The 144179-nt window shown below is 41.6% G+C and overlaps 3 protein-coding genes across 4 annotated transcripts; 1 reads left to right on the forward strand and 2 right to left on the reverse strand.

The window, feature by feature from the left end:
* Nucleotides 1-21604: 21604 nt before the first annotated feature.
* Nucleotides 21605-74966, reverse strand: NOL10 (nucleolar protein 10). The gene is made up of 21 exons (XM_064448038.1): nt 74852-74966; nt 74313-74358; nt 73432-73530; nt 72563-72640; nt 70770-70807; nt 66815-66951; nt 66013-66078; nt 64513-64573; nt 63914-63999; nt 63477-63555; nt 62125-62274; nt 59767-59833; nt 54307-54359; nt 36221-36347; nt 34453-34532; nt 34181-34279; nt 33457-33546; nt 31454-31627; nt 30816-31063; nt 25437-25539; nt 21605-22023 (listed from the first exon to the last, which is right to left on the reverse strand). Exons 1-21 carry the CDS (start codon nt 74915-74917, stop codon nt 21904-21906), a joined length of 2067 nt encoding a protein of 688 aa, XP_064304108.1. The 5' UTR covers nt 74918-74966; the 3' UTR covers nt 21605-21903.
* Nucleotides 74967-81000: 6034 nt separating this feature from the next.
* Nucleotides 81001-101916, forward strand: ATP6V1C2 (ATPase H+ transporting V1 subunit C2). Of its 2 annotated transcripts, none has more exons than XM_064448036.1 (13): nt 81001-81081; nt 81871-82028; nt 83592-83659; nt 88863-88948; nt 93845-93939; nt 94640-94731; nt 97005-97103; nt 98172-98240; nt 99195-99287; nt 99704-99797; nt 100092-100189; nt 100599-100728; nt 101513-101916. In XM_064448036.1, the coding sequence occupies exons 2-13, from the start codon at nt 81900-81902 to the stop codon at nt 101606-101608; spliced, it is 1149 nt and encodes a 382-aa protein (XP_064304106.1). In that variant the 5' UTR covers nt 81001-81081; nt 81871-81899; the 3' UTR covers nt 101609-101916. The 2 variants fall into 2 exon arrangements, with proteins under 2 accessions (XP_064304106.1, XP_064304107.1); XM_064448037.1 differs by lacking the exon at nt 81001-81081 and adding an exon at nt 81583-81729.
* A 1023-nt stretch (nt 101917-102939) lies between these two features.
* On the reverse strand, nt 102940-117603 carry PDIA6 (protein disulfide isomerase family A member 6). The gene is made up of 13 exons (XM_064448035.1): nt 117502-117603; nt 114684-114825; nt 113386-113443; nt 112523-112649; nt 112056-112162; nt 110458-110591; nt 109932-110046; nt 108846-108986; nt 107628-107712; nt 107461-107533; nt 106260-106418; nt 104185-104281; nt 102940-103426 (listed from the first exon to the last, which is right to left on the reverse strand). The coding sequence occupies exons 1-13, from the start codon at nt 117533-117535 to the stop codon at nt 103358-103360; spliced, it is 1341 nt and encodes a 446-aa protein (XP_064304105.1). The 5' UTR covers nt 117536-117603; the 3' UTR covers nt 102940-103357.
* Between the last annotated feature and the right edge of the window lie 26576 nt (nt 117604-144179).

A 144179-nucleotide genomic window follows, 5' to 3' on the forward strand; every position in this document is an offset into this window, starting at 1 on the left:
GGAGGCTCCTGCGGCTTGGTCTGCTTGCAGAGGGAGTCTTAGCTAGGTTATCAAACTGCCTGCTGGAGCAGCTAGGGGTGTAACCTGGAATGCTGGATGGGGCTGACACTCGGGGAGCAAAAGCACCTTGATTTGCTCAGTCAAGATTCCTTGGAATACAGCTTCCAGTTCAGGGAGGGCCTCCTGCATAAGTCACACCAAAGCATCCTCAAGTCTAACTTCTTTCGACCTTATCGCTCATACTTAAGGTACCCCCTCTAAAGAAAAAAAAAAAGAATTTAACTTATTTTATCATCAATCCCTAGCAAGCTTCAGAGGAAAATCAAATTCCCTCTCCTTGGAGAGAGACACTCACAGTCTGCAGGAGAGCTGACTTGAAAAGAGCACCAACAACTTCAACTGGATGAGAGCACTGCATTTTAGCAGCCCACTGCTGTTCCCAAGGGTCTTGTGATCCCCAGACACAGTCACTTATGCGCCTTCCCTTCCGGCTTTTTGCTCTGGGCTCCAGCTCTGTCTCTGCAGCAAAGCCCTTCCCCACCCTAACTCGGTCAGCACCATTTTATTGAATGGGACAGAGGTTTCCACTTAAAAACACCTTCCACTGAGTGAAAAACACGGATAAGAAAAGCCCAATCAAAACCACTAATCACGAAATTCAAATGCTATCCAAGGCTGCTGGGCAATTCACTGAAGTGCATCCTTGTCTTCTCACCGTGCCCTCACCGGTGGAGTGAGGGCAGCAGAGACAAATGAGCTAATCAGTCTCCATCCTGATTGTGCTGCGATTCTTGTGGCCAGTTCCTGAGAGCAGTTTCACCCAAACCAGGTGTTTTTAAACAGATTAGCAAGTCCCAGGCCTGTCTGTTGGTGATGGCAACATTGCAGGAACGTACTGTCACGGCAGCCTCGTACTAACTGTGAGGAAGAACTTTTCTTCATGGGCAAATTTGCCTACACACAGATCCTTGAAAGTTCTACACAGCAGGGTAAAGTCTCTCCTTGCTATTAGGCTGCATACTCCAAAGATCTTCCTAACTACAAAAAAACTGAACTTCAAGGGTCTATAGGAGACACCTCAGGAAAAACAAGAAACCCCACCAAACTCAGAGGACTCCTGCCACCGTGATACCTTTACCACCATCAAACAGGATCGCCAAGTGCCACAGCCTACCAGCTTTTCCTCCTCTCTCACACTTGTGACTTGTTAGGCTTTCATGACCATGTTCTCCAGTTAAGCCACAAACATTCATGACCTTTTCTCCTCTGAAATAGGGAATTGTTCCTGTTCCTAAAATGCAACAAAATGAAGTAGAGCTTAAGTGACTTTCTCAAAATCACACAGCAAAGCACAGGTAGAAACTAGAACTGCAGTTCAGTCCTACCAGCCCAGTGTCCTAAATTGTAGGACCATCCTTCCTTCCAGATGCTCAGCTTTAACAGGAAACTGAGATTAAAAAAGAGGGTTTCAGTGCTGCTGTGCCCCATCGCTGCCCGCTTTGCAGGGCAGGAAGCACCATGGTTATTCTGAGCTGGGCAATCCCCACGCACCCATCTCTGCAGTGAAAATACAACCAGTATCAGCAGCCACAGCCAAGAACACTGCTGATGAAGATGCCACATTGAAATGGATGTGCAGAGTGTTTGTGATCATCAGGGTTGGGGGAATTTCTGCACCCAGACCAATTCCAACACCGAGCTTTACAGTCTTCAGCTGCCCAGGCAGAGCTTGCCCCCTTTCCTGGCTCACAGTGGCTCTGTAGTTGAGGGTGGCAATATTTTTGCTTGTGTGGGGAAAAACAGGGAGACAGAATAACGTCCTTTGCAACACATCACATGAATGGGAACACTCTGCCTCCATTCCCACCTTCCCCAATTGACTTACGTGACATAAATCCTACAGCAACTAAAAAGACACGGGGGCCCTATCTGCTGCCACAGCCCTGGGAACAGGGAAGCTCTGGGGACTCCAAGATGAGATGTGGAAACAGAAAAAAAAGCCTGTGCCTGGATGCACATTCATGGTGGCTTCTTGAAGACCATCGCTGGGGTGCCAGGACTGTCCTGGGTTCCAGCACTGTCCCAGGTGGGCTTGTGACCCCTTTGCACACATAAGCTCGCGTGGGTAAAATTCCTGCTGCCTTCCAGCGATGGTTACATTTCTACAGTGTGCAAAACAAACAGATCCCCTTCTGAATGAACAGGCCTTTCTGCCAAAAGGCTCAATCATACAAGCAGTCTCATCGACCCTGCGGGGGCCGATCCGATGAGTAAGGACTAGTCCCATGAGTAAGACCCATGGGACTGGACGCAGCTTGCCATTTTTTTTTCAAGTGCATGCAGGCCTGCTAAAGCTGACCTGCAAATTGGGAAAGAAAGCAAACTTTAAAGGTTTTACTGTCCTCCCTTCTAAGGCAAACCCTGGGATGCCTGAGGCATTCTTCTTTCCAGTCGTACTTTGTTGGTCTCTCCAGGGAGCCCCAAACTTGGAGTTACAGTGCCCTTGCCTGAAATGGGACCATCGAGCCCTGCCAATTTCCCAAACCTCATTTGCTCTCCTTGCTTTACCTGGAATCCCTCCAGTGCAGTAGTCAACATGCTAAACCCCCTAGCATGTACTTAAAAATAATGTTATTTTTAAAACGCATGCAAAAGTGTTAACACCTGCATGTTGAGAAGGGCTGAAGCAGGAGCTGCGGGCAGGTAACACCACTGGCTTTCCTCTGGTCAGACATTCCCCTCCAATTTCTGGAGTGGGTCTGAACAGAGCTGACCTCTTGCTAGAGTTCCTTGGATGAACCTTTTTTCCTTTAGAAATGTTTTTACTGATCCTACAGCAACTGAATGAACCCAGACAAGGAGAGTTTGCTGGAGGCAGGTGTGCAATTCACGTTCCCTACTGTTTCAATAACTCATTCATACAAGGAGACGCATGTGCACCATGTGTGACAAGGAACATAACTGTAACTTCTGCAGTGTCAGCAGCTTTGTTAGCTTCCAGGAACTAAGAGCAAACAAAAGCACATTGTAAATGCTGGTTTAGTAGGGAATGCCCTGACATAGGACTCACTGGAATTTGTCATGTGCTAAATCATAGTGCAGACGTGTTTGCATTCTTCCTACTCGTCTTTGCATGCTATTCTCAGATTTGTTATCACCAAATAGGATATGCATGCAAACTGCATATTATCAGCTCCTGTATGTATACACGATCGTTTAATTTCCTGATCTCTCTGAAACACCTCCCGCTACACAGCTGACACAGGACAACAGGGAAAATATCAGTGGTGACACTGACCTAATAAAAGGTTTGCCACAGCCTGTCTGTTTATGGGGGATTACTAAAGTGTGCTGATTAATGAGATTATGATTATCTCTTTATAAGAGATTTATCTGCTGTGATTGTATGTATGTAAATACCTCACTGAAAGTAGCTGGAGGAAAAGATATAGTCAGATAATACCAGATCCAAGACCAAAGTATCTGGGATGAGTGACAACAAATCTCTTAGAAAGAAAAGAATGTCTAGCCAGATGCCACTAAACCTTGGCTAGGTAATATTTCATCTGACAAAGCCAGTGCCCAATCCCCATCTGGCAAGAATTGGCAAAGCTCCAGTGACTGGCTGAAGAGTTGCCCTATATCAGACAGAAATCCCATCTTTCTCTTCTGCTTCTGAAATAAACCAGGCAGAAAGTCAGGAAACCTAGCAGAGTGTCAGAAGTGAGCTAATGACTGCTACGGATTGGAGCAGGTCGCCATAAATCAGCTTTCAGATTAGCCTCTGAGAGGCCCTCTGGAGTTATAATGACATATTATGCAGCGTACACGACATGGTTGTGGTAGGTCATATCAAATCTATAATGTTGCAGACGTGAAGCAGAGGGAAAATCCAGACCCATACTTTTTTACATTATTAGTCCATGTATTATTTCAGCTTTAAAAAAAATATTGTTTGGAGATTAAAGGTCACATGAAGGTGATGTCAAGCTCACCTCCAAATAACAACAACAAGAGATCAGTTTGCACCATCGCCAACTACAAAGTGATGGAAGGGCCACCCCAGACGATGCAGACGCGGGAGCCAGAGCAGACAATTTGGCGATGGCTGCATTGTTCTGTGCTACCCTGATGGAGCAGCTACAGCTCTGAGATGCAAGTCCCTCCTGCAAAGCTTTCCCTGGAAGCAGGACACTTTGCCCAGTTAATCGGTACCCTTGGAGTCACTGGGGGATGGAACTGTTTAAATTGGGGTGTTGCAAAAACTGGGACTTCAGAGCAGATCAGTGACAGCTAGTTCTTTGTGATCATCTCTTCTGGCACGACTACATGGGAAAAGGCCCCTTTTAACTCTGGGGTCTGGCAAAGCAGCTCTAACAAATTTTGCTGCAGTGTTTTAAGACATCCCCTTTATCTTGCAGCGCATCCAGACAGGGCTCACAGCTGCACCCTGACTACCCAGTTCATGGCACAGGGAATTAGCCTGTCCATCACACAGGCACTGAGGCCAGCCAAAGGTACCCGCACCACTCTGCTGCCATGCTGCCTCATCCATCACCTAGGACAGCATGACCGTTTGGGGAGGGTGACAGTGAGGAGGATGGCACTGCAAAGCAATTCAGGGACCCCAGCCAAGCCTAGAGCTAAGGCACATACCTCTTGCTGTTTGAGGTTTGATAACATGGTGTTGTCAGTACCCACAGCTCCTGGAAAGTCCCACTCAGGAGGGGTTACCTGCAACAGGGGTCACTGACAGCCCAAAAAGCAGCAACCACATTCATTACAAAAGAAGAGAAGAATCCAGAAGAAATGCCAGTGAGCATCTTCTGTGCAGCAGCCCAGAGGATAGTTCACACCTCAGAAGAGATGGAAAAATGGATCCTAGGCTCTTGCAGCTTCTAGGCTTTGCTCGTAAACTTGTGCCTTACTTTTAATACTCTCACTCCTGGGTAGCCCTACCCCATAGCCCCAGGGACAGGTTCCTCTTAAGCTGTGAATCTTGCTGGCAAAAGGGGTCCTCCTCCAGACTTGACCTGAGTGCTGGGATACAAGTCAGACAAGGTGGTTTCAGACATAGTCCTCTCATCATCATTGATTTGCCCATCTCCTTGTGCTAACTGGTGGCAAATCTCAAGCTTGTGTGACTTGCACCATAACGGGAATTAATGCTTACCTTTCCCTTTTGAGACCTCTTCTGCAGCCCATGCTTTGGACTTCTGGGTCCCCACCGCACAGCCCCACAGCAAATCCAGTTTCTGTCTCCTTTCATGCTTCTTTCCAGTTACAAGGGCTATGAGCAGGAGGCGGGGTGTCCTAAGACAGGCTGGTAGGACCAGGGATCCATCGGCTGTGTGCTAGCAGCTCCCTGTGCCCCTGCCCTGGCTGAGCTCCTGGGTGGCCTGAGGCAGGGTTGGGCTGGAGGGCTCTCCTTCAGTCCTTCATCTTCATCAGAGCCACCAAGCTAGCAGTGGGTCAGGGTAGAGGCCTCAAGGCTGATCACACCACTGTACCTTACAGAAGGTTGCTCAGTCCAGGTTCGAAGACCATCAAGTTTCTTTGCCAGAGCTGGGAGCTGAAAGAGTAGATGCTTTCTCTGTTTACAGAGGAATAAGAGTAACTGCTTTGTTTGAAATTATCTTCTAGTTAAGTGAGGGCAAGTGATTTACAGTTGCCTTTGTCTCCTATATTAATGAGGTGCATTACTCCCTGTCCCCTTAATTCTTTACACCTTCGATGTTCAGCACTCCTCAGTTCTGAAACCTGGCAACTCTTCCCTGGGCTTATCCAAATCTGCCCGTATCAGAAGACTGAACCGTGGCACTTTCTTTTACTTCTGCTTGCAATGATACAGAACAAATCAACATCTGCTACCAAGCTATGTGATAAATAGAGACCCTTGCAAAAAGAGTCCCTAAATTCTGCATGCAGAATTTTATTAGAATAAGAAAAAACAGATTATTAACACTATTCTGCCTCTCTCCATGCTTCTGCCAGGGACATACCCAAATTACTCCCATCTGCCACCCTGCTGCAAATTTAAAAGCAGCAGTAATCCATAGATCCTTGCAACTATGATTAATTCTATCTGGGAAGGAAGAAAACCTCAGAATTCAATGAAGAAGTTACCACATACAAAAGAGATGTTGCCCAAGAGTGGCCAGCTTTTATTTTATTAGAACTATAACACTGAAATTAGTTGCTAATGTTTTGAGGTCTGCCTTTGATCTTAATAATATATGTGGTGAGAATTGGACAAATCGGTAATTGTCTCCAGCTGGAGACAAAGCAGTTGGAAGAGAAGTCATTTCAGGATTCTCTCTAGTTGCTTAAGTAAATCCTAGGATTAGGGACATGCAAATTTTACTTGGGGAAGGGAACAGAGGAGGGGCTTTCAGTGTTGACCAGAAAAACAATAAAAATTATTTTAGGTGGGCCACAAACTGAAAACACTTGATTTCAATTAATTTCAAGAAAATGGAAAACTCAGTTTTGACCTGCTCCATCTGCAGTGAAAGCCAATGGCCGAGTTCACAGCTGCAGGTGACAAACCTATCCAAAAGGTTTTGTCAGAGCTGGTACAGAGAGGGAGAATTGGGTCTGGAGTCTCGTCTGCTATGTGAGAGCAGGCGTGTGGACGCAGAGCTCCCTCTAAGCGGTGTCTGTTAATCACTTCCATACGCCATTCTGAGAGGAGTTATTCCAACCTCACCTGATGAAACTGTCCTGGGATCTGGAAAATACTTAAATATTAATTTAGGCACAAATGAGTAACGGTTTGTAGAGGAAAGTTTTAACGATAGGCGATGGAGTACTTGTTTCCTTCAGCAGTCCAAGCTAAAATTTTCCGTAAAGGACACCTGTCCTGCTTGCTGAGCAACGGGGGCCCTACCCCCAAAATGTCTTGTTCCTCAAAAGTGAAGACATGAAGACTTCTCTATTCAGCTTGTGTAAGAGACCCCAGCCTTCTTGCCTCTGTTGTGAGTGGTGCCCAAATCCTTCAAGAGTTCTGCCTAAAAAATCCAGGGAATTCAGATCAGATTTTAAACAGGCCAAAACTGCATTTTTTTTTAATTAAAAGAATGGTCCCTATAAACACTCATTAGGATCCTGGTTAGAATGTTGCAATGTAATCTTTGATTTCCCTAATGCTGGGAGCTAATAAGGACACAGAAACAATAACAGGCTGATACCACATCATCTCCCTCCTGCAACCATCATGTGATGGCTCCAGGATGTGCCTAGCTAAAAGAGATGCGATTCCTTTGGTGTATCTACATGAAATACAGAACTACTTTTGGAACAGCAGAGGCGTGTTACGTCCTGACAGGCTCTGATTCCCAGCAGGGTTACAAAAATGCCACCTTCAAGACTACTAGCAGTCAGACCGGCGTTCTTTCAACAAGGTTTTATTTCAAACACATCCCTTATGGTCTATTTTTTTGTGCTATGCCTGCGTTTAATGAATGCAAATAACAAAAAATAAACAAATGAAAGAAACACACTCCCTAATCACTTCAGAGGTTGTCAGCAACAGTTAAAAACAAGCTGGAAATATTTTCATTTGTTGTTCTGGTTTCAAAAACATTAGGGAAAGATCTTGCCCTATAGGAAAAGGAGAGGGCTTGCAGAGGTGGAACGCATTTACGGACTGCGGGGAGCTGTTTCCAATTATTATTTGCAGAGCATACCTTAATGGAACAACACTGAAGTGGTTTACTTGTGGTTCAAAGACTGGGTGTTACTCATACTTTATATGTGGTAGACACTGTGAGGTTGGTTTGGGCAGGAGCCATCAAACGCTTCTGACTGCTCAGCCTCATAACATGTATGATATGGCCATGGAAGGCATCTTCAGCTTTCTTCACAATGCTATTCAGAGCCTGGAAGCTGTTTTGCCTCTGAGGAGGGATTTCCAGGCTTGGGTATTTGTGGTGAGATGCAGCTCCAGTCTCCTGGATTGAGGTCTGATGAGCTATCTTCCTGGCAATGCTACTTGACTGTTAATACCAGGGGACCTCGAAGTCAGTCCCTGGAAAAAAAAGTTCACATCAATCTTCAGACATTTTTAAAGACATAGGGAAATATGCACTAAATCCCTGTTTACTTATACCTTTTGTTGCACGTAGTGGTTTTCAAATGCCAGTTCTTCCTATGTTCTTTGAGTTATTTGGGAGCTTAGTTTGTCTCCGTAACTGCAAGTTACCGAGTTTTTTTTTTTTTCATCTTTTTCTCCCAGCATAGTCTGTTAGCTCTTCAAGTCTATTGCTGTTCATTTTCAATGCTATCTACAGAGATTGATTTTGTTGGGGGAGATGGAAAAGGAGGGATGCTCAGTCACTGGTAACTTCCCCACGGCATTGCCTTGAAGAATATGTCCTCTGAAACGCACAAGCGTCAGCATCTACGGTAGCTGTCCTCCCTACCATCAACATGGCCCTGCATCTGGCCACAGGGTCCTGCAGGGCTAAAACCACAGTCCAAAACCACAATCATACCAAAAGGAGAAACTAAGGGCAGTACGTAGGGATGAGACTTCCGTCTGCCCTGTAAGCCCGTTCCTGTTTTGTCCTTTTTTCCATGGAAAGCTCATGGGCCAGATGTGTTGTGAAACTGCTCCTTGGATGCTTCATTTGGATCTTCACCACTTCTGCTGTGATGTTACAACAGCTCATACACGCAGGCTCAGTGGTTGCAATTCCTTTCTCCCAGGGCTTGAAGCAACCTCGTTCTGCCGCTTGCACTCCTCCGTAGGCAGGCTGCCAGTACCACAGCAAACTGACATGATGTTGGCTCCAGCACCTACGGACCCGGCTTATGGCTTAGCCTGGCCTTTGAGTCACATCCTGGCATGTCTGCTCTGGTACACTTCAGAGGTGTAACTCACCCTCAGCCTCCACGGTGATTGCAGTTGTGGGAAGATTACATGCTGGCTGCAGGCTCTGCTCCTGCTTCAGCCTCTCCTTCCCTTCAGCACCCAGGACCCCTTTCTGTCATATCCTGATGACAACCCAGAGGTGGGAAGAGAAGTAGGTACTTTCACTCACAGTTTCCACAGAATTGCAAGAAATGGGATCCGAAGTCCCTGAATCTAGCTTCCCTTCTGGAGCAGGATAAGCTCTACCTACCCCGCATCAGAAAGCCATTTAGCTAATCTGCTCTTAAGTTCCTGTAACAGAATCTCACAGCCTTCAGCTGGCTCACAGCAGCATACAAATACAAGCAGACCAAAGCTACTGTTCCATTGCAGGTACATAAGGAAGGGTAAGAGGAACAGGACAAACACAGAGTGATTTCTTTTCAACATGTGCTTCCAGCTTCAGGCAATCACAGGTTTAAGGATGTCTTGAGCTGGAGATGGCATCCAGGTTCTCAGGTACAGTAAATTTCATTAGATTTATCACTTCTGGGCATATCTCACCCCCTCTAGGACTAGTATCTACATTTGGCCTCCATAATAGCCTAAGATGACTAGCTTCACAATGTACCTATACATTGTATACATAAATACTCCATATGTTTGCCTTAAACCTGTGACATAATTTCATTTGATGGCACCTGGATCTTACGTTATGAAGAATATTTGATAGTAGTTTTGTAACCTTTCTCTACACACCATTCCAACTATTTTATAGGCTTCTAGCATATGGCTGTGCAGCTGTCTTTGTTTCCGAGCTGAGAAGTCCCACAGTATTTAATCTTTATTTGCAAGGAACCTCTTATAAAAAAAATGTTGTTTCTCTTCAGTGCATAGTTATGCCACAACCTTTCCTAAAGTGAGGTGATCAGAACTAAACATAACACCCAAGTTACAGAAGTTCTGGGGGTTTATGTGTAACACATCAATATTTTTTTTCTTCTTCTCCTTTAATTTCCAATAACATTTAACTATTGCTGAACCCTGAATTCACATTTTCAGAGAACCTTCTCCAGCGACAAGATCTTTCCCAAATACCAATAACCAGTTGAGAGCTCGCTGCTGTGTCCCTGCAGCTGACTGGATTTTCCTGCCTTTCTCTATTACTTTGCACAGCTGACGTGCCACTGCCATGTCACAGTGACAACTGTCACTTTGTTTTCTACCCAGGTTTACTGAATTCTCCTACAGCTCTTTGCAGCCTTCTTAATTTTTTACTTACCTGGGTGATGATTTTTCTTTCCAAATCACTTATAAATATGTGGGAGAGCACAGGCTTCACACGGGTCCCCTGGAAACCCCACCACTACCCTCCTTCTGTCAGGGAAACTGCCCATTTACTGTCACCCTTTCTTTCCTACCTATAACAACTTATTAACCCATGGGAGGACCTCTCCTCTTACCCCTGTGACAACTGACAGAAACCAAGGGTACTTTCCAAGCAAAAAGAGAAAATATATTATTGATAGTTTTTCAGAAAGCCAAGTGCGCTGAATTATTTGTGTGTTTATGGATATCCCCTTTATGGGGCAGCTTCTGTACAGGGAATGACTGAATAGTTCAGGACTTTAGCCTGGAAAGAGACGACTTAAAAGGGTCATGAAAGAAGCCTATGACAGCAACAATGTTGTCAAAGAGGACAAAAAGGGAACAGCCGTCTCACTGTTTCCTCAGAGCCAAGAACGGGAATGAAGCTCGAGCGAAGCCACGGAGCCAGGCGCAGCACTAGCAATAGGAAGTGTCTCACCACGCAGTGGTAGTAGGTGTTGTGGATGCTAAAAGTCTGTAGGCTTCAAGGGGAAACTGGAGGAGTACACAGAAGCCTTATCCAGCTAAGGCTGTGCCCAAGCTAAATAGTGCTGATAGCTGGGTGACTATGAGGTAGAAGCTGCTGCTGTAGAAACAGGTGTCACATCTCCAAGTAGGCATGGGCTACACCGTAACTATGCACTGCTCAAAGAAAAGTTTTGTGAGAGAAGTACCAACTCTCCCGAAGCCACAAACGTTCATAAGGTTTTCATCTCTCCTCAGGTGCTCTGACAGTTTGCAGTTCCATTGCCCTCATCTAGTCCTATAACCATGTAAGAAACCTGTGTGGTCACCTACAGATCCTGAACCTGTTCTCCAGGGGAAACTTCAAAGCCTTCTACATATAAAACCCAATCAACAATGACACTTAAGACCTGAACTGTTCCTGACTGTGGCTGCAGGCATCTCTGTAAGTAGGATCCAGTTTCCAGGGCACAAACCACACAAAAGTAGACTCTGCTAATATCCCTTAGATCATCAGAAATAAAACAGAAGAAGAAAAAAAAAAAATCAGTGAATTGTTTTTCTTATTTACAAGTATTTTTATTTTCTTTTCCCCCCCAAAAAAATTTTATCTTCTTGGAGAAAAGGGTGTATTTGGTTTAAATCCTTAGCAACAGCAACGGGAGCACAGAGGTGTTTTGATAAATACTCTAATTAAATCACCAATTTCAGAGCAGGGAATGCACCTTTTTTTTTCCTGCCTTCCGTGTAAGGCAGAACCTATTTGCATTTAACCACCTTCCTAGTGTATGATGTGCCGTACTGTCAGGAAATCAAAGCAAAGACAAAAGGTCATGTCCATCAGAGCAGAGGGAAACTTCAGCTCCTTCCCATGCCAGTTACGATGATGTTCTGACAGAACCACTAAGCAAATTCAGAAACTTTCACCTTGCTCCCCTGAGATACGGTCCTTGTGTCATCCCTTCTTATTTTAGGACCCACCATAGCATATATATTTGGAATGGATGAGAAATGAGGAAGAAGCAGAAATCCTACAGAGCTTCCAGTGTTTTCCCTCATCCTCCTTCCTCTTTGGGAAATTATTTGGCAACCAGGAACAGGGTCTATGCAAAGCGCACAGCAGATCTGACTCCCCGAGGAGGGCACCCTGCTAGACTTGTGCACAACTTACCTTTGGCCTCTGCCATAGAGCAGGATCACAGGCTACTCTGCATGGCCATCATTAGGGGTCAGGGCAGCAGCCATTAGAGCTAGTGAACTCACCACACCTGAAGAGCCGCTTCCCCTTACCCCATTACAATATACTCCTTCCCCTCAACTCCATGCACCAGAACAACCCAAACCAACAGGCAACCAGTAAACCAGACAGTACCTTGCCATTGTCACAGTAAACATACGGCCAACATCATCTCAACACAGGCAAAACTCCTCTGACCTCAGTGAGAGTGTAGCTTGCATCAAAGCAGCAGGATTAACCCTATTGTTTTGGAGGCTGTGTAGGTGGAAAAGACAAGATCTGCATGTGGAATAAAAGCCCGAAGAAAATGAATTGAGAAATTATTCAGTAATAGTTCAAAGCCCTGCATGTGGAATGAAAGCTGGCTAGAAGGAAGAAAGGAAGGCTAGAAGTATGGCTGTTGCCAAGGTCTTAGGACAGCCTCGCGCTGAAGATTTCTGAGCTGGGGTCAAAGCACAGATAGGCTTATGTTCTTAGATTCAAGCACCTTCGAAATCTGAGCAAGCCTGGAAGCCAGTCCAAATTCTTGCCTTAGACAAGAGGCAGAAATTTTGACCTCTGGGAATCACACAATCAGTAGAAGTTCATTAGCTGAGTACCTTAGACAATGACAGATTCTAAAGCCCATCTGGTTCTTCAGCCTGGTTTGTAACTTGATGTATTAGTTTAGATGCCCTAAAATGCATTACTCAGCATGGCGAGATAGAGGAAGTAATGCATGAAGTAAGCCAGGAGTAGGGTTGCCTTAAAGTCAGAAGCTCCAAAGCTTCCTATGATTAAGAAATTATTTCCACTTAACTCCTATCAGTTAGTTGTCACCAAATCCTACTACACTACAAAAAAAGAAAAATGACCAGCACTGATAATTTATCCACTACTTTATCCACTTCTACTTAGTGCAGAAATTGGTTTGCTGTTAGGATTTTACAGCTAGATAGTGGTTGTCTATCAAACTTCCTATAACTGTTTTGCCCTCTGAATAGTATTCACTAAAACCATTTTCCATCAGCTGAAAGGAGGCTGGGAAACCTATTGCTGACAGCTGCTGTTGGTCACTTTCTTGATGCTGTTAGTGTCAAAACATGCCTAGCTGGAAAGAAGGGAAGATAGAAAGGGTTCGGACAGCTCAGCACTTCAGTGGTCACAAGCTGCAGGCACTTCAGATTGCTGGTCCACATGGGCACTCACTGACTCAGGCCTTGTGATGAGATAGTGCCCAATTATCTAGCTGCCAGTAACTCCAGATGTTGGGAGGGGTGGAGAAGCAGGAAAAAAAAAAAAAGGTTTGAAAGAGTTTGCATTACTATTTCTACTTGAAAGACACTGAAGTGCAAGAAGCCAGAGCAGGTCAGGACAGGACCATACCCTCTAGGAGGAAATGGTGGTAAAATTAAAAGCTAGAAAGTCTTCACTGAAAACCCCAAACCAGAACAGATAGTTTAGATTAGTTTCAGCTCTTGAAAATTTGACATTTACATTGATAAATTCCTTTCTCTGTTGGAAAGTGTTTGAAGAGAAACAATTTTCCACCTCTCCTCTCCCCCTTCCTTCACAGCTGCTTTACTGACTGTCTAACTAGACAGTTACTCTTTTTTCAAATTACCTCTTTCTTTGAGAAATTCCTCTAATTTTATGGGGAGTGGTGGCCTTTTTGAAGGAAGGAGCTCTGCTTCCCCCGATCTTCAGAAGCAAGGGGAAATAATAAGTCCTGACTGACACAACAGGTCAATTACTTTTCTGCGATCAAGAGGAAGCATGTAAGTATCATTAGAGACCAAGACAGGCACCCACTGCTGGGCATTACTCCCTAGAAATTGCTTCAGTAGACATCATGAACACATCATGTAACTAGGGAAGCTAAGAGAGATCCTCTGGAAAAACAGTGGAGAGAAGGACCCACCTGCCCTGACTTTGGTTATTTCATCCTGCGGTACCCTCAGGTGCAGTGTTCTCTCTGCTGGGGTGTAAAATCTCCCTTGCTTTGCTCACGTTAAATATCCACCATATACTAACAGCCCTGCCCTCACATCTATCCAAAATGCCACCACTGAAGTCAACTTTCATTCCCACCACTCCAGGGAGGTCAAGTGTTTCCTGAATACCCAAAATAACCTCGTGCCTCATCTCTGCTCTGGAGAAGTCTCCATCTTCTTCCAGTTTTGACTGGAACCTCTCATGATTTGAGACTGACCACGAAAATGAGAGATTGTCTCCTTCTAATTCTCCTAAAATAACTTCCTCTAAACTTATCAATACTTCTAATTTCTTCCCTTAACTGGCTAAACTACAGATAATTTAGTGATAATAGTCTCCAACTACATGCACATGGGGGGTATTACACATGATGTTCTTGCCCTTGTCTATACTTGTAAACTGAACAGCGTCAGGCCCCGTCCTAAGTGCTGGAGCATGATCATCTATGCTCTGCTTCTAGTAATATTTAAATTGCAGCAATGTAGCTACCATGGCATTGTGCAAAACTGATTTGTTGTAACCTGTCTAAAATATCTCAGATAGAGGGTATTTATTTGCTGTGGAGATCTGTTTAAAATATTGCCTCATATTTTCAGTGCAAGTGTCATAGTCCCATTGGGCAATCTCCTGTTTACATCTGGGAAAGGAGAAAAACACAGTATCTATGATGGGAGTGCTGCAAACTTCCCTTTTGATTCAGTTTACAAGAGTATCAGCAAAACCCTAATAGACAAGATAATTATTTTTCATTACATTCTCATTTGCATAAGATTCTTAAATCCTTCCAGGTAAGCACGTGGTCCTTTATGACCCCTACTACATGCAGTTCACTTAAGTTGCAATATTAAAAAGGTTACAATAAATAAGAATATATATTTACAGAAGAAATGTTGGTAAATAGAACGGACATAATACTCATTACTGAAGTCCAATGATATATAATCTGAGTGCTTTTGAATGTTGAACCTTTTGTGTGATTGTACGCTAATGTAATTGTGCATGTATGTAATTGTACATTGCAGTTGTAATGCAGTAGTAAGTTTCTTGAAAAAATAATAAAACATAACAACCCCACCCAAAACACTCAGACCCTTACTGAAGTAGAGCTAGCACAGCAGTACACACATACACAGAGCAGTACGAGTGGAATTCCTTTGCGTTAAAGCAGCATTCCCTCCTGCCTGTCGCCAGTGATGTGCACAGGAGTGCATGCCAGCTCTCCGAACTCCCACCGCGCACTTTGATGTCACAGCTCTCCACATCTCCAAGTTCATACAAATCCATTCTCCTCAAGATGTGCCTATACACAACCCATCTACTATTACCATTTTAGTGATGATTCTCAAATCTGTGCTGTATCTATACAAATTTGTACTATAGATCCTGATATTAATAGAAAAACTGTAGTGTAGAGATAGGCACCCCACAAGAAATAGCCAGATGTTAAAACAAGAGATAATAAGTAGGAGAGACCGAGCAGCTTTGGCAGAAACCGCTGTAGGGAAGGGAAGGGTGGTTCCAGGAATTAGGAGTATAAATTTTGATTAGGGCTGGGCTGGTATTTCCCACTTCAACTGCCTAGTATTCTCTTTAATGAGGAAATGGGATTTTCACTTTTGCCCCACTCAATGGAGAATTAAACGGGAACAAGGACTTGCCTTCATAGGTAAGCTGACCTAAATGTCACTTGTAAAGCATGACCACAGTGGGAACAAGAGTGTTTTAAACTCATACCTGGTCTTCCTGTAAAATTATTGGACTTAAGCTCCAATTGAATGTAACTGTCAAAGGAAATGCAGCACTTCTCTACAATTATGTCTTTCAAACAGTAAGAGAAAAATTACTCTTTTCTGAACATGCTCAGGGTCGATCTTCACTCCTTGAACACGCACTGCAGTCTAAAACACTAAGTAAACAAAGAACAGAAGATGAGATCCTGAAAGACACTATCAGCAGACAGATACATTTCTGAATTTATACTAGTATGGATGGTTTGGAGACATTGCAGTTTTAATCCACTTGTACAAAAATGAGCTTACTTTACCTCTGCTGACACGTGAGCGTGCAAACTGTACTATGGGATGCTCACAAGTATCTCGTACGGAAATGCCACTTACAGTACAAATGCAGGAGAATGTGTGATATTATCCATACACATTTTCCACTAGGCCTCACGTAGATCAAGGATCTGGGCCAAAATAAAAAACAAAGGAGGAAGTAATACTAAAATGCAGTTAAAACAAGCAGAGTCATCAGAGAGAGGAACGGGGCAGAGAATGCCTGAACTATAGGTGGGGGAATGGGTGTGGAAATTAGCAATACCCAAGTTTTATAGACAGAATGACTTATATACCATGTCACAAGGTTTACAGTTATCCATCTACAGAGTTTTTAAAATGTGGGAATTCTTTTTCCTCTGGATGTGTAAACCACATGCTCTGCTAAATCTGATCGTTTTCTGCGGGCAGTACTCTAAATTGTTCATTTTGCTGACAGAATAGGACTACATCGTCATATTCATCACAAAGAGTCAGTTGTTGAGTAAAATGGGCTTTGAAACACAGAGATAACAATCAGGAGCTGAAGTTTATTAATAGATATATGTGCTTTCATTCAGCTTAAAAGCCCCATACTTCCCAAGATCAGACAAAATATATTAGCTATGGCAACAAGCCAAAAAAAGTATTTAATCTTTATGAAAGAGATTAAAAAAACAAAACTAGCGAGTGATTCCGCTGAAGGATGGGACAAAGGGAGAAAATTACTCCAGTCAATTAATGCTGCATGCCTGTTCCTTATGCCCTCCATCCAATCATAGAGTCATCAGGCTGGAGAGGTCCTCTGAAGTTCATTAATCCATTCCTCCTCCGCAAGGCAGGCTCCACTACACCTGTGGGGTTCCTGCAGATGTTTAACCTGACATTGCAAGTCTTTCGGCGGACATTGCACAACCTCTCCAGGTAAGCTGTTGTACTGCTTCACTGTCCTTCTGCATCTGAAAGCTGGCTCTTTCTTCCTGGAATTCAAGCCTACTATTTGTTTTCCCATCTGGAAACATGGAGAACAAATACACAAGGCTGCTGCAAAGCAAGATGAAGTAATTTGAAAAGTGTTACACCCCCCCTCACAACTTTTCCTGAAGCTGGTAATCTCAAATCACACCTACTTTAAGCTCCATACATAAATGAATGTTAGGAGTATAAATATGCGTATATACATTTCACACACACTTGCTATTTATGCAGGGGAATATTTTAAATTGTATTTCACTATTTTGTTTGGCTATTAAGAACCAGCAGTGTGGTACAGTAAATTCTTTCATTGTTTTGTATAAACTGATGGATGCTCGCCATTTCAGACAATTATACCAGCCACAGGAACACACTGTGCTTCTTGGCTTGGTAATAGCATTTTGGAAAGAACATTGCAACAATAGTTTTGGTTCAATGTTTGTTCAATGACTAATAGCGTGTATGAAGTAAACTACATTACTCGTGAAGTAAGAAAGTACTGAAGTGCAGGTGGTGCATCGGATCCAGGTCTTTTCTTTATCTTGCTAGTATTTCACTCACATTTAATCACTACCTGTAAATTTATTTATAGGGAGTTTTTAAACTGGTTCTCACCACTAAATTCTCGTAAGTATGAAACACACCGGGTTTCCACGAGGCTACAGCATCTGGTCACTCTTACCTTAGAGTATAAGCCTTAAATGTCAAAAAGGATCCCAGCAGCTGCTCAGGTTTTAGGAATGGCAATACTGGATCAATACTGATTCATGCAGTACAGAAAATGAAGTACTGTTGACTGAAAAAAAGCTGATGTAATCAGGCTGATACCAAAGATATGCCTGCTTTGGTTGCATTATATAGTTATTTGTTGCAATGATGCTGAAGTAATACGTCAGCTTCCACTGAAGCTCTCAAGTTTTCCCCCAGGCAGCTGTTCAAGGGCATTAACCTGCTTTATCAATCTCAAGAATCTAAACATGCTTCATGCCACGTCCCTACGTGGTACCTTAGCACTCTGCTACCTCTCCCCCACCTCACCAAGGGTTTGGCCGTCTGTGCCGAGAGCCAGCTCTGACAACAGTACAGCCAAACTGGGGACCAGACCGCTACGAGAACACCTGTGTGAGAAAGCTCTGCGCAGCCTTGCCAGAAGCCTGCCCTCACTTTGCTTGGAAGCTGCATCACACTTAGTCCTCGCCTAAGCTATGTTGCACGTGTGTCCATGCCTGTCCAAGTACCTCACAGACCTGCTCGCTTCACTTTGGACCTGCCTTGTCATGATGGACTTCTCTGTCTGGTCTGTTGGTTGAACCTCACTGCTGTCACCCTACTGCTGCTCTTGTGTGGTAACTGCAGGACTGCGCCTCCTGTCGGGGCGGCCACTTCCCCTGCCTGCCTTGTCACCCTGAGCTCCCAGCCTGCTTTCCCTCTTACAGCTGCACACTCTTGCTGTTCCCTGATACCTCAAAAGCAAGGCTTGCAAGGAATCTTCATCCCTATTTCACTAAAAAGTTCTTGGGTTCAAATGCGTGCCAGGCAGCGTGGCACAGCCCACCAACTACAGCTCACCCGTGTTCCAGAGCTCCAGCGCCGGACACCATGAAGGGTCACGCCTCACTCTTAGCAAAATGCAAACATCTAACACTTCTGACCGAAGTGAGCAACATATAAAGAACACCGTCCTCCTTCAAACATCTAATAGTCAGATGAAAGCTAGGAAATCCACTTTTCTGGATATCACTGATTCTAACCAGCTGCTGGTTCATGGAAAAAAGTAGCGTGAGATTATATTAGTTCAACTAATTTCTGAATTTTAAAATTACATACCATTTTAGAGACATGCTGAGAATCCATCCGCCTGTATTAGAATGATGTGTGCTTCCTTCAGGAATACAGCCACAGCAGGAAAATACCTTTGGCACTGCAGACCTGTTTCTGGTTAATTCCTTCTGGTCTTTCAAAATCTGCATCAGCCACTGGTTATCTAGTAGAGCACAAATTCAATTACAGCTAAGATGGAGACTGCACAGAGCTTTGAGTCTTCTTCACCTTACACAAATGCCCTATTCCACCATGATCTCATGCAAGCCCTCGGTAATCCAGTCCACAAATGAAGAAACTGTTGAATGAAGAACCATCCACAAGGCAGGTGATCCGGGCCAAAGACAAGCAGACGCATTTACAAAGCAGTACAGTCTCCTTCCTTAAAGGGGCACATCACAACCAGTCAAGTTACGTACACTGCTCACAAATATTCAGATTCTTGAGCCAACTCTAATGTTCTCACTCGCAAATACTATTTGTGACCTCCAATTTTCTAGGATTCTTCTCTGTAATGGCTAGTATCTACTACCTGCAATTCTATCTCTAATTAGCCCTATTCTAGCAAGATTATATAGAGTTTATGTACACTGCACATAAAAATACAGCACTCTTACAGGCAAAACCTGCAGTCCTTTGGAAACCCCAAACAGTAGGAACTATATAGAGTACCTTCTAAACCACATAAGCTACTAAAAGTACATCAAACCTTTTTCCCAGTTTCCAAATTTGCTGAATATGCTATGCTATAATACTCAAATCACAGTCACCCTCCTAGCTTTACCGGCATCTCACTGGTTATGCCTGGTATATATTTAAACACCATTTAAAGTGCATCCCAAATATCTTTCATGTGAAATAAATGGTGTGCTAAGAACAGTTTGCATGTACCTTCTCTATAACAATACAAAATATATTCCTTTAACCATACAGGCTCCAACCTAAATACATGACGAACATTATCATGAGGTACTCCCTAAGTACATGAAAAACAAAACATACAATGACCTAACCCCATGTCAGTCAGGGGAATCTCAAACCAGAAGGAATACACTCTTTTTTAAGCTGAAAATTAAGCATTTCAAACCCAGTTCACTACTATCCTGCATATGAACAAGGATTTTTTTTCCACTGCTCTTGACAGCTAACAAAATCATTGCTGAAATAAGGATGCCTTAAACCATAAATGCACACCTAGCTCTTGATCATACACAATGGGATTAAGGCCTACCATGAGAAGGAGGAAACTCCTCCGAATTCCTGTTCTTACAGTACCGGTTCTGTCCACCTAATCCCCAGTTCTCCCTGTATCAACCAGAATGGTGGCAAGTTTCCACCATTAATCTTTCCACGCTCAGTATAGCCATGTACGTGACGTGAACACACCTGAACACACCTGAATTGCATGCAGATAATTTCTAAGAGATAACACAATGCTCCAGGGGAAAGATGTTGCACTAGTACAAACTTTAACTTGTCATCCCACTTGGATTTCAAAGGGGGACATGCCCTGAAGCAACCACAACTGCATTACATTTTTTCAGTGGCTAAGAATTAATAATGGTACTTATTGATATGCAGCATGGGTGACACTGACGTTGGAATACTGGATAGTTCTGTGTTAAATAGAAAGCACGAGAAGCTTACGGACAATGCAGAAATTTGACAGCTAGTGGTAAAAAGTAGGTATTGAGAGACTCATCCTTCTGCTGAATGCAAGGACAGAGGTGATGATTACAATGTATGTTTTCAAGATTAAAATACCAGGGGCAAAAGGCATTTTTAAATTAAAGGAAACAATGTATTTAAATACAGAAGCAAAGAATTAAAGCAGGTAAAATTAAATCAGGGAGAAGATAAATTTAACCATGTGACTGATTATTTCTACCATCTTTAAAAAAAAAAAAAGCATCAGGCTGTGAGAAACCACGGTTTTTACTGAAATAACTGCAAAACTTCTACAGTAGTGTCCACGAGACCTGACCAGATTAATAACCTCTCTGGTTTATAAAGCAAAACACTTAAGAACCTCCAAGTCTCTTTAAAAGATTTACAGTGACATGGAGATTCACTGATTCTTCTTGGATCCAAAGTTCACCATTTCTTGGATTTAGCAAAAAGAGAATTTAAAAGCCTTTTAAAAAGCAATAAACAAAGCTCTTTCAGGATCAAAGGTAAAAATTAATTTCTTTGTTTAAGTAGCGAACTACTTACCTAAATGATGGGTTTGCAAGATAAAAATCAAGAAGAGATGCTGTACCCTGGTTAGCAACAAGCATTCTGTTGCGAATCAAAAAGAAGACAGAAAAGAATTGATCATTTCCTTAACGTAGGTTCTAGTTTCTTAAGTTACCTAACTAAGCTAACTTTTTAAATAGGAGGCTACTGGCATGGCCTTAATGTGCCTGTTATGTGAACATACACCACTTGATCTATGCTGAACCATAGCTGGCTTGCCAAAACGTATTAAACCTGGTCCTAAGGATTCTGAGTAAAGGCTATATTCACTTAACTTAATAAGACCAATCTTCTGAGATTCTCCTTTGTACTCTGGTGTGGGCAGGAGAGGTTTCCTTAGAGAGTGACTTGGAGAAGCCCAAATGAGGCATTCTCAATTGCCCTCATGACGACCATTTGTAACTCCTCCTGGCTACTATGGCAACGCAAGAATATAAAGCCAAAGTCAGTTTTTGAAAAACACAATGTGTGTCATCCTTCAAGAACCATAAAAGAAAAATTTGTTGTGCCCTTGTAAAGGTAAGTTTTTAGTCAAAGTGACTTACTCTTCATCTTCTGCCTAAGCAGTCACAGATGAAAGATTCCAGAAAGCAAAACCCCACAGCTCTTAAGTTAAATAAAAGACAGGTAGCCTCATTGTATACATAAATTCTTATATAGAAAACATCTAGGGTTACACAACAACCAGTTGCTGACGATTTCTGCACAAATACCGTTCACACTGGAGTTCATAACACACCATACTTGAAGTGTCCTTTGGTCAATATTTTCATAAACTTTTCAATAATTAACACAGGATTTAGCAAGTTCTGGTTTTTGTATTCATCACTGAATCAAAATACAAATACATTGGTACTGTGTCCCAGTTTGAAAAAGTCCCTTTTTCAAATAAAAAAAAAAGAGATAAAATAAGTTTCTTAAAAAAATGACATAAATCAATGAAACAGTCGTCCTCTTCCACGTTTGCTCTTGAGATGACTAGCAGAACGCCTAAGAGCTTTCCTCTCTTGACGATGTTGTTTCTCAGCTTGCTGCTGTTTCCTCTGCTGCTCCGACTGGAATATTAAAACAAAAATAGACTCAGGTTCTTGTAAACTTACATACCACCTCACTGTTCAGGTATCTATATCTCAAGTCAGAATTCCATTAGGGAAATATGGAGATGTTACAATAAATGGTCCCATGCTATCTTTGTCTTATACTGTCCCTGCTGATTCTGGATATCGCTAGGCATTATCATTCCAAGTAATTCAGAGCAAACATTGAAGACAAAGATATCGAAAAAACAGTGAATAAAAGAATGTATTTCAGATGAAAACCAACATCTAACAATAAACAGTAAAATTAGACTCCGGTGTTTATGTTTTAATACCCTTAAGTAAGAGGAGCACAATTTGAGGCTATTTAATACCTATTTTGATTAACTAGTATTACCACATTTAATATTTGCACAAATGCATTTTAAAAAGACAGAACAATTAGTTAAATTTGCTGAAATATACAGGTTTTCTATAAAGTGTTCTTAGAAGTTCTTGAAAGTGTTTGATAGGCTGCACGCAATTCTAGAAAGACTTTCCATGTGAAAATAACTTAATCTCTGCTCCTGTGGCACATGCTCTATTAATGCTTTTCCTCTTCATCAAAAACACACTGGAAGGTTTTCATTTACATACCACATAGATGAAATGGCTCCTACAGCCATAAACTATTTTCCTTGGAAGACTAAGGCTTGTCTTCAAGCTAAGCATAAACTGGAACTAAGTAGACCTAACTAGCCAAGCTCAGGCAACAGCCCATGCTATAAAATACTCCAGCAATTAGAACAATTTCAATGGCAGCACAGGATAAGTGCATTAACAGTGACAGAATTACTGGAAATGCAGCTGTATCTCCACTGCATCAAATTCTGGAATCAGCAGCATTCATACATCAGCCCATCCCTTCCTGAATGTCCCACTGAAGTACCATTTAAACTTGAGCTAGAGGTCTGCATGCATAGACAACATTTTGGCTGAGGTGAGATATGAACCAATTTACCAAATCTAAGTAATAAGCCCATACCAGTATCAGGTTAATAAAAGCTAGTCGTCTTTAGATGTCGTTGAAATTTATTGACTCCTGTTTCCACTTAAGTAGAGAAACAAGAAGCCCACTATGTGAAAATGTAAATAGTTTCTCTGTCTCCAGACTTTGTCTGAAACAGTCCTGAGAAATCTTAATATGTTGACTGCTACTGCTAGTATACTAAAATTGAATTATCTGGATTTGCATTTGAAGCTTTGGTTTGTTTGGTTTTGTTTGTTTGTTTTTTTTTTGTGTGTGTGGTTTTTTTTGTTTGTTTGTTTGTTTTAAATAAGTCCTCTATACCTCCCCAGTATGTAAGTACTTTGGAGTTTTAGAAACCCTGCTATTTTGTGATACATATTTGCTGAGATAAAGCATGCTGAAATTGAAAAACACGATGCCACATTGTAGGAACAATACTAAAATACCCTGAAAACTAAACTGTGAAACATCAATGACAAACAATTACATTGCTAGATCTGTCAGCGGTTGCTGGGCATTTGGGAGGCTGCTAACATACCACAACCATAGCAGCCAAGTTCAGTCTCAATTCCACGACTTAGAAGGCTGAGTGATACCAATCCATGGAAGCACAATTCTCTCCCCCATTAAATCTTTCTACCTACTCCTAAATACACCTGCACTTTAAGGAAAGGACATCACAAAGCAGAAGCTGATGATCAGAGTAACAGTAAAATCCCCTCTTTTTTGGCTTGCCAACTTCATCTCCATTTTCTGAAAAGGAGTGTCAAGACACAGCATACTGCATAGCGTGACTTCTTCCTAGCTCTCTCTGCTCAATTCCCTGGGACTTTAGAATATATACACAGGTTCTGTTTATTTGAGAGAGGACTTGTAAGTCTTATTTTGCTATTCTGTTGATAGGAAAAAAAATCTCCACTGTAGATGCATTATTTTTCTTTGGAAAAAAAAACAACCCAAACTTTAAAAACATTTTTAATGCAAACGAGCACAACATATATATTTCAATAAAGCAACACCAGTCAACTGTCAAAAAAATCCATATATGCTATCAGCAACATGATTTAAAAAAAACCATAAAGCTATAGCATGTCTGAAGGAGCCAAGCACAAATGGCATTCTGAATCACTGCTGTATCTGTTGTCTTTCACCTTACTCCCAAATCTTCACAAAACTTAGCAAAAGGTGATACTTCATTATTCACCACAAATTGCAAGACACCTCGTGGCTTTGCGCTTTTCTAAGTTACAGCAACTGTAAAAAAAGACTGTGCTTTCAAAGCCCTGCAAAGCCCATTTAATTAGCTGCAATACCCTAACACATCAGCTACAGCAGTTGGTAACATCCCCAGAACGGTTATCCTACACAGCACTGCAGAGGAACCTGTGACTTATCCCACAGCCAACATATTCTAAATTCCAGCAATACAGGAATCAAAAATACGTGAAAAGGGACATCTGCAAACATAGAATATAATCAGGTAGAACGAGTAAGGTAGAAATAGTCCAATAAATTTGGCTATTTAAAAACTTTTTTCAAGCATACCCAATGTGACAATCAAATAACTACTTAGCCATTCTTGTGACAGCAGTTTTACTAGTGAGAATAATTTGACCACTGTTAAGAAGAAATTTATTATAGCAAAGAGGCTTACTTGAGGAAAACCAGTTTTAACTGAAGTACATTTTGTCAGCTCAGGTATCAATATGCGTCTTCAGCTTTTATAATGTGTCCTTTCCTCAGTTCTAAAGCAATTTTCTAACAAAAAAATCCCTAAGTCTTCTACAGCAGTAGCAGATGCACACATGCATTTAACTCTGCCCACACAATAAAGCAATCACCAGTCAGCAATCTGCAAAATTCCTTAGGATGGGAAATAAAAACCCTTTGGGAAAGGTAGATAGGCAGCAGCCAACTACACACTTCAAATGGAATTTGGCAAGTAGAACAGGACCAGAGCTCATTCTTGTGCTCTGTGTTACACAACTTAAGTAACAAAAGTGGTAAGGAGCTCTGCTTTTTTCATGCTGAGACCTAACAAAATCATCAACTAAGGGAAAGCCTGTCACCTACAGAATCCTGAGTCCGTTTGGACCTGCAGACCAAGATCGGATCAGTCCTGGCACAGAAGTCAGGTAAGGTCACAAGCTTCTGATTTTATGTCTGCAAATAAACTATTAGAAGATGGAAGCCCATACTTTCCACCGGAACACAAGATTTTATGAGTGCTGCCTGAGTTATAAGGGTATAAACACACAGAGCACTACCGGAGGCTTTCATTCTCTTGGCAAGAAGCAGAAGAGTTGGCAACTTATAAAGAAATGAAGGGGGACATTTGTTTGACGGTTTTAAAGTTCCTGTTCTTTCATGCAAAAACTAAAGTTACTTGTGTATTATCTTAAAAATTATATATATAGCTCACCTTCTTTAATTTGAATGTTGCCTGTTTGCTGCCTACTGTGGTATCAGACACATTGAGCGTGCCAAGTTTTTCTTCAAGCTTTAAACGATCTCCAAGAGTTTTCCTGCAGAAAATAATTAACATCAGTCTCTATTCTTGCCATCTTTTTACTATAATGAAGGATGATAATGCAGTCAAAACTAATCTCAATTTCTCCAAAACCTTGAAATGCCACAACTCTGAAAAATAAACATTCAGTAAACAGAAAAGGAACAAAGTTCAAATCATTCCCTCCAGCTATTGCTTTCAGTAGAAACATTTTTAAAATTTATGTAAAATTCCTTTTTTTTTTCTGCTACAAAGCAACTGGACTCTAGTGCAGAAAGAAACCACACCCTTCTATTGCTATAGTTTTCTATGAAATGTTAGAAGTAGTCAGGAATACGCAGCTGCAGTAATAGATACATACACAAATGAAAAAAATTAGAGCTAGATATACCCAGTTTTCTTGAAATCTTACCATTTCTGAATTGGAAACACTTTTGAGGGAAGGAAATAATCTAGAATATACGTCAGAATTAATTAATCGCTGAACAAATCACTTCACTGATAAACTACTTAGTCCAAATACAAATGACTGGTCAGACACTGAGCCCGTAACAGTCTAACGCAAGTAAGTTTTCTAAAGAAAAGAACAATGCAAACAAGTGAATGTCATAAATACAACAGACCCTGACCTCAGAGTGGAGCTCCACATGAGCATACGCCTTCAAGCACGTGGTGCTCATCAGTTACTTTCTGTAAGCAAGCTAGCTTGTACAGAGCCTCTCCCATAGGCACTGACCTCCAGCATTTCTACAGAGGAGGTAGCTGCTGTGGCTGAAACTGGTATTGCTTTCAGCTCTTCCCCCAATGGAAGTTAATGTCCCTACAAAACCAAAACACATGGACATGCCCCAGTTGCTCCTGGTTGTGAGCTGATACTTAATATCTCCCTTGCTCACTTCAGTAAGTTGGGTTGTAAACTGAACAGCTGAGGAGTGGAAATACACCTTGTTCCCCTCTAGCCTCCAGCACAGGGTGAAGCAGGCAGGTAGGGAGGGAGGGATGGTGCTGGCTTCATCCAGCCTCCCTAAAGGCACCCACGAGTCCTAACGTGGCTCGTCCTCCTTCTATCATGTCAGCCCTACAAGTAGGTAGTGCCACCTGAAAATATGACACAGCTTGTATGACCAGACAAACTCACTCTGTGATGCGCTTAGAAAACATTCGCCTAACTGTAAATGAAATTAGTTTCTGCAATTTGAGATACAGCTATTGGTGCCCTATTAGATCTCTCTGAAGAGGTCTAAGAGACATTTTTTGTCCAAGTTTTAAAGCAGAGAATAAGTTGTCATAAAAATATAGATGATTAGCAGTCAAAGTCTATGGCATTTCTATGGATGAAGGGCTCATGGATTGTGGCCTATGCATGAAGTTTCTGAAGTCTGCTGAATTTTGGTTAATGAGCCATTTTTATGTAACAAAGACTTTTCAGATTAACAATGAAAAATTACTGTCAAGAATTACTTTATTTCTCATGACTAGGTACTTTGATTGTATTTTTTTCTGTAGTATATTTTTCATCGAGTACATGTAAAAACTTGTTCCATCTGTGCGAATTGGGAAGACAAGCTAAGCCTTAGAGCTAACTATGGCAGAAGATCAGTCACTGACATCGTGGTGGGATTTCTACATTCAAGTGAAGTCCCATTTTTCTCCCCTTTGAAAGTGAACTGGAGAAATATGGCTACTACCCAGCAATTATTTAGCATGACTGCTTAGATACTGCTTCTGTCAGGAGAAAAATTAAAATGAGGAGATATTAGCAAAACTCTGTGGGGTTGCAATTTACTGAATAATTGCAGGTATGGCTATATTTATCTGAAAACTTGGAGACCTCAAATGATATTGAATTGCACACACTGATACACAAACAAACCAGCTAGGTTGTTTCGGTTGGTGGTTGTTGTTTTTTTTTTTTTTTTATCATCCTCAACAAATTGATTCACAGGATACATTAACAGTGTTATTAAAAGCAAATTCCCCTGCCCTACAGTAAAGAAGAAAAACAAACAAATTGCTCAGGCACTACTTTTTTCCTCATTATAAAAGAACAGTTTTTCAGGACTTTTCCTGCTGTTTTACTTTAGCAATACCTAGGAATGTCAATTACGCTTTTTTTGGCTTTTGTTGACTTTCTTGACCACCTCTGAAGACATTTACATCAACTGTCATACTTTATGAAGCATGACTACTGTAGTTTTTAATTTTGACATGCTCTAACTTCAGTAACAAGCCTCTTAAAGCGACATCAAGAAAACCAAAAGAGCTCTTAGTACACTGATAAAAGCCTTTTCCTTTTATGGATTCCTTTTAAGTTACTATGTAAGGAACTTATGCAGTAAGTAAGCAAAGCAAAGTTTTGCAAGTTTTCATGTATAAGCATAAGAGTGCAAAAGGGGAAAATGAAATGTAGATGGATTTGAGACAGGTACTTTTTACAACCATGAGTAAATTTTGCAGCTTTCCTGCACAAAGAAATGCGTAGACTGTTGGTCTATAAAGAAATTTATAGTACGCACCACTGCTTTAGAAGTTGGGCTTGTAGCCGTGCTGAGTCAGGAACATGTCAAAAGAAACACCCAGTTTTATATAAGTCATAAACTGTTTCCTCAGGTAGAACATTATATGATTAGAGGAAAAAAGAACACCTAGCCATTAAGTGCATAGTGAAGGTATTAAGGTACTTAATTATATTGGTCACAGACCATCATTCCATAACTTGGATAAATCAAATCAAAGACAAACATGCCAGCCTCACCAGATTGTACATGCCACTACAGTCTTTCCAATTTTCAGTGCATTACTTGAATTAATTCGTTTTTATGCTGACTACTTATCACTGAATAAGGCCAGCAGAAAACATATTTAGGTATTTTCTTCATAAAATTCTAATACGTAAAAATGCTTATTAATCAAACAAGTTCGCTCACAACACAGACTAAGTCATTATGAATTGTATCAGCTATATAAGAAACAGCTACCAGCTGTTAATTTCTAAGAATGTGAGGAATAACAAACTCCATACTAAGAACAATGCTTGGGTGAGCACAAACGGGATCAGTGAGTAGAGAGCTAATTGCTTAGACAAAAAAAAAATAAAAGAGACAATTCAATGAGAACAACTCAGAAAAACAGAAAGGATGTAACGCTGTCACATCGTTCTTTTTGTCATTCTGCTCTAACGTCAATTTTCTTTTTTTTTTAAAAAAAACATTTTACAGTACAGCCCACCTGTGTGCCTACCACACAGAGGGTATCTAACCTAAACCCCTCTAATTATCTATCACACCTTGCAAAATATTCTGCAGAGAATTAGCAGCAACTTTTAAGACAGATTTTCTTTTCCCTAAAAGCAGTCTTTTAAAAGTCTTTCCATGGTTTGAGTCATCACAGATATGCCCCCATCCACTGGACAAGTCTGTGGTATGCGCTTTAATTTTCTCTGAGCCGAAGCAATTATTTTTCTCCCTCTACACCAAATGAAAGAATTTACTTTGTCTGTGTCACACTGTACTCATTTTTTCTAAATGTTTCTCTTCCTCACACCTGTCTTAACTTATTTACTTAATTTTCAGTATCCTTGTTCATATTTAAGCCTTCCATGTTTTGAACAAAATGAAATCTTAATACTTCAAATTGAGTGTCCTTGAGAATTTCCTTTAGAGGTCAGCAGCTGACTTTGTGTAAAAGAAGTGTGTGAGTAAGCTGCAGCCATACTGCCTTTCAGCAAGTATTTCAATGGCAATGAGAATACAGTGCCATTTAACCACTGTCTCAGGCTCCTTTCAAGTCACTTGCTAACATGACTATAAATCCAAGTACAATGCAAAAATATCCTCAACCTACAATACTCTGTCAGTGGAGTGGATTTTCTCCTGACACAGAAGAAAAACTGACAAAAAGTAAAAAGTTACTTCATCTTCTGGAAGAAAGAAGAAAAACAATGCGGAGAAAGTCGATGGAAAAATCTAAGAAAGTTTGATTCCAGAATGACTGGGTATATTCAATATAAAGAACAAAAAAAATCCCTGTGTGAAAACACTTGCTGATAAAAAACAGCTAAGGAAACACAGGAATCAGTTCTGCAGTACTGCTATAAATCCCAATTTATAAAAACCACTACTACTGTTTAAAAAGGTCTTACAGGCACAACATGGAAATCATAGACTACTGGCTCAGTAATACTTAAAGACCATTTTACATGATAATTCCAGTTAAAAACTTGCACATTTAAGGGACAGGCTGAATTTTTATCAAATGTTTCTTCATATTTCTCCTGAAAGTTTCCATTATGAAACAACTAGGTTGTAGAGTCAGTCATTAGTGACAACAGCCCCATTATATATATTATTCACTTCCTTTTCTTTGACTGCATTATTTCATTCTAAGTAAAAAACATAATAGCTATTATGAGATCCATTTAGCCCAGCAACTTGTTTCGAACATTAGTCAAAATTCTGCTCTGCATTCAGGGTGCTGCAAGAACTTTGAAGCTATTGTCTTTCAAGGTTTTAATATTAGTGTCTGCGCTCCAAATAATAAAAGGCTATTAAATCTCATCTTCTCAAGGGTGCAACTCACCTCTGAAAAAAAAAAAATACCAATGACATTTGCAAACATTAAGCATCCCAAAGCCAAGTCCTTTACTTTGACATGCTCTTTATAAAGTACCCAGTTGCTTCAGTTGATCATCAATTTAAGGAAATCCAAATTAAAAAAAGAAGTTTCATGTTTTGTATTGCAAAAAAGAAAAAAAGAAATAGTGAGACCTGACAATATAAGGACAGCACAGTTTTTTGGAAGTTTCTGGATGCCATAAAACATACCCAGACAAAACAATTTTTCTTTTACCACCTTGATCCTAGCCCCAAAACAGTGACTAGTCATGCAGGATTCTACATCCTTTTAAGGGGTCAGATTAAAAAAAAATCCAGACTGTCAACCTCATACTGACACTGGTGAAGAATTATAACCAGTCTCACAGACATCAGCGTTGTTTTTTGTGACAGCCGCAGTTCACCAACACCGAGTAGTGGATCCCCAACTCTGGCTCAGAATATTAATCTGTTAGTCATCTCATTTGTGTTGTCTTTCTGCCATACTGCAAACATTATATTTGTTTAACTACAAAACAGAGCTTTCAACAACTATGTCGCTTTAAGTTACATCCCTGAATCACCAGTTGTGACTTTACTAGTTAAGTACTTCCAAGCCAAAATGCCACTGGCCTGCATTGAGGAGAAATACTTGAGAACTGTCCACCCCCAGCTATTAAAATAGGAACATTAGTCTTACTTCATTAATTTTTGTTTTTTGGCAGAGTCTTTGAAGCTTCTGAATTCCTCTCCTTCTTTAATCTCAAAAAACTGAGGTTTCAGTAATGTTTGCTGATCCTCCTTGAACCTTTCCTGCCGCTTTACTTTTTCCTCTTGGCGTAGAAGCTTGCGCTGTTTCCTGACCTCTTCAACCCAGCCTTTTTCATCATCTGAACTCTCAGAACTTTCTGCATCACTTGCTTTTCCTTCTGGTTCTTCCTCCTCTTCCTGAAAACAAAAATAGTATAAAATAAGAAATCATGAACTAATTTTCTTTTCAAACCATTCCTGCAATTAGAGTATGTGACAGCTTTTATATAGATACAGTTGAAGAGAACCTAAATTTGAACAAAAGCAGTAACGGCAAATGAAGCAGATGATACAATATTATAAACTTTTTTCACTTATTTTGTTTTTCAAACCTTTATTCATGTAGACACAATATTGTTCACGTCTAAAAACTAGGATAACATTACAAATTATAATTAATTACTTTTGCTGAGAAGACATTTTTGCATTACCTCCATCCTTCCTTCCTTCTACAGTGAAAACTCTGAATGCTTGAAACAAAGAAAAAAACCTATGGATTTTTCCTAATCCAAATGGAAAATATTTTACCTGTTCTTGTGCTTCCAGTTCCTCTAGCATCTTTAGTTTTCTCTTTCTCTTCTCACTTATTTTAGAAACAAGTGGGTTAAGTAGCCTAAATTCTTCACTCTGCTCATCTACCTGGAAGTCTGGATTCTCAAACATGACCTTAAAACGATCATCTTTGAGCAGGCTGGGCAGATTCTGGAAAAGCAGCAAAGTACAAATGAGTTATAAAATTCTGAAACAGACATTGGTAAAGTAACACCTTTTTAATTAAACAAAGCTCAAAACCAGCATGTGAAATGCCAGTTGCTTTATCTTTCCAGGTCATATAAAAATCAAGATTTATGCTTATTTTATTTTATTATTTTCACAAAGATCAAATAAATATCATTCTAAACTACCTGTAAGCAAGACAGGGTTGTTTTTTTTTTTATGCACACTGTAGACACCCTAAATACACAATTACTAGTATTTTTGAATTAATGTTTCTCATATATTCAGCCAGCTTGTCTGGAGACGTGTTGATATCTATTGACTAATCAGCGCTACCTCCAAGGCAAATACCCTGCCTGACGGGGATGATTCTACAACATGTACAACAAATTATCATGGTAAACATGTCTTTATGCAATGCTACTACTGTTTTACTGTAAATACATAAGAGTAGGTGTTTTTATACATCTTATAAACACTTTTTCTTCACTGCCCGCACATACAGAATGGAAAAGGCAGTTTAATTCATGTCAAAGTAAGACGAATTCAGTGTAAATTATGTTACTGTTGAATTAGGAATAGTTCAAACTACAATCAGCTTATGTGAATACCTGTTCTCGTAATTTTTAAAATCACTGAATACATAGTTTTTTGTTTATAAATAGCTGATCTTTTAACGTTGCCAAACTTACACCAGCTCATTCATCCCACCCCAGCATTAAATATTCATTGTCACCTGAGAAGGGGCGGGGAGAAGATACAGGGAACAAGAAGTGTAAATTTCAAATGCAGAAACTGTTGCAAATGTGTGACTTGCAGTCACACAGCCAAAAATTACATTCAAAAGCCTAACATAAATTGCTCTTCATAAGACTAATGCCATTTCAGGAAAAAAAAAAACAGGAAATACATTTTTATGTATACTGGTTTTAGTCCACTTAATAACACAGTCTATATATACTCCTAGACAAATCAACCCCTATGTATTGAACTCATATTTCCATCGCAACATGGCTTAGGCAGTCTGCATTTAAGGTTTTACCACCACCTACTTTTATAGTAGTTCATGCTTCCTACTAACTGTAACACATGATTTCATTAGATGCCACACGAAGCTAATGCCTGCCTTTCATGAATGCCATATTCTTGTGAGAATGAACACCTATGGAGTGCTACCTATAAAAAGCTCTCCCTCCCCCAGGTATTAAACATTAACTCTTGTTTTCCTTTAGCCTTCACTTAGGATAAAAACTGGATTATTTTCAACATCAGGAAGAATTCCTGTTGCGTATGAGCAAATAATTTTGGCTATTTTATAAAATGTAGCTAAAAGTGTACACAAAGAAATGCAACTGGATCTTCAGTTTTACAGATAACATCTATCTTGTCATGGTCACCACCAAAATACCAACAGATGCAAACAACAGGTCTTTTTAGAGCAACTTTGGTATTGACTCTGCATTTAGCTTGCTTCTGGAGTCCTACAAAGCCCACATCATCTTCACAGTGATTATTTAGTAATTTTAAGCCTTTTTGGTGCTGCAGGTACAGTGAAGTCAACCTTAAAGCCACCTACTAGAACAAGCTATTTGAGAAACAGAAAACAATGGAATTTTGAATCTGGCCAGATAACAATCAATCAAATAAAAACCCAAACAAAACCAAACAAAAAACAGACATCCCCCCAAAAAAATCAAAACAAAACCAACAAAAAACACCCCCGAGCTAGCAACAACAAGAACAAAATAATCAATACTGCTAGCATTACTATTTCTGTGCTCCCAGTTAGAGAAGTCTCCAAAACAAAAGCTCACCTTCTGCCTCCTTTTCTTAGTAACCTGTTGCTCTTCTCCTTCTTCTTCAATCAGTTTGAGTGCAAGCTCTTTGTTGACTTTTGGAAGTTTCTAAACAGAGGAAAGCAATTAATCAGTAAATTACTCTTAAACATGCAAAAAACTACATGCTTTACATTCCTAGGTGTGGTGAAGAGAGAATTCTTATTCATTTTTATAACTCTTGCTGAAAAGCTCCTTGACTGGTTCCAAATATTTCTAGATACTAGTAAAGCAATAGCACTCAGAGGAAATTTACGCAGAACTTCTGTATCATTTTTTCCTTGTAATGCATCAGCTTCAGTACTTTAAAAGCAATTATTTCTCCTTGTATGTTGGGCAATTCAATCTAGAAAGCTCCTAGTTATAAACATAATACTACTTTCCAGAGTATTATGTTTTAATGGCTTAAGTCATTTAGCTAAATGACAGAAGTAGAAGCTGCAAGTTTTACCAGCGGGGTATCTGCTCAGGTGGCAAATGTGATGAGAGCTGTTCTTTTACAGTTTGGTATCTTTCTCATCTGTGGGAATCACATGCATGGGATTTTATGGTTCTGTTCAAAAAGTTCTAGAAATCACTTTGTGTTTCTGATTTTAAGACAGAATCAAACCCAGAATCACTACATCCCAGAGATGCACTTAAGAATGTCTTCAAGGAAAACTGTTCACTAAGAGTAAGTATACTAATTGTTTACAGGACTTACCTTTAGCTGAACTCTCTGTGCACGTGTTTCTTCTATCTTCTGCCTTATTTTCTCTCTTCTGTATTCTTCATAGGCAAAGGGGTTGGCCATCATTTTTGCCTTTGAACAAGCAGGAGGAAGTAAAAGTTAATATAGGACACAGTTTGTTATTGGGGGGGATGACCAAACCAAAAAACCCACAAAAAAGAAAAACGCAACCCAAAGCCAACAAAAACCCAACATGCATATTTTATTGTTAAAAATAAAAGTTGACAAGGATCAGCCTTATTTACCTTATGATAAAGTCTTATGTCCATGAAAAAGCCATGCATGTATGCTCTGAGCAATGATGATCCAATGAGATGAGCAAGGCCTGGGAAAATAGTTACAGAGGATTTCAAAGAGCTTTCATACATAAAGAACTCCTATTCCAAGCTTGCCACTTCACTTAACCAATTCAAGACAAACAAGCACTGCCAACACAACCCATCAATCTAACAGCCACATCCACTACATCAGGACTAAGTAAAACCGCAAAAAAAAAAAAAAAAAAAATCAGTTTGGCCAGCAAGAAATTTGAGCTTCTTCAGAGCAACAAAATCCATTTTTCTTGTCATAATACATGTTACTATGCACTTTTTAAAAATGCCCGCATGCACTATGCTCTGTAAAAGTTTACAAAGAAAAATTCAAGAGGATTTTTTTAAAGTCCATAAACGTTTGGCAACCTCTTTTTTAGTGTGGTATAGAGATGTTTTTAATTAAAGAGTTTTGCCTTGGGTCACTATCTTTGAAGAATCAACATGTTGAAAAAAAATACAGTACCACACCAGTTCATAAAACTGTCACCCTAGGCCCTAACCTAAGTAAGAATGAAAATACTTAAGAGCTCTCTGATTTTCCTTCCATGTAACTTCACAAAATTCCAAGACTGAGAAAAGGAGAAGCTTTTTATACCAAAATATCCTCTACAGACCCCAAATCTTTAGAAATTAAGAATTAACAAACTTTTTCTAGAACCAAATGGCAAAGAAAAAGCGAGAAACCACTGCGCAACTCAGAAAACAAAGCTGTCTAAAAATGTTTTTAACTGTTTCCAGGAAACAATCTTCCTGCATATGTCAAAATGAGATTACTCCAGCTAATGGCTAGTAATATAAAGGGTATTTTGTATTTCATACGTCAGGGTTTTTTAAAGCTAGTTCTTCATTTGAAAGCTTGCACTTACAGGGAAAGGCATTTGACTACATTACAGTGAATTTAAAACAGAATACACATTCCCCTTCAAGTCTCTCTGCAGATAACACTACATTGCCTCACTGCCTTAAGACTGGGATAGGGGTCTGCGGGCTACATTCAGAGTACCTACTCTAGAACACTTAACGCTGAAGATGCAGGTGCTTAGGATGACCTCCTCCTTGTATGGCCTCCTGCTGGGCCAAACCCAACTCCCATGTTCAGAGGTAAACTAAGTAAATTAAACTGGAGCAAAACATTGCAATCAAAATATGTAATGGACAGAAAAAGGACTACCTTGGAAGAAGTATGCTTACCTTTTTTGCCATATAATTTTCAGCATTCCAGTTCCTTGAAACTGTGTTTGTATTAGCCCTAGAATGATTTGTATTTCCTGGAAATTACTAGATTCAATTAGTGTAGCCTTTGGCAGGTGAATCTTTGCCTAATTTTGCTGTGAGTTCCAACATATAATTTAAGCACCTCAAAAGTATTTTGAAAACTACACCAACTTCTCTTCCTGTGCCTTTCGCTTAGTGTCTGAAAACACACACAACAGATGCCTAGACATATTAAATCAGCACATATCTATCTTCTTTTTGGGATAAAAATCTGAGAAACACAAATATCTATTGTTGCACTGGTTGGAAACCAAAGAAAATAAAGCCATCAGTCCGGTATATGAATAACCAGGCCTGGATGAAACTACTGCCAGTGAGTTTCTAGCAGTCCTCATACATTACATCCGAACTACAACACTCACATGTGTAAATGATCAAAATCTGAACAAAGAAGTCGGCTAAAGAGGAGATTCAACCGTTTTACCTAAATTTTCAAGGTCTTTTCTGGTAACAAATTTGTAATCATCATAAACCGTGCTCTCTGGATTCTCTTCTAGTTCTTCAGTCAAGTTGTCCAAGAAGGAACACCATTTTGGGGCAGGTCCTAAAACCTGTGGATATTATAGAAAGTTATAACATGTATTCTTACAGAAAAAAACTACAGTTAGGCTCTTATCTACTATGCTGTAATGGAGTAGCAAATGAATCCCTCTGCAATCAGACTCTAAGAGCAAGAGTAGTTAGAGAACACAAACCTATTGCTTTCATTACCAGTAAGTAGTACTATAGATTATGTAAGTGTTATTTTAATTTAGCTCATTTGTTTGAGACCAACAATCTAGAGGTTTTGAGTTTAACTGTTTCAGGTGGTACCAGCTGACTGATTAATTCCTTAAAAGCTCAGAGCCAAACATTATAACTAAAATTTTGAACTAATGGCACTAGATAGCAACTAATCTGTAAAGCACTTTTGGATCTTGAACTCATTATGTTCACTACACAATCATATTAAACCCTATTCTGCCCTATTTATTTTAATTAAAACACCACAGGTATATTTCATGTATTTTTATTTAAGGACAAACCCAGGCTGTATGAACAGATAATGGGAAATATTTAAGAACCTGCATATTTCCACCATGAGGCAAAAGATTTTTTGAACAGTATTATGTTGCACTATCAATGTACTTTTCCATATAAGCTTCCTCCAATTTCCCAAGTTAACAATTAGCTCCCTTCACTTTTTCCTCCCGCTGTTCTGATTGAAATCCCTCTCTATCCTGATGCATGAAGCCATACTCAGCTGTTCCAATATTATTATTTTAGTAGGAGAGTCAGCTGAATGGAAAAATACAATACTACGTTTTTCTCTCTAGAGCAAATCAGCTGACATTTTAGAACATAAAGTGGCCAGTTAACTCCTAGAGTGGAACTTTTAATGAGGCTTCTGATTTGTTTCCTAAAAATTCATGTTAAAAACTCTGCAGTCAACATGACCATAGGAATGGTTGTGATTCAAAACTAATATTTTTAAGATCTTATTTGCTTATGGAAAGAAGTAGAGTGATTTTATACATTAAAAATACATACAGTTTGTTTTCACATGATAGTGTGGTAACAGTGTAAGATAATGCACATTTAAAGACAAATGCGTTACTACTCATTGAAAAGTCTTCTTCTGAAGACAACAATACACAAAAAATTATAAAATTGTATTCTAGACCATAATAGTCTACTAATAATCTAGACTGCAACACTCCAGACAATAATATTATAGACGACTATTGTCTCTATACCAAGTAAGACTTATCTTTGCAAGATTTCAGCCCTAGCTGAGAACCATAACATGCCAAATGAAAAAAAAAAAAGGAAAAAAAAAAAGAAGCTGCAGTTTTTAACAGTGCTACATATTTCATTCCAATTAGTAAGAGCTTCCAAGGAAAGACCTAATGTCCCTAACAGGAAAGATGTTACCTTCTTAATGAATTAACCAAACCCCCGTATCCACTCCAGTAACACTCAGCTTAAACACTATATAACATTCAGATTGAGTTCTTGCCAACATTGAAGATGCTTTTGTCTCCACTGAGGTTTTAAATTTTTCACTTATTTCCCCCAAAGCCACTTCTTCAAATCTAAAAAGCAAACTTTAATATTAATACAGAAGCAGACCAGATATATTAAACATAGCACTGGCTTTCATGCCATTCAAGAAATCAGTTATTAGTGCTTCATTACCAGATTGTCAAAACATGACTGGGGTGGAAGAATCTTCTCTAAAGTTTATCTGTATTTTTGTTTTGGATAAAACAATTTGTCTTTCTTAGAAAAAAAACAAGTTGCTTACTAACTAAACAAAATTTATCTGTACAAGTTTCTCTACTGAAGGTTATTAGAAATGAGATCAGAGAATCCCAGATTTACATCCATTTCCACTAAATAAAAAGTTCCCTGTCATTCCATCTTGCTCACTCATCATGTAAAGATCTCTATCACTTCACTTAACCTTTTTCATCACTTCCATGTTTACGACACTATCTGCTCAAGCCTCACAAAGTGCCTGTTACTCATTAGAATTCAGGCCACTCCAACCAGTTAAGGTAATCCGCCAATGGAATCTGGACTGGTGTAAATATTCAAATTAATAACTAAAGCAGAAGCCTCACAAATAAGGGAGAACAGTTTATCTGCTCTTCAGCTGTAGGTCCACTCACTGTTCCAAGCAGCCCTGTAGTTAATACCTGATATTGGGAGTAAAACCTTTCACTGCACATAATCTGTGCCATGGAACACAAAGCCAAAAGAACTGATTATTCATTATAAACTGTGGAGCAAGCTGGGTGATCAGATCATAGAAAACAAGGGGGGGGGGGGGGGGGAAATGAGATAATTAATGGAAAAAAGCAGTGGCAGAATATCAGGAAAAAATAGAAAGTCCAACCATTATTCAAATTTCACATGTAAACTGATGAAAAGGAAAACCCTACAGAGATGTTTGTGTAAGTTTTATTGCCTTGTTTCCCTCTCTCCCACCCTGCTGAAACCACTTGCCTACCTATTCTAGGACACCTTAGGAGCTTTGCTTTGTGTATTAAAATGGAACCTTTTTTTAAAGCTTAGGAAGAAATTTAAAAATAGAGTAGGCAAACAACACCAGTCACAATGACAAAAACAAACAGGAAGTGTCCTTCTCTTGCAATAGTAATTCTTCACAGAATTTAATTGCCACTGCATTTTAACTGCAGAGTTTAATGCTCCTCTGTCATCCACTGCCAACCAACAGACATCCTAGGATGGTGCACTCTGAAACAGCCGGCTCCACTGTTCCTGTGCCCAGGTACAAATGTCACAGTTCAGAGGGCTGGTGTGCACCGGGCCACCAAGGATGAGGCGGAGAGGTGAAAACTGTCTGTCCCCACCAGTTCACGTGTTTCCACACAGCGGGTGCAGAACAGCAGGGGGGGACCCTTCAGGACCCCTTGGAGCTCCTGCCACCCAGCACCAGCACCACCACAGCCTGGTACACCATCCCCACCAAAACTAGCAAACCAGCCACAAAACTGTGGAGGTTGGGTAGGTTAATAAATGTACTTGTCAATTTAGATTGGGACTGTACAATTCTACCATATCTAAGGGAGAAAAATGCACTGGAATGAACAGCAAGAAAATGTTATCGAGGTAGGTAATTGCATGGAACTAAACTGACAGATCTCATTTTTACAATACATATGATATACCAAATAGGTTTCTTGGCAAGTTTTAGAGAAGTTGCACACAGCTAATGGGAAAAATCATTAGTGAGTGCACATCTACACCCAGTTTTTACTCAAATATGTCTTAGGACAGGAAAACCAGACAATCACCAACTGTGATTGAACCAATATTTTTGCTATTTTCATTAATCATCTATTTTCAGTAGGATAACCACTTCTTGAGACAATTTCCTCCAATTGCTGGTGAAAGTCAAGATTATCTTTGAAAATATTTTTGCCTATCAACAGAGGAGCCTCACCTGCAGGCTGGACCCCGCTGGCAGCAAGCTGGGTGGGCTGCTCCCTGCTCTCCTCCCCTCCTGGCACTCTCTTCCTCAACTGACTGGAAATAGTACCCATGAGGTGACCAAAATGCAGTTATCCCCCAACACACTGCAAGACAGAGTTGGCGGCTGGGTCATGCTGGGCAGGGGCTGAGGAGCAGCCCATGAGCATGGCCCTCTCCTCCCCACGGATGAGCCATGTGGCTAGACTTCCCACAGGGGACTTCCCACTGCGATACGCACATAATACAGACACCTTGCCATTGCCTTTCGTGTCTGATACCAAGCCACAGCAGAAAAGGTGTAGACTTTGTAATTATTAGTATGATGCCATCTAATGCCAAATTTTTGTTAGTACACATTAGAATGTCTGAAGTTAAAAAAAAATAGACAGAAAACACAAAATACGATGAGTAATCTATCATGCAACCAAGCAGAGAACACCTGCAAGGCCAAACTGTTCAAGAAAGGGAAGAGAAAAATGTTGACAGAAGAATATTTTTTAAATGTTGTAAAATAAGTTATTTGTATTCAATTTTACAAGATGTTTAACTTAATATTCTTGTAGCAGCACTTACATGGTACAGCTCTGTGATGCCCTGTACTTATGGCCATGCCTAATTCCTGAACACTGCTGTAGAAAATACCATCCTGTCATCGGTCTGTAGTTCCCCTGAAATTAATGAACCCTAGGACAGAGCAGGTATTATTCCCAACCCACAACAGATACTCCTTATCTTCAATCTGGAACACCAGACACCACTTTTAAATGCCACTCAACAATTTGACAGCCAGCTCTGCAGAGCCCTTAGAGCCACAGAAAAACTGGGTCTAATCCTAGTACTAAACATGCTCAACAACTCAAAAGCAGCCTAGGATGTGTAGAAGCTTCCAGAGTCAGATGTCATGAGATCTAAATTAAATTACTCTGAATGCACATACAGACAAATACTGTTAAGTATCTGTTTGAAGTTTTCAAGGGATCAGTTCTACATGAGAACGGAACAGTTGCTCTTTTCTTCTCAGAGGTTCAAAAGAGGTTCTAAAATCTATTTTTCAGGATGTTAAATAATAAGTCCCTGGAAGATTTCACACAAGGCAGTGATAAACCATTCACCTGTAAATAAGATGTCAAAATATATTAAGAGTCAGACAGTAGAAACTCCTCCCAACCTTCATTGATGTATGTTAGTGATCAAAAACATGCAAAATGTTCACAGATAGCATAAATCAGATTTGAAAATAATTAACCAGCATTTGCAAAGTTTAAACTGCCTGAAATATGGCTAGAAAACTAACTTCATTGAATAAAAGATTTCCAGAGCCTTTAGAAAGCAGAAGTATTAGCTGCTCTAGCTGTACAAGACAGCAACATGCAGTTTCACAGAAGCTTCACAGTTTCACAAAAATTAACACTGTAATGCTGTATCATGCCATAGTAAAATAATACTGTTAATAGAAAGTACAGAACTTCATATCACTGTTCTATCATAACATATTTTAAAAGTAAAAGTTACTTTCAAAAATCTTCAAATTGTTTGTTGTGCTATCTTCTATGGATTTTAGTTAGACTGTAAGACCTTAACCAGGTAGCAAAAATGTAGAGTTTTAGTGAAATAATCTACTGCCATCCTTTTTGAACAATGTCGACTACAACGAAAATAGCATATCTTTAAGGCTTTCAGAGGTCTGGGTACAGTATATTGTATAAAATTACTAGTCACGATGAGATTTTTTAATAACCGTTAGCCAGCTCCTACCTTGCCTTTACAAGAAACAGTTTATGCTGAAAGGGGAATTACTGCACAGAAAGGAGTTACAACTGAAGCTCAAGGACTGTGCTATTAAATATTTTCATTAATGACTGCCACATATAGTAGGAAAATGCCAATAAAATCTGCTGATGACAAGCTGTCACAAAAGAAGGGTCAGTATCTCTCAGGGGAAAAAAGCTACCTTGAAAATGAAAATGCTGGAAATCAGGTGAAATGGATAGCCAATCACTATCAGCTGTAAGGAACAGAATAGGAAAAAATTATACTATCTGATCACAAGACAATAAAATAGTCATATACAGCCATTGTATTTGTATAGGATAGGAATAATGACTCAGTGTACATCTTGTACAACTCCAGGCAATAATGTTCAGGATACATGAATGCATATGGTAGCAAGTACAGTGAAAGGCTGCTGGGATGATTTCTGATCCTTGCACAATGCTTGCTTAAGAATAAATACATGCAAAGTTATCACAATGACATCATAAACTAGAAAAGTTAGCTTTTCTAGTTTAGTCAGGGGAACGTGACTCTTGAACAGCCTTTTAACGGAAATAATGAGGAAGAAAACTAATTTTCAGATTAAATCCGACATATTCATAGAATAAAATTATACAATCTGATTGCTTGTGGTAAAATGGGACCGGAGTCCATGATGCAAGGAAGCTCCTCCATTCCTCTGTCCCATTAAAAAAAGAAAAAAAAAAAAAAAAAAAAAAACACAAAACAAAACACAAAACCAGCCCAAACTTAAAGCACTTTAACATAGAGAGATTCTTTTCCAGATTATAATTTTTTTAAATTAAATATATTTACACATACAACTCAATGACTTCACATACCTACCTACCTCCAGGAGACTACAATAATTCTTTGGAGGAGACAAAAAATAATAATAATGAAAATGTTCATTTTGATTTTTTTAAATAAGATGGCACAATAAAAAGCATTTTAAAGTTTTAACAGGACACATTTTCTGGAGAAAGTAAATGCACATTTATGCCTGCATATTCTCAGCTTCAATCATGCCATTTAACAGAAGGAGATTACAGAAGGTCTAATGAGGGAGGAGAAAAAAAATGGGTGATCCCCAGGGTGTGGGCAGTGATTGAAATGTGCAATTGCGTTTTAAACATAATTAGCTCCCTAATTGCATAGCCAAGCTTAATTAATGCAATTACATGAGTAATTAATTACTATTCATTTTAAGAGTACTGTTTTCAACGTTTTGTTCTCTAATTTTAAGAATTAGACAGATCTCAATAGGTAATAACTTTGAAAAGTTTCCATCTATAGGCATCGAAAAGGCAAGAGAAGAAAGAATACCTTGTTATTATACTTTGTTAACAATCAAGGTTCCATCAATTGCAACTGGTAACTCTCAAAAATCTGATGGATTATTTCTAGCTTGTAGACATGAAAAGCTGTGGCTCTCCATTCTTGTTTCTACGCTTTTGGGCTTCAGTCATACCCAGCAGAAGAACTTCAGAGCGCCCCAGAGATTAGCTTGTGCTAGAAAGGAGCCTGGTGATTGCGTTACCTTGTTATGTTTCTGTCCACTATGTTTCCATACACAGTGCATTTCCCTTAGCAACCAACATGTTCTGAACAATCTGTGATGTTGAATTTTATTCTGCCGTTCCTTCCTAGTCTAGTTTCTCCCTATGAACACTCTACAGTCAACTCCAATTATGCCCTGTTAATCTCTTGAGTAAACACATTTAATGTACTGAATAAAATTCTTTAATTCTCAAAATTAAATGGGGTTTGGGAATAAACTCCAAATCTCCCATATATTTTCGGTTTTCATCATTTCATGCTTTTATTCACCCTACGCTTTATGGTGGATTTGATGCTTTTACAGCCATCAAGTAGCTCACTGGAGTACAGCTATGACCAAGAGAGACTGAACAGCACATTCTTCCTTTTCGGCATACCACTGACAAGAGCGTTGCATTTGGTTTTAAGCCCACACACTCATAAATTTCACTGAACTATACAACGAATTGGCTCTTTCTTTCATCCTAACTCCAGCACATCCAGACATTTTTGGCAGATTCATCAATCTGAGAGAGGTTGGTTTTCCTACCTTTCACTACGCTATGGAAGCTGCCAAATCAACAATTTGGAGGTTTTACTCCTTAGAGAGCATGTTAAAGGAAATGTTGCTTTTAAGATCTTCCCAGTGTTAAACAAAAACTGCTGCAGGAACTTGCACACATCTTCTAGGAATGAGATACTAAATCTTTCTGCCCTGGTATTTATCAGATAGTAAGTACTGCTTTTTCTAAACCTAAGCAATTTGGCTTTATAGTAGTGTTTTGTTTTTTGTTGTTGTGTTGTTTTTTTTTTTTTATCTCTCTCATTCTCTGATCTGACAGATACTACAGTCAGTTAACTTGTCACAGGTCTGCTCTCACTGTCTTCTCGGTGAAGCCACCTTCTTTTGAAGGAGGTTCTGTTGCTCATAACGTTGGGGGAAAAAAGTGCGCGCCAAGATAAGAATAACAATTTTTCAGCAAAGGAAATTACTCCTTAAAACTGTAAATAAGATTAGCAGAATAGTTCTCTTCCTCACAAGACAGGAAGAAAAAGGGACACTTCTCACAAGTCATTTGTAACTTGGCAGCAGTGGCGTTAAGAGTACGGAATCTGATGCTTTCACCAATACCCCTATCATGTTCTGACATGCTGACATACATAGAAGATAAACACTTGCCACTACTGCTATGGATCTGTTTATTTATCAGACTCCCTGCATGTTTTAGGTCTTTAGACAATTGGAGCTGAGATGATTTGAGGTCAGAAAAACAGATAGAAACTTGGAGTACAAGAACCCACTATTTTCACATTAAGTCAATCAAATGAAGCTCAAGAGCTAAGGAGAGACTGGCTTCTCAAAGCACGTGTTACAAACATGACCTGCTTCAAACACTTTCCCGTAAGTATCAGCTGGAAATGAATTAAAAGTTCTTGGAAGTCTGTTCTTATTACAATATAGCAGCTTCTATAGCATATCTGCTGTAATAATAGAGGCACTTAGCTAGGTTACCGTACAGTAAGTTCAGCTGAGACTCACTTTAACAGGACTTCTTTACCTGTGAACATCTGCTGATGGTCTGTTTCTTTATCCATGAAAAGAAAAGGTGCAGATCAGGTATGATCAGCTGATCTAATGCCTTGCTGATGATAAAAGGCAGAAACCACATTTTACTGTGGCCATCCACACCACCCATTCCCTACCACATCTGACTACGTACTTTTACCAGTTTCTTTTGCATAGGTTCCAATATTCATTAGACCCTTCACGAAGCCAACATACTGTTCAGTGACTCAACGCCACTGAACCAGCACAACCCCCTTCACAAACACACCTCCTCCACATTTTATATGAAGTCTAACAAAAAAAAGCCCACCTTATTACAATACTCTTCAAAGAATAAATCTCTCACAAAGTTCTCCCCCTGCTTTTACAGTTGTAACTGCAGGGGACACAGATAACGGAATGGCAGCTGGGAGACTCCATAACTGCCTTGGTCTTTTTCTTACAGGAGAGAACTTTTATACAGCTTCGACCTGTTCCAATGTGGTCAGAAATCTGCTTCTCAAAATATAATAGCATTTCTTGCAATACTAAGGGCATGGGCCATCAACGAACAAAACTTCCACTACTAATAGAGATGACAACAACATGTGCACTGATTCTGGTATGTACATAATAGCCTCTGATTGCAATCTAAATTAACAAGAAGAACTAAGAATGAGCCAGAAAAGCAAAGTCCTGGCAAGTCCCCTTCTCCATGTCTCTGATGGGACAGGAAACTTCCCAACTGTCACACCGTGTGGGACTTGCCTCTCATGCTTTAAAGCGACTGGGAACAACAGCGCTCTCACAGTACAAGCCAGATGCCAAGGAATGTTACAGCATAAGTACCTTTACAGTCATGAAAACAAAACTTACTGTACTGGAGTTCAGAGCACGACCTACATGTTAGGAAAATTTGAGGGATGCTACAGATATAAAGGTAATGGCAAATCCAGCTGTACGTCTACCTTGCATAGCTGACTACTGGAAATCTAGGAACATGTGAGCTTCTAATAACCCCCTACCACAGCAGCTTAATTGCTTTTTTTAAACCTGGGAGGAAGAGTGCTCTGTGAGTTTATACAATTACTGCCAGATAACAGAAAGAGAAGGAAAAGCAACTACCTGCTGGGAATGTGCAACTCCTCCAGACAGATAATGAAGATAACCTGAGTATAAACCAGCCTACTCTTTACAGAGCATAATGCTCGTGAGAAGAAATTTTATATAACTTATGAAATAATTTTCTTTGAGTAGGAAACATCTTCCAAATATATATTTGAAAGCTTTCACTATTTGATGGTTTTATTTATCTCTCAGGTTTGTGTGATAGAAATCTTAAATCCTCACAACTTTGTTACTATTTCTGTACAGAATGGTCATAAATCACAACACATTTGATTTACCACTGAGTGCAGCACAGAAGATGACAATACAGATCCACAAGAATCACTTGCCTCTGCTTTCAAATATAATGAAATACTTGAAAGCATCACACAGAAAATTCTCACGTGCTGTTTTCTGATCCAGAAGCTAAGATACTAATTCTTATTACATGCCAATAGACTACAGTATAGTACAAAATGCCCTTTCAGCAATTACATAGTTTCATTATCTGTGACTGCTTCTTTCTTCACTGACTGAAGCTGAGCAACTGCATCTTTAAATTTTCAGAAAACAGGTAAAGAATAGATGGCCTAAAGGAAAGAACAAGTGCAATTTAAGAAATAAAAAATATCTTTCAGATACACAAGGCTTAAATTTTCTACCACTTGAAAGGTGAGTACCCCTACCCCTCAAAACCTGTTTTCTCAAAATAGGAACGCAAGAACAGAGGGTCCCATACTACCAATTACCTAAGGAACAGTCAGAACACTAAAAAACATGTGAGTCTATCAACGGGCAGAGCAACCACCCAGTGTAATTCAGTAAAGCTTCTGTTTTTAAGAGTTTTCTCTTTTGCTCTATGAAGGGTATGATGCAAACTATAAGGAAGTATGGACTTAACAGTCAGCATGCTGCTATCTTAAAAAAATAACAACGAAGAAGTGCTGCCTGTTGTACTGTCACCCACAACAGCAGTAAGGAGGGATCGTACACCTTCATAATTTACACATGATGTTGAACTACTACATCACCAGCACCAAAATTAATCTAAAACAAGTTTCACAGGAAGACCAGAAATTGTTTCCTGATTATCACACGTTGGTGTTTTCCTTCTATATATGTGCGATAAGTGGTACAGTGTCTCTCAGCCAATACATGGGAAATGGAGGATTTCCTTTGCTGGGAATAAGCCCAGAGTGTTATTTTTCAGTTTGAAAGTGTTTAGGTTAAAAGTAGGAAGCTCACATTTCTGTTTGTGAAGATAAATAACTGTCTTCCTATCCTTGTTAGCACTGTGAGATAGGTAATGTATCATTCACCAGACAGTCTTTTTACATTGTTTGCACAACTTTCTGTGTAAAAGATAGACTGTTCTGGGTGGAAAACAGAGTTCTAAAAGAATGATATACCAATCAGAATTAGCTTAAAGGCTAAAGATGTGCTCAAGTGTCTTTTTATTAATGGAAAGTTTTTCTTTTAACACTTGGCATCCCAAAGCACAACTGTAATATGCTACTTCATAACAACCCTGCTTTCCAGTTATTTCACAGTTCTCAAAATAAGCAAACGAAGGTTAAGACCAACATTTCCCATTCTACACCATAACTACTGTATTTTTATTTTACAGCTTTTTTTTACCAGGAATGAAACATTTTTCTACACTATATATTGTTTCATGATAGAAAACAAAAATCTATTAGTGCAACTCAGTTTCACAGTTCCTTTCCACTGTACCTAAAACTTCTTAGGTTAAGGGCTGTATTGAAGGAAATGAACTGCCTTCTAAAAAAATTCAGCTTCATCATACCATCTTCAACAAGACAGCTGAGGACAAATTCAGAATGACCTAATACTGCCAATCAGAAGACATGAAAACATCCTAAAAGAAATCAAAATCTCACACTCCAGTCCTAAGGTGTTCTATTAGTGTCAAAATGCCAGCCACAAATGTAAAAATTGGATCATTTGCTTCATAGCTTTTACCATGCAGAAACCAAAAATCAGTCCAGAAGGTCTTGCTGTAACTACAACAGCACCCATAAACCATTTGAATGACGGCTGACTATACACAATACTGGTCTTAAGGGCCTGAAGCACAAGGTGTGGACAGGTGTTTTCCTCTAATTGTATCCCTATCATATAAAGACCCAAGAGAGAAAAAAAATTAGTAGAACCCAAAATTATAAGAGGATAAGAAAGTAATTCTTGGATTGATAAAATTGTTCTGAAAGGCTGTGACCACAGAGGTAAGCATGGAGTGTGCCACACATAAGAAACCTCCTACATCCTTTAAAGTAAAAAAGGACAGACTGTAAGGATAGGTATCTGATGATTAGAATCATAGAGTGTCCTGAGTTGGAAGGGACCCACAAGGATCATCGAGTCCAACTCCGGTCTCTGAACAGGACAACCCCAAAATTCACCCCATGTCTCTGAGGGCCTTATCCAAGCGCTCCTTGAGTATTGTCAGGCTTGGCACTGTGACTGCCTCCCTGGGGAGCCTGTTCCAGTGCTCCACCACCCTCTGGGGGAAGAATCTTTTCCTAATATCCAACCTAAACCGCCCCTGGCACATCTTCCTGCCATTCCCTCAGGTCCTGTCGTTGGTCACCAGAAAGAAGAGATCAGTGCCTGCCCCTCCTCCTCCCCTTGTGAGGAAGCTGCAGACCGCCATGAAGTCTCCCCCTCAGCCTCCTCCAGGCTGAACAAACCAAGCGACTTTAGCCACTCTTTGTACGGTTTTTCCTCTAAACCCTTCACCAACTTCATGGCCCTCCTCTGGACACTCTCTAGTAGCTTTATATCCTTAATGTCCTGTGGTGCCCAAAACTGCACACAGCTCTCAAGGTGAGGCGGCACCAGCACAGGGCAGGGCGGGACAATCCCCTCCCTCGACCAGCTGCGATGCAGGGCTCGATGCACCCCAGGGCATGGCTGGCCCTCTTGGCTGCCAGGGCTCACTGTTGGCTCACGTTCAGCTTGCCATTGACACAGGACCCCCAGCTCCATCTCTGCAGAGCTGCTCTCAAGCCTCTCATTCCCTATAGATTATAACCCCTCCTACAGAACTGAGAGCACGCTGTCACCATACTGACAGAAAATACTAACCTGTTTCAGATAAATGCTTTTTCTGTCTGTGAGTGAACTGAACACAACTCTTTGGTCAATTCAGTCACAAGGAGCTGTAGAAGCAGGTAACCTGGAATCCTACAATCAAACCAAAGCATGTTCATCTTAATTTACAATCCAGAACTGTTCCAAACTAGTATCAAGAAAGAAGTAAAAGGGGTGAACTACAGTATTATGCCTTCAATTCTATTTCCTTCCATACAAGTTCCCTTGTATGAAACAGATTTGTTTCATAAAATATCTGGTGCATTAAATGAAAACATATAAACTAGTATAATTTGGTGCCTTAATCTGTGGTTATGTTATTCTACGGTTAAGAACTAAGGAAAAAAAATAGCTTCTTCTACAGTTTTTCTAATTTTTTTAAATATACCTCAAAAATACTAATACTTTTAAAAATGTGGGTTTTTTCCTTAGATTTAGAAAAAAAAAAGATGATAAAGAATAATTCATATGGCCAAGCAGAGGACCTAAAAAAAGAGAAACAAAATAATTAAAATAGCATTTATGAAAGAAAAGGAGTACAAGGAATGGCTGGTTTAGTTGAAAAGCCATCCACCTTGAAGAGGACAAAATTAATACATATTTCTAGCAATAAAGAGATCCACATATCCAAAGCGGGTATTGTATTAGAAACCAGACCTATTATAAAGATATTATTGGAGAAACTGAATCATTGAGTAGGCAAGAAATACTTGCCCTTGAAACATTTCCAGTTTATAACTCCAACAACCCTGAACGAAGAGAGCGCTAGGATATCAAATGATTTTCCAAAACCACCTGAAAAGAAGCCAGAGATGCTCCAGGGTTTATTTTTTCTTAAAGAGCTTAATATCTACTCTACACCAAAAGTACATTGCTTCTAGCCTCAACAGGGAGTTTTCTGCCAAGACTGCAGGAAAGTAAAAAAACATCCAGAACACAGAATATTACACTCAATTAATTACACACTTAATTGCTGTCTTCTTTTAACAGGCTAATGAATAGAGCAAGTTTCAGTTTCAGTATGTATATGTAGCCCAAAGTTTCAAGTCCAATAAAGGAGACGGGACTGATCTGAAATGTCTGTGCTAAGATCAGACATGTCCATGTAACCAGTAGTAAACACTCAGAATAAACATCATTTACGCCCCTTACTTTCCACCCAGAACATCCAGGAGCTAACATGTCGGACTTTTTCTGTACAATCTGAAAAAAAGAACATTGTGTGTCATGGAAGCTGACAACCTCAATTACACTGAAGAGAATCCAGCTCATCTTAGATCACAGGCCAGTGGACCACCATGTGTGGGTGGAGCTTCTTCCTCTCTTCACTTCTTTGGCCAGGACCTGGTTGCACTATTGACTCAACTTACGTTTCTGAGTCAGTAGTCTGAAAAGTATCCCAAGGCACTCACAACTTTCATTTCAACCTTCCCAAGGCACACATCAAAGTGATATACCAGGAAGCCAGCTGGCAAGAAGTAGGTTCCAAATGTTTGCATAAACTGCAAGTTAACTATTAAACTACTGGCAAACAGCCCAATTCCAGTCAGAGGCACTTGCCCTCATTAAAGCCTAACAAAATAAAACAAAAACAAAGTCTCTAAGCTAAGCCACTCAAGATGTTACCTATGTAAAGCAAACATTTCATTTTAACGGTCAGATTCAATTTGGCTTTACTCACTCCCTGCACTGTGTACCTGCTGAAGGCATCTTCTTGTCATTTAAAACCAAACCTGCCTGTCCTTTCTAGTAAACCAAAACTCATCTTTTCCCTCTAACAGCTTTGCACACAAAACAAATTGTGGTGGTTTTTCTGTTTGGTTTTTTGTTTGTTTGTTTGTTTGTGTGTGTGTTTGTGGTGGGTTTTTTTGTTTTTGTTTGTTTTTTTAAGAAAAGCATAGTTCTCGGACATTCCTATTCTCCAATGTCATACCTATCTTGTTGAAAATTCTGCAGAAAAAGCTGAAGCATGCCATTTCATTTACGGACGATATTATGATACCTGTTGTCAACTCTTTTATAATCCTGAAGTTCAAGAGACAGTCATTCTTTTGTTTTGTGATGGAAATTTATCTTTGGCATTAACAATGGAGAGAATGGGCACATGTACACAGATAATTCAGTCAGACATGAGCTCAGTCAGACCATACTCCAAGCTGGCCGGACACGAGCCAGCTCTAGTTCACAAGTCATGTAGCTGTGTTAGCACAGCACTGTGCCCACACTAATAAAACCTGCTGAGAAGCAGGGTATATTAGGCTGGACACAGTCCTACACTGTCTGGCCAACTTCAATCAAGGACAGAGGATGCTGGGTCTGTCTGCACCCATCTGCACACATATGCACTCCTGCTCCGTATGACTGACTTCTGTGCAACTAAGTTCTTGTCAACATCTTGAAAACAGAGAACACATTTTAAGTAGTATTCATGTCTATCTCAAAATAAACAGATAGAAAATTAAGCTATTCATTGAAAAAAAATTGGTGAATCCTAGTTAGAAAAAGCCAGAAAAATAAACTATGAAAAGAGATCAGATAATACAGAAAAACACTATTTATTTAAAGTTTTGCTCCAAAGACACATGCAACTAAACTCATCTTTGCCTGTGCAAGGAAATTACTTAGTGTTCCAATGATGGAAAAAACCCACGTCTTAATAATCTACTGACATAGAACCCAAAGGACAGGCGTGCATCTCTGAGCTCAAATAACTAGCCCAAAAGATCAAGGAATAGAACTGTAACATGAACACGTTAATAACATTGAGTTTTTCTTAATAACAAATGGCCTGGAGCGGCTTAAGGCTGACACAACTACTCCATTTTACATTTTCTTCATTTAAAAAGGAGATTAAAAAAGACCCAAAACAGCCAACCAAAACAGATTTAGTGAGGTACATACTTGATTTTTAGCAAGTGCAGTAAGAAACCCTTCAATTACACAATACTATCTATGCCAGCCCTTTCAGTCTTGCCCATGAAAAGGCAAACAGGGTAAAAAAGCCTGTGAGTGAGAGTGAGAGTGAGAGACTTCTGTCTCTATTACAAAGTAACTTCACTACCTTTAACTTTTCTGTTGTCTAAAATAAGCATTCCATGTTTTGAAATGAACTATCAATTGTTGACAAAAAACAAAAAATCATGCCAGTATTTAAGATATCTTTAGCAGCCTTCAAACTAAAAGCCATTGACGCAAACTGGAGAAGCTTAGCTTATTGAAAAAGTGAATTTAATCTGGGCAGTAACATTTGAGTTAAATTTTCTTACACACAACAGTATTTCAAAAATAGAACTAATATTTGGGTTTATGCTCTAACATTCATCATTTGGGTCCATTTGTACACTCATGTGTAATTGTGAACAAAAAACCCATAAAAAGGTATGATCCGAACAAGGTCAGGCAGTCCCAGGCACCAAAAATCAGAGTATGGTGCAGAGGAAGATGGGTTAATGAAAGATTTGTGTTAATTTTCATTGGAATTGCCTACCCACTGCCAAAACACTAGAGTATTTGTCAATGTTTAGGTTTGCAATGAAAGTCTGTTAATTATGATCTGAGATCTAATATTGAGTGCTTATATTTCTTAGCTAAAAATTACTTATCTGACTTCAGAAACATGAATTTAATATTCACAGAGGATTCTACGAGTGAGATTTTTGCCAAAGTAAAAAAATAAGTATTTTTCATTTTGATTTACAATATGTGCAAACATACTCAAAATGATACTGGCTAGAACAAGTTCTAATGAACATTCATTGCTGGTGACAATCAAGACAATGAAATAACGTTTTAGTTAAGTGGCAATGTTGGATATGCATGTCTAATGTAAAGTTCATATATCTGTAAAGCTGTAAAGTTCATATATCATGCACACCTGCATTAAAAAAAAAATCTCAGTGCACAATTTTCAGAGAGAAGCTGAACCTTACCCTTAGTGACAGAAGGAATGCTTTTTCCATCTGAATTACTTAAATTGAATAACTAGTCCATTCAAGTTTTGAAAACTCATCAGACTGAGAATATAAGAATTTGCCTTTCCCAATCCATTAATTAAAAAAGACAACAGATGCTTGGAATGCTACTCTCAAGACCTTACAAAGGACAAGGTAAACAGAAACAAAGCATTCAGCTCCTAACTACAGCTAATACTTTGTCTTAAACAAAAATATCTGTTGTTCCCCTGCCCTTTGTTATCCAAAGCATGGGTCAGCTCCACTTAATAAAATACAAACTGGTCAGAGCTGAATTAGAGAAATAGATAATTTACATCTGAACAACCACCTGACATAAATGACACACAAAGAACTTGTATAAAATTTTACTTCTCTTTAAATGCAGAAATCTAATAATACAAGTAACTATAACCAGACTATAGAATTGTTTAGTGGGGTATACTGTTGTGTTCAGACACGTATATAAAACAGGCATACAGTGTCTATTCCACAGAGAAAAATGTAAACTGATGAATCTCCATCTTAAATGTAATCAAGATCATACAGGGTGGAGGGGGACAGACAGGCACATAACCCTGAAATAAACTAAAGAAAATTAAATTAAAATTAATTTAAATTTTATTATCTGAATGAAGATATCTTGGCTGATTTTAAAAATGTAAAATATATTTCAAAAATAATAAATTTTATAGTTTGTCCACAATGTGAATAAAATGTCTTAGGAAGAAGCATACGTATTTTTAGGGTCTTGTCAGCTATCCTGCATGCAACATCTGCATATATATCCTACCATATACCTCCTACCAGGCAAAAAAACCCCTAGAGAATACACTGTAGAATCAAAAACAAAACAAGAGTGACATGGAGGTGCAGTTTTCTGTTCTACTCCCTAACGCCAGAACTCTTGTTGTTAAGTCTCCCTAAAATCAACCTGCAGAGTTATAACATCCAGTTAACCTACAGTTAAGCCATTCAAGTGAACAGCTTCTCAAGAGCTGCTTTTCAAGTAGGGCGTTGAGCAGAAGCTACTGCCAAGAGCCACACTTGAAGCCGCACAATAACATTTCTCTGTCAGAACAGAGAACAATATTTACTGCCACGACCATGTCACTACATATCACATATTAGAGACAGTAATGGCATATTTCACAACAAAGCAAAATTATTGTCTTGAAAGTACCCTATATAGTATCTATTTAGGGATTCTTTTCTGATCAGCTATGAAAAACTACTTTTTCTGGCACAGTTCCACTTGCATTTCCTACTGCCACTAGCCAGTTTTGGAACTGGTAGCAAAAGGCAAATTACACACTGTTTTTTTAGTTATTCAGTAAGTTACATTAATAAGTTAGGGTTAGCTTAAATTTACTTTACCATCAAAAATCTGAGAATGTAGATGTGAATTTGCAGGAGTAGTTTTCCAACATGAACACCTGAATGGCACCAAACAACTGATTTTTAAAAAGAGCAATATCAGCAACAATTTGTATTACTTACTGGTATATAATAGATATTCATTTTAGGGGCTTCATTGGCAGTCATTAGCATTCCTAAAAAGAGATTTCCACATTTAAAAATATTGGTCATGAGAGGGTAACACTACTTTTTTTTTTTTTTAATAAAATATCTATATATACACACTTGAGGCATTAACTTCACAATAGGTAGATTTGTACACAGGACTCAAAATCTCTTCCCAGGAAAAAGAAATGGAAAAAATGGAAGATTTGCTGGCACCAGGGGAAAAAAAACAAAAACCAAACACACCAAACCAAAAAAAAAAAAAAACAAAAACCAAACACCCAAACAACACAGTACTAGAATGGCAGCCGGAGTATTTGTTGTGAAAGAACCATCATGGGTAGGGGAGGAGGGCTGAAATCACATTACCTGTAGCTCATACGGTCCATATTCTTTCAAATGCTAAGGAAGTTATGATAGCAGCACAATTAACGAAGCTTCATTTCCTACGTATTCATCCCCTTTTGTCCTCTATCTTAACAACTGTTGAGCACCACTTCAAGCAACACTAAGTCCCGACAACTGAAGGCTGCCAATTTTCATAACAAATTTAAATAGCTCATCCCACGATACCATTTAGAACAAATCCAGTTAGTATTGCTCTTAAAACCTACCATGGGCATAAATTTTTATTATTACTACAAGGGGTTTTTGGGTTTTTGTTCTGCTTTGTTTTTAAAGACACACCTATAGTCTAAACAAGGTCATAAATCATAACACGGTTTACACCTTTATTGGTATTTCATCTTGGGAAATCGGCACAGCAGTAGCTTGTCAACACAAAATGAGAGACAGGATATTGTGGCTTCAAATGCAGTAATATTAGTGATATTAGCCAACCAGAGGAAATGTAAAATTTGAAATACCTATGAATATACCTAAGAAACACCATGAATAAGGGTTGCAAATACTTGGAATATAAAAAAAACTACTGTAGAAATATTAAAATCCATGGAAAATCTCCAACTGCCACAAGACTCCATTTAAGTTCTAAATGAAAAATACTCTCAATTTCCTTCTACATAAGAGAATAATAAGGACATTTGGCATATACTTTTACATTTATCTCCATTTTGGCTTTCCGACGTAGCTGATCGCCAGGTAATACAAGAGATGGAATATGAAGAAGAAAAGAACAATCAAGTTAGATAACAGTCTGATCTAAAAGTACGGTAACATATGCCACTAAGACTATGAATAATTGGGTCAATTACTACACGCCCAGAGGGTAGAAATATAATTTACACCCAACTAGAGGAACGCAATTAACATGGGTGGAGTAATCCTTCCTACCTAATCCTTTCATTAAAAATACATACTGCAGCTGGACTTAAAATGTCAGGAAAAAAGGGGGCTTGCTTTCTTGGCAAAGCAAGGAATTTGTGACAGCTTAGTCAGCAAACTGAGGCTAAAGACCATGCCTGCGAAAGTTTGCAGGCAATTTAAGGAAAAAGCAAGAATTTATAGTATATATTCATACACACAGGAAATGTACTATAGGTATATACTATAATATATAGATTACATGCTTCCTTAGCATATCAGCATGCTCACTACTATTTCAGGAGACAAAGTGTTTCTCCACTGACTTGAGTATGAATCACTAGAGATAAAAGGGTAGAAATTAATTCTGCAGGTGCTTCAAAGATGACAGTAAAGGAAAAACCTCCTCTTTGAGAGTCTTCCACCAATAATTAAAGGAGGGAAAAACAGACTTTGGAACAGTATATGGGCGTATACTACTGGGGAAATAAAAGAATAAAAAAAAAGAAACAACTCTGTGAAAGAGAAGTCTACTCCACGCATTTTCATTGTTTCAGCTTGCTAGTTTTAACCAATTTTTATGGGAAGAGAGACCACACCCTAACAAACTGCACAGCAGCCTAGTCTGATATAAAAACGGAAATGAATGAGAACTTTTTTCAGAGAAAAGGTTTTAATAAGACCATGTTTGGAGTGGTCTACAATGCAGTATCATCAGTTTAAAGGCATGAAAACACAACTATGAAGTGGTAGAAAATGGGAGAAGCAGCTTTAGAAAAAGCAAATTTTTTACTTTAAAAAAATGTAAAATAATTGAAACAAATGAAGCACATTTCTATACACTAAAGATGCTGGTAAGTTTCATTTATATTGTACAACTTAACTGAAGCTGTGTCAACGCTACTTAGTGAGTGGTAAACCTTTTTTCCCCAGCCCCATTCTGTACACGTGTGATCACAGAAAAGAGAATCATAATTAGTTTAAGAGATCCACTAAAGTTTGTCATGTGGTTTGGTCAAAGATACAAAAGGGTTTGCTTCCCCTGAAAGGTAGTATTACTAAAGCTGGTTGGTAAAATAATTTAATTAAAAAACAAACAAACACCATCAACTACAACAGAACTCCCACAAAACCACTGAAAAAGAATACTTCATATTATACTGATCCACTGTTTACCATAAATATTTCAGAATCTTTTATGTCACAATGTAGTTTCACTTTTCCAAATTTTTTTTTTCATTTTTATAATTGTGACAATGCAGTGTTAAAATTATTTCATTACTGCACATGCAGCAGACATTTTGATGTAAAGCAGGGCTGCAACTAATACAAAGTATCAGCAACCTTCTATGGTTTTAAACCAAAACTTGATTATTAAAACTATTGTAATTAAATTATACATATAAAATGGAAAAGTAATATATCTAGACATACTAGACGACAATTTTCCCCAAACAAGAGCGTTCTCAATGTAGATTCAATGACTTCTGGTTCAGGACGTTTCTGAAATTGTTCTCTTCAATTTGAAACAAAATATGTAAGGGTATGAAACAAATTCTGAGTTTTGTCCCACATCAGTGAAATAAAATATGAAAGCATTTCCTTCCATGTAATGATGAACTGCAAAGCTGTTTGAAGCGAATATAAGAGCATATGGGTGAGATTAGGATATCGGCTTCTGACCAGCTGCATCACACAAACTGTTAGAGCACAAGCTCAGGAAATATCTCTTGGGCTTCCAGTGTCATGCTGGCTTCATGAACATCCAGGGGTGCTCTGAGAATGCTGGGGCACCAGTCAGAGCACTGAGCCATAGCCATACTGGTGCTTAAATTATATTATATTTCCAGCTCTCCACAACTCCAAGTTCCTATCACTGAAAGTATTTAATTATTTTCAGATGTTCAAACATAATTAATTATTCTTTAAACTCTGAATGAGCATGAGGTGGTGCTAAGCATCTTAAATTCTGCAACACCAGTATTTATGACAAACATGCAATGCACCACCTCTTACCTTAAGCCTCTTAATTTTCACTGCAACATGTTCCAGTTTTTCCCGTCTTCCATATGGTTATATAATACAACCTAGCTTTTATCCCACAACAGCTCTTACCAAAAGACATCAACCTGCTCCCCTAACAGACATGGTTGATGAAAGAACAATAAGAAAAGCAGAACCGACTTAAGGGGGAGATGCAGGACACAGGACTGGAATGCAGAGTCTAGATTACAGACACATGAACGTGTCCAATAAGCAACTTTAGGAAGATATGTGCATTCAATTCTTTGTGCTACAAAATTCTTCCTGCAGAGTCTAATGAAAATCCTTTCTGCAAAAGCACTGAGGCATGTCTACATACCACAGAGGCTACAGAGCGTCCAAAGTTTGGTAATGTCTATCCTTGTAGATATTTGAACTTGACTGGTTATGACCTGAGCAACCTAATCAGACTTTGAAGTTGGATCTAACTCCAAGTTTGGTCCTGCTTTGAGTAGGAAATATATGACCCTCGGATGTCCCTTCCAACCTAAATTATGCCAAGATTCTACGTTGTCAAATAACTCATTTCTGTTTCACTCCCTGTCATGAGCACTTCACTATCAATGCTGCATGGATGTTAATTCACTCCTGGGTTCTCTTTTGGATGAAATCAGTAAGCTCAAAGGTGAAACCTGGACGAAATGCTACAGATAATTCACGCCAATGACCTCTCACAGTAGCCACTATGGATGAGAAAAGACCAGGTTTACCTACTTCCATGTGCACAGTCCACACTTTTACCACACAGTTTTTCCTCAAACATCCCAAAAAGAACTCATACATACAACCAGGGCACATGAGATGTACCCTCAGCACCATGCCATGAACGCCCTGTTTTGGTAGGCTTCAATTCTTTGCTTACATTATTTCTGGCACTTTGATCTGGGAAAAACAGATATAAGGCCACAAATAAAAATGGTATTGATGCCTTTTTGAGGGCTCAGAAAAATCTAGCCCAATTCCTAAGTAGTGAAACACCAGTCTGTTTCAGAGGGGACTAAACCTGAGGAGCATGGAAGCAAGTTAATATTTTCATCAGCAATATCCTGCAGACCATTACAGTTTTGCTGCTGCATAAGGTCAAAAATGCCAACCATCTCAGTAGGGATCAGTATTTAAGCGCTTTTCTTAGGGAAAAAAAAAGGAAGACATTTTTAACTGAAGTTGGCAGAAAAGTCAAGATAAGTTTTAACTTGTTAGAAATCTCAAACTCGCTTATCTACAATCTTGAATTTGAGCTGCTAGTATGAATCAAAGTCCAAGTCGCTCTGTCTTCACTGCTATCTCTCTCTAAAATGAGGATAATAGCAGTTTGCAATATAGGCATTCTCTGGATCAAGAATTTTGTCCTGGGCCATCCTAGTGGCCCTAATTTTTATTTCATCTTTTTTAATACTGCTTGCTAAAAAGGAAGCAGGTGTCACATACCAGTTAAGAACCAAGCAACTAGATCAAGCAGGAAAAATTAAGGCCAGTTGCAATCTGAGGTACAACCAAAGCACATGTGCACATACAAGCACCATTTTGTAAAATATTTTTACTCCTAAAGTAGGATCTGAAAGCTCTGGTTAAAAGCGACGCTCAGTTTTGACCTCTGAACGTAACATTATGAGACACAGCAAATCTGAAAACAGTCACAAAAAGTATGCAAATCTGTGGTCTTAGGAATCTACACTTAAAATCAAAGTATTCAGCCTCAGGGAGGGCACAATAGTGCTATATCTAAAACAAAGAAATATCAAATAGTTGTAAACACTTGTAAAAATTCATAAAGTTGCTGTAAAAACATTTTTTCCTAACTCTAGAAAGCAAGCTCTAACTCATCTGGGACTTAGCTGAGACAAAAGACCAAAATTCCTATTCTTATGAAATTAAACACTTCAGGTATTTGAATAGGCAAAAGAAGTCAATCACTCAATAGACAGCACAGCATCTCCTCACTGCGAACAGATTCTGATTTAATACAGATGCAGAGGAAACAATGACACTAACTGACAAGTAACCATTTTTTCCTAGCTCTGTTATGAGGAAAGTGGACCTAATTCGTTATCACCTAAACAGAAAAAAAGACCACAGCTTGGGTTAACAAGCTTTCCCTTTTGAACTAAGACATTAATATTTCTAACACACCTGAATTGGGATACAGGCAGACATCATTGATATCATGTTCTGGCTCCATTGAAGTAAATATCTTCCCCTGAAATTGTAGGAAGAAAATATATTATAAAGAATTCCAAAGAATATAATTAAATTCAGTAAATCTAAACATTAAGAATAGCCACTATAGAAGCTAAGAAATATGATGGAATAAAGATGAAACATATTTTGTGGAACAATAAAAAGTTATTAAAGTACCTGAACATAACACAAGGAACTCAGTATTGTATTTTGTCTCTGATCTCTTACAAGGAAGCATAGCCTACTGGTTATTGACGACACAGCAGCGTACAGTGGCACATTTCTCAGCTCACACTTGTGTGTTGAAAATATTTGTGTCAGAACTGCTTTATTTTATTTTATGCAAAAGGGGGGGGGTGAGGTCCATAAACTCCTGGCACATTGCCACCGTAACCCTCCTTTTGTTCAAGTCTGAATGTAGTAGTTTTAAATCATTTTACTTTGGTAAATATCTTTAGGTGAAATAATGGATTGGGAGTGGAATTTGATTTCGGAGCTTGGTTCTTCCATCTTGCTCATGTCTACATAAAATGAAATATAGCTCAGCACTTTATCTGTACTTTATAAACTCAGTATTAAAGAGGTCTAAATATAAAAGTAGCAAAAGCATCCAGTAGTATCTAGCTTAGATCAGAATTGAAGTTATGAAGATTATTTAAGAAAAAGGTAAAAGCAGGAAACAATATTCTCAAAAAAAAGTAAGAATTGGAACAGAGTCTGAAAAACCCAGACAAAATACAGGTGCTCTTATAAGCCAACACACAAGACAGCCAGTAAAGGAAGATTCTCTAAGAACTGGGCCACATAATCTGAAGCATGAGTGTACATGCCTACACAGTTCTAAACGAGGGAGCAAATTTTGATCCTATTCCTCTTTTTTCTCTCCCTGCAGCAATCCCACCTACCTTTCTGGGCCCTTCCTTCCCCTCCCAGTTACATGCTGTTACCCCACCCACCTCTGGTCTCTCCCCGATGATTAATAAGAGTCCTCCCCCACCCCGGTCTTAGCAGACAAAAGCCTCATGCTCCCCACCCCAAGGCACGTCTCAGCATGGGGCTATTCTGGTATCAAAGCCATATGCTCTCCACCCCACAGTCTGCCTCTGCAGTTGGTTCCCAGCCAGAGATAGTCAGGAACCAACATCTGGGAGAGGTGGAGCCAGCTGGAACATACGCTAGGAAAGAGTCCAAACCTATCTTTGCCTTCCAGCAGTAACAAACCCTCCCTTTTCCCACTGCAGAGGCCACCTGACAAACTTTACAGTATTTCATTCTCAATGAGGGAAATATATATACCTAGGAAAAATGGAGAGAGGCCACTGCAGATGTTTTAAATAATAACCAATAATTTATTTGCTCTTTTAAACAATAAAAAGTAACTGCAGAGGAGCTTAGAAAGAAAATGCTTGCGATCACAGGAAAAATAAGAGGCTGTTGAAAGTTCATGAAGAAGCACAACAATAGAGAAATGACTGCCTGAAATAATTAGAAAAAAGTGCCCCTAAACTACTGTAACTGCTCTTGATATGTTTCATTACAAAGCTAGAAAAGCATAGATGGAGCATGTTTTTTAGAAGAAATACAATGAATAAAGAGAGCCCCTCAAACCAAACCAAGCTACAGTAGTGTTACTATGAATCTATGGGGTAACGTTTTGCGCAAGCTGCATTGGCAGAAAGGTAAGGAAAAGAATAGCATAATATAATGAAAGTAAGTCTTATGAAACTTAGAGATTTCAACTTAGAGGTGCAAAATGCTGGGATAGAGATGCTGCCTAGTGCAACATAATCCATTAATATGGCACAGTACACATTGTTATTTGGATCTAGGCATAGTATCTGCTTCAATATCCAAATAGGTTTCTGTGAAAATAAGCAGTGCCTGATTTTAATAGGTCATAAACTAACTGATCTACCTTTGAAGTTAGCCCTTCTTTGAGCAGGGAATTGCCATGACCATATTTTCTCTGATGAAAATCATAACTGGATGTGTTCAAGCACACTGTGAGAAGAAATACACAAACCAGGGCAATGGCTAAGATACTACTTTTCACGTTTAAATCTTTCTACTGAAAGAAGCATCTTCAGCAGACATGTACAAACAGCTGAAAAATACCTAGGACTATATCTCTATACCTGACAGGCTGTTGAATACTTTCCCAGATGTTGGTCTGTTTAATCAGACAGGACAAAATTAGGACACATTAAAACCCAACTTCCTACACTGACTTTCAGCTTTATTATTCAAGCTGCATGAAAAAAAGAAAATTAAAATTAAAAAATCTGAATGCAGCAACATAAAAACACTTACCGTATCTTTGTTCCACATTTTTATGATTCGAGAATCTGCAGAGATAATTAAATCCAACTGACGCTGAAACTGAATCGACTTAATAGGCAGGCCATAGTGGTGATCTTTGACTATTAATGGATTACTAGATCGGAGATCATATAGTAGAACCTTGAAGAATACGAGACAGATTAAACTTACAACATTGTAAGATCAAGAGGAGGTCACACACACCAGATCTTCACTAAAGATTTAACGGAACTTGGGATTTTTCAAAGACACCGACAGGATTTACATAGAAGAAATAATTTTCAGTTCTGAAAACAGCTTATTAAGTAAGCCCAGTTTATTCTGACAATGTATTTTAACCTCAGAATGCCTCAGTCTAGAAAAATTAAGAGAAAATTTAAGAGCTCACCATCCTTCTAAAGTCCTTTTAATTTCTATTGAAAAAATGAACCATTTTCAAGGCCCTTAGTATTTCTTAATTACTAATGTTTCACTTTCAGATTCTTGTACTGTTCTTACAAGACTTAAATTTTCAGGCTCCCTTCCCCATTCAGCGAGTATCACTTTCTCACAGTGAAACACCACAGAATGTAATTTTTTATTTTAAGTAAAGTAGAGAGCACAGACCCTGTCTTCCAGTTTCCTATGGTACTTAAGACAGACCTACGTCTTTCACACACAAAGTGTGACTACCAATAATTTTGGGGAAAAAAATATTATCAATTTGTTTAATAAAAAAATATATTCTCCAATAATGTTAGTATACACATCAGGCAAGTTTTATCACAAACACAACTCTTACATATGTCTCTGCTCTTGAAGAAACTACTGTTTTCCAAACCCACCAAAATAATGATGAAGGCATGAAAAAAAACCCCATACTCCACTTTACAAATATGATGGTAACAATGAATAAATGAATCTAAATAATCCTTTATAGAAAGATAAGACAGTAAAAACAATATTTGAAAGACAATCACTTCTGCTTCATTAGCCACCACCAAGATAAGGGACAGCATATATGGTGCACTGATAGTACTGGTAAGAGTCTCAAAAAGCAGCAACTTCCCCACATACTTGACTCTTAAGTCATAAGAAAACTGCAGAATTTGAAGTTATACAGTAAGTAGGTTGTGATGATTTTAAGTGGTCCCTACAGTATTCTGAAGGGCAAGACCATTTGACAAAACTGATTTGCAGTTTAAGAATGACTATTACTACTCTATACATGTAATTTACGCTCTTATACTTTTATTAATATATATTTACATTACAATAAGTCCACTGATTATATCATAGACCTGGACTGGCAATTGCAAGAACAGGATCTCCTAAGAACTGTTGTAGATGAAGTTAAAGTCTACCTGCCCAGTAGATGTTCCAACAGCCATATTCAAAGCCCCGTCAAATTTCAGTGCTGAAATGGATGGTAAACCATCTATCCTGCAGAGGACAATGTTAGAGTTAGACATTCTTTCAATAAAGGCTGCAAATAATTTTTTCAATGTTAAAAATAGCTGAGACAATTAGTTGTCAATTAATTTACAGATATCACCCAGGAATACTACTTCAAAATGCTGTACTGTTTACATTCACAACTTGTGGTTGTATAGAAAAATAGCCGCTACTACTCGGATCAATAACTAAGGGACTCCTCTATGACTAAGAAAACCCTTCATTCACACTAGCAATTAGGAGAGAAGACCATGGTGGGTCATTTTAATGAAAAGTAGGATTTTCATTCTAGAAGCAAAACTTCTGAAAAATCAGAACACACTTTGAAAAGGTAGCCTTTACTCACTCTGTGTCTGCTGTCACGCTGCTTAAAGCACAGTCCAAAAGCCCAACACGATTTCTAGTTCTAGGATCCCAGCATTCCACTTTACCCTAAATGATTTAGAAAATACGTTTCAAGCTTATGCAACAGATGTCTGGTATTCTAAAAATATTTAAATAAAATTATGAATTATTTAACCTATGAATAATTGACATTAATTGTTCTCATAATGGCAGGCAAGCTCCTCACATTCCATTTATGCTTTTTTAAAAATGCGATCCGAATGAAAATAATTAACACTAAAATTCCAAAGATTAATAGGGTACACATGCTACCTAATTTCTACAGATGGCTATACTGTAAAGCAATATAGCATTATCTTCTCTCCCATCTGCAAAAGCTCAAGCATCTCAGCAACCAAGGCAGCTCAGAAATTGTATCTGCACTATGCTTTAAGAAGTCATCTCGTTCAACACATCTGTACTGAAAACAGCAAGTGATCAAAACAGAAGAGATCAAATTAATTAGGGTCCTGCCATGATTTCTTCTTATCCTCATGCAAACTAATATAAAAAAAGAAAAAACACTACTGCCCTTTTTATAAAAGGAATGCAAACATTTACCTCAGCCGTCCCCATAGCAAACAAGAAGTGTACAGGATTTATGTCACAGACATTACTCTCTCTAAAACAGAAAAAGGAGCAAGTTTAATGACCTCAGAATAATTTAACACATGAACAACTAAAAAGATTTCTATAATCATGTACACTGTTGCTCAGCCAGGAAAAGCAAAATCTGGAGGGAAGGACAGATGGCCACCTAATAGCATCTTCATATACTTAAGAGCTTACCAAGGATTTGGAGCCAGAGATAGTGCTGAGTATTTGAAACAGGTAAGGTTCCAACTGGATGTAAGGACAGTATTTTTATACCATGCAGATAATTAAGCACTGGAACAGACTGCCCATGGAGGCTGTGGAATTTCCATCCTTGGAGTTTTCAAGACCCCCTGGGAAAATTAATCTGAATTCAGTGTGACCATGCCTTGAGCAGGAGGCTGAGGCCTGAGGTTCTTTCCAACCTGAATGATCCTGTGCTTGCTTCTCCACCCACACTCACCACCTACCACCAAGCCTTTCTTTATCACTCTGCTCCACTATATTCTTAAACAACTCAATTATGTCAAAAGGTGTTCCTGACTACTTATGTTCTGAAGCTCACATCTCCAACATATTCTGATGAACAGCCTGTCTTCTTCTCCCTCCCTCAAGTTTCTCAACAGGGCACCCAGGAGTCCTGTATTTCTCCAGGAATTCTTCCAAAGTACAAGTATTTCTCTTTACACCGCTCATCCTGGCACCTTCCAACTTCTTCCATTCAAAGCCTTCCACCTCTAATTCTATAACTCATGCAATTCTCCTACCCTCACAACCTGCTCAGAACTTCAAGTCTCATCTCCCTAGTTCAGATTTTATACAAGGCGCTTAACATTCCCACTCCAGTATTTTCCTGGGTTTTTTTTGCTTCTGCTCAGTTTCTGTAATTATGCCTGCCCAAATATTCCTCCATCCATTAAACTATCCTACTCACTGAACACCAGCTGTTGTCCACCAACTAGCCGCTTTATCTAGTCAAGTCTGTTCTTCTCATCTGCCTCTCCCCACATAAAAGAAGCCCAGCTCCTGCTCTGGTAGGGTTTTCAAAAGAATTAGACTCACACCAGAGAAAAAAATTCTCTTTGGGCTACTCCAAAAGCAAAAGGACAAAGGCATGCCTGGGAAAGTACATACCCTGTGGGTAGATCTCTATATGGTGGCTAAATTGAGCAATAATGGCAAACTTTTAATGAAATGCTCTTAAGATCAAGTTATAGAATACCTACTACAATTCTATATTAAGTAATTTTAAAATGTCCACAAAAGAAATGTCAATTAAAACATAAAAACTAGAACAAAGAATTACAGAACATAAAATAAAATGAGGCTCAGAGTCAGCATATGTTCCTTTTCAACTCTACAACGCGTCTGGGCAGTATTCAGAGACAGTACTGGTGGTGAGCATGCTAGTAGTTTGCTTCCACCTGGTGGAAAGAAGGCAGGCATCATGCACTACAGATAACTTACGATGCGTCAGTTTGCAGGGAGTTGAGAAACCGTCCTTGTTCCAGATTTAGCCTGTATACTTCAGAACTACAAAGGAAAAATCCAAAATTACTCTTTTATGAATACTGAAAATACTGTTATAAGTTAGGAGGGGTTATAAAGATTCTTGCTGACAGCCTAATTTTGTCAGATATACAATTTTCAGCCTTAGCATTCTAAAACATAATTCACATCTATCCTTCAGTGTTAAAAGTACTGGGCAGGTTCACCAAAGATATCTGTTACACTGCAATATCCTACGAATTACTTTTTTCCAGGGAAAAGATGCATTAAGTCCTTTTTTAAGATCTTTTGATTTCCTATGATTTCTGTTACATCTTGAATTACTACTTATTTTGTTTGAAACCCTAAAGAACTCATTTTATTTTTACTATGTCTTCTCACAAATTCAATTATTTTATGTGATTTGACTCACACTTTAACAGCAACAACACGCCAATGAGGAGAGAAAAAGTTATTTAATTTTCCTTACTTAGCTACTAATTACTTCGTAAAACACTACACTGAATTGCAATTTTTATAAAAAAATTTGCAAATACATGATGTACCTGGTTTAAGAGTCAAAGAAAAAAAGCCTTAAAACAGTACAGGAAACTGAATTAATCTTAGTCATCCCACATTTTCCACCCTTCACAAACCGTCTCCATTATTAATTTGGAAGGAATTGCCATTTCTAATTTTTAACTTTTCTGGTATTTTAATATTAATTTTATTATTGGAAAACATTTCTAACAAAAATGAAGCAAAATAATCCACTTAATACCTTGCTCCTACAAAATACAGGTCACACGATGGATAGTGATAAGAGAAATCTCTACCAAATTTTGGTATTCTTGTCCTGTAGTAATGGCCGTGTTGCGAATGAAACTCCACAAATCTGCCACACTGCAAGAAGACAATCTGAAAATAAAATAGAAATAAATGAAACATACAGAACAAGACAACAATCTCCTCAACTTGTCTTACTGCACAAACTCCAGTGATTTTTTTCAAGCTCACATAGGTTTATCACACCCATTTAAACAATTTCTACTAAAACAGAATCAACTCGCATATCATCATTCTCACTAACCACAGCAAAACGCTTTATTAATAAAGATTAAATAAATATTCACAATACCCAGAAGTGACTCTGCAACCAGGAACAGAGTAGTCATCTCAGTGTTATGGTGCACAAAAATTGATCTGTACTTCTTTCAGACACCAGAGTTAATAATTTCTTCCAGGTACAATGCCATGCAGACACCAATATGGTCACTGGCACTAAGCACATGTACTATACATCCTGATGCATGGCAGCGTTCCAGTGACACCAACAAACTTTGTGCATTTTTTTGTTGTTTGCCAACTGAATGGGCACATTGCTTCTTTCTGAAACTTTGACAAACATCTCAGTCCTGGAAGAGCCCACAGGGAGGCATTACTAGAAGGCTAGACCTATACCAGCAAACAAAATAGGCCAGAACCTGCCCCTATAGTCCAGATGGCAGGTTAACATGGCACAACTCGTATCCGTATGAAAGAATTCTCCCCACTCCAAACAGACACAGTATCATCCACTCCATCCATTACACTCATGCTGTACCTCAAACCCTGCCCAGGCACTGCATGACGGAGGAACAGTTGGCCTGGCCCAAAGTCATGCCGTGATGCATGCAAACATTAAATGATATGGATAATCACAGGCTAACTCTTGACTCTAAGCCTCATCACTATTTAGCTTAGATTAGAAAAAGTGCTAGTTTATTTTAGAATATGTATAGTCCATACATCTAGAATCAGTAGATAACGAAGATTTCAAATTTCCTACTGCTGGACTACATTGCTAGCAATGCAAATAAGAATGAGAGCTCTGGAAAGGTGAGGTACAAAAGTTATTTTGAATCTGTCATCTTATTTCCATATCTGTATATTCTTCCCTTACGAGACATGGAGAAAGTACAGACCTGGGCTAATACTTTAGATCTATTTATCATTAAGCGCCCCCTTTATTTATGCTTTTCCTGATATCAGCAACCCCAGTGTTTGAACTTTCATTCACGGACTTGCTCATCTTGGTACAAGACCGAGTATCACCTTTCAGAAGCATAACTACGATTTCACACGAGATTACAGATGCAGCTGTGCAACTGATGTTATACAATGATGTTTTTCATATACATCCAATCAATCCTTGGTGTGCCTAGTGCCTTTATGCTTTTAAATGGATGTTTACAACATGCAAAGCTCTTTACTTATCTGTTTGAAACAATGCCCAGATCAAACCTTTTCTTTATCATCATTGCAAAAGAAATGTCTGCATCTTCATGCAATACAGAAGCTAAATAAACTTGGGGAAGAACACAAAATTAAACCATGTTTAATTTAAAAATATCAGTAGCACATTCTCTTAGTTTGCTACCAGTAAACCATCAAAAACCTATTACAGGGAAGAGAGAAAATGCAGTTTGCTTTCCATGACAAAAATGAATTTTCTTCTCACCCACTCTACTTCCAAAAAGATTTTAGAAAGGTTTTGATAGTTGCCAAAAGCAACCAAGTATTCTGCTAATGACTGCCTTACCTCTAATAATTTTCCATTTTAATATAAATTTCTACAATATTGGACTTGAAGATATTTGTGTCCTCTTCCATTAGCAGTGCATACAACTCACTGTAAATCATGTTTGTCTTTCCTTCATACTAAATTAATTTTGGTCACTACAACCTCAGGGTAGCAAACACATAGCCACCAGTACGTGGCAAGAAAACTAAGTGGAAATATGTGTCCTTTTGCAAACGGCTGGGGGAAAAAAGATATCGCTGTCTCCTAAGTCTAAAACTTAGTCCGAGTCTAAAACTTTTAAGTCTAAAACTTCGGAGAGCACAGAAGTGTGACTGGCCTTGTGGATACCAGCATGACTGAAAGCCAACAGCATGCTCTCACTGTGACAATGCAAATAAGCCTCAAAAGGCAACCTTACAAGGACAGCAGGAGCAGACTAGAGAAAAGCTATTTTCCCTGCGCTACTAAAGTGGTGTGCATAGTGTTGGGCCCCCCAGTTCAAGAGGGTTGTTGAGAGCATCAAGATGGCTGCCAAGACAGACAAGGGACAGAACACAAAATGTACAAAGAAAGGTTAGAGAATCTTAGCTTGTTTAGTCAGGCAAAAAGCACCCTGCAGGACAACCTAACAACAGTCAGCAACTGAAGTGCAATTACAAAAATGACAAGAATCAAACTCTTAGCAGCAGCAACAGTGAAAATTTCATATTTTCCTGGGCAGGTTGGACAAGAAGGAAAAATTCTTTACGATGAGGTAGTGCAGCATAGCAACAATTTATTCAGTGAATCTGTGGAACCTCCAAGCTTGCAGTTATTAACAGTCCTCTTCAAGCACTAAATGACATCTGAATGGTGGAATGAATATCCAATCAATATTTTTATGATTCTAAGCATGGCAAGTGTAATTTCTAAAATATCGTTCCCTCCTTCTAACATGTTCAAAACATTATGACAGCTACCTGAAATTAGTTTTCTTTCTAACGATTTGGTAAGTTTTAGGAAAATAAAATTGAAAATAAGGTTGTATCAAGCTGTGAAAGGAGGGCTTCAGTCTGAAATATAGTAGCAATTTCAGCTGAAAACACACGCAAGCCTTACTGTTTGTAACCAGTCAGAAACATACGTGTGAATACAACGGGTTTCTCAGTTTCCCAAATAACTGTTTGGCCTGTACAACAAGAAACATTCTCCCACAGACAGAGAAGTGGGAGGCTACTGTACTGTATCAGTCATCTTCTTCTGTTACTTGAATTCACGCACATTCTTGGAAATCTCACAGGGGGAAAATTTTGAAAAGACTAAAGCTAGAAGGCTAGATTATAACGTCTCTGATCAAATAGAAATATTTATTAAAACAAACCTGTACCAGAAATGCTAAGGTTTCTTCTCAGAAAAAAAAGTATTAAAATAAACATAACTAAAAAAAAAAGAAAAAATTACTTTTCCTAATTAAATCAGCAAAATTATATGCTTAAATTTCTTATTTAATTTGGAACTCCTTGATCAATCAGCAAAGCAAAGTTTACTGGAAGAGGTAACATCTTTTATTTCTCCAGCTGCAGCAGTTGGTGTAAACAGATTTGCTTCCAAGCACATAAGCACTTTCCTAGATGTTAAAGAGAATTAGATGTGGTAACTGTATTGTGCCTGAAAAACGGGCTGATGGTCCTAGGAACACAACTGTTTCCTCCAGCTACAGCACTTCACGGGGTGGGGAAGGACATTACTTCGCTCCATTTTTGCCTCATTCATATGCTTATAATCATCATGGCTACAACAACGCTGACAAATTAGGCTATTAACTTATCTATAGCTACCCCACCTCTCAAAAATGGTGTATTTGTGCGTCACAAGGGGTTGTCACTAAATTTTATCCTAGAAAGGACAACTAGTTCCATTTTTCACATTATTTTGTTTGTAGGATTGATCATTATTTGAAGTTTTTCTGTACTACAGGCAAGGGAGTTTAAAAGTGGTAAGGCAAATTATAATACAAAGACATAAAGAAAACAAACAACATTTTGAATGTACAGAAAATGTTTATCCTGTTTGCTTTTCTAAAAAAACTTTTGTTCCAAAAGTTGTGTTGACTGCCTTTACTATATATGAAAATGCATTTTAATATACATACTGAACAATTTTTTCATTTATATATTGAAAACATTAAACATACCTTTGAGTAATCATCTGATAAAATCTCAAACGTAACCACTAGAGGAGAAAGCAAGAAAATTTAAAGTCAACTAAGTAAGCAAACTCATTTGCAAACATTGGCATAAATGCTGAAAACATTTACACTTATGCTAACCTTTAGTCATATAAGTATTCCCCACAGGTGTCAATGCATAATGCAATGATTTGTGATAAAATCTTTAATTATGTAACTTTATTTGCAAAATAGTAAGCAGTTTTCTAAAACTTTAGAAACATATGAAGCATCTTGCAATCCTTTTATCATTCTTGTATACTTGACACGTTCCTCAAGACAATGCTCAACCACATATTTATTGGCTCGGGGAAGGTCTAACCAAATGGTTTTCAGTGAGTGTGTGGTCCATGGATCTTCGGTAATCCATCAAAGATGATAAAAAAATGACATGAGTTTGGATACACGGTGCACAAACCTGCACACGTGATCTTTCTAAGCGGTCAGCACTTGCCCAGAAAAAGTTTTAAGGCTCAGAGAAATCACAAATTTGAAAGCAACTATCCTTGCTGAACACTCTAATGCATTGAACTTTGCCCAATTCTAAACAAGCTGGGTTGGGAACACTAGGGAGTAGCTGATTTCAGCTGAGTTGGTTCCATTTAAATGAGGTAACTCATTTAAAGTTACCTGAAGTGACTCTATGCCATGTTTCATATTAAACATATTTTTGCAGTCTAGTGAGATGCCAGTTCAAAAAGTACCCCTACCACCACCACCTCCCCTCTTACTATGTTGTAGCACTGTCCCTTCACCCTGCATGACTCCTTGTAGTCCTGAGGCACAGAGTAAACAAACACTACCATGGCTCTAATTCCCTTTCCCTGACCTAATTCAGTAGTTCTCAATTTTTAATTTTCACATCACTTTGACACACATCAGTCCAGTCTCATTCTTCTGTAATGATTTAGGGCTTCCACCACTCTATTCTTATTCCTTCATTGCTTTGGTCTCTATATCTCTATATCGCAGTTTTCAGCCATCAGTCTTCTAACACCCCAGTCTTCTAACAAAGAACAAAACACAACAAAAAACACACACACCATTCCCCAAATCTATGCACCCTAAAACTCAGAGCCACAGCAGCTCTGACCTCCTCCCGTAGCCTTACTGCCAGCAGATTCTCTCTTTCCCACTGTCTAGATGCCTCCTTGCTTTCCTCACCATAGCTGTTTCCCTCCAAATTAGTAGGAAACAAGGCCTAATTACGGCTTTGGCCATACTACCATCTATCCCTAAGTACCTTGCTTCCAAGAAAACAAACCACCTAGCCAAACAAACCAAACCACTCTCAGGGAATTCTCTTTACCCTATAACTCACCTACTGGGCTTGGGCTCCAGTGGGAAAACAGTGAGAACTCATTTCAGCAACAATGGTGCAACCACAGTGCACTCTCCTACCTTACTGCTTCACAGAAGAGGAAAGAAAAGGAGAACTGACCGTGACCCAGCCATTGTACCCACATAGTATTCCCCAAACAGAGCACAGCCTTCAGCCACATTCACCCTCTGAGGCCCACGCTTACTGGTTCAAGGTAAACCTTACATTCCTCACAGTGCTCCAAGAGAGGAAAGAACTCTGAAGGAGGAGGAAAAGGGGAAAATACAGAGGTAAAGACTAGGTGACGTTTTACCGAGATTCTTGGGTTCCCCCAAAGTACATTCTGTCCCCTCAGCACAGGGAGGGAAATTTCCACTTGAGTCCAACCTGAATTATATATGAAAGATATCTTGTACTAACAGCCATAGCTTATACTAACCTTCAGAATCTAAGCATCTTTCAAATTTCTGGGATAACTGATAGGTATCAAAACAGCGGATCCTCGGCTTATAAGTTCCTGAAAGAACAATTGGATCTTTAGTAAAAAAAATTAAACAAAAAGATAACATTAAAGCATTTTTTAAAAATATAATACTTGACATGTACAGGCTTTACTGCATTTCAACTATAAGTATTCTGATCTTACCAATGTCTCTGTGACTGGAAAATCATGCCTCTTAGTAACATAACCTTATGGCCTGGTTTTTGCCTTTGGTGCCTGAAAGCACCCTATTTGTGTGTAGGTTCTTCTGATTCCCAGATACATCACACACAATTTAACACCTTCCAGTAAGCGTTAAAGACCAAATCTCCTAATGCTATTAATGCCTACTAAAGTATTCATGTTTGGATCCTGCTTTGACAGTTACAAAATGTAGCACCATCCTCTATCCTTTAAAGCAATACTCAACTTCTGAGCATCATTGCTTATTTAAAGCAAATTTATACACATACTATAAAAATAATTAAGAACTTCGTTTTTAACTATTATAAACAATTTAGCTTTTAATTGTATTATAAACCCTCAGTGCCACAGGAGTTGGACTAGATGATCTTCAAAGGTCCCTTCCAACATAAACCAGTCTATGATTCTAAAAACATCTGTATTGTAAGAAGAAATGTTTCACAATACCACTATCAAGATAGCTACTCTATCACATCTTAATGGTAAGCTTCCAAAACTCTGTTCAATGCTGCATTTAAAAATGAACTCTTATCAATTCCACCTGAAATACTAAGTCATTCTGCTATCAGGATTTTCTGGCACTTTTTGCCTCTGCTACAGACAGAGACGCTTTGTTAACTCACCAACTGCCATAATATACTGTCCATCTCTTGATACTTTGATCTTTGTGCTAATTGTGGGCATTTCAAAGTCTTGAATAAGTTCAATTCTTCTACGGATATCTATAAAGGAATAAAATAAAATTATTTTTTAAAGATACCACTATTGTAACAGCCCAAAAAATTGTAACTTCTTTTATGGAAGCATGGAAGTTGAGTTAACTGAATATAGGGTATATCTTTTAAGATCTTTCATAATATGAAAACCTTTTAAGTATAATTAACACGTTATATGCAGATTAATACAGTCTGTTAGCGCTGAGATGCAGGCTACCTCCATGCAAAATAAATGCCTATTCTGAGGTGGTTACTACATAACAAATTATTATATAATGTAGTAGCAAATATTTATCACACAGTTTACACTGAGATGTCATAATATATTCCATCCTCCTGTTAACTCTATGCATTTTTGGCTGCTTGAGGTTTTTAGATAATCCTTCTTATGGTATGCAAGTAGCTGTATTTTACTTTGAAAAACAAGTTTAGGCTAAAATTATTATGTTCCTGCACTCTAAGATGAGCAATAATACACACAGGAGTTTATAGTTGGACTTTATCATAAGCTATACACGGAATTTATCCACCACATTTCTGTACAACCTACAACCCCAATATTTAATGCCTGAAATCTGGTAATATTCTATTTATATAAAGCTGTGTAGAAAGCTGAAGTATGGTTTTCTAACCATAACTACTTAGAGCTTTAATCTTGTAGCTTTTAAAATATGAGCTATGCATAACCTCCTTATATCAGCTAGTAAAGCATCTTCCCCTGGACCTGGACCAGCAGGTTGTACCCGTGCAGCTGAGTACTGTGAGGACCCTGTGACAGGAAGACTCACCCACATCTTTCTTCTGTAAAGCTCTTTTCTTCCTGTCTGAAAGCCACTGAAACAAAATGCATCAATCAGTCCTGAGCTTGTTACACGTAAAGGGACCAAAGAATCACTTAAAAGATTATTGAATACGAAATTATTACGCAAATAAAGCCATTAATTCTTTTTCTCTTGATTGCTTTAAAATTTCCACTGGGAAGTTTAACCATTCCACGTCAAGAAAACTTTTAAAAGCAGTGTTTTTTTAACGGTCTGTGGAACAGCACACCTACAGTTAGAGGCGCACGCATCCAACCCACATTTTCAGCTTACAGAATACTCTCAGCCGGTTTTATTTAAGCATCCCCACCCTCTACACAAGCGCAGGGACAGAAGGGCAACTCGGTGAGCAGCCCAAGCCCGGGCCGGAGCCCAGGCCCAGGCCGGGCAACACGCTTCCGAAGCCCCCTGCCGCAGGGACCGGCTGGCGGCCGACCCCAGGCCAGGCCGGGCCGCAGCGCGTCCCCTCGCCCCGCTCGGCGGCCCTGCCCCGGCCGCCCCCTCACCTCTGGGAGGCTCCTGCCGGCGCTGAGGCTGTAGATCTTCACCTCGTTGAGGCTGGAGACCTGCATGGCCGCGGCCCGGCCCGCCTCTTCCCGGGCGGAGGGGAAGCGGAAGGCGGCTGGCTTCCGCCCCGCTGAGGCGGCGGCCTCAGGGGAGGTGGACGCCTGGGGCAGTTGTACCGGCAGGCGGGGCAGCCCGGGTGGCGGCCCCTCTCCCCCGCTCCTCACAGGGAAGGAAGCAAATTCACGGGAGAGCAAGCTTTGCCAGCCCCCATGCTCATAGCGAACCACAGAATCACAGAATGGTGGGGGTTGGAAGGGACCTCTCAAGATCATCTTGTCCAACCCCCTGCTTGAGCAGGCACCTCCAGAGCAGGGGGCACAGGAGCGCGTCCAGGCGGGATACGAATGTCTCCAGGGAAGGAGACTCCACAGCCTCCCTGGGCAGCCTGTGCCACTGCTCTGGCACCCTCACAGCAAAGAAGTTTCTTCTCATGTTTAAGTGGAATTTCCTGTGTTCCAGCTTGTGTCCATTGCCCCTTGTCCTGTTGTTGGACACCACTGAAAAGAGTCCGGCCCCATCCTCTTGACACCTGCCCTTCAGATATTTATAAGAATTGATGAGATTCCCCCCTCAGTCTTCTCCAGGCTGAACAAACCCAAGTCTTTCAGCCTTTCCTCATAAGAGAGGTGCCCCAGTCCCCTGATCATCCCCATAGCTCTCTGCTGGACTCTCTCCAGTAGTTGTCCATCTTTCTTGAACTGGGAGGCCCAAAACTGGACACAGCACTCCAGATGTGGCCTCACGAGGGCAGAGTAGAGGGTGAGGGTAACCTACCTCAACCTGCTGGCCACACTCCTTTTAGTGCACCCCAGGATATTGTTGGCCTTCTTGGCCATAGGACACATTGCTGGCTCAGGGTCACCTTGCTGTCCACCAGCACTCCCAGGTCCTCAGCTGAGGTGCTTTCCAGGAGGCCAACCCCCAACCTGTACCGGTGGATGGGGTTGCACCAAAGCAACTTGTAACCCAAACACTTGTAACCTGAAGGTAACTTAGCTGTTACCAGTTTCCCCAGGTGTTCATTTCTAACATTCCAAAAGCACCTGTGCAAGAGGCATTTAAATTTGTTGAGGCAGCTCCCCTCCCTGGTGGGCAAGACCCCATCTGGTATCATCCACGCACCTGTCAGTATGGCAGCAGTGCCATTCTGGGCATCCTTAAGGTCAAATTGGGAAGGCAAGAGTTGCTCTTCCAGACTTGGTGGAGGAGGTTAATTTTCTTACCCTACAGCAAAGCTGCGTGCATTATCTAAGGCAAACAGTGAATCCGGGTCTTGGTTGACCAGAACCTTGCCAGCAAATGTAAAAAGACACATTTTTATTGCTTTGTAGCATCACCATTTAAACAAGTATGGACATGGAAAAGTCAGACCATTACTACTTTAACTTGTAAAAGCAATAATAAGGGCCAAAACAATGTATAGCTGATCTATGTACATCCCCAAGAAACAATAAAAACCAAGTCCAAATACTTACCACAGCAATACAGAAGTCCAGTACGATATGCAAACTGAAGCTGTCTCGTGTATGTTATTCCCTGGATGATGTATTTAAACAATGGTGGTACCAATATCATGACTAGAAAGGACTCCATTCTACTTCGTATTACAGGGCTTTGTAGCTGAGATTCATGGGAGATTAACACACCTAAGTATAGGTGTCTGTGTGGGTGCTGGATGTCTAAGCTCCCATTTCAGAGAGCTAAGGCTTCACCTGCTTAAATGTAGGTTGTCTAGTGCCATTTGAGATGCTGTATGGTGTCCAGGACACCTACGTGGGGCTTACACCAGACCTATGGAAAACTCATGCCCTTCTGCAGCATGAACTGGAGGCCAGGCAGGATGTGCAAGGACATCTCAAGTGGCACTAGAAGCTCAGGCAGCTGAATCTCATCCCTAGTAAATGCAGTTAATGAACCCTGAGGGGCAATGTAGTGCAGTAGCCCCTAGGTTTCTTCTTTGGGGTGAGCGCAATAATTTCTAGGTTACTTAGACCAACATTGGCTATTAATAGATATTGAAAGCTGAGGTCACTTGTCCAGACATAGAGGTCTGGTGCCATTCAGGGTGCCCTAAGGAATCCCAGACATCTGCAGGGGGTTGGTTGGTGTGACGCAAGATGTGCAGCAGACCAGTGTCATCCTGGAAAAGCAGCCAAAGGCCCAACAGGATGCTTCAGGGCTCCTCAAAAGGCATTAGGCAGGGTCAGGAGGACTGAACCCACAGAGAATTCTGCGAGGCGTAAAACACTGGAGATTCTTATAGAGTGGAGAATTGTGTGACTTTCTTTAGGTGAGACTGCCCAAGGATTCCTGACCCTCTTGTCTGTTCTCCAGATGCATTTAACTGACCACAGTGTAAAGAAGAGGGGTAGAACCCAGAGGTTCTGGCTGCACAGCAGGAAACTCTTTTAGTTGCTTGGAATTAATTTTTTGTTCTTTTCAGTCAAATTCAGTTCTCAGGCAAAGTTGATAGATCTGAGCCTGGCCAGTCATACATTTAAGACTTCTTAGAAAATCCAAGGGGAAAAAAAAAAATAGAATGCGGACTATTAAAATTTCAGTCCACATAACTTAAGAGCAGCCAAATCTGCCTGTTACACTTACTACAGAGTTAAAAAAATCAGGAGCTGAATGATGCAAGCATTTTTCTTCCTGTGTATAATGAGCCTTTGTTGCATGTAGTAATGATATACTTTTAGATTTTCCATTCAAACAAATATAGATGAGCAGGTAAGTGTACTGACTGCAAATAGGTGTCATGTAGGGTACTTTCAACAGAGAGAAAATAATTTTGCTTGCTTTTTCTTTCTTTTCCTAGTGTCAGAATTTGCTGTGTGCATTACCTGGTGACAGAGATGGCAGTGCACTGTTCTGAAACAATGTGGTTTTAAGCAAACTGAATGCTACTTTTGCTGATTTTAATGATAACTAGACAGTGTCCCTTCCATATGTTCATACATATTATTATGTTCAATACAAGTTTTCAGGTATATTCACACTGAAACAACATTTCACTTTCAGTGTACAAAAGTAAATAGATGCAATTCATCAGGAAGGTTCTGCTGCACTTCACAGTATGGAGAAAGTGAGTAACCAGTATTCTTTAACATAACTGAGAAATAGATACACAGCTAAGGAATTATGATAAAGTAGTTTACACACTCATCTTAAAAGTACGCAGAAAAATGTTTTAATTCAAATAGTATTTTGTTATCCATTATAAGGTTATCTAAGAGTTCCTTCACTGAAATATTTTAGACTATAATTTTAAATATGTTGCTACGATAATAATAAAACACTCATGGGACTAGGAAATAGGAATTTTAAAGATTCTTTTTAAGCAGAGGGAAAAAAACCCCACACATTACTGGAAGACTAAACAGGTAACGCACATAATAGATGTAGAAATTGTTTTATAGAGAACTACAGCTCTGTGGTTGCTCTTTTGCAAACTTAAAACATAAACTTCTCCATTAGTATCAATATCATGATTATCTAGGTAGCTAATTTTGGTTATCTGCTAAAGAAATTTGCCTTGGGAGGTACTTCAAATAGGATATTTCAGTGTGCTTAATGACTGTTTGGAGGCAGAGTTTTGCTCCTTGGTGTGACATCTGAAGAAGTACTCATAAACGCAGGGAGGCAAAGTTACAGGAAGGTTCATTGCATTGATGGATCAAAGGGAGCAGAAAGACACATGATGATCACGAGGGAATAAGAGAGCTTTGAGATCACACGGCCCAACACACCGCCCCAGCCAGGGAAATGGCAGGGGAGACATGAGCTGTCGTACCTGCATTACCGCCAGAGCGTGCAGCACACTGCCTGTACACCATGGCAACTAATGCTGCATGCTCCTTCCCCCCTCCTTCACTGCTGTTTCATACAGACTAAAAAAATATATAATAGGACAAAAAAAATTTAAGTCACAGTAAAACCAGAAAATGCAATTATAGAAAACATTTGTCAGGACATTGCTTAGGCATTAACATCAAGTTTCCTTGATAATTTTCTGTTAAAACAATAAGTTAAGTAGCAAAATATTTTCCACTTTAATAAAAGTAACCAAAGCAAAATATTCTATATGGAAAAATAAGAAACAGAAAAGTGACACTGCTGCAATAAAAATATTTAGGAAGGAAATAACATATATTGTAGAATCTAGAAATCCGACAACCTTTCAGCTTGAATTTTACCTTATTTACTATACTATCCATTTGTACAGAAGCATCCCCAACAGCTAGTGCCACTGCAGCAAATAACATTTCTCATCTGTTAACAGTAGTGTCAACTGACACAATTCTACATCTAAGAAGCTTATAAGAACATAACATTTCTAAAATTAACAATGCAAAACATTTCCATGGCTTGAGACTGCAGCAAGGATGCAGCGAAACTGTACTTGGTCTGAGATGGGAAAGAACTGCCTCATCTAGGTGACGAGGTTTACTATCCCTTCCAGACCACTGTCTGGAAGGTAGAGATATATGATACACATACTCAAACATCAGCTAATTCGCTTTTCATTGTTAAAATGTATAGTCTAAAGAAATGAAAAAATGAAGATTAGACAATAATCAGTCTTTCCTGTGATTGCCATCACACACATCAGTATGTTAGTTTTTTTGCATAAGTTCTGGAAAGTCCTTTGTTGTGCCCTAGGGGACACCATGATTGAAAAGAACTGGAATAATCGCAGTTATGAACACTGAATGTTTAATTAGCCTGGAAAGGAAAAAGAACAAACCAAAACAACCAAGCAAAAAAACCCCACAGACTGGTTAATTCAGCTACAGATCTTCTCAGTGTATTTTCTGGCAAGCTTTCAGTAGAGGCTCTTCTCCTCCACACAGGTATTGCTTTTCCTATGTCACTACAAATGTTAAAAAGAAGCAAGGGAGATGAATCCTTGGCTAATCTAAACAGTCTACAGATTTAGAGTCTAAGACCTTGACCTGTACATTAGCTGTCTAAAGCATGATCTAGATGGAAAAGTCCAAGTCCAAGACTATGTTTCAGGATGTCTTCCATCAGCTGCTTCTTAGTGCTGGAGATACTTAAACCCATTAGGGGCCTTTATTTAAGGTTCTTGGAGGTGTCAAGAGCTCTGCTTGTGTGCGTGGCCAGACCTGCCTGGCCCAGCAACTCAAACCCCTCTCAGTTTAGGCCAGATCATGTGGAAAACGAAGAGCATCCTTCTGCTTAATTTCTTGTGGAGCTTCATTTACATTTGATAGATAGAAACATGAGCAAAAATCGCACTGTCTTTTGAAGAAAATAAATCACCAGTAACAGGAGTGATTGCCTAAGTGCTATATGATAGTACAGAGATTAGACTATGCAAATGAGAACTGGATGCACCACGTACTCTCTATGAGGGGGATAAATTCCACTTGCAAAGATGCCACTCAAAGGCAGGTGCAGGAAGTGTTTAGACTCTCGTTTCCTTCAGGGCGCGCCTGCTTTAGAAGGGGCTGCAGCACGTTACTCCATACGAGCTACGAAACACTCCCGGTATCTTAGGAAAACTTAAGGCAACATAAGGCAAACTCGAGACTTAGTAAGGACCAAAAGCTACAGCTATATTCTACCAAGGACGAGGCATCACTAGCGGAGGAAGCACCGCTACCTTGCGGGCCCCTGCGCCGCTTGGGTCTTTGTTAAATAAAGCATCCAGGGAAGTCCCAGAAACAAGAGTTTCCTAAAAGTTTCTTTAATTATTCCAAACCCTTCAGACTTGCTAAAGGCAGCCGGTGTTTGGCGAAAACACATGGCCTCTGCGTGATTTTTGCGAGTTTAAAAGGCAGAAAAAAGATGAAAAGCTGCAAGAGTTAGAGCTGCTGCCGCTTTGAAGGGGCTGTCTCATGAGGTGCCACAGCCCGCCCTGCTCCGAGAGGGACCCGCTGCCCCCTCGCCGTGCATTCGGTGGCTGCCGCCCCCCCCGCAGTCCCGCCCCGCCCCGGCCCCGCCCCGGCCCCGCCCCGGCCCCGCCCCGGCCCCGCCCCGGCCCCGCCCCCCGCCCCGGCCCCGCCCCGGCCCCGCCCCGGCCCGGCCCCGGCCCGGCCCCGGCCCCGCCCCGGCCCCGCCCCGGCCCCGCCCGCCCCGCCGGCCCCGCGCCCGGGCCGGCAGCAGCGGCGGCGCGGCGCGGGCGGGGAGGCAGCGGCCGCAGGTAAGGCGGCGGGCAGGGGCGGGCAGGGACCCCCGCGCCCGCAGCATCCCCCCCTTCGCAGCGCCCCCACCGCCGGCCCCCCGGGACCCCCGTGAGAGGCGAGTGTCAGTTCTTGCTGACCCCAGGCACCCGGGAGGCGCCGGGGAGAGCCCGCCGAGAGGACCGGAGATTTCCCTGTGGTTTCTGCCCCTCGCTGACCTGCCCTGGTCCGTTCCCTTCACACAGTGTCGTTCCCTCCCCTGGATCCGTGTCGTTCTGTTGGTACCGCCTCTGCATGCCGCCGCTCGCCTTCCTCCAGCTCCCTCCTATCCAACCTGGGCAAAGTAATGTTCCACCTCACCAGTGGCATCTTTTGCAGCCTACAGGTTGAGCAGAGGTCTTTTTATATCCTGTTTTCAGCTTTGCCTGCAAGTGTCCAAAACTTTGAGAGATCTTTATCAAACAGAAATCCTTAATTCCGTTTGGATGGTTTAGTGAAGTCCCTCAAACTCCTTAACGGAGACTGGACTTACAGCGCAAGGGGAATGGAACAGGCTGGGAGGGGAAAGGGGAGGAGGAAGCTTCGTTTCTTCATTCAGAAACTGGATGGAACAACCCTGAGAAAGGAGGAACGGCCGGCTGCACTCTTTCCGTGACATTCAGGAGAAGGTCATGTTCCATTTCAGCCTGAGACACAGGACTGACTCACTGTCCTTGTGTTTCTGAAAAAAATCATGAATCTGTTCTAACTTTTTCGGTTCTTTAGGGAAGAGCCTGCTCTACCCACTTACCTGCTTTGTGTTTCTACAGTGATCAGGAGGGAAGGAAAATACTAGATCATGTCGGAGTTCTGGCTAATTTCCGCCCCGGGAGATAAAACAAATCTGCAGGCATGGGAGAGAATGAACACAGTGACGTCTAAATCCAACCTGTCCAGCAACAGCAAATTCCATATTCCGGACTTAAAGGTAAATGAGGAAGGGGTTTGTGTGGGGGCGATGCAGCAGCATTAGCCAGGGCTAAAGACTTTTGGGATAAACATGAGATTTATCTTTTGGGATAATATGCAGAGAGTAGAAGTAGTTTGCAGCCAAGGGATGAGTTGTGTTCAGTCAACTGAAAATTGATTAGAGGGAAGGAAGCCATTGTGCGTGAAGCTGACCTTCACACTGGAAGGATGTGTGTATAAGGAGCCAAGATGACCAGTTAAACAACTGATCTATTGCGTACAATGTACCTTTTGCTCCCAGTCACGAAAGTCATACAGCGTTGCACATCTCGGATTGCTAATGCAAAGGGAGTAGCTAAGTATCTCAAACCGTGCCGGTAAGACTTGTGACAGAGAAAACAGTGCTATAATGTACATTACTCCTTGGGAAAGGGACATATGTGTGTATTCAGCTACGCTACCCAGCTTCATATCATCATATAAATAGGAAGCGTATTAATCCATGGGGTTTTTTTATATATCTTTGCATTATTTAATCCTTATTTTATAAGATCTGCACCTTATTTTTATTTCACTTGTGGCTTTGAAAAATCCAAATATGCTGCATTGAAGTCAATGGAGTTACCACAGAAGTAGAACTTGGTTCCCAGGGGGGTTGCCATCACACATCACTCAACAAAGCTACTCTTAGTGCATCCAGGATGTGGCTTTAACCCAAAAAATTCATTAACTGTTCTAACTTGAGCTATCCTGGTTACATAAGAATGCAAGTAAAAGGGGAGCATGGCCTGTTCTTGAGCAACAACCCACTGAGTCGTCACATGAGTGTTTCAGACTGGGAATGTTGGTTTTTGCATGTGTACCTGAGATTGATATGATTTTTACCACCTATGGGCCTTACCCAGCCGGTGTTGGTGTGAGTCTGCTTATGTCAAAGGAAATAAAGCACTTGCAGTGTCGGCAGATGCAACCAGTCCATTAATATTCTGCTAATTTTTCTATGTAAAATTTGTTTCTTCTCCTTCAGCTTGACCCTTCATAATGTTGAGCTGGCAACATTACAAGAAAAGGTTCGGCAATATCTTGCAATACCATAAGCATAAGATTGTGACTGTGACAGAGTCATACAAAAAGCAGATGTTGAACTTGGAGGAAATGGCTTTGTGAGAGCCTTAGTCTTTGGTAATAGCAAAGAATGCAAACAAGGACACCTTTTTGGATAAGTGCTGCTTCCCTTGGTTCACTCCATACATCGCATGTGTTTGAATGTATATTTTGTGCATTTCTAGTCACTCTTTTATCATGTAAAAGACCAGTCTATGCTGCTTGATGATACAGGAATGAAAACAGGAAGGAAGACACTGACGTGGAATCTTGAGACTACACATACGTTTTTTCCTTTATTGGAAAAGGCTTTTTATGCCCTAGGTCTCAGATAAAGGAATTGCTACTATTTTCCACTAAGTAAATAAAGCTTAGCAGTTTGAATTGGCAGAACACAAGTCGATGTCCCTAAGACTCTGCCAACAGAAGCCTTAGACGGACTTGTGCATCTTTCACTTACTTCTTATCTTTTGCACAGGTGGGGACACTGGATGCTCTTGTTGGTCTGTCAGATGAGTTGGGAAAACTTGATAGCTTTGCTGAAAGGTAAAATAAATCTTATTTACTACCTACAAATGAAAACCAGACATTGTTTTTATGGGGCGATATGTCCTTGCGTTCACCTCAGTCTGACCCTGTTCAGCCCGGACTACAGCTGGACTAAAGTGGACAGGCTTTGTTTAACCCTTGTGTTGCCATGGAATCATCACAAAGAAAGGACCATTCCTTCAAATCTGGATTAATTGAGCCAGTGATAGTTTTGCCTGCCCAGCAGTCTCTTTGAGTGGCAGTACTATGGGAGCTGTTTCTCAAAGGGAAACTGCTAGAAAAGGTGGGGGGTTTCTTTGGTGGTTTTTTTTTTGGTTGGTTGGTTGGTTTTTTGTTTGTTTGTTTTTGTTTTCAAGAACATCATCCTGCCCCATCCAGAAACTTAACTTAATAAAATGGCATTTGGAGAATATGAAGCCCTCCTTGATCTTATCTTCCTGGAATATTTCTCTTGAGCCTCTGCCCCTTTTCAACCAGATAAGGAGTTCTGAGGAATAAGTTTTTCTGAACAAAATCCGGAGCTCTCCCTCTCAGACTTTTAAACTCCTTGAAAATCGAGATCTTGACTCATATTGTATAAAATCTACTTATGCAAAGATTCACATGATCTCTTTGCTGATCATTGCCCATATTGCCTTTTGGGCCAAACTGACCCAGGTGTACAAAGAATAATAACCATGGCAAGCTGAGAAAATGCCGGGTTGTAAGATACTTCATGGCACAAAATAGACTTTGTTGCTGGAGCAATGAAAGTGCAAGCTGCTGGGATTTTTTGGTTTGGTTTTTTGTTTTGGTGTTGTTCTTGGTTTGGTTTGGTTTTTGCTTACCTCACATATACCATACATATAGTTTTGGTCTTGGTCACAGAGGCATGTGTTAGCTCTGGGGCTTTTTGCCTTTTTTTTTTTTCCTCCAGCCAGGACTGATAAGGATTTGCTTGTCTAAATATGCTTGATACTTTCGAAGATTTTGTCAGGCAGTTGCAAGCTCATACAGAAGCACTGATATAAGCTGTTTACATCTATGCTAGGCAGTTTGGGTAAAAGTAAGTCTGCTAGAATACCTTTCTCCATAGGATTTTTTTTTTCTGCTTCACTGGTGCTACAGCAGGGCTTTATTAGGATGATTTGATTGCTCCGGGTTGCACACAACATTGATCTTTCTAGAATCATAGAATATCTTGATTTGGAAGGGACCCATAAAAACCATCAAGCCCAACTCCCTGCTCCTCACAGGACTATCTAAAACTAAACCATATCACTTTTTTCCAGGATTTTTATCAGGACAGAGCAACTAGCGCTTAATTCATCAAGAAAACCTCCTCCATTGTGACCCTCACAAAAAACCTGCCCCAAATCCTTTGTAAACATGTTCAGGTCTCAGGTTCATACTGCAGGTTCATACTTCATGAACTGGGGATGGGGCAAATTTGGGGAGAGACAGTGCCAATACCTGCTGTCTGTTCTAATGGAAGGTGCCTCTAGTCAGGGCAGCAGAGAGGCAAGCAACGGTGTGATCTGGGTTTGAGGGCTGCCAAAAATCATGCAGAACTGTTTTTCAGAAGGGCTTAGCTAATTCCCAGGTTTGTGAGGAATTCAGACTTCTGAAAAGCTGTCTGGAGGACCCGTGTAAGATCACAGAGGGTAATCTTGAGTGAAATGTCAATATGAGCTTCCTAGGCTCACCCTTTGTCTTAACTTGACAACACGGTACAGCTCCTTGTTCAAACTATATCCCACTTTACTCCACTAATTGTCTCTTTAATGCCCGTAATGGCACATACTGTATGACAAGATATAGGCACCAAGCACAGGGGGCAGTGAGGCTCTTCCACCGTAAGCTGCTGAGGTAAGGACTCTTCCTACTCATCTCGTTCACCTACCTAATTATGTACCCAAGGAGGATCAGCAAGATTTAAAAACAAGAAAAATGTGTTTAAAAAAATAAGGAAAATGTATTAGAGTAGTAGCAGAGAATAATCAACACAGACCAAGTCCCCCAAGGACATACAAAAGCATTTTGTGTTAAACAAATGCCCAGGGGTTTAAGTCTAAATAGTGATTCAGGGGTTAAAATGCCAAACGTTTGCACTTCGTTGAAGTAAATGGCATCCAGAGGGTTACAAGCCTGTTCAAATGACCTGAGCATTTATTTTCCAGCTCCTGTGAAACAGCTACCTGCTGAACTGTTGCTAGATAAACACAACTGCCAGGAAAGCCAGGCAGCGCAAACCTGTCAGCACTGCCTCCTGCCAGGACAGCAGAGAAGGGGCAAGAGTTTGCAGGATCTATTGTTTCCACATACTTTTATTACTTATTTACGCAGGGAAGCAGAGTATTTTTCCATGTCACTGTGTGGTAGCATGGAGCTCGCACAAGCTGACTGTCCCCTTGGTCACTTTTACTCGGGGGTTCTCCTGGGTCCTTGGTTGGCAGAGCATTCTGCAGTGGCCTCAGATTGCAGGGTGTTTGCTCCTCCTGGTATTTTGGAGGTCTGGATAGTAGCACCCTTTAATACATAGTATTATTTAATTTTTTTTTTAAAGTAATGACATTGCAACAATTTCAGAAGCAGAATGTGAATCTTTCGAGACATAATAATAGGCTAAATGGAGTTATTCTCTTTACAGGTTTTTATTACTACTTCTCAAGGCAGTTTAACTGAAACCCTCTCCTTTTATAACACATCATTTGAGCATTGCATTTGCTGAAGGTGGGATTCATCTCATCTAAAGGCAGAGGTTTAAGGGGTGGATGTGAAAGCTGCTTGCTGTTCAGTGTCACTATAGTTGATGGGGCTTCTCTGGGGGTCTGATTGCTCTTGCTTGCCTCAGACATCAGTGGTATGCAGGGTGTGTGTCCTGTCTTTGCATGGGGAATGTATTGGATGAGTGAATCCCAGTTACATTTCACAGGATGCAAGGCAAGGCACAGAGACTAAGGCAGGACTGGCAAATATTGCTCTGGCCCAGTGTGTACATGCTGCCTGCAGGGACCTTGGGCCGTGTGGGCTGGAAGGGATCCAGGCCTCACCTGGGCAGCTAGGACAGTCGGCTGAATGAGAACACATACCTGTCCCACTGTCTATACCTATGGAGAGAGACCAGAGCTCCCAGCTATCAGGTTAGCCCCCAGCTGCGCTCAACAGTAATGAAGGCAGCTCAAGCCCTTGGCAAAGCAAGTGGTTTATACACTTTCCTGTTGGCTGCTTTCTCCATTATGCCCTTAGCCTCCTACTATACTGTTCTTACCAGCTTCTCTGGAGTCCCATCTTGTTCCAAGTTCCTCTGGGCTCCCTGAACATCATGAAGAGGCTGAAAACCAGCTGTGTCTACAAGCTGAAAATTGCAGAAGTGCTTGGCAAGGTCACAGCTGATGGGGAACCGCTGTGTGGATCCCTGCACTGCCCCCGGAGCCCGAGTGTGGGCAACATGCAGCATTCTCCAGCAATGCTCAGCTGGCATTGGGTCTCAAAGTGGCTGCAGCTGGATGGTGGAAAACTGCAGAGTTCTAAGAGGGCTGCGAACTAGAGCACAATGGTATAGATTTCTCCTATAGACACTCTGAATTGTGCCTGTCCAGGGACATGAGAAGAATGATTTGGGTTGGAAAGGACCTTTAAAGATCATCTAGTCCAACCCCCGTCCCATGGGCAGGGACATCTTTCACTAGACCAGGTTGCTCAAAGCCCCATCCAACCTGGCCTTGAACATATCCAGAGATGGGCATCCACAGCTTCTCTAGGCAACCTGGTCCAGTGCCTCACCACCTTCATCATAAAGAATTTCTTCCTTATGTCCAGTCTAAATCTACCCTCTTTCAGTTTAAAACTGTTGCCCCTTGTCCTGTCACTATAGGCACTGGTAAAAAAGTTTCTCTCCATGTTTCTTATAAGTCCCCTTTATATATTGGAAGGCCACAATAAGGTCTTCTTTTCCCCAGGCTGAATGACCCCAAACTACAGGAATTCTGACTACTGCATTCTTGGCAGCATCAGCAATCTCAGCTTTTTCCTCCCCATCACAGGACTGGAAAACCTTTCCAAAGACTGTGAGTTTCTTCACAGAAATGGAGATAGATGAAATCTTTACCTCTATGAATTACTGCTTTTAAATGGCCCATATATCTGCTTTGCAGCACATCAAATAAAATCCTTTTCTCTGATGCTCTCATGGTATCTCTACCTGGCCTGGAGTCCCTTTCAGTCTCTAGCTCATCTGCAGCTGCAGTAGTCTCTCCTCTGTAATGAAGGAAAGGGAGAAGCCGCCTGCCATTATGCTCCATTCCATGTGACCACGCCAAGGATTATGTCCACTTCATGTCTCTGCCAATTTCATGATCAGGCAGTTACTTTTTAGCTGTTGGGGGTTTTTTTTGTGTTTTTTTTTTTAAGAAGGTGTAGTCAGCCTGGAATGGTTAGGGAACTGAAGGCCAAATTCTGTGAATACTTCTGAGTACAGAAGGATAATAGAACAAGCAGAAGGGCTCTTGGCCTGTATGAGATAGGTACTTTGGCTATGGCCAGGAGGATCTACAGCTTGAGGGACTTGATAAACCTATTTTTTAAAATAAGCAAAATATAAGTAACTGTGTGGAGACAATGTTCTCCGGGAGAGGTTCTGTTCAATTCACTTCTCAATCAGGCAGAAGGAGGATTTGAATCTCCCACATCTTTAAGGAATGTCTTGTCCACCATGCTAAAAAGAAGAGAGGAAGAGTCCCCTAAAGAAGGGGAAGAAGGAAATTCTCCCTGTCAAACAAGAGAACATTTTTGGTTTCCCCTCAGCAAGCCCTACGGGTTTATTTAGCATCCCATGGAACAGTTTTTCAGCCAGTGTTAGTATGTATGTAGCCTCTTGTTCCTCCAACACATTTAGAGTTTTAAACATGGGTTTCTTGCCTTCTGGTTTCTGCTATGAGTATCATGAGTGTACAGATGAGTAAATCTCGATCTTCTGGAAGTCTAGAGCACTGGGGAGATAATATTAAATATGTGTTTGCGGAGGTCAGTGTATTTAGAAATAAGGCATTTAGTTCTGCAATATACCGTAGGTTGTTTATCATCATTTGAATTGCAAATTAACCTGCCTTGCTTCTGAAGTGTTTTGTTTGGGCATCTCCATGTTTATCAGATCATTGTGGCAACTGTTTTGTATTAACTTCGTTTCTTCACTAACAAAGCTTCTCTTGTTACACCTAAGCATAATGAGGAAAATAGCCCAGTACATAGGAGAAGTTATGGAAGACTCAAAAGATAAAGTCCAGGAAAATCTTCTGGCCAATGGAGGTAGGTGCTGTGAATGTGGATATTTTAATGCATTGATGCTGTCTGTGTTTGCTTCAGAATATGAATATGTAGAATTGAAAGACTCATACATTAGAAAGGACAACAATCAGCAACATTATTTTAAGAACACATCTAGCCTGCTCCCATTTTTCTCAAAGTTAGCAGAAGCTTTATCTAGTGCCAACTTTGCTTCCAAGATGGTGTTCAGTGTCTAGTACTGAACTAGGTTTTAGCACCAGAAGTGAGGAGTGAAAAGGAAAGCAGGAGACATCTTTCTTCACCCCTAAAATGACCTAGCACCCTTCTGTGCCCTGTATGGGCTTGATCTCTTACAGGCAGCTAAATTTTGTATTTATTCTGCATATGCAGAATCATCATTCTGTATGGCTGCATGACATCTGTCAAGTGATCTACCTTCCCTCCCACAGTGGTGCGATAGATCACAATTGTTAACTGTAGATTTCTGTCATCACAGGTGGATGTGTGAGGCAACAGCTTCAAAACATGGAGCTGGGCCTGCATGCACAAGGTCATGCCAGGGGTTGGCAGGACATGCACGTGCTACTTCTGTTAGGAGGAAATGCCTTCGGTGTTGTCCTGGCCTGGCTGGTAGCAGTTGTGGCAGAGAAGAAGAGCAGGCAGTGATGGCAGGAGCACCTCTGACATGCCAGAGGGCCATGGGAGCCCGTTGCCTTACTGTATGCTACTCTGCAGCATCTCTAAGTAGTCAGTATGGTGTTTTTATAACTTCCATGAACTTATTTTCCCACTTTATTATCTAGTATGATACTAGAGTCACCATCCCTGGAGGTATTTCAAAGACGTGTAGATGTGGCACTTTAGGGCATGGTTTAGGAGGCATGAGGGTGTTGGGTTGATGGTTGGACTCAATGATTCTAGAGGTCTTTTCCAACCTTAATGATTCTATGATTCTATGATTCAAGGCCCTAAAGGACAAAATTAATGTTTAGAAACTGATGGCTCCTAGATCTCTGCGTGTTGCATTAGACCCTGAGTGTGTTTCAGAGCAAATTCCTCCCCAGCTATCCTGGAGAAGTACAACAAAATTGGATGTGTTACACATGCTGATTACAGGCCTGTAGAATGGTGCTTTCAGATAAACTGACAATGCACACTCCATCACCCTTTGACTGTCTGAAACGTTGTACTTCAGATCTGTATAAGTAAAGGATGGGGAGGAAGTTCTTTTGGAAATGTCCTCCTTGCATGACATAAGACAGACATTGATGAGTGCAACTGCTTGACAAATACAATAATCCCACTTACTGTGTTTCAGGGCTAAAGGATAAAATGAAATGTCTCAAAAGTATGTTGAGGATTGATGATTGCAGTGTTGTTACAAGCATGCATTTGTGTGTATTAGTGCTAGACACAAGTCTTGGTCTGGTTGTAGAGATACAGTGATCAGGTTACGATGGATTTCTCAAGTGACAACCTCGTAGCTTGATCACGATATCCCTATGACTTGAGAAACAACAGGTTTCACTTATTTCCTTTGTTTCCTCTTTTTACACCATTTCCCTTTCAGCTCTTTATGTGTTGTAATAGAAGGCTGTGGAAATTACTTGTATGTGTTAATAATTTCTGTCTTCTGTCTGTATTTGGTCATCCAAAAATATCATTAAGACATTAACTTTTCCAAGATTATTGACTGCATCTTAAAAAATTGAGTCATCTTTAGTATATGAGGATTCCCCTGATATATTCCAGGGTCATTCTTCATAAGCAGCAGCAATTTTGCTGTATGAATTCTTCCTCCTCCCCCCTCTGGTTAGCAAAAAGACCCTAAAGCTCGAGGTTGTGAAAGCAGGAACAAAATTATAAGACGAGTTCTTGCTGCACGGTCCCATTTAAGACTATTACACCATCCCAACTCAAATTTTAAGTTACACTCTACAATTTTTCTGATTTCATCTCAGTTTTACGTATCCCTGACAGCAGTTTAGTCCACGAACTGTTGAAGATGGTGGCTGTGTGTCTAACAATTGTTTGGTTATAATTGTGTGAAGAATAACGCAAAGTACTAGAAAATACATTGCTTTTAGTTAAGTGAATATACACACTACTTTCTAGTGGGCAACAGTCAGAAGCAGCCATGTGGAGATGTCTCACAGAAGGGATACGTGTGTTTGTGTAATAAAGGGAAGTTTAGTATATCGTGACAGCAGGAAATTCTTTCTTGCTTATGATAGAATAAAAAATATGAAATGTAAGCAAAGCTTTTCTTCAAAGATTTGGACCCAATTCTCTTCCACTTATAGTAATGTTAAACCCAAATGAATTTTAAAATTTGGTGTGGTTCAATAGCTTCATTCTTTATAATGAGCTCAAAATAGAGCAAAATGGGAACCGTAAAGATTTTGAAGAATCAAGTATTTTGAAGGGAAAGTATTTAGCATTGCCTCTTAGAGCTGGGTGAGTAAATCAAAGTTACAATAGACTCAGGCTGTGGGGTTCCTGGGCAGCTGTGAGCCTGCTGGGGTAGGTAGGAAGCATCTATCCTGGATGGGCAGCTATGTGAAGTCTTTTAGAAGTGACTTGACAGGTTCCATAATGAGGGGTTCCATTCCAGGAGCATCAGGATGCTTGGACTGCTTGGCATTTTAAGCTCAGTTCTGCTAGTGTGTTCGCAGTAGTTTGTGCCATCCCTAAGATCAGGCTGCACGAAACTGCACCAGTGCCAGAGCACTGCTCAGGAGTGAACTTGTGAAATGGGCTGAGAACTCATGCTGTGCTTAACTGCCTAACATTTGAATTCTGCTGAGATTCAGGGAATGCAAGGATAGAAAGGGCATGTGTAAGTCTTCAGGGAACTTCAATATCTCCTCAGCTATAAATAGGTCAGTGTTTGTCTTTAAAGAGCCTGTGAATGCACTGTTCCTCTGCACAGCCCAGTAACACCCTGCTCTTTGCAGCTTTCATTCCCATTGAATTTAGCAAAGCTTAAGCAAGAAAGCTTGGGACAGAGGCAGCAGGATGACATTCTTGTGTCATGTACCCCATGCTGAAAATGCTCCGTGAACTTTGTCACTCAAGTATTTTTGACATCCCTACCTTCCCACCAGAGACCATGAGCAAGCACTGCCGGAGAACTGCGCACGCAGGAGCTGTGTGATAGCTCTCCCTGCCTTCTGCAGTTTTGCCTTCTTCCCACACACTCCGTGTGCAGGAAAATTTGCTGGTTCCTGATCAGACCTTAGCAGAAAGGGTTGGATCTTTGGCTCATGACTCCTGTGCGTTGGTTGTGGGGGAGGTTTACACAGCTGTGGTTTTCAAAAAAAGAAGAGGGGTATACTGTTATGCCAGCGCTCTCTGCCTCCGAGGCAGTTCATCCATTGATAAGAAGCCTGTTTCCTCCTAACATAAGACTTTCCATGCTTTGGAAATCTAATAGGGTAAACTGACTCTGTTGTGGGGTGAGAGAAGCCCATGGAAAGGATAGCACTCTCCTGCCAAGGGTGTTTGGTATCACATGGGACAGGGTAGTACCCTCAGCCTAGTGGTATGGCAATTATACAACTTTTCACATTCCTTCTTGTACAGCTTAGTTCATAAAGTTTTCCCCACACCCTGGAAGTCCAGCCCACAAGAAATTGTCCTCAGACCTCACTGTGGGAATGAATTAACTCTCTGGACAATGTAGCAAAGAGCACTGAATGGCCCCAGCATGCCCCGCCTTTTACTTGGCACCTTCGGGTTGTTTTGCTCCCCATCTCCCCAGAGCAACTTCCCAGATATTTGCTATGTTTACCCTCCTGGTCTGGAAGAAAGCCCACCCTGGAGGTGACAGTGCCTCTGGCTTCTTTGTCTAGTCATTGGGACCCTGCCTGCTGCCTTCCTCCAGCCTCCCTGACCCACAAGGGACAGTCCCAGCCCCGCTGCTTGTCATGAGTTTATCCCATCCCATACAGTTGCCAAAGAACACTGTGTAGGGGTGTGTTTGGTATCCTAAGGGCTCTCAGGACTCAGCTGAGGCACAGAGCTGTCTGATTTCATGAGCTGCTAGAAAAGAATTGTTTATTTGGTACCGTAATGTACAAAGCCTTAATGTTTTCTGATGTTAAGGAGCCTTGGTCTTCAGAGTGAAACAGCACAATCCTGTTCTAGGAGCTGGGTGTCGTATGTGTCATCTTCCCTCAATTCTCGAAGAAGCCATGGATTCCCATGGTCTGGGGGTGCCTTATTTTGGGGGGGCTGCATGCACAGGGCCTTGCATGAATTTCTGTTGTTGGATGCTGTGACTGGATTTATCCATTTAGAGAAATACTGTGTAGCTTTATGCGAGATGGGGAGCTCTGTGTGCAAAGTCAAAGAGAAATTAACCATCGCACCTGAATTTGTTTGATTTCTCATCAGCGCTTGACTGAATCAAAGACAAGTGACATCAGCTACACTCTTAATACCTTTGATCAAACTCTCAACAACCCTGAGTATTACTGCTGGTCCGGGGCACAAAGTATTTTTCTGATAGCTCTTGCTGGGCTTAAATTCAGGCATCTTGCAATAATCAAGATTGAGGTTATGTGAAGCTGTTTCTGCTGTAAAGAAGAATGCTGCACATTGCTGTGTCCTGCTGATACAGCTAATTTTACAGTAATGCTTATTCTATACTTTTATGTATAATGCAGAAAAGATTTCTGGTTCAGTTTCTAAGTTTGGGGATATTTAGAAAGGTGATTAGATTGAGCATATGATCTGTGCAGATTTGATGTGGATCAAATGTATAGGAGGATTTCTATGAGGTGGGCTTCTGGTTCACACCCACTGCTAATGTTAATCAAAATTATACCTAGGCTATTGCTGGGGACTACTACCCAAAGTTTGACCTGCCATCTGGTAAGCTGTCTGCTTTAATGCATCTCTTTGCATTTTCAGTTGACCTAATTAGCTACCTGACACGGTTTGAGTGGGACATGGCCAAATATCCCATAAAGCAGCCACTGAAGAATATATCAGAAGCATTAGCAAAGGTAAATTGTAATCCAAATTTTAGAAACATGCCAGCATGGGGAAGCATGTCTGTTTGGTAGTTTTTGGTCCCTCCTCTCATGGCAGTCAGAGAGAGCTTTGTCTTTGGTTTGGGCAGGAGCAAGCTCAGAAGCACACGCTCTGCACTGAAACATTGACATTATTTTAATTTCTACTATAATAATAATAATGATACATACATATATTTAAACCTATTCAGTCTGTAAATATATGGCACTTTACCACATGTACTAGAATATATTGATGTGATGTCTGCGCTTTAATCCCCTTCACTGCAGTATTTTATTGTTTTTATCTACTGCATATTATTCTCCATTTTGGAGTTCTTTTGCAAGATCATTGGCCTGACATTAAATCAAATGCTTTGCAGACTGGATGAATTATTTACACTGCTGGTCCATTCAGGAAGGCATGATGTGTTGTTCAATCTAGATAACAAATGAAACTGTGAACTTGCTCCTTAGGTACAGCTATAATACACAGAGCAACAGCTAACTGCATCCAACTTTCTGCAGAGGCCTTTGCCACGGGAGCTCCGGCACTGGCTCCCTTGGCCACAATCAGGTGGTTTTACAAGGGGCTGGCAGCTGTGTCCTTGCATTAAGGTGCAGAGGTAGTGGGAGAGGGGTGAGGACACCACCTCAAGCGCCGAGTTGACTCACTTTTTTTACTTTGTTTTAGCAAGTGACTCAAATAGAAACAGACCTAAAGACCCGATCAGCTGCATACAACAACATTAAAGGAAATCTGCAAAGCCTGGAAAAAAAAACTGTGTAAGTATAGATATGCCTGTTCACATCTGGAACGCTGCATGGCTGAACGGAGGACAGTGCGTGCTCACACCCATTGCTGTGCTGTGGACCATGTGTCTTCTGGTGGGAACAAATTTTTTCTGGCTTTGGGTCATGCTGGGCGTCTACAGACCCAGTGAAAGCTGGCGGGGGTGGGGTGGTAGCTGGTGTGATCAGCATGTCTCAAAATGAGCTCAGGGAGACTGCAGCTCCTAAGAGGATTTATTGGTACTGTGAGTAGACAGTCTTGGAAAGAGTCAAAACCAAATACACTGTATTATTCTGATGAGATTTCAGGAAGATAGAAATTAGATGAGCTGGGTCAACCAGTGGATTTCTTTGCAAGAAAGAGCTGTTTCCTTTGTTCTGAACAGCATTTGCAGAACTCCCTTAGGAAACAGCTCTGTCTTGCTTGTTCCCGCACCTCACCAGCATCCCACTTACATTTTTCTTTTCTTTGTCTCATTCAGTTGGTCCAGGTAATGCCCTGTCAGTGTTTTACAAATGTTGTCTCTCCTGTCTTCAGCTGCTTATAGTCTTTACCTAAGTCAGTGCTGATACCTGGATTTTTTTCCAGGGTATCACTGGGGATAATAGTAAATTCCAGTAGGCAGTAAGTTTAAAGCAACTTAGATGATGCTGTGCAAGCCCTTGCCCAACGCATGCTCGTATGTGGCACTCTTTCCTACTCAGGCCTCTTGCTCTGGGCACAGGGCACAGGTAGGTCCTCGCCTTCCTGGCACTGCAGCCAGCCAGGCTAGAAACCTGCCTAGAAACCAGCCTTTACCGAAGGAAGATACTCACAGGGGCTCAAACCAAACCCCAGGGTGGCTGGAATTTTGTACTGAATGTGGAGCTAAAACGAGCATGCCTGGCACCAACTCCACTGAACCCAAACAGAAACCACAGAGAAAAATACTTCCAGGTGGTGGTTCAGAATAAGTTTGTCAAAAACCCACTATCCCTCAGGGACACCTGCTCAGCATGGGGACTGCAGTGCCCATGGGGGTCAGCAGAGCCGTATCACGGTTATGTCTCCCCCTCTGTCTGCTGAGTTCCTGTGTCCATGCCTCACCACCACCAGCCAGCACCACTGGCCAGTGCTTCCAGCTTGGTGCAGGCAGTGCTAGACACATTTTTCTCAGGCTGTGTGCACGTGAATAATCATGGGCGGAGGGACAAGGGAATGTTACCTCCCATTTCCCTTTTCTCGGCACTGTTTGTATTCCCAGCCCACTCCTGCAGCATCTCTCCAGCTTCCACATCAGCTTTAAGGAGATGGAGAGAGAAGCTCTGTGTGAGGAACATAAGCAATGACAGGCTTCCAGCAAGGTGATGAGGGAGAAGAAAGAAGACCTCGTGGTCCAGGCCTATCTTCCTCTTATGGTCCCGTCCACCTTTAAATGCTGGCATCTTTGGTGTCTACCAGCGCCAGCTAGCTTGGGCTGAACAAACATCTGATAAGATGTTACTGGCCAGTTAATTAACATTTAGACTGGCACAGTGAACCTCAAACTAAAGACTACTGGTTTAGGTCCTTCTTCACTCCTGCCCAGTGACAAAGAGGGCAGCTGCTCTCTTCCTATATGCACCTAATGCCTACCAGTCATGCCCGGCCAGCCCCAGCCATCTACGCTTCCTTGGTGTGCAGTGCTAGTGGGACTCAATGTGATCAAGTGGCCTTAGCCTGTGAAGAGTCCCCCTCCTGCGCACGAGACTGCCGCTCCCCCTGTCCTTCAGCTGGAGGTATCTCTGTGTGCTTGTCCGTGGCAGCCCAGGTATGCCAGGGTTGCTTTGATGGTTTAGGTCCATACTGACGTTGCTTACTCTGACCAAAGCATAGTCACACAGGCAGCTCAACAGTCAGCCTTGAGAAGGCAGGTGCCTCCCACAAGGTGCAGCAATGACTGGGAGCGGGGTGGTAACTTCAGGTGTGCACTTCCCAAGCATCTACACCCTTACTGTAGAAACGATAGCAGCAGAATGGTGTAATTTCGCATAAAGGGCATTAACTGACCTAGTGCTAGTCACTAATATTTTGCCATTAGTGACAGTTGCCTTTTAATTCTTTTTAGTTGCAATAAAAATAACTAAATGGCCATTTTAGGAGTGTAGAGGTGTCCTTTAGCCACCTCCTTCCTGGCTTTCTTCTACCCCAGTATACACTATTAGCTACCATACCCACAGCACAATACCTCCAGTGTGCTGCTGCTGGTTCCTGCTAATGTTATTTTTCCGTCGTCTTCTTCCCATAGGGGAAATCTGCTGACTCGGACCCTAGCAGACATCGTGCATAAAGAAGACTTTGTTCTGAATTCCGAGTATCTTATCACACTTCTCGTCGTGGTGCCAAAGTAAGGCAACAGCGTGTGCACACGTGCTCAGTGTGGCATTGAGTTTCAGGCCTAAGCACTGGATCCGGGCGATAGCGGGTCAGGTTGGGGCAGCTCGTCAGTGCTGTGGCTGCGGCATGGGTAGAGCTGTTAGCAAAGAGAAAGAACAGTTTCTGCCAAGGGTGGTGCTAGCACAAAAGAAGGAGACAAAGACTGCTCTGAACTCAGAGGAGGGCAGAAACGGGATGTAGGTTTTTAGCTGTTACACGGTGGGTTCTCAAACAGCCTCCTGGTAGGAATAGTAGGAGTTTAAAAAAAGAGCAAAACAGATACTTACTGGAGCTTAGCTAGTTTATAAAAGGAATGAGACCTGCAAACTCACAAGGCCACAGCAGCAGCAGCTGTGAAGTTACGCGATGTCCTTCTCAGAAGCCTACACAAAACTTTCCCTCTCCGTATAGCCCTGTCCCAACACACACACATACAGTACCATCACTTTTTTTGTCTGTGAAAACCATGTTACAAAAAGCTATCTGAGGTAAGTTTGTTGAGTTTATTATCTGCACATTCTTTAAGATTCCCCCTATAAACAGACTTCTTGCTTTGCAAACTCTTACCATTCCCTTGACCCCTTTCTCCCAGTGCTGGCACTTGCCGTGGTTGCAGTGTAGCAGCACATCAGCTCGGATTGCACCGAGCAGGTGTACCACACCTACCCATGGGTCAGGGGCAGCTTGTGCAGGGGTACTGGAGCATGGGACGCTGTGTGGCAGCCTGGTAGTTTGTGGCAAAAGCAACATTCTTCCCACCATCGGCTTCCTGCTCTGGGCCCTTCCTCATGCCAAGACCCAAAGTGAGGACTGAGGGTGCAGTGTTGAAGGAAACATCTCCCTAGCTGGTGATTAGGAAAGGAAAGGATAGGAGAGGTTTGATGTATCTTAATCACATAACCCAGCACAAAGATCTCCAACCCTTCTACTCTAAGCCATTTAATTGATTAAGCCAAGATTAATTAACTGTATTTATCAACACATTTACTTTCTAGTATATTGTATTTGTTTACTGTGCTTTGTTTTGTGTTGCTCAAAGGTCAAGCTACGTACAGTGGCAGAAGACCTATGAATCCCTCTCTGATATGGTAGTGCCTCGCTCCACCAAGTAAGTGAAATTCCACATTAAGGTCCCTGTCTATTTCAGAGATCCCTGTCATATTTTAGCCCCTCAATTTGCTGGATCCTGGAAGGAATCACTTGTCTAATGCATGGGCTTCACATTAACATATGGATTTGCCCAATCTCATCCTCAGCTGAAATCAGACATTACTCTGTTGAAGGGAAATGCAGATGAATGAAAAAATAATCATCACTTTTTTTTTTTTTTTTTTTTTACAGTTAGCTAGTTGTTCCCTTTTCCAGTAATCTAGTCCTTTCTACTTTCAACCAGGGATTTTGCTTTTTGTGTAAAACAGACAATTTATTGCAGTAACCCAGGCATAATTCAGACACATGCAATCACATGCAACTTTATGGAAACTGCTTTTTAAAAAGCTCAAATGCTATCTTTGCATCTTTAATTGCTTCCTGCTGTAGAACAGGATAATTCAGTGTTTCGCCATTTGCATTAGCAAATGTCATATTAAATTATCTTTTCACCTGGAGTAAAAAAATCCTTCCTAGGAATTAAACATTGCACTGCTCAGCTCGCGCAGACCATGAGGTCCAACCCAGGGCACCAGAGGTGACAGTGCTATTACCTGAAATGGGAGAAGTGGGAAGGCACAGAGAGAGGAGAGAGCTGTGTGCTACTGCCTGGCTCAAAAACACAAGTGCATGGAAGGTGGGGGAACGTTACCAGGAAACATAGAGAAATCGGGCAGGTAGAACGTGTGTGTACTATGACAGGTTCAGGAACTTAACTTGTAGGAGTTTTACGTTGGCGAGAGCGTGGCTGGTGCTAGTTAAGCCTTTTTTCCCTATTTCAGTCACAGCAGTTTTTCAAACACAGGGTGTTGTTCAGCATCATAAATGAAAAATAGAACTGCAAAAGAGGAAGGTAAAGAGAGCATGAGGGATTTGCCATGTCAAATCACAGCAGTGAATTTCCCTCCTGCAGAATGATTGCTGAGGATGCAGAGGGAGGACTTTTCACCGTGACCCTGTTTAGGAAAGTGATGGATGACTTCAAGGCTAAAGCCAGGGAGAACAGGTAAGAAGCACTGACTGCTAGGCAGGGCAGGCTAGCAAACATGACGAGGTGAGGCTTGTTCTGTGTGCAGTGCAGCCGAATCCATCACTGGTTTTTAGGACTTCTTTACTGTTTGGGCTGCTGCTGGCCCTAGAGCCACTGAGAAGGCAGCGTGGGAAGGAGCTGCGGCAGCAGGTACAGTAATCCTATTTAAGCACCAAACTGCAGATCCTGGAGCTGCCCTTCCTGCTCTCATGCTACTGACAGCAGGAAGCTTGCTTTCTGGGGTGGCTTCAACTCCCACCCTCCACGTACTTTAACTGGTTAAATGGCTAACAGCTTTGAAACACCTGTACCGGCTTCTCCAGAGGCAAAAGAAATGAGTGCAGGTATTGCTTGGACTATGGCTTGTGAGAACAAATGTCATTCAATTGTAGGTTCATGGTTCGAGAATTTTATTTTGATGAGAAGGAACTGAAATGTGAAAAGGAAGAGCTGATGAAATTAGCTTCCGATAAGAAACAACAATATGTAAGTAGCACATCGAGTTGATGGCCCACATAATGACAGCCTTTGTTCCTGGCGTGCCTAAGCACCTCTCACTCAGAAACGGCTTTGTGGTTCCAATAGACTCCTGTGAGCTCCATTTAGCCCAGAAAACTGAGGCGCAGGATAGATAACAGAATTTGCCCAATGTCACTCGAGATTCTGATAAACTGGGAGCCGCTGACAGGCTGCCTGAGGATTATCCCAGCAGCCCACGATGGCTTCAGCAGCACTTCACGCAGCGAGGGGATCACAACACCGTTGTTTCTGTTCTCACAGGGCCCACTACTGCGCTGGCTGAAGGTGAACTTCAGTGAAGCATTTGTGGCTTGGATTCACGTGAAAGCCTTGAGGGTTTTTGTTGAATCTGTCCTGAGGTAAGCGGGTAAACATACAGTGCCGGCTGAGCTTCCTGTAGAAGTCAAAACGTACAGCGCTCTTCCTGGGGCAGTTCCTTCACGGGAGGGAGCAGCCCTGACATGCCACGCTCCAGAAACTCACGGGAGACAATACAGATGACCACAAAAAGGGTGACAGACAAAGTTAATGAAAAATGGTTCTTTGGGGGCACTTACAGGGAAGTGGAAAACAGAAAAACACTGTTTAGTTGACTTTTGGCTTTCAAAAGAAGATGCTTTCAGGGAAGGAGGCAGCACACCACCGCTGAGATTGTGCACTGCAGCGCACAATCAGCTGCCATGCCGGGAGGCTGAAGAGGGACAAGGGTGGGAGCGGAAAGGTGTGCCCCTTCCCCGCAGATGATCGTGGATGCTGATGTGTTTCAAGGTATGGCCTCCCAGTGAATTTCCAAGCAATGCTGCTCCAGCCAAATAGGAAGTCTGTAAAACGCCTGAGAGATGTCCTAAACGTGGTCTTCAAGCACCTGGATGAAGTCGCAGCAGCAAGTATAATGGATGTATGTATTCAAAGTACAACTACCCATGCTGTAGCTTGTCTCAGTTTAGCCAAATGAACACTTTAACAGTCCAGGGGTTAGAGCAAGCAACTCCTCACACTGTGTCAGGCTAGGATCCCTGGTGGTTACAGATAGATCAGGGTAACAGGAATGATGGAGATGCCTAGAGATGGCTTACATTTCCTGTTGAAGCATCTGATGTTTACAGCTGCTGGACTGAAATAGGTCTGCTCAGTTATGCAACTGCTCTAGGTAAAAAGCTTCAAGTCTTCTGTACCATTCAGATCAACACAAGCAAGAAAAATGAATTCAGAACGGTACGACTGTGACACCTCCATCCCCTGTAAAGGCCGTCATTGATTAAATACCTTAACCTAGCACTTCAGCAAGCAGCACGACTTGCTGTCTCCCTCCCCGTATCTGAGTGCACAAACAATTTAGGATAAACCTTAGGTTAGACCACCAGGCATCAAAACAGCCCAAAATGAGCAAGTGTAAGATTGCACAAAGGGAGGAGAAAGAAATGAGTTGCTCTAGGGCTGAAGCACAGAAAAATGTTACAATACACGTTCACAAAGCATGAATTCTCAGTACCAACTGCATTAGGCAGCCTGCAAATACTAAGCAAACACCAGATTCTCAGTGGTAAATTCCTCATCTTAAGCACATCAAATGCAAAACTCCATTCCACCTGAGGAAGAGGAAGGCAGAAGCAATCCACTGTAGCTTGGAACTGTGCAACAGTTTGTTTACTGGTACTAAAGCCATATTTTTCCTTTTGCAGCCTGGTGTGGACATCCCTGGTTTACAACTGAGCAATCAAGAATACTACCCTTATGTCTATTTCAAGATTGACCTCAGTCTTCTTGACTGCAGTTAAAGAAAAATTGCTCAAGCTTCATCTATTAATTTTCAAGAGTTAAACAATCTTTAGCTGCTGAAAGTCAAACTAAAATGCAGATGCTAGAGTAGGATAATTGTATAAAATCTTCCTACCACTTCCAGTAGTTTGTACAGTGACTTCAATACAAAAAAAAAATAATCTCATTCATAGCGTTACAAAAAACTTATCTCAGAGGCAGGAGGTACTATGGTAGTATTTATTTTTTTTTTGGTAAGTTACAAAGATGGAATATCTGTTGGACTTGAAATAAAACAATTTAAAAAGCGTGGTAGCTAATGGATCTACTAGGTGTGCAGAGTCCTGTTTTTCTAACAGAGCAAACTTAAAAAAAAAACCAAACCCACAAACCAGAAAAAGTAGGAAGCATCAGCAAAATCCAAAGTTCTTTTTAATTAAAAAAAAAAAAAGAAAAATCTTAAAGATCCTGTTGTGGAGCTTATTGTAACATGACTTACAGTCCCAACTACTCATACGTTCAGTTTTTGCCGAGACAGTTCCATTAGAGCTGAGCCGCTGGGACGACTTAGAGTTGGCAGATATTTCCTGCACCAAATCAGCGGGCAAGTTACTGTTGGCTGCCAGGGGTTCTCACACTACCTTTCATGGGGATGAGCTATGGGCAATCTCTCAGGCTCTAGCTGACAAGTATCTGTATTGCATTATTTTCTTGGAAGGAGGGAAAACTTTCAGTTCTTTCATTCCTTAAACAAGCAGATCACACAAGGGCTTCACTAGACACTGATACACAAGACATGGAGAGCAACAAAATACAATTGTATTTTTATTAAAAAAGCAGCATCAGCATCCATGCCTGTTCCCAATTCCCCTTCCAAGGAAACAGCAATTTCAAATTAAAACAATACCAGGTGGGAAGTGAAGAAAAGTTACATCCAATTTGCTGGAGACAGCACCGTGGTGTTTTTCTGTTAGCACCCAGAAATCCTTATGCCCTTAAATGGGGATTAGCTTCACTGCTAATCCTGGGGAAAAGGTTGACCGTGCCTGGTGTCTCCCATTACAGCAGCAACCCCACTTCCATTGTATTACTGATCTTACAAAGTCTGGTACAAAGAAAGAGAAAGCCCCTGAGAAGGAGTAGGAAAAGGAAGACTAAAGAACATTTGAAACTAAGATTGTCCATCAAATCAGGCTTTAGGCCAAACTGTCAAGACCTTTCAAAGCAAGGGGGTGGTTTAGGACTCCCCTCTGCACCAGCCTCTCTATTCTACAGTTCACGATTCAAGGGTCATCCAAAATGGGATAGCTTTTATCACGTGCATCTTTCTTACTCTATACAAGACTAACACTGTGTGTCAAAAATATTTTGTTTTATTCTTTAATTGAAAACAGAAGCTGTCCAGGTTCCACCTCCATGGAGAAAAAAAAAAATCACATTTAAAATTGGTTACACTAACAGCCTCCAGTAACACTCAAAACAGCACACTATCAACAAAATAAAAGCCAAGATGTCCCAAAGAAATATCCATGGTGTCCTCAAAATATTTGTTACACAGAATACAATCAAGTTTACTGGTTATGACAATTCATAGAATTTCTGCAATGTGTTCTTGAGATGCGTACAGTTCACTGCTGCAGTGCATCACATAGCACAGTGTGTCACGTGCTATTTCTCCATAAAAAGGCCACTGGAATATCCATCTGATTGTAAACCAGGTTGCAAACTGCTGCGCAAACTCTCCCAAGAAAAGAAGTTTCCTGAAGATCTCACAGCTCATCTTTATCCCAGTCATCCAGATCCACATCACTGAGATCAATATCATCTTCAACCGGAAGCTGCAAAAAAGGGAAGGTTTTGAGCATATATTTAGAAGCGCTTAACACATCGACTCTGACTTAGCATCATCAACTCTGAAACATGATTACTTCATCCTGGGAGTAAAGCTCCTGCCTGTCAGCTCTTTCATTCATGAAAACTCAAGAGTATTAAGCAAAGGACAAGTGATCAGAGTTCAGACTAGAAGGTTGTTTTCTACTAACAGAAATACTCCAAATAAAGGCAAATACAGATCAACTATGTAACAAAGCTACTACCATATTCTCTATTTTAATTCCATCTGAAGTAGATCAAAGGACTGTAGTAACTCCGGCATTTTTACAGCAACATTAAACCTTAAGAACACACTCAATTGCTGTGTTATTACAAGGGCTTTACCTTACGAACTTTCTGACATTAAGACTTTGATGGTAAGGTCTGCATATCGCAGAACCAAAGTCTCCACAAACGTTCAGGCCCTGAATGCACACACTACCACCTCCCTTACTCAGCATGGGTAGTAACAGGTGTCAGCCTCAGGGGATTCACCTTTCACTTTACATCCTTACAGCTAGGCAGGAGTATCTGTCCACAAAGTCAGACAATGAAGCTGGTGTTTGGTCTGGTGGCAGGATTTAGATAATGGGAAACCATCAACACAACTTGCCACAATCTTTGAAGAGCAAGCCTTTTCACATTGCCAGTTCTTAGTTACTCTATCCAGTCACTTCCGAACGTGACAAATCATCAGTACTTTTAAGGATGGAGCGCCTCTTACCTCACCATCTTTGCCATCCCAAGGTTCAACTGTATGAATTTTAGGGAAAGCTCCACCACCCACTGGTGCTGTAGAGCCACGACCAACAGACAGTTCCCTGAGGAAAAAAAACCCAAGTAAATGTTAAATTTAAGAAATTTCTCCAGTCTCCATCCACCTGGAACCGTGCCTACTTCAGATAAAAGGAAGTTAGTTTTGAGATCATCTTGCATCTCAAGGCAAATATAAGCCTGTCTGAAAGCAAAAGCTTTTCAAAGTGAGAAGCAGAAAATGAAAGAGAGCCCTTAGAGCATCATTGTAAATCTACAATTGGATCCAGAGAGACAAACAAGGTGAGCTACACCGTTTCATATTTCAGCAGTGCCCCTTTTAACACTGATGTCACACTGACACAGTCCCTTTACCAGTATGTTGTGTATCACTTGAGGCAACTCCAAGAGGAATCTATAATTCTAGTTTTGGAAGTCACTCCAACCGTTACCTGAAATTGCTACTAATCTTTTTTTATGGAGGCTTGGAGTCCCCTAGGTTACAATGGGTATGAGGTAACCAGTTTCTGCTTCGAGACACCCCATCTTGCTCTTGCTAGTTAGGCGTGCTCAAAAATCCTAACGAGCTAATCCCTGCGCATTCTTTCAGAGACAAGTAAGACTGAATAAGTATTCCTCCCTAGGTGGAATCTACAATTTTTCTGCTCTTCTCAGTGCTCGTTTCATTACTTTTGGTCAACACTGTTGAACTGCCTATTAGATTACAAAGGTGGCATGCAGCAAGCTGAGTTAACAGCCAGCTGTGCCAACTGTGACTGCTTTATCCAGGCATACAGCTGAGCTGAAGTGTCAAGTACGCAATTATTCCAGCAAGTATAGCTCTGTAGTAACACAATACCAAACCAATTATCTAATGCAATATCAGCTGTTAAGTTGGCTCGTGTCCTGAAGCACCATCCACCCTCACAAGGAGAGGCTTTGCTGAGATGGATTTTACAGACTAAGAGAATTTGCCATGTCTGAGGAAGGCAGACATTTCTCTCTCATGCATTAGTACAGACCATTGGTATTACTCTTCTTGCATCTGAATCCTGTATTTTACTTGATGCCCTGAGAACCTTCTCTTTTTGGCATTAAGAAGAAAGTCTGATCACTTACGCAGGTAAGAGAATATAGCAGTTTCCATTAATCCAGCAGGAACAGGGGTCAATTAATGGCAAGGTAGGGAGAGGCTGTTGTATTTCCTTTTGCAATTCTGACTGTCCTTTGCCATTCTCCAAGCACAGACATGGCAACAACACTGCTAATGTAAGCTCTCAAAGGCTCTCACACACCTTATGGTGGCTGGTGCTCTACCCAGAAGCAGAGTTCTTGCTTCACTTTGACCATGCTTAAGTAACAGTTTGTTCTGTGGCTCTGTTTCAGTGCTGCTGCTGCCTTCTATCCTCCTCCCTATTTCCTTTCCCCATTCAATTTTTCTCATCACTGGCTCTTGCCCAGCTACGTAAGAGGTGGTTTCAGGAAACCTGAGCTGAGCAGAGAGCTGCTGACTTTTTGGATGATAGCTTCAGCTCCCCCAATCAGTTTATCAGATGCCAGGGCAATGGGAGGGGAAAGACAGGACCAGAAAGAACCAGAAAGATGAACAGCAACATACAGAACCTCAAAAACCTCAGCAGCTTCCTTTCAGGTTCCCAAACTGAGAGCTTCCCAATTACTTAATTGAAATAGTGCATTTTGATTGAACGGTATAGATTGCCAAATCCCATTAATTTATTGCGTTATCAGAGAACCAGAATTTTTCAAGATCAAAGCTCACTTCTGTTTTCAAACCGTTTCCAAAGGTTGTGCTAAAGCTACCATTTAAGTCTAATGTCCGACTTCTTAATTCGGTCGCTACCTTCTTGTGGTGGACAACTTTATTAGTTGCAATCCTTACTGTAATAATTCATTTACTCCAGTGAATGCTTGTCATCTTAATTCTCTTAACATGCAAGTCTTGTCTCATCCAGGAGAGCTTGATTTTGGTCTTAAGAGTTACAGCCCCACTCAGAGAAATATTTAAGTCCCTTAAATATTTCATACCTGAGAAACTCATTAATCCCTTGCTCACTGAATGATCCTTTCAGAAGGGCAAATTTCATCTTCCGAGCATTAACAGCTGCCATTGCTGGATACCCAAAGCCTCCAATCCCCAGAGAGCTCTCAAGATCTGACTGAGCACCTGCTTCTGTCCACAGCCACCTTGAGGAAAAGATAAAATAGAAAATTAATAATTAGGATAGGCACTACAATAGTTTTGAGGTCACATGTATCCTGCAACTCTGCAGAGTTCAAGCTGGCCTCTGAACTGCCCTTGACAGCGTCAGGCATTATTGAAGTCAGCAGGGAATAGTGGGGTCCTGATCTTGAACCACATAACATAAGGAAGCCCCAAGCTCACAGCCACTGAAAGTTGGATCAGAATAGCAGCAATGAAAGACAGTCCAGGGGAAGAACTGTGTTACCTATCTCAACAAATTGCTGCATTTTAGCCTATATTAAGCAAGGTTTAAAATGGCTCAAGTCACATATCTAAATGTGACACAGTACTGCCCAAATCCCACTGTAGAGGTTTTCTGGCCCAAAACTGCAAAACCAACATTTCACTCAGTATTAGCTCCTCACTGGTCACCCTCTGACAGAGTCTCAGTTCCTCTAATACTTAACAAGTCCCCTGAGGGACCTCTGTAATCAGCCAATCTCAGCATTTCCCCCCAGGCTTTCATGCCATTTTGCTCCCTTTTCAAGGCAGTCAGTGTGTCAGAACAACTCTTACTTCCCAGAGATCCTAACCTCCACATGAGTGGAGGAGAAGAAAAGGCAAAGGCTGCTGGCCACCTTCTTTGAGAGCATGAAATTTGCTAATAAACTGCAAGGTACTGGTTTTTTTTGTTGTTGAGAATTCAACAGTCATACTGGCAGACTCACCCACCAGAAGAAGGCTCCAAAATAAACTGGATAAATAGTGCCCTAAAATATTTTAGCATTCAGAACAAAAAAGATGCTTAATATCACTCATCCATGCAGGATTTGAGAGGTGGATAAAAAGCCCAAAACAGCAGTTTATTCTAAAGCCGCAGCATCCTCTCCTGCAGTACCATTGGTGAAATACCAACATATACTATCCTGAGCAAGGAACAAATCTTATCTGCAGATAAGACAGCTCTGTTATCATACAAATTCTATCCCGTTACCTCTAAAAATGCTCACATCTTTTCCGAGACCAGTCTGCAATGACACTTACCCCCACATTTTCTTTTTGTATTTTTCAGCCATTTTTAACATCACATCCAGGTAAGAATTCCTCCCTGAAGCTCCTGTTTGTTAGACAGAATTGGACAAGTTAAAAACACACAACTATATGCTTTAAGTGACAAATTCATGGAGAAGTCTGCTTGCTTGTATATCTACCTGTGTCAAGAATATGAGGCAGGATGGAAATGATGCAGAGCTGGTGAGCATCACAGGTACTCTTTAGAACATCTTCACTAATTATCTAGAAGAAAGTGGCAGGAAGTCAATGTGAGCAAGGCTTGGTTACCTAGCTGTGACTGCACTTCCCTCTGACAGCTTATCAACTCCATCCTACAGGGTAATAAGCATTGAAACAACTTGACACAAAAGCTTACAAGCATCTCCTACTTCGCTGGTCCCCCAACACAGGGCTAATCACAAAAAGTTCAAAGTCTTCTGTTGAGACTTGCAGCAACGGGCAAGTAAGCAGCACCTAATACAGCTTACAGAGAGCACAGTAAGGTGTCACCGCCCTTGGACAAGGGTTGGAAACAGCACACCCAGACCTACACATAGGCCGGTAGGTTTCCTTCAGGGTACTGCTAGCATAAAGAGAGCCAGCAGGATGCAGCATTTGCTGAAGATGAGGACATTTAAATCTGCATCAGTAGTCTCCAAATTTTGACTGTGCACTGCTACCAGTAAAAAAACATTTCTAAGCATGCAGCCCCAATATATGCATAACAATTATATACATGTACTACTGTACTAACATTATGTATGCTAAAAGGTGTACAGAAAATAGACATTTTAAAAGGCTGACAAAGATGAAATAAACACCATTTTAATATATCTTTTTTTAATTTGTTAATGGTACAAGTTTTCTTTTCTTCCTGCACCCCAGTGAATTGTCTTGCATGCACCCCACTTTGGAGACAACCGATCACCATTTCAAATCTAGCAACACCACACTGAAACTAGAAGTCACCGTACAGAGATTGGAGTTTTTAGACAAGTAAGATCAGTTATCATGCAACTTCTAATGGATGGATTACAAACAACAAAACCCCTGCCCTCTTGTTGTAAGGAAAAAGATGGGGCACAGAACCCAACCTTTTCACTCATTCCTCAAGAGAGGATTTAGACACCCTGGTACCATCCTGTCAGTGCCTTCGCTATACCAATTCTGATAATCTTCAGTCAACAACAAATTTATAGTAAAAAATTAAATAAGAGGAAAGCTGAATGATCAGACTTGTCATCCTTGACATTCTGCTGCAAAACAGTGTGCAAGCAGCACACTTGGGCTGTTTTGTTTACAGTTAATACAGTCCTGCAAGAACCGCTGCAAAGGATATGATGGAAAAGCAATTTGAGAAAGTGATGTAGAGGTACCTCCAGGAGCTCAGGTGGTGGGGCATTATCAGAAAACAGATCCAGAGCACGAGCAACAATATCAGATCTAGTTCTGCCACCATCATAATCAACAGGGTCTTCTCCTTTCTGGAAGATTTTAATTGTGGGAAATCCACGAATCTGCAAGACAAGTTTAAGCCATCAGCTCAAATAAATCTGAATATTTATGGTGGAAGTTATCTGCTACTCTGATGTATTCTAGATTAAGAGAAAGGGAAGAGATTTAACATCTACGTGAATCAAGTCTCACAGCCCATTATAACTGAACTGGAACAATTTTGTAGCTTTCTGCTTGTGCAACAATTCAAAATAAGGCTGACACATGCTGAAATATTGTTTCAAATTTTAGCCCTGATGAATCAGCAACAGTTTCATCTCATCTAGAGGCACCAAGCTCTGCATGTCTAAGTAGCAGGAGGACTATCTTAACATTTTCTATTTCTTAGACATTAGTTTCCCTATTTTGTCTGTAGCGAGGCAGCACTGTGCCTACATGGCTACAAATGGACCTTAAGCTCCCTCTGCTGCACTTCCAGTAAAACTTACTCAGTCTTCCTGCTGACTGTCAGCCAAGTGCACTTACAGGGAAACAAAGCATCACACTGTGAGCTCTCTGTACTGTATTAAAAACTAAAGAATATCAGTTCACTTTGGACCCACAGCATAGCTGATCTGGGCAGCTAATACTGTCAGAGTGATCCCTGATAACTGGCTCTAAGATGTACAGGTACATGTGCATGTTCTCGAGATGCCCAGCTAGCATACATACAGTCTGAGAGACGTCTCACTGCAGATGATAAAGCTATACAAGACCTTAAGGAAATAAACAGCCTTTTTCATTAGCAACATCCAGATTTATTCCTTTCCTCTCACCCCATTTATTTGTATTGTTACTGACATTCAGGAATGAATTATTTGTGGAAAAGTGGTATATGTCACTTAACTTTTTTTAGCACAAAACATTTTAAGTGGTACCAGATTAAGGAACAGTTCTGTAAGCATTAAAGGGAAATCTGATTTACTGGAGATGGAAAGGAAATGGTAACTGCTGCAGAGCACGCTCACCCCGTATCGGCCTGCCAGCATCTGATTGACTGTTGCATCTACCGCAGCCAGCTTTACTTTTCCCTTTGTCTGCTCCTTCACCTCAGTGGCAGCAGCTGCCCATTCTGGCTCTAGGCTGAAAAACAAAGAGTATGAGTGCTCTCTTACAGCTAGCAAAAGAGTACCACATCACAATGTTATGTAGCATACTCCACTCAAGAAAAAAAAGAGTCTCCGCAGAGAATGACAGCTAGGAGAGTTATTCCAGATGAGAGTAAAGTTCTGCATCTGAAGGAATGAAAAGGTTAATATAACCTCTGGATCTTATTTCTACTGGTAAGTGGGAATTTTACTGCTAAGGAAGAGCGCAGCCATAGCAGCACCAAGGTGCCCTGAGCAGAAGCCCACAGAGTTTTGTTACAACACCTTATGGTGAACTCCACTTCTGATGTACCAGAGGTGCAAGGTCCCTTTTAGGGGATTAGGGGTATTGCTCAAAAGCAAGCACTAATGGGAACTGAAATGTCAAAGAAAAAACCTCATTTACTTTTTGCAGTGCCCACACCACGGGGCATAAAACTCCACCATCCACACATCATCACTATTTATGACGTTCTTATCAAAGCTGTCATCAGTCAGCTCAATCACATCCTTCTTATCTCCACCTCCGCTCTCTCGGCTCTGTAAGAAACAAACAGACCCTCACATAAGCAGCAACCAAAATTAGTTTCCCACACAAGCTATCTCCTGTGTGTCATGTTGTACCAAATGGTCTTTACTTGAATGAGATACAAACCAGGCAGTGTTAGGTCATACAACTTTCCCATTTTAGAACTGACAATACACACAGCCTACTCCCACAGCACTTTCAAGAAACAGCAAGTGAACCTTCTCTTAAAAAAAAATAGAAAAAGATCAAAACCAGGTCAAACTGACTAACAAGATGTGGGAACACTTCCCCAGTTCTTCATGGTCTGATCTGTCCAAGAACAAAGTGCTCTCCAACCCTCCCACCCCATGGTGCCCTGGTTTCCAGACAAAATAAACACGTGAGCGCAACACATGCTACAGGGTACAGTCCACCCCAGTCTTCTATCTGGCCAACCTAAGGATGTTGGAGTATACTTGATCCATGATTTAGAAACAGTAGCAGTAGCCAGCAGCTTTTCAATCTACCTTCAGGGAGAAATCCAGCATGCCAACTTCAGAAGAACACTACCAAATTAAAAAAAAATCAAACTCATCCATCTAGCTTAGACTAGGACTAGGCAAATGGTACCTCAACCAGTTGGAGAATGGGGCTGAACAGGGACCTCAAAAGTTCAAAGGGAGATGCAAAGTCTCACACTTGGGGAAGAATAACCCCATGCACCAATACATGCTGGGGACTGACTAGCTGGAAAGCAACTTTTCAGAAAGGAGCCTGGAGGTCCTGGTCAACAAGTTGGACATTAGCCAGCAATGCAGCCCTGTGGCAAAGGCAGCAACAGCCTCCTGAGCTGCTTCAGGCAGAGAGTTGCCAGCAGGTCTGGGGAGGTGATCCTTCCCTCTGCTCAGCACTGTATGAAACATCTGGAATGCTGGGCCCAGTTCTGGGCTCCCCAGTATAAGAGGCACGCACAGACTGTAGCAACTCCAGCCAACAATCAAAGCTGATTAAGGGCTTTGAGCATCTGACATATGTTAAGAGGTTGAGAAAGCTGGGGTTGCTCCGCTAGAAAGAGACAAGGCTCAGTGTGGATCCTATCCATGCATATAAATACCTGAGCGGAGGGGACTAAAGAAAACAAAGGCAGACTCTTCTCTGCAATGCCCAGTGACAGGACAAGGAATAAGGGCATATGTTGAAATACAAGAACTTCATTTAAATATAAAAATTCTACTGTGAGGGTGGTCAAACGCTGGAACAGGCTGCCCAAAGAGCAGAGTCTGCGTGGAGTGTCAGTCCTTGGAGATACTCACAACTTGACAGGACAGCCCTGAGCAATCAGCTCTAGCTGACCCTGCAGGGGGCTGGACTAGACAGCCTCCAGAAGTCCCTTCCAACTTCAGCTACTCTGTGAACAGAGTCAGGAGCACAAGCTTTGATCTCCTGTACAGAACAGCCCCCTGGTTGAAAACAAACCCACACTTGTCCTCAAATACCTGTTTCCCAGAACTATATCCTCCACTTCTGCCACTAAGACGGTCTTTCACCATGGACCGAAGAGCACTTAGAGCAGCATCGACAATGGCATCACTTGTCCTGCCACCTGCAATGCAGCAAAAAGAATGTTTAAGGCATCGAAAGGCCAGTTTAAAGTAGGCCCATGACTTAGCAGCAGGATTGCTTATCTGATGGGGGGTGACTGTGGCAAGCTCCCAGTAAACAGGAAGAAGTAATTCTTTGGAACTGCCTATCAAACTCCACCAACTACAGACTGCAGGTGGGACTGCTAGCCCATGCTAAGACATGCACGATTTGGTCAAGCAAGTCCCACCCATCTGTCCCTCAGTTACTACAAGCACTAGACAGGAAGGAAACACCACACAAGACAGCATTAACAGCTACCATAATTACTGTATTCAGGAAGGTTTTAGGCATGCAACACATGAAAGAACATCACATTTACCCTGATAATCCTCTGCTTTGTTTTTGTTAGCTCCAAATATCTTGATAGTTGGAAACCCTCTGACTCCATACTGTCCACCCAAGGACTGATGCTTATCTGCATCTACTGCACCTACTTTTACTACACCCTGTGGAAATAAAAACAAAAACTAAGACAAGACTTGTACAGTAGAGAGTCAGTCATTAGGAGGGTAAGCAACAGTCACCAGAAGAGGTATTATCCCCTGAAAAGCATTAAACTACAGAATGCCATATGTCCATTTCTTTCTTCATTCAAAAAATTTTTTAAAATTGTTTAGGGGTTTTTTTTATGTTTTTGTTTGGCTGGTGTTTTGTTGGTTGTTTTTTTTTTGAGGGGAATGTATTTTACATAGGTAAGCGTTCAGCAAATCACTACATAACCAAGTTTTTTGTAATTAAAAAAATACTCATCACCAACAGCTTACAAAGCTGTGTTCATATATTCAGTTAACGCTGTTCCTGTACTTCAGAGGCAGGTGACAGGACAGCAAGGAAGAAAATAGAAACATGCTATTTTGGGGGATGGCTGGATTCTAATGTCTTCCGGTGCTGTGAAAAGCAGCCCTGGGAAACAGTGATGGGAATCACAGGGACAGAACTGACTTACTTCCTCTGCAATCCAATGGCTTCTTTTTTAAAAGCAAAAAAAAACCCAACACCAAAAAACTTTAAAAATCCTGACTTTAAGCGCCTCTGATCTGTCACTTCTCTGGGTGGACAAGTATGATTGAAGTGATATGGCTTTGGGGACCAAACCCTACCTCGATGTTCCCAAGCCAGATTACTAACAGCCAAACTCTCCTCAATCCACTGCCACAGGCACAGTTGAAAGATTAAACTTACTTTTAATGCTGTTGCTGCTTTCTTCCACTCAGGGGTTAGTCTTTGACAATGACCACACCTTTTAGAGAAAAAAAAAAACACGAACAAAACAGGTGTTAACTGTGATTCAGACCTGATAACTATTTCACGAAGTACAGACTGGCCTCATTGGTTTGCAATTACAGAACAGCAAACTGTGCGAGACTTAAGGTCTACTCATGAGGAGGGGAAGAGGCTATGCTACAACATCACATCATCTCTCAGACTTTGGAAGAAAAACCTCCACATGTATTACATAAGTGCATACAACCCCTGCCCTCCCCCCCCCCCCCCCCCATATATATACACACCCCCGCCCCTCAAAAGCTGCCTGGCTTTACAAACACAGAGACAAATGCGAGCACCAAAATCTAACTTTATTGCCGTTGTTCAATAAAACTTCCTGTTACCCGTAAAGCTGCAACAACACCAGAAGAGGCACAGCAAGCTTTCCCCTGACCTCTCAGCACAGAGTCACGCTGTTGCAATGGAAGGCCCCTCTTTCTCCAGAACATGGCACTTTGGATAGCAATAGCACAGAGGATTTGTGCAAAGGCAGAACGTACATCACTGGTATTTGCATGGAAGAGGCTCCGTGCCCTGGACGTGAGCAGGATTGTAGATAATGGTGCTAAATTAAGATGCACAAAGCCAATATTTTTCAATGGAAATGGGAAATTCTAGGTGTCAATTCAGATCTGTGCTTTCACATCAGAATCAGGTTCAGAAAGACAGAAGTGAGGGGCCTTTTCACTCACCTATTGCACTTCAACCCATCATTTTTGATACTAATTTCAGTAGAAAAACTGAAGTATTAAAATGGTGTATAAGGTTTTCATAGAATACCAGGTTGGAAGGGACCTAAGGATCATCTGGTCCAACCTTTCTTGGCAAAAGCACAGCTAGGCAAGTTGGCCCAGTATCCCGTCCAGCTGAACCTTAAAAGTGTCCAGTGTTGGGGAATCCACCACTTCCATGGGAAGATTATTCCAATGGCTGATTGCTTTCACTGTAGAAAGTTTTCCTCGTGTCCAACTGGAACCTCCCCTGGAGTAACTTACACATTACCTGTCTTTTCCACGTGACTCCAATTCCTACCTTTTTCCCCAGTGAGGATATTTAAAATAGGAATCCCAACTGCAGCTATTTTGCTAGTCATGAGGCCATCAAACCAATAACTGTACTGCCAACAAGTGAATGAAACCCTGTGCTGATCAGCAACAGATTAATATGCTGCTCCTCATGATAAGAGCAAGCAAGTACACAGCTATAATTCTTACCATGGGGCAAAGAACTCCACGAGCCACAGGCTCTCACTTTGGATGACTTCCTTGTTGAAGTTAGTTGGTGTCAGCTCTATCACATCGTCACTGGCCGAATATAAACCGTTAACTGCCAGGAATAACGTGCAGCTCACCGTGCCTAGAACAAAGAGCAAAGCAATCAGCATTCCTGCAGAACATTTATGATTTTCCTGTTGCCATGGATAAATCATTTCCCCACCTCCTACAAATCAGTAAGGGGAAAAAAAAATTCCAGTTTGACTGGGGAAAAAATGTTAAGGCAAGACATATGCTTCCTCTCTTCACTTAAATCATGATTCCACAGGATCATGTAATAGATTCTCTGTGCCTAAAGCTAGCTGGAGTCATGCCACTCCTGCTATGGCTCTCCAGAGAGCATTTTGTCAAAGCTGCTACCCTAACTACTACTGCTACGAGACCAGCAGAATTTCCACACACATTCCCATGGTCAGCTACATTTTATTTCCATTCTCTCTCATAGAAACTCTTAAGTCAATTGCCCACACCTCTTGCACAGCAAGCACTCAAACACATCTTTCATAGGATCACATAATCCAGGACTGTCCCAACTAGTCTTAGTACAGTTACACTGATTTTAGGACCAGCACTTGATGCACTGGTAGTGTAAGGAGCTCTTTTGTTCTTGCTTATAAGGATCTTAGTCTACCATTGATTTATCTCTCTAGCAACAGATGGAAAAAAACAGCTTAATCTTGCTGGTTAAGAACTCAAGCACTCGTAGAATGCTAAATAACCATACCCCACATTAAAAAGTACAAGGAAATTGCTTTCTCTTAAGATTTTAATACTTCTGGATCTTATTATTGCTTGATACTTTGCACATAAAACCTTGTAATCTTTCCTTCTACCTAGTCAGGGAGATTGAGACATGACTTGGTGAACGATGACAAGGATCTCTATAACAAAATACACGCAAGAATTTTCTTAATCCAAAGACTGGGGGGAGTAAGAGCTCAGGCACTGAAATTAGAACTAGGCAAAAAATAGTTAGTTCTGCTGCGAGTGGTTAATAACTTGAATAGGAAGCTACACATTCTCTCTCAAGAATGAACATGAGAGGAAGATTCAGCTCAGTGATGCAGAAACGCTACAGCACGTGGTACACAAACTGCACAGCATCATCTACGCTTTACCAGTCCTGCTCAAGAAAACCCAGTTTCATTACACCTATTCTGCAGGCAAGAGAAGCTAAAAGAAATAACATCTTCCAGGTTACTCAGCCAGAGATCAGGACTGAATTGCCACGCTGCAACCCAGTGCCCTGTCCATCACACCACTCCCCCTCCTAACGGCTTTTTCTAGCCCTAGGACCCAAACCCTTTCTTCTGGGGTGATTCTAGTTGGTTTTAAACCACCAGCTTTACACAGTAGATTTGCTCTCTCCCTTCAGTATGCCCACACACAACCAACACATCATCAGCACTGACCAACTGACTCCCAGGTGGCTGTCACAGCATGTTACAGTGACCTACAGTACCAGTGGCAGCTGGGGTAGAGTAAGAAAACAAGGATGCAAAAAGCTACTTGAATGTTACAGCCACTGTCAAGAGAGAAACCCTTCTCTAGATGGAATGAGACCATTAACTTGAAATCAGCATATCTGTGCATCACCTAAAGCTCTCTGTTGCAGAATATATTCAGAAGCTGAGCAGTTCACTCAGCCATTTCTGTCACTCCAAATAGAGAGGTTCTAGTTTATGCAAAAACACCTGCTAAAGGGAACTCACAAAAGAATGCACATGGTGAGATTCACCTAGTCACGTATGACTGCATTTTTGTTAAACTATGACTCATGAACCGGTGGCATAGTTTTCCTTTCTATAGTGAAACAGTTATGGTTTAATTCGTCTTTAGTAAATAAAAAGATCATTTTCCTACAAGCATCTAAGCCGGGAAAATGCAAGTCTGCCCTTTTATTAAGGCAATAAAAAATCTCAGATAATCCAATTTCAGAAGTTGTTTTCTAATGTAAGTGAATTACATAGACAGGAGGGTTGTTAAACCAAGTAAGGCAGCTCCATGTTGGTATTACTAGCCCCCACCGAAAAAACCCAAGCTGTAACTCTGTGAAGAAGAGGAGCAGCTGTGAAGAAATGCTTTTGCCAGGGGATAATGATTCTGAGACCTTCCTCCTCAGAACGCCCGCACCTCCTGCGGCGGCGCTGGGCGCGCGGGAGAGCGCCCGCCCGCGCGCGCCCGCGAGGGGCAGCCGTCCCCCTGCGGCCCTGCCGGCGGCACCGGCACCTTCCGTAGCTCTACGGAAGGGTCCGAGGGGCGCCGCTTAGCGGGTGTACCGATTTGCCCAGCACAGAAGAGCCAGCAGCGGGGAAGAGGAAGCACAATTCCCCACGGACTCCTCCTTCTGCCTTCAGTCATCGCTTCCTTACCGCCCTTACCGCACTAGACAGCCAGGTCACCCAGGCGAGTAAAACACCGCCCCTTGCTGGAAACGAAAGCGTGGTTTGGTGAGAGACAAGCACCACTTTCTTTCATTTCTTTGTTACTGGGACCTTTAGGCAGCCTCCCTGCGCCCCGGTATCCTGCCGAGCGATCGGGGGCGGCTCGGACCGGGGCTGCTCCCGTCCCTGCTCGTCCCTTGCCCTCCCCAGCCCAACTGCCCCGCACGGCCTAGAACCCCCGCCGCCCCGACCCGTCGCCAGCGGCCGCCCGCTCAGCCCAGTGCCCGGGTCGTCCCTGTCCCCGCCCCCGCGGGCCCGCATGGCCCGGGAAACCGCGCCCCGCCGCCCCTCAGGCCGCCGCCCGCTGCTCCTACCCCACCAGAGCTGGCCCGCGGCGCGCGACCCCATGGTTGCTCTGCCGCTCCCTCCGCCGCCGCTACTAGAGCCTGCCCGCCCCGCCCTCCGCGCCCCGCGTTCCCCGCCCTCCGCGCCCCGCGTTCCCCGCCGTGGCCGCCGCCTATTGGCGGCGCCGGCGCTCGCGCACTGGTATAGCCAATGGGGGGCGGACGCGTCAGTCGCTGCGTGGCGCGAGTGGGTGCAGAGCTCTCTGAGGGGAGGAGGAGGCGGAGGGTACCGGCGGCGCTGCTGTCGCGTGGGTTGGCCGGCAGCGGCTGGGAGCTGCTGAGGGCCGGAGGGTGGCGGAGGCCTGCCTGCCTGGGGAGCGTTGTCAGCAGGCTGCCCCCCGGAAAACCTGCTCTCAGCCTGCTTCCAGCAGCTTCTCAGGGAAGGCAGGGCGCCCGCGGCCCCTCTTCGCCCCACCGCGCTGGGGGCTGCGTGGGCCTGAGCTGAAACCCACGCAGGCCCGCAAGGAGAAGGCAGGCAGGCCAGCGTTCTGTCAGCTCGGTGCCCGAGCTGCTTCCTTGCTGCTTCTGAGTGCAAACTAAGTCTCAGGGACTTTGCAGTCTAAATGGGGTCACTGTGAAAAGTGGTAGCGGCGTTTACATTCGAAAAAATGTTATTTGCAAGCCACAAGCTTGCACGTAGAAGTAGAAATGAGGCTAGCTGCGTCTGCCGTAGGCCAAGGAAATAAAAGGGGGGGGGGGGGGGGGGGGCGGGGCTGGGGCATCTTCTTCCAAGTGCTGTTAAAACCTGGATAACCTCGTTCCATCCCACAGGGACGTGGAAAATTTGGGTCCAGGAGCACAATATGTGTATGGATATTTTGTGTGAAAAATCAGCATCGCAGTTCAAAAGCTCTGGAAACAACTGAAAAAGTTGATTGTTCCCCCACCCCACCAATGATGGCACAGTGCAGGAGGGTACTAGAGCTTGGGGCTGTCGTCTTGGTGGGCGTAGCTCTGCAAAGGCCTTTGGATCTGGAATTCAACGACTGAGCGAGCTGTGACTTTTTTGTGTAGTAGCAGTAGCTGGATGTAATGTACCACTGAAACAAATTTTCAGCAGTTGGCTCTGAAGTGGTCTAAATTTTTACCCCTGTCCACACACCCATTACTTCATGCTCACAAGTACTATTAAGCCCTGCTTTTTAAGAGCATAAAATTATTGGCACGGTAGTGAGAACAGACAGCCATTTTCACACTCGGGCTGTTTCAGAAATGGAGGAAAAGGGATACATTAAATAAAAGGTTTACTCAGAATGGGTACAAAATGTTGGCACCTTGGCATTTCCATCCATAAAAGGGCAGCCTCCTCAGCAGGCAGGTTCACATTTGTGGTGATTCATAGTTCTTAAGATAAACCATACCTCAGCTCTTCTTTTATTCACTCCTAAAGCAAACAGGAGCTGCTTTGCAGACCATGCTTCCGAAGGCGATGAGTGTTTCTCTTAAGTTTTTCTCATGTTCCACCAGTATGATGAAGATAGTAAACATGACATTGAGGGGCACTACTGAGCAGTTAGCATGACATTAGCTCCAGGTAAATTCCTCAAAACCAGAAACAGTTAAGGGATAGTTTAATGGCATGTAAATTGGCAGGTAAAATTGATGATTTTGAGGGGGAGTTGGCTTATAGAAGGAACTGCATAGAGGTAGTGTGTTTTATTTTTCATCAGTGTCATGCAATATTAAGTTGAATAGTTGTGTTTAACATTTCCATAGCACCAAGAAGCATGTGTTAAAGTACTTATTGCTGAATAAGAAGCTTTTAGCACAGATCTTTACTGACTATAAATTCCTAGTGAATTTCTACATGATATGATTCTGCAACGGGAGCTACTCAACGGTTTTATGTGTGTTCTGGAAATACACATAAGATAGCACTGATAAAACCTGCACCAACGCAAATATTAGCAGTGTGATAATGGTGAAAACAGGGCAATGATATGGGGTACTTGATAAATGAGCTGCATTCAGACAAAATTCATTAAGGGTTTTAATGAGTTTGCATGGGGCTTTACTACTTACGTGAAGACAGTACTTGAGTCTCTGAAAGAGATTTAGATGCCGTTTCTCCATTGCAGCATGAACTTATGTGACCTTACTGGCAGAAATCCTTGTGTGACTCACAGCTGCATAAAAAGGGGAATAATGGAAAGATACTTTATCTGCACAAGTTCATGAAACAAGTTATTGAGCCTACATTTAAAAATGTATAGGTCATTGCAGGGACAGGATTAGAAAGGACTTTGCAGATCTCCGAGGTCAGCACGCTGATATAGCAGACATCGCTCCATATATGAGTCTGTGAGACCTCATGGATGCCTGCAGGGAAGCGGCTGATACAAAACCAGAAGTCAGTTACCAGAGGAAGGAAATCTAGCATTTGAAGAACACTTGTGCAAAACAGCCAGTGAGAAGATTAATGTTATAAATGTGAGGAATATTCTTGTATTCCAGGGATCTTGCCTGGTTCCTGCCCTGGCAGATGAGTAGGAGTATAACATACAGGGATTTTGGCTTTACAAGTTCTTGGTACTTGCGAACTCTGGAACTGAGAGATGGTTTCTGGAACGCGGTTCACAGCAAAGCAAACTGCCTGAAGGAGCATTGTTCATTTGTGTTATTACAATGCATTTAATCTTAGTGGCCTGTAATTACCAGAAGGCAGCGGAGAGAAGCTTTTATTAGAGACAGAAAAAAACAGGGAAAGTCTTAGAGCTAGCAAAAAGAGATGGGGATAAAGGTGGCTCCCCAGACAGATGGCCTTGTTTCGAGCACAGGGGAGCCAGCTGCTGCGCAGTCTCAGAAGGATGGATGGGTGGATGGATAGATGGATGGATGGATGGATGGAGCTTAAGACAGGCTATTTTCTGCTTAATAAGGCTTATTATCTGTTTAGGATGAGACTGGGGTGAAGGTCTGGAAGCAGTAAGAAAGCCTTTTGCTGGTTAATTTGATACACATGACTAAAACTAATTATGAAGAAGGAGGAGAAAGACGGAGGCACCAAAAATTTTGAGAGACCTTCACTAAGTGGCAGGTGTAGCCCTACAAATACTCCAGGCTCCAGCATCTGCTGTTCAGAGATACAATAGGACAAAGATGAGCACTGAAAAATTAAATGGCTTTTACTAACTGGCATTATTGTCAATGACCATAACTAACATGACAGAATGTTTCTTTAGTTACCCTAACCCTCCTATCATGTTATGAGGGATGCTGTACAGGACGTTCATCCCCAGTCTTTTTTCCCAGTTCCCAGGATTAAGTGCTCACGACATGAGCTCACTTTGTCACTTACCAATTGAGGGATGGCACAGCCAGTCTGCCCAGCTCTTACAAACCTGCCCTGGGCCAGAAGGGAATCCCATCAGAGACTTATTTGGGAAGCGGTTATGAGCACTAGACCCTCCCACAGTGACGTGGGGAGACCTGCATGGATACACTGCCATAACAGCTTGAGAAATGACTTAGGATACGCTCTTACAGCCTGAGAGCTGAGGTGGGGGACTTCAGTCTCCCGCAAATCAGCTTGGCAGCCGGTAACACTGATCGGTTACAGCATGCCTGGGGGCTGCACTGTGGAAGCTGTACACCTAACAAGTACCGCACACATCTGGTTTTTATGACATGTCCACTCTCCTCTCCTAGATGTGAGATGAAGCCAGTATAACCACTTGAATCCAGTCATCTCAGATTTTTGAACAAGCACTAAACCCTGCACATAACCCTGTAAAATCCTAATATGAATATCCTTTGGAGACCCTGCTGCGCCTAGCTCTCCTGCCTGGCTGTCCTTCTGAGCTGCGATGCCTGCAGATGGCAGTGACCCCGCACAAACCACGCAGAGGTCTTGTTCCTAGTTCAGACTCTGACTGGTCTCACCTGGGTTCACATCAAAGCCAGTTTTGAGCAGTATGTATTGGGCCAGCGTATCATGGTTGCTTTCTGGGGTTTAATGAATAAGACACGGGTCAAGTCCTACAAAGGCCTTGCCAGGGCTTCATCCAGGTCTTGTAGGTTCAGGGTCTCTTGCAGGGCATCTCCCCAGAGTGTGCTTCCAGGCCACGTTCCCTGTGCCACCCTGGGAGCCTGCAGCAGGGATGTGCCAGCAGCTGGCACAGGGGCCCAGTGCTCTCTGTGGGGTGGCTGCTGGGGGCTACCCAGCAAGGAGGTGTTGATGTGGCTCAGGAGCCTTTCCATTGACTTCAACAGGTTTGGAGCCCCTTGGCCTTGATCAAGGTGAGGCTGTCACAAGGAGGAGTAACCTCTTCAGTATGCACCTCACCTTTTTCATGGGAACTCAGTTACCAGGCTTCAAGATTATCCTGATACAGATATAATTGGTTTAGCTTTATCCCCACCACAGCTGGAATCAGCCACCTTTCCTCCTCTTTTCGTTTAAATGCAGCATTCACATATGCAGATCCAGGCCTTTCTCTCCCAAGTCTTTACTGTCATGGTCATTCAGGTCCCCAACAGGACCTGTCACTCCCCTTTTCTGTACCGTGGCTTATTTGGGATTAACCTGCTACACAGCCATTTTATAATCACTTCTGGACTCTCAAAATGGGATTGAAACCCCAGTAGTTTTAGGTGTACTTAGTCAACCTGATCATGTAGCTTCCTGTTCCACATCACATGGTATACCAATACAAGGTTTATTCACTATGCGTAACAGCAGAAGGGAATATATTTTGCAGTGCCAGATGTTTCTTTTCTTAGGTTATATCCTGATGACAAATAAACTGGATAGCAAATGCCACACACTGCCATAGAAAGTCACCTGCCATTCAACTGGGCCATGTGAGAGGCGGTGTGATTGCAATACGCTTCAGAGGATTTCCAGTGGTTTTCTCCCCATTGTTTGCTGCAGTGATAGAGGTTCCTCCCTTGAGCTCTGAAGCCTCTGTTAGCCAGATGTCTGATGATGTACCCACCCCTTCAAAACAACAAAAAACCCTTGCTGGTTTAGGAGATTCTATTTTCTTAGTACTTACAGCCTTAATAGCTGCTAGACCAGTGTTACTATTGCCCATGAAGAAGCTTGGAAGGACTGGCCAGTGCTGATGAAAGCAGAGTAACTGGTCTGGTCCCATTTATTCTGCTGCCTCTGGAAGCAGTGACAGCAGGAGTGTGGGGACACCCAGCTGAAAGCTAATGGCTTTATTTCTGGCAGTGTTCATTTTTATCTATCTCAGTTTTCTGAACCAGCTGTACAAGGGAAGGTACAAGTTCAGAGGCAGAGAGTCTCGCAGGACCCAAACAGTCCTGACTTTTGGTAGCTTAAGATGCCATAGACTGAAGCCTCAGGTTTCAGCAGCAAAAGGAAGACTGGTAATAAAGATCTAGATTCTTGAGGATGCCTCTGTGCTCACTGGAAACTTGTGAGCAGCAAGGGAACGGATGATGCGGGAGGAGATCTCTTAGAGCAGGTACCAGGAGATCAGAGATGGTGCAATCCTTCTCTATTGCAAACTCCTTAGGAGAGGAAGAGGATTATAGAAGATGAGCATCCAGTTCGGAATATCATTCACGAAAGCTTTTCAAATTCAGTTAGTTAATACAGAAGAGAGAGTTTCCACAGTTTGTCCAGAAGAGTGCAAGATGACAATGTCTTCCTCCCCACAGTTCCAAACAGGGAGTAGGGACAGAATGAACAGAATGGAAAAAAATGAATTCTTCTTTTGCAGAAAAAAAATGGAGGTGCTTCTGGGTACACTTCTGTGTTTTCTTTGGCTTGACCAAGCTACTTGCAAACACAGCGAGTCTCAAACTTTCTAGCTTCAAGTATCTAACAGGGCTTAGCAGCACAGAAAAAGCATTTTCAGCAGCTACAGTAAAATATTTAACAGCTTCCTGACACATACACCAGAACATTCTAGATAAAAAAAAAAAGATACACAAAACCATTTCAGCTAAACCAGTAAGTTGTTCAGGAAGTGACATGATGCTTGCTGGGGAGGAGACCGTACCCCAGACCACAGGACCCTCTAGAAGTCACTTCTAGGTGACTTAACAGTACTGCAGTTGGGCCCCGCTTCTGTGCTACACATGGAAGTTTAGTCTCTTCGTGAATCTCGGGGCTGACTAAATTGTATATGGTATATTTTATATTGTATAGAAGGCCAGTCTGTTGCTGTGCAAGTCACCTTGGGATTGTCAAGAAAAGACAAGTATAATAGATACCTAATGCTATGGAAGGCCAGTAAGCTTCTTGTCATTTTTCAGTTTAATGGCTGGCTTGTTTTATTTGACCGTTGAGGCAAGGAAAGTCTGTTGTAATAAAGTAAGCATAGCTGTCTTTCGTTAGGAAAAATAGGTTTGATTTGAGTGTATCACATATAGGTTGACCTGTTGTATAGAAAGACCTTGGAGCTCACTGTGGATTCCCACGGTAACAGCTTGTTCTCCTTAGTGAGGAGAACCTCAGTCCTGCAGCTTGAATTCCCACTAACCTGAGTGGATAGTGGGAATTCCCACTATCCCACTTTCCCTGTGTCTATCCTGAGGAAGACCCAGGGAAAATATTGCAACTGAGGGAAATTCTGGCTAGATGTGGGAAAAATGTTTTTCACTTTGAGAGTGACTGAGCACTGGAGCACAGAGATTTTGGAGCCTCTATCCCTGGAGGCATTCAAAACTCAGGTGAGTATGGCCCTGAGCAAACAGGCCTAACTTTGGCTCTGAAGATCACCTCCACTGCTCCTAACTAACTCTTACAAGGCCCTTCCTTGCCATCTGCCCTATGCAGTGAACACAGCATTACTAGCGTAGTTCAGGGGGGTTTTCGCATGGCAAACTGGATTTCTGTGCAAGGCTTTCTGATGAGGTAAGCTTTTACCATGCAAGGGTTTTTGCTTAATAGCTGTGCATAGTTTTATACTTCTAATCACTGTAACTCTGCCTGACAAGCACAGCATCTCTGTGGCCACTTAACATTTCTGTTAAGCATAGCCAGAACCACAAACCTCAGTTAAAATTCCTGTCAGATTGTATTAGAGGGAATGTAATTAAGTTAAAAAAAAAATCAAGTGATTTCTAGTTGTCCCTGAAGGGCTGAAGGTACATAAATATTGTTACAAATGTGTTTCTGCAGAAATCTCTGTTCTCAGTCATCTGATGTACGGCTCATGCATCCGCCGCAGCTCCCCCTCTTGGTGGCTTGCTTAATAAGTCATTGAATATACAAGCCCTGTTCCTTTAGCTCTTCTGGGCTGTACTGGTTCTCTTCTACCCCTGAACAGTAGAGTTTGCCTTAAACCCTGATAAACTTGTCTCATAAGGCCAGCCTGGCTTTGCCTGTGTTATACTGGAGCTTTTGGAAGTGTAGATATTAAAGATTAATTGAGAAGAGTAAAGAATTGGGTGGAACAAGAGAAAGAAAGCAGATACTGAGGAAGTTGAAAAATACAGTGGTGAATGCACACCCAGGGGAACTGTAAAAAAGAAGTGAAAAATACTGAATGTGGCAGTGAAGGGAGCATTTCAGAGGTTTTACAGATGTAGATCTCAATTAGCTTTCTTGGGTTGGGCAGATGGAAGCCCAGTCTGGGTGGAAGGGGGATACTGCACACCCAGCCACTACCTGCAACCCTGGGGTTGCTGGCTGATGGGGCAGGGGTCTGCAGCCCTGTTCTGCTCCTCTGCTTTCACTTTGGTCAGTCCAGGCTGGCAGTACACTCCACCAGAGTATTTCTGCACAGTGGTGGGCTGTGTTTTTGGCTGGCCAGCAGACTGCATGTTTACTGTGATTGACTGCTCTGCCTTACCTTGTCCTGAAGACACAGGCTTTTCCATGTGGCTCATCTGCTGCACTGGCAGGAATGCCCATAGGACACTATAAAAAATTATAAAAGACAGTGAAGGGTAACTCAGACTGAAAAAAATGGTATCACAACTGAACTGTGCAAGACATTGTTTTTAAAGCATAGCCTGAATATTGGCTGTCAGGCTGTAGACAGTACAGGCAATGCCACAGTAAAATAGAAACGTATCTGGTTAGGACCAGGGTCAGGAACCCAAGGAAGAAAGTGCGTCAATGAGATCCACAGACAGTGTTATTCTGACAGTTGCTAAATACAAAGAAGTAGACTGAAGACTTAAGGGAACCATCAGTGAGCTCAGTGAGACTGGGTCTGGGGAACTGCAGGTCAGTCTGCCTGGGAGACTGGCTTGAACCTCTGGCACTCTGAGCCATCAAAGCCTAGAAATACCTGCAGGTATAATCCTGATCCCTCTACAAACTGTGGCAAGTTTCCCCTCGCTTCAGTGGAGGAAGGATTTTTGTTCAGTTAGTTCTAGTGAGCAGCAGACATAATGGTAAAGGCACTGTATGGAGTGGAAAAGCTGAGCTAGTTTCTGCTCCCACGTGACTCCAGGAGAAGGAGATATGACTCAGATGAAGAATAAGTGATTAAAAATTGTAATTTACTGCCTCACTAGCAACACTTTGATACATTACAGATTAATGTGGTGGCAAGAAGCTGTTCTGTGTAACCATGTGAAGTTTTATTTTAACTTACAGTAAAAGTCTTCACTTTTGTGAATTTGTGAGTGGCATGGAGACAGCAGATAGGGAACAGCTGCTTATTGTGTAATACAAGAACTAGAATTGGTCATTAAGAAACAACAATTGAAAATAATAGGTGTTTCGTTCAAAATAAAAAACGCAGATACTTTTTCCTATGGGTAGTTAAGTTATTGAATTCCTTGCTGCAGGGTGTTTTGATTGGTAAAAGTTCAAATGGATTAAAAAAGTGACTGGACAAAGGCATGGAAAGAAAAGACACTCATGACTGGTTAGCCAATGAACCATGTCCTGGAAAGTCCAGTAAACCACAAAATGATGGGGGTGGAGAGTGTGCTGGGAAAATGTATTTTTTGTTGTTGTTAGCTTCTTCCAAGGTACAGAGCTGGATGCCTCATTGGCCTCCTTTCATATTGCTGTTTTATGTTGTCACATGCTTATCTATCTTTCATTAACAAGTTAATTATTTTGGGGATGGGGTGGAAAAAGCTTGTGTATGGCAGTTACCACCAAGTTGTTTGCTTTTGCTGTAATTTCTTATCCTGAGGTGCTAATGGGCAACAGAAATTCCCTTATTAGCTGAACAATATATAAGCCTGCACTTATTTGCACCATGACAGAAAAATTACTGCTTTGCTAAAAAAAACCCCCAAACAATAAATTGGTGTTGTTTTAGAGAAGGGCAGCAAGGTGATGGAAGTTGAGAAAGATGAACTGGAATGACCTGATTCCTAAGTAATGAGTAAATGCCAAGTAGGTAGATGAAAAAGGATGACAAATCTTTGTAGTACAAACATCCAGGTGATAAAGGAATATTTTTACTAGAGTATGTGGAAGCAGAAGGAGAGGTAGGAAGAAATGAAGGGCAAGTTCATTTAAGCTGTTTGTTGGAAGAGCTACTGAGAACAGTAAAGCCCAGGGGATGGCTGCAAATGCCAGGGGCTTTCTTTGCACTGGAGCTGGAGACAGAAGGGCGGACCTCCGTGTTTCCCTCTCCCTGCCACCCTTTTTGCACTCCTTTCAACACTGGTGCAGGGTATTGCCCTAATGAATCAAGAATTATTGCTGGTTATCAGCTAATGCAATGAATACCCACTAGATGCCACTGTGCCATTTCTCACTCTGTATAAGACTACACACCCTTCACAGGCTGGAGGGTCCTTTCAGTGGCAGCTCTGATGCTTTTAGCTGATGGGGTGGAAGGAGGATCCAGGGAACTACAGGCCTGGCAGCCTGACCTCAGTACCAGGGAAGATTTGTGCAGAACATTTGAAGGTGTGTGTGAGTGGTTTTGTGTGCATGTAGCCCAACAGAGACTAATGACAACACTGACATAGAAAACAACAGGATAGGCTATTCATTAATGAGGTAATGCTAAAGGCGATGCTCCATAGGGTAGCAACAAGGGTTAGTAAAAAAAATTAGAGATGACACCTTCTTCTGTGTTGCAACAAATTGTCACCTTTTTAACATTGCTTCATGTTGCCTTTGTTGTGGCATTTTACCTCCTTGTGACGTTACCTGTGCTGTCATACACAACCTCTTTAATGACTGTAAGTCAGAAGATTTTAGTGAGGTTTAGAAATTTCTGGTGGGGATAAACCACACTATCCCCAAGCTAAGAGATTCCCCGCGGCTAAATATTTGCTTTTATTTTAAAATAAAAAATCAAATATTCAAATATTTCCAATATTTGCTCTTCATTTGCCTTGGAATATACTTTCCTGTCCCATTTCAGCTGTAGTTTTGTGCTGACGTTTTCTCTCAACCTAATCCTAGAGTGTCCCCCAGACAGGGCACCCCAAGCCTTCTCCCAGTTATGCCATGTCCAAGGGAAGATAGTTTTTGCAGCTGTCTCTGTCTTTTTTTCAGCCCTGCTCCAACTGTGGTATTGCTCTTGCTCTCAGACCTAATCTGGGCCTAGCAATAAACTAAGCTGTAGACCAGAGGCCCTGCTCAATCTAGGGATTAATTATTCTTCAGGTAAGAGCTCTAGTAAAGCCAATGCTTTCTTCAGTGTTGGGCTGAGAGAAAGAGGAAACCCAGCCGGAGGAGCAGGGCTGATGGCACTCTTTCAAAGTGACTTCTGACATCAGCCCTTAGTTTACTTGGAAAGACACTTTCCAGCCCATAACAGCTGTAGCGCTGAGTTTATCTCTTGGCTCTGACCTGAACTGTAATCCTTGGCTGGACCTTAGGCAAGGTACCCAAGCCTTTCCTCCAGCTAAACAGTTCCCATGGGAGACATCTTTCTGCAGCCCCAGTCTTTCTTTGGCAGCTCCTTTCCAGCTCCATCCCACTGCAGCTCTGGGCTGTCTCAGCACCCAGCACGAGGCTAAGCCATTGGCCAAAGACCACTTAGATATGTGGATTAAATCAGCACCTCTGATTCACTTTAGCTGGTGGATCTTTGACAAGAAAACTTTGTAATAGGTTTGTGTATATATGCACGTTTGTTGAGTTCCAGAGAATTTGTGATACTTAGCAAACTTGCAAAAAACCCAAACAGTACAGCTTACTCATTATCAAGCTAATACTAAGGTGAGCATATGGAAAAGTTATGCATTGGAAAACAAAAAAAAAAGTTTTTTGTCTTGTAAAGGGTCTTGTGAGTTTCCATTTTGCACTCCATTTTGCCCTTAGCCTTGTTTGCCACATGCACATCTTTGTGAGCGTATGGATGGTGAGGGCTACATGTCTGCGCGGCAGCTCTGTGTATGTTTGATACTGTGACAAAGACAAGATGTGATGGATACAAAATTTCTTTGGAAAGACCCTAAAATGAAACAGCAGTCAGCTTCACTTGAGTCCTTCCAGTACAAAAACATTTAAATATAGTCAATTGAGTGTAATAACATTGCAATTTGCAGAAGACCCATGGAAAGAGAGGCTGAGCAGGAGCAAAGTGGCAACAGAATGCTGAACCACCATGAAAGCTACAGGGGTCCCTTTTGTCTTGCGGCTGGCCAGCCTGGCCAGGCTGGTCATGTGATGAGCCAGAAGCTGATCATCCCAGACGCATATGTTTATTTTTTGTCTTTTTATTTAGTATTCCAATAGCTTGATGTATGCTATATGACTGGAACCAGCTAGGGTCCTAACTCAGTGCTGCTCCTCTGCCTACACTTGGTTTAACAGGTGGAATCCAGGCTTTCCCTGGAGTGATGCCCTTTATTTTTCAAATATTGGTTCAGTTGTCTTGTGAGTTCCGCAGTTTTTCATTTGAGTGACAAATGAGTGACAAGCAAGAAATCAAAACACCTTATCTCCAGACACCAGCTGGTACTCTGTCTGGACTCAACTGATGGCATTTAGAAGTATGTGAAATCTGTATTAAGCATCTGAAAAGGCATGTGTTTTCCTCATGTTAATGTTTGGATCCTGCTGGATTCTAGTTCTTGCTGTGCCACACGTTTTCTGTGCCAGAATTTACAAGTCTGCAGACTAACTTATCTTCTTTTCCTCTCACTCAGTCTGCCATTGTCACTAATTAAAACATGTCATCCGTAAGAAAGCTAATTATCACTACTGTTGTACAGAGGAGCAGCCTGAGGAAAGGGTATTGCTGGCAGATCAGCTGTGACATGTGTTTATTCTTCGGAAGCTAGAGGTCTAGAGGACTGTCTCATTTTCGATTGTTACTTTTTTTTTTTTTTAATCATGGAGGATGTCTTGAATCAAGTCCTCAGAGGAGTCCTGGGGGCTGATTTCCTAACTAACCTGCTTGTGTACTACCAGAAAATGCATTGTTTCCCAAAAGTTTTAAAAAAAGAATATTTGGAAAGTCTCTAGCCAGCTGTGCCTTTGCAGAGAGGCATGTTCATTTAGATACTCACACATCTGGAAGGGGATGTGTCTGACCAAATGAGGGAGGGAAGGAATAGAAATGGATTGACTAGACACCCCCCATGCTCTATTTTAGAGATTGTCTGGGAGAGAAATTGGAGGATCATTTGGGACAAAAGAATATTCACAGAATCACAGAATCATAGAATGGTTGGAAGGAACCTCTGTAGATCATCTTGTCCAACCCCCTGCTTGAGCAGGCAGACCTAGAGCAGGGGCCACAGGAACGCGTCCAGGCGGGATATGAATGTGTCCAGGGAAGGAGACTCCACAGCCTCCCTGGGCAGCCTGTGCCACTGCTTCATCATGACCAAAATAAAGAAGTTTTTTTCTCATATTGATTATCTATGAATACCTGTGGTCAGGTGGAGGCAGGGTCTTCCTTACTAGATATCCATCTTGGATCTTAGAAAACTCTTCCCCAAAAGTCTTTAAATTAAGCTAACATATTACTTTGAATACTTTTTTGCAACAAATCAAAATGGTCTGAAAAATATGTTGCAGTTCAGTGCATTTAAAAAAATCTTGATTAGTTTGAGTCATTATCTGAATCAATGGCACATGAACAGATACCTTTACTATAGGACATCATAGGGAATGGGGAGTGTGTGGGGAATATGATCTTGCCTTTTCTCACCCACTGCTACTGCAGGATTGCCCAAGTTCAGTCTGAGCCTGCTGCTCCTTGCAGTGCTCTGAAAGAGCTGGCAGATGGTGCTGCTTACCTTTGATATACAGCATATTTTATACTACTGTTGGTAGTCAAAACAGAGTTTGTTCATACAGATGTTGTATGCTGGAGAATGGAGATGAAGGGAGGAGGAGAAAAGTAAAAAGGGGTGAACAGGGCTGAGTCCTAGTCCTTAGGATTTTGATTGAACATAATGTAAGTAAGATTAGTCGGAGATACTGCATTAACATGAGTTGCATTATTTGCTAACGTTAAAATTGAAACTCATACCTGCAAAATTAGACATACTGAGTAATATTTTTTAACTGAGTACTTATAAGTTGAAGCAGGAAGGGTCCATTCTGCTAGTCATAGAGTCATAGAACGTCCTGAGTTCAAAAATTCACCCCATGTCTCTGAGGGCCTTATCCAAGCGCTCCTTGAGTATTGTCAGGCTTGGCACTGTGACTGCCTCCCTGGGGAGCCTGTTCCAGTGCTCCACCACCCTCTGGGGGAAGAACCTTCTCCTAATATCCAACCTAAACCGCCCCTGGCACATCTTCCTGCCATTCCCTCGGGTCCTGTTGTTGGTCACCAGAGAGAAGAGATCAGTGCCTGCCCCTCCTCCTCCCCTTGTGAGGAAGCTGCAGACCGCCATGAAGTCTCCCCTCAGTCTCCTCCAGGCTGAACAAACCAAGCGACTTTAGCCACTCTTTGTACGGTTTTTCTTCTAAACCCTTCACCAACTTCATGGCCCTCCTCTGGACACTCTCTAGTAGCTTTATATCCTTAATGTCCTGTGGTGCCCAAAACTGCACACAGCTCTCAAGGTGAGGCGGCACCAGCACAGGGCAGGGCGGGACAATCCCCTCCCTCGACCAGCTGCGATGCAGGGCTCGATGCACCCCAGGGCATGGCTGGCCCTCTTGGCTGCCAGGGCTCACTGTTGTCTAGCTGACCCGGGTGAAAATAAAGGTCCTTGGGCTTCCCCAGATTAATTCCTGTCTGAAATAGTCCATATCTCTTAGACAAACAGACAACTGTAGTTTAAAAATGAACAAAGGTTGAGTTAGATAAGTATTAATTTATCCCAGCTGAGGAAATGACATGTTACATTTTGTGCACTGAATTTTACAGTGTTTCTGTGGGGAAAAAAGCTCCCATTGCCTCATACTGCAGCATATCATTGTAGGAAATAATGCTGCACCCTTGTTGAAACAATATTATAAAACTCAAAGCCAGATGTTACATTTACAAAAAAGCCACTTTCTCCCATCCTCGTACCTACATGATCTTAATCACCAAGACACGTGTGTCTAAGTAGCCTGCCCAGCAGTCAGGCATCTAGAATGTGTTCTGCTGAATCAGATGGACAAGGTGGGCTGGTCCGGTTTCCCTGTGGTGAAAAAATGTACACATGCCTCTGATTACTGAGTATGTATTATCTCTCCTGGGTTCCTCTTAGGTTGAGGACCACTTGATAGTTTTTGGATAAGCTTTTTTGTACCCATAGAAGCTGATGGTGATTTTGGTCTTTTACCTCACCATCCCATTGCGTCTCACTCATTGGGATTTACTCATGGTCCTCTGTCTCCTTATGAGGGAATTTTAAGGATCCAGCCCTGTTAGAGTCACAGAATGTTTAAGGTTGGAAGGGGCCTCTGAAGATTGTCTAGTCCACTACCCCTGCCCAAAGCAGGCTTAACCAAAGTAGGTTGCTGAAGACCCTGTCAAGTTGGGTTTTAAATATTTCCAAGAGCAGAGACTCCACAACTACCATTTTTGACTGTCCCTCCAGTTAATTTTTTTATATGTTTAAATGGAATTTCCTGTTCCTCATCTTCTGATCATCCTCTTGTAATGTCTTGAGTTTTTGTTTTAGTTTTGATGTATGCTGTCCTTTGTTTTTAGGCTGTCCTTTTTTTCTGTGAAGCATGCAGAAACCATTTGTAGATATGTGGCGTTCTTGATGATGTGCTAATCTAGGTGCCGTCAACCCATGCCATTCTTACACCTCCACTTCTTCCATGCATTCTGGTACATCCACATCTGGACATTTCCCTCCTTTCTCCACTGGAACCCATCCTAAGGTTTTGTTACAAATCTTAACATCACCAGTGTCATATAGGGACACCCCATTTAAATTAGGCAAATGTTAGTGCAGAGTCACCAGGTATAAGGGAAATGGATGTAGCAGAATAAGACATTTCCTTCTCACCCAATTTAGAGAAATAAACTTAATTGCAGAGAACAGGGCAATGTTTCAAATTAAAAACAATGAGTTCTCCTGTCAGCTCAGTCTATGACAGGGAAATAAAAACTTCAGTGTTCATTTAGGAGGCTGACAATATGGTAATGAAGGGGAGTGCAAGAACATGTCCTTGCAACATTGCTAAAAGTTGGAACAAGTGGTTTCGTGAGTGTTGAAGGACATTTGTTTAATGAGCAGGGTCCCGTATGGATGCTAAGAGATTCAAAAGGAGGACTCGTGAATCTGAGGACCGTATTTTTCAGTGACCACTTCAGAACACCTTTGCTTTATTCAAAGGAAATACTACCTGTTTAGGAAAGTTCATGTGCATCTAATTACCAAAAATTATCTGTACTGCCATTATGTAAATGTGAAGTTCTAGGAACACAACATTCTCCATTGCTTATGTGAGTTATTTGGGTGAGATGTAAAGACAATATTTAGGTACTTTGCTGATTTTTCCCAATACTGACTGAAGCACAGTCTTGAAGGAAACTTGCAGGACGTTTCACTACTTGAGACCCGAGTGCCACAGTTGTTCACGAAATGATGATTTTGTGTTTATTGGCCTGTATTCACCTTCAGGCTTCACAGAGCTTTGCAGCTACTACGTTAGGCTCTCAGGTGAGCAGCCACCAACATGCTGCTGCCCTTCAACAGGGTTGAGGAGAAAAGGCTGACTGATCTTAGGTGATTCACCAGATTGGCTGTGCTCAGGTCGGGGTGGCTTGCATGGCAAGGCTTCAGTGCATGAAGGAGAAGCCTGTTTTTGCACAGCTAAAGCTTCTTCTGAAATCTCACTGAAAGGACAACAATAAATGAGATAGATGATGGATTTATATGTCTGCCTTTTATCATCTAAGTTTCCAATTTATGTCAGCCTCTGGAGATGCCTCACAAGAAATAAACAATATGATCATACCACCTGGCCACACATACACACCTGGCAGCATGATTAGGGAAAAGCCAGTATACAAGTACACTTTATTAGGAGGCGATATATAATTTGGGCAAGTATCACTACTGTTAGAATCTGTGTTTGAACCACTGAGCCCGTGCATCTCTGATGTTGTGCCCTGGCTCTTTGCTCTTGCAGTGATTTGTTCAGGACGTTTCCTTTAAACCTCTCAAAAAACCCAGGTGCTTTCCTTACACTGCTGTATATGAAGACAGTAACACCAATGGTGGATGCAAAATACAGGGCCTAGATTTTACAAAGGGGAATAATTTACAGTTAGTTTTATGTTATATTTTTAGCCTTAGACATGTAAGGCAATTTTTCTGCTTTTTACTGCCAAATTGATCAAGTCAATGTAATTACAACAGAACTGCTATGGGGAGAATATGACTCTCTTGGCTTCATTGCTTTGGGCTGCTGATATACTGCATTTATACCACTACTGGTAAACTAAGCAAAACCTGGATTCCTTTTTGGCCTTGAGGCCAGTTAGCCTCGTCTGGCCATTAGCATGCTATGGAGCTCTTTAGCCTCTGGAAAAATGTTTTCTCCATCTGGATTGGTCCCTGGTTTGCATTAACCCCAAAACCGTACCCAAGGATTTTATAGGAAAGTGCTAGTTTCCCTGGGACAAAATTGTAATGTGGATTATTCTAACAATATAGCCACTCTAGAAAATCAAATGTCCTACACCTCTAGCTTAGCTTATTAGTACAAATATAGTCTTCTAGGTTTCAGCATAGCTTGTTTTTTCATGGTAGGTCCAGTTATTACATGACTTCTAGAGCCAGGAGACAAGATGCAAAGTAAAATTTCCATGTCACCCTTTTCCTTCCATAAAACCCGGTAACTTTTTTACTAAAAATACTTAATCCAATTTTTTAAGCCATTTGTTTGACTTTCTTTCTGATTAGAAAAGCCCAGAGGACAAATGCAGAAGAATAAGCATCTAGCATGAGAGTCATTGCCTAACTTCCATGTCTAAGAGTTACATAGATGATGAAGGGATCTAGGGCTGCCTTTGCAGTTGAGAAAGAGAGGTAACTACTAATTTCATCCCAAGACAGGTATCTAGATAGGTCAGGTGAGGTGCATATTTCTATCCAGGGACTATACTAAGAACCTGGGTGAATGAAATACCTAATCTTCAGGTAGGTGAAGCCTGAACAAATGGATTCCTTCCCATTGTGGCTAATATAAGCTCCTCCAGATACTTTGCCCATATATGGAAAACTCCTCAGTTGTTTTGGAAACCTTCGTTTGCAGAGAACTCAAATGATTTTGGTGGCTGTGAGATGTGCTCATGGAAGCATCTACCCCTGCTTCCTCAGGGGTGTTACAGGAACCACCAGAGCTGTGTGAGATGGTCGTTTCCCCCTTTATTTTATGTAAGCCATGCAAAGAGAGAACTTAAACTTGCTTTAATCATTGGTGATTCATCTCCGCTAGTTTGTGTCAAAAAATAATTAACTTTGGTTTGCTAATCTGCATATCTCATTAATGCAGATTTCTAAAGGAAATAAAGAGCTGTCATTCAAAACCACTTCATCCTGTTCATGCTGTGAGGAGCTGGGGAAGAGAGCTCTCCAGCTGGGACAGGTGGGCAAAAGGAGCTGAGCATGGAAGTTAGCATGGCGGCTTGGCTTGGCTGCAACCACTGTCTCCCCCTGCCCTAGTCCTATTTTCCGTTCCTTGTTCATACCTCCTAAGACAGGTCAGGGCAAGCCTTGTATGCTGGCACAGGCTGAGGCTGCACCTGGAATAAGACACAGAAGTGGAAGAACAAGTTGCTTCTACTGAAGCAGAGGATAAATCCTGACTCTTCTCTCCTAAAACCCCTGAGGCCAAGCAGGAGGGTAGCACAGGAGAACTTCTCATGGATAGAGAGGTCTCAAAATGGCAAAGGCTATGAACTTGCTGCTCTGCTCTGTCAGAAAGGGAATGATTCCCCAATCTGAACTTTTCCCAGCAGAGAAAAATTTGTCTAGGATTCATGTCAGGTAAACATACAGAGGTCACATTCTGGTGGGTTAGTTTTAAACTGATCTCTGTTTGAAGAAGTGGTCTAAAAATGCATGTAGGCTGGGCTGCAGATGATGAGAAGAAATCCTTAAAGCTGAGACTAAAATCCGGGATGGAGAAATTTAAATTGTTCCCTAGCAATAGTTGGGGGAATATTTTTCTAAAAATATGATACAGACAATTTAATAGTCCCCTGAAGAGTTACTGCAGGAGTTATGGAGACAAAATTTAATCAAAAAAAATATGAGCTAAAGGGATTTTAGCTCTGCTTTAATTACAAATTTCAGAGAAACATCTGCTATGACATTGTTACCAGCTCCTTCATCCTCAGCCATAACACTGTTCATCCTTCCAGGGCCAAAGTGCATCTATTAATTTAACAAAGGTCTTCACATAACTTGGAGAGGATTTTTGCTATTTCCTAGAAGAGAGAGCCTTAGACTTTCATAGTAACAGCAATAAACACCAAATAATGCAATAAATAATTATCAGCTGCTCCTGGCCCAAGATGAGTTTACCTTTCTATGAGTGATGTACTTCGTTAGGACTGCAGGTCACTGACTGGATGCTGGCTTGAGGTGTGGCTGCCTGAGCAGGCTATGGAAAACTATGGGATGTGACATGAGACACTGAGACTGCCAAAAGTTACAGATAACACTGTGAGTGTGGTTGGTTGTCCCTGGTTGGATGCCAGTTGCCCACCAAAGCCACTCACTTGCCCTCCTCAGCTGGACAGGTGAGAGAAAATGTAGTGAAAGGCTCATGGACCGAGATAAGGACAGGGAGAGATCAGTCACCAACTACTGTCACAGGAAAAACAGACTCAACTTGGGGGAATGAGTTTAATTTATTACTAATCAAATCAGAGTATGGTAATGAGAAAAGAGAAACTAAACCTTAAAGCACCTTCTCCCCACCCACCCCCCTTTCTTCTCAGGCTCAGCTTCACTCCCCATTTCTCTGCCTCCTCCCCTGCAGCAGCGCAGGGGGACGGGGAATAGGGATTATGGTCAGTTCATCACATTTTGTCTCTGCCACTCCTTCCCTCTCATGGGAGGACTCCTCACACTCTTCCCCTGCTCCAGCATCGGGTCCCTCCCACAGGAGACAGCCCTCCATGAACTTCTCCAACGTGGGTTCTCCCCATGGGCTGCAGTTCTTCATGAACTGCTCCAGTGTGGGGTCCCTTCTGTGGGGTGCAGCCCTTCAGGAACAGGCTGCTCCAGTGTGGGTCCCCCATGGGGTCACAAGTCCTGCCAGTAAACCTGCTCCAGCGTGGGCTCCTCTCTCCATGGGGCCACAGGTCCTGCCAGCAAACCTGCTGCAGCGTGGGCTTTCCACAGGGGCACAGATTCCTTCAGGCACATCCACATGCTCCGACATGGGGTCCTCCATGGGCTGCAGGTGGATATATGCTCCACTGTTAATCTCCATGGGCTGCAGGGGCACAGCCTGCCTCACCATGGTCTTCCCCACGGGCTGCAGGGAAATCTCTGCTCTGGTGCCAGGAGCACCTCCTCCCCCTCCTCCTTCACTGACCTTGGTGTCAGCAGGGCTGTTTCTCTCACATATTCTCACTTCTCTCCCTGGCTGCAGTTGTGCGGGGTTCTTTGTTCCCCCTTCTTAAATATGTTATCCCAGAGGCACTACCACTGTCGCTGACAGGCTCAGCCTTGGCCAGTGGCTGGTCCATCTTGGAGCCAGCTGGCATAGGGTCTATTGTACATGGGAGAAGCTTCTAGCAGCTTCTCACAGAAGCCACCCCTGCAGCCCTCATGCTACCAAAACCTTGCCTCACAAACCCAATACAGTGAGGAAAGGCTGGATTTCACATGTCATTATAGGAGAGCTGTGTGAGAAATGGCTGAGCTTCTCAGATAATTGGAGGGATGTTTTGGGGAATATTTGGGACCTCTTGGGGAGCAGAGTCTTGCAAGTCCAACAGTGCTTAGAGAAGCATGTCAGCAACACTAAGTCCAAGGTGACCTAAGCAATAGTATCAAAATACCAAATTTGGGTGCAGATGCAGTAAAATGGGGACAATGAGAAGAAAGCATTTAGGGGTGACTGTTGAGAGAAGACTGAGGTGGAGAAAGGGAGGTACAAGGGCAGTGAAAAGGAATGTCAAGAAGTGGGGAAAGGAACAAAAGGGTACAGAAATCTTGTGAGCAGATCTCTCCGGGAGTGCCCGATAGGCACCACTGTGTGTCGTCACCACAGCCGGAGCAGGACAGTAAACCAGGTGTGTTGCTCTGACCACATCACGCCAGCCAGTCCTGCCTCTGTGATCAGTGGGACCAAGATGGGAGAGAGGAGGGATGCTCTCCTTGCCAACAAGCTAACCCCTGGACGGATGGATTAAGCATCCTGGTATCTCTGTGTCAGTGCCTGTTCCAGACCTGATGGCTTGGGCAGCTGTCCACTACTTTGTAGCACATTTACTGTGTTATCTGGAAGATGACAGCTACAATACAGTCCCAACTGTACCAGAGTAAAAGTTGAGTAACTCTGCCCATTTGAATGCAGGTGGGATTTACCCACTCCAAGTATGAACGGAACATCTTTTAAAATACCTAATACAAGTTCATAATTTCCAAGTAAAGCAAGGCAGTAAAACCAAACAGAAGTACAGCTTTTTCCGGCCCTGCTTTACATCCTGATTGTGATCTGACGGATATGTCCTTCAGGTCAGTTCATTCTGTTCTTAAATGTACAGTGAAGCTGCAGAAACTGTGTGTAAAGACAGCGGTGAATTCGATGTAGAGTCCTGTCTCTGGCACCATGCCTGTATTTCCATGTGCTGACTGAATATCCCTGTTAAAATAAGAATGCAACTGGATTTATGTTGAAAATGTCAATGAAGTTTTTGAAGGCATGGGAGATATTGCTTATTTTTTTTCAAATCCAGACTGTGGTACATGGTTACATGACTGGTTTTAATGAATATTATGATTGCATCAATGTTGCTGTAGCACACATACACAACAGTGACATTTCCTTGATTCCCTGGAGCTCAGGACCTACAGCAGTGAACTTTACTGACCATCTCTGAACTCAGGATTGAGCATCATTTGAGAGGAAGGTAAGTCTGCACATGGTAAACATATGTCATAAGTAGCAATTTCTTTGTTTAAAAGAAAATAGGAAAGCCTCTTTGTCTAGCCAATAAGCAGAGGGCATGCTGCTTCCTCTAACTGATGAGTAAATTGAGAGACATATATAAAAAGGAAAAAAAAAATCTCATTGAATGGTTTTGAATTAAAAGCATTGATCTCTTTTTCCACCTTAAATGAAATATTTATTTGCACAAAGATATCTGGTATGTTCAAATTATCTTGCTTGCAAACAAAACTATACAAATTGAAAAATCAATGTAAAGACTGTGGTAGTGTGGGACTTTCTAACCAGTGACCCAAGATCACCTCCACTCTCAAGGCATAGCCAAGTAACTTGCTGGCGGGCAGAGACCCCATGGTTACAAATATATCTTTAAGGTTCAGGGTGTCCCTGTGGGCCTTGCATACCACCGTGAGCTGAGGGAAATGACACTTTCTGTGTTGGGCAGATGACTTAGACCCTTGAATATGAAAACAACTTAAAATGTATCTTGGGAACATAAATCTTCAGAACTCCCATGTGGTTGCTCCCAGAGATGCTTGAGCTTCACAGGCAGCTCAGTTCTCCATGGTAGTAAAACCATACTTGGACTTCTCCTTCTGCGCATGCTAGAATAACCTTGATTTTTACAGGGCTGTGCAGAGTTGCTTATTTCATACCCATGGCCTGCCAAGACCCAGTAATTCTGCAGATTTCACAGGTGCCCTACAAAGCTCAGTCCAACTAAACTGCAATAACACAGGATATGGGGAACTTATTTGTTCTGTTGTCTTCTTTGCCTGAAAAGCTTCAAACCTACATCTCATGTAGGGAATCTAAGCATTGGGCTATGTATTTTTGGATGAAAAAGAGGGTGTTGAACACCTTCTGTTGAAGCTGTTCCTCCTTGTACAATAGGCTGGAAGGATTCATTGGTAAGCAGGCAGCAGGTTAGTGCAGGCAGGGAAGCTCTGGTTCCAGTCCTGATAGTATGTGCTGTGGATGGGAGCTCTGTAAATGATTTGGAATTGCACAGAATGGGCATCACAGAATAATGCCTTTTGCCTATGCATGTGTGAGTGCACCTCACTCCCTCCAGTCATAAATAAACATTTAATAACAGATGGAGAGAGATGTGTGCAGTCCTTTATGTTACTGGGTAGTGGCATATGATGCTAAACTGTGACTTGTCTAAGAGTAGAGCAGTTTGACAAAGCAATACAGTCTGCGAGAAGGTGTTGATTCTGGAAACTCCTAAATGTCCTGAGAAAAGAGAGGAATAATTTACCAAAATTTTGTGATCACATCTGTTTTAGCACTTAAAGCTGAGGAAGAAACACAGTATCAGGAGTCTGTTAAAGAATAACTATGATGCTCTGGGTGCATACATTAAGTAAAGAGTGCCAAGACGTGGACCAGGGACTGGGAACTTGATTGTCCACTGGTTAACTTGCTAGAAAAGTCATTGACATGGTGTTAGTCTCATTCAATTAGCACTCCCCCAAACTGCTCACGTCTGCTGGTTTTGGCTGGGATGGAGTTAATTCTCTTCACTGTAGCTGGTAAAGTGCCGATGGCACATCGATGCTTCAGTTGCTGTTAAGCAGCGGCTCGGTGTCGCTCAGCAGCGCCTGTGGTGGTTGGGGGGGACCTTTCCAGCTTCCCGCGCTCTGCAGCGTGGGCGTGGGGCTGGGAGGGGTGGGGCCACAGCCAGGGCAGCTGACCCCGACCGGCCAATGGGATGTTCATCCCACACCATGTGACGCCATGACCGGCACATTAACCGGGGCAGCTGGTGCGTGGGGGGCGGTTGTGGCTCAGGGACTGGCGGCGTCTGGTCGGTGGGCAGTGAGTGGCGGTGTCACGTGCGGGTTGTTTGGGTTGTTCCTTCCCCCTTCCCCCCGCCCCAGGTTTTGCCTCTCTCTCATTATTGTCCTTTTCATTGCATTATTGTTGTTGTTGTTATTGTTTTATTTTAATTATTACACTGTTCTTATCTCAACCCATGAGTGTTACCCTTCCTATTCTCTCCCCGATTCCGACGGTGGGGGAGTGAGCAAGTGGCTGTGTGGCGCTGAGTTGCCGGCTAAACCACAACATCATGTGAAGAACTTCGGAGTGATCCCAGGCTAGGGACTCTTTCCAGTGGGCAGGTCACACACCGTCACCCTTTCTTGGAGGCTGAGAGAGGATTTACCTGGTCTGCTCCTGCCAGCTGGCTTCAGGCCCAGAAAAGGGGCCCTGATACTGCTTACAGCGTTAGTATAGGTGTTACCTCACAGGGGTTTTGTTTGATCGAGTATAAATGCCTACAGGATACATTTAAATCACTGTCACTCAGCTCTGTGGTGAGAAACAGGGAGCTTTAAGATGTGATTCATGTCATCTTAATGCAGACATCTAAAATAAATCAGATGACTCACAGCCTAAAACTTCTGCATGCCTCTCCATTGATGACGGCAGCACAGGCGACTGCTTCAGATGGAGGACCACCTGCATTAGTCCAGACAAATTCCTCCCTTGATGAGCAGAAACCCAGTGACTGTAGTGTTAAACTGTAAGCATGGCCATCAAGGCCAAGGAGGACTATAGTGTGAGTATAAGGGAAGCTGGAATTTTGTCCCTATTGCAGAGAGGCACTGACAGCCATGAAGACACTCCTGCTCACTTCAAAAGGTAAAGGTCCTACTTTTTAATACCAAGATTTGTTTCTGTAATGCAACTGTCCAGTCTTCTTACCATTGACATCTTTTAATAATGTTTTTTCCAGATCTAATACATGAACGCTGCTATTCGCAAATGTGGTCAGACTAGAACCAAATACAGTGTTATTCCAAAGTTGTTAATGCTGAAAAACTGAGGTAGCCTCTTCAGCCTACGTGGAAACCACAATCAAATCCCGTTATGTATTGGACATTGGAGACAATGAGAAGCTACTTCCCAATGCTGTGAGCAGCATGGTAAAGTCAATCACAAACTAACGTGATCAGGCTGTGATGAGATCAGCAGTAACGAGACTGGTTGCAGGTTAAACTGTGCCAGATGAAGACAGCAGGCAGTAAGGGGGGGAAAACGGAGTGATCGGCAGAGGGACACGCTTGGCAGAGAGACATGGAGGACAAAAGCTGCAGGAAAGGTTCTGGTGGGTACTGGGTTCTGTTGTTTGCAGTGTGTTCCAGGAAAACATTAAAACATCATTAAAACAGACTTGGAAGACTAGGACATCCTTTTGTACGGCTAACTGCTTAGAGGAAAGGAGTAGGAATATCTTAGTTTGGGAGTGCAGCATCCACGGCTACTCTTTCTGTAATAGGTAATTGAAGACGAATTCTTTACATTTTTAGTCCTTTAACTGGCCTGGCAAGGTGAATGTTTCCTTTTGGATAGCTTTGTACTAAATTGCTAATACTAATTAGACAGTCACAAAATGTAATACAAATTGAGGTGTTGCACTAATAATAAACCTTTGAAGTTCACTGATAATAAAGGAAAGGGACAGTAACAAGGGAGGATGCTGACAGTTCACAGCAGCTTTCAAAATCTTCCCTGTAGTCAAGTCTGGGAGAGGGATATAAAGGACTAAAGGACCAGCCCTTTGACCTGTCTGCAAGCCAAAGAAAGGTGAGGGTTTGGATCTGAAGGCCAAGGGCACAGACTTAAGTGACAGGTTAAGAGATGAGGAATTAGCAAAAAGAGCAATGCAGGTTTTAGCAACCACAGAACGTGGGAAGGTTAATTAACAATCTGTTTTGGAAAAAACCATCTTCAAGTGCTCTTTTAGCCATTTTTGGATCTGTCTTAAAATGAACCTGGAGCAAAGAATGGAGCAAAGAAAAATGATAACCCTTAATTAACTCCAGGAAGTGTTGAATTGTGGCGTGCTCAGGACTGCAAAACAAAGCGGTGCAGGATAGCGGGTTTTTTTTTTAAAGCTCCTTTTAAAAATCCCAAATATTGTGAAACCCAGTTTCAAATGTTGGTGCACTTCAGTGGTGCTGAAAAGCAAAGGAGAATCAAGTGTCAAGTGCTGAGGTCCTGATCAAAGCGAGAGCCTAGAAAATAATTGTGCAGACTTGAAACCCAAACCTGTGATTTCTTACGTACTGCAAGTGATATCAATACATAATACTATCTTCAGGTCATGAATGGTAGATGTAAGGTGGCGTTCATCTCCACTAAACTATCTGTCTGTGGCTGCGCCAAAACTGAGACACTCTTTGTAGTCCATGGACGCAGCCAGGCTTTTTCAGAAGGCAGTTTGTCTCAGGCTAAGATAGCTGCATAAATGGGTCTAATGAATTGTCCTCTGCATTTGCCTCTTGTCTGTGAAGTGACCGTGGCCAAGCAGTTGACACATAGCCAACTAACTTTCCAACATCTACAATTACATCAGCTAAATCCTACCATTTTTACTCTTCCATGATTTGTCACGCTGTGATCCTCTGTAATTGATTTCCTCAACAGTAGGAGACAGGGGAATGGATTTGAGAGGAAGACACTTGTCATTAGTGTATTTTTAGGTGCAAGCTCAAATTTGAATATCCTTTCCTAGGAATCCTTTCAGTTAAGCTGAGGCAATGGCAGGATTCCACAGAGATCACAAAGCATAACTTTTCCCCAGTACCCACTTCAGATTTGAAAAGCTATGTAGAAAAATGGAAAAAGGCACTTAGATTCAGCTTGATTCAAGTCTCTCAGAAAAAAAGTGCCATTGTAATCTACATTTTCTTGGGAAGGGTGACAACTGCAAACGTTGCCTTCAGCTATTATCCTGAGGTTCACAAAGGCAGCATTCACCTTAACAATTCCATCATTCACAGGGAGAAACCTCTGGCCTCAACAGAACCGTGATGGGTGATTTTGAAACGACTACCTTGCTACCTAGGCAGAGCAATGGATATTGATCCGCCTTTTGTATTTGATGAGTATGGCAGACAAGAGTTGCGCAAATTTGCTTTTGAACCCAGCATACAGAGCAGTAAATCATGTAACATCTACACAAAGCAAATCCTTTGGCTGTGAGAGGAGTCAAACCTGGGTCACGTGGGGAGATTTTGTCCTGTGAAGATAATTGTCCATTATCACATAAAGGAGTACAAATATAGCAGAGTTTCATCCCACGGCAGTGCTTCTTGTTCAAGTGCTGAGTACTCTTCTGTCCTTTTTTGTGACAATAAGGAATGTGATACGGAAATAATCCATGTTATTTTCAAGCAGTGAAACCCCAGTTAATTAGCAGTAGCAAGATAAAGCCACTGGTTGATCTTTTGAGAAGATG

Source organism: Phalacrocorax carbo, chromosome 3, assembly GCF_963921805.1.
Source record: "Phalacrocorax carbo chromosome 3, bPhaCar2.1, whole genome shotgun sequence".
NCBI classification, from domain to species: Eukaryota; Metazoa; Chordata; class Aves; order Suliformes; family Phalacrocoracidae; genus Phalacrocorax; species Phalacrocorax carbo.

Coding starts and splice junctions, on each gene's coding strand:
- NOL10 (XM_064448038.1), bottom strand. CDS start 74,917: ATGCAGGTCTCCAGCCTCAACGAGGTGAAGATCTACAGCCTCAGCGCC. Junction 70,808..72,562: donor AAGATGCTTAGATTCTGAAG/GTTAGTATAAGC, acceptor TTTCTCCTCTAG/TGGTTACGTTTGAGATTTTA. Junction 59,834..62,124: donor AAATGTGGAACAAAGATACG/GTAAGTGTTTTT, acceptor CTACAATTTCAG/GGGAAGATATTTACTTCAAT.
- ATP6V1C2 (XM_064448036.1), top strand. CDS start 81,900: ATGTCGGAGTTCTGGCTAATTTCCGCCCCGGGAGATAAAACAAATCTG. Junction 97,104..98,171: donor CTTCTCGTCGTGGTGCCAAA/GTAAGGCAACAG, acceptor TGTTGCTCAAAG/GTCAAGCTACGTACAGTGGC. Junction 99,288..99,703: donor GCTAAAGCCAGGGAGAACAG/GTAAGAAGCACT, acceptor ATTCAATTGTAG/GTTCATGGTTCGAGAATTTT.
- PDIA6 (XM_064448035.1), bottom strand. CDS start 117,535: ATGGGGTCGCGCGCCGCGGGCCAGCTCTGGTGGG. Junction 106,419..107,460: donor TACAAAAAGAAAATGTGGGG/GTAAGTGTCATT, acceptor CTTTTCCTCAAG/GTGGCTGTGGACAGAAGCAG. Junction 104,282..106,259: donor GGGATTAATGAGTTTCTCAG/GTATGAAATATT, acceptor TTTTTTCCTCAG/GGAACTGTCTGTTGGTCGTG.